Source organism: Stenella coeruleoalba, assembly GCF_951394435.1.
Source record: "Stenella coeruleoalba genome assembly, chromosome: 20".
NCBI lineage: Eukaryota > Metazoa > Chordata > Mammalia > Artiodactyla > Delphinidae > Stenella > Stenella coeruleoalba.
Window position 1 is genome coordinate 51485201 of NC_137166.1, and position 103972 is coordinate 51589172.

At 53.1% G+C, this 103972-nt stretch overlaps 10 protein-coding genes and 2 long non-coding RNA genes across 16 annotated transcripts; 5 read left to right on the top strand and 7 right to left on the bottom strand.

Annotated features, from left to right (window-relative positions):
- Nucleotides 1–3944: 3944 nt before the first annotated feature.
- Nucleotides 3945–7881, top strand: BAX (BCL2 associated X, apoptosis regulator). 3 transcript variants are annotated; one of them, XM_079907027.1, is made up of 6 exons: nt 3945–4117; nt 4672–4723; nt 4815–4961; nt 5344–5479; nt 7230–7334; nt 7736–7881. In XM_079907027.1, exons 1-6 carry the CDS (start codon nt 4084–4086, stop codon nt 7838–7840), a joined length of 579 nt encoding a protein of 192 aa, XP_079763153.1. In that variant the 5' UTR covers nt 3945–4083; the 3' UTR covers nt 7841–7881. The 3 variants fall into 3 exon arrangements, with proteins under 3 accessions (XP_079763153.1, XP_079763152.1, XP_079763151.1); XM_079907025.1 differs by lacking the exon at nt 3945–4117 and adding an exon at nt 4178–4188; XM_079907026.1 differs by lacking the exon at nt 4672–4723 and having other exon boundaries at nt 4073–4117.
- A 3331-nt stretch (nt 7882–11212) lies between these two features.
- FTL (ferritin light chain) lies at nt 11213–12813 on the top strand. Its single transcript, XM_079907357.1, has 4 exons — nt 11213–11557; nt 11723–11869; nt 12220–12345; nt 12507–12813. The coding sequence occupies exons 1-4, from the start codon at nt 11456–11458 to the stop codon at nt 12657–12659; spliced, it is 528 nt and encodes a 175-aa protein (XP_079763483.1). The 5' UTR covers nt 11213–11455; the 3' UTR covers nt 12660–12813.
- A 2367-nt stretch (nt 12814–15180) lies between these two features.
- On the bottom strand, nt 15181–28576 carry GYS1 (glycogen synthase 1). The gene is made up of 16 exons (XM_079908142.1): nt 28307–28576; nt 26732–26913; nt 24611–24802; nt 23549–23734; nt 23161–23305; nt 22204–22321; nt 21790–21910; nt 21371–21477; nt 20083–20142; nt 19914–19992; nt 18116–18229; nt 17705–17831; nt 16642–16737; nt 16288–16451; nt 15746–15826; nt 15181–15581 (listed from the first exon to the last, which is right to left on the bottom strand). The coding sequence occupies exons 1-16, from the start codon at nt 28422–28424 to the stop codon at nt 15258–15260; spliced, it is 2214 nt and encodes a 737-aa protein (XP_079764268.1). The 5' UTR covers nt 28425–28576; the 3' UTR covers nt 15181–15257.
- Nucleotides 28577–28873: 297 nt separating this feature from the next.
- On the top strand, nt 28874–42938 carry RUVBL2 (RuvB like AAA ATPase 2). Of its 2 annotated transcripts, none has more exons than XM_079907554.1 (15): nt 28874–29209; nt 32197–32251; nt 33819–33874; nt 34182–34323; nt 36215–36344; nt 36501–36567; nt 37438–37544; nt 37630–37723; nt 38117–38240; nt 38575–38669; nt 38766–38884; nt 41399–41518; nt 41906–42035; nt 42600–42714; nt 42828–42938. In XM_079907554.1, the coding sequence occupies exons 1-15, from the start codon at nt 29198–29200 to the stop codon at nt 42851–42853; spliced, it is 1392 nt and encodes a 463-aa protein (XP_079763680.1). In that variant the 5' UTR covers nt 28874–29197; the 3' UTR covers nt 42854–42938. The 2 variants fall into 2 exon arrangements, with proteins under 2 accessions (XP_079763680.1, XP_079763681.1); XM_079907555.1 differs by having other exon boundaries at nt 28875–29188.
- Nucleotides 42939–43080: 142 nt separating this feature from the next.
- LHB (luteinizing hormone subunit beta) lies at nt 43081–44149 on the bottom strand (the record flags this gene model as incomplete). The annotated part of the gene is made up of 3 exons (XM_079906658.1): nt 43081–43371; nt 43636–43875; nt 44135–44149. 3 exons carry the CDS (start codon nt 44147–44149, stop codon nt 43129–43131), a joined length of 498 nt encoding a protein of 165 aa, XP_079762784.1. The 3' UTR covers nt 43081–43128.
- Nucleotides 44150–45021: 872 nt separating this feature from the next.
- Nucleotides 45022–47621, bottom strand: SAXO3 (stabilizer of axonemal microtubules 3; the record flags this gene model as incomplete). The annotated part of the gene is given in 6 exon segments (XM_079907838.1): nt 45022–45329; nt 45333–45402; nt 45887–46014; nt 46718–46879; nt 46980–47180; nt 47466–47621. Coding segments are annotated over 6 exon segments (1017 nt in total). The 3' UTR covers nt 45022–45029.
- A 1650-nt stretch (nt 47622–49271) lies between these two features.
- On the bottom strand, nt 49272–50214 carry NTF4 (neurotrophin 4; the record flags this gene model as incomplete). The annotated part of the gene is made up of 1 exon (XM_079908146.1): nt 49272–50214. One exon carries the CDS (start codon nt 50212–50214, stop codon nt 49582–49584), a length of 633 nt encoding a protein of 210 aa, XP_079764272.1. The 3' UTR covers nt 49272–49581.
- LOC307179251 lies at nt 50215–52149 on the bottom strand. The gene is made up of 3 exons (XR_013825350.1): nt 51934–52149; nt 50855–50978; nt 50215–50226 (listed from the first exon to the last, which is right to left on the bottom strand). It is a non-coding gene; the product is annotated as an uncharacterized lncRNA (long non-coding RNA).
- Nucleotides 52150–55998: 3849 nt separating this feature from the next.
- On the bottom strand, nt 55999–58679 carry KCNA7 (potassium voltage-gated channel subfamily A member 7; the record flags this gene model as incomplete). The annotated part of the gene is made up of 2 exons (XM_079908434.1): nt 57818–58679; nt 55999–56817 (listed from the first exon to the last, which is right to left on the bottom strand). Exons 1-2 carry the CDS (start codon nt 58487–58489, stop codon nt 55999–56001), a joined length of 1491 nt encoding a protein of 496 aa, XP_079764560.1. The 5' UTR covers nt 58490–58679.
- A 14989-nt stretch (nt 58680–73668) lies between these two features.
- On the top strand, nt 73669–89444 carry SNRNP70 (small nuclear ribonucleoprotein U1 subunit 70). 2 transcript variants are annotated; one of them, XM_079908182.1, is made up of 10 exons: nt 73669–73884; nt 74628–74784; nt 76132–76194; nt 76308–76362; nt 81595–81659; nt 81803–81865; nt 82522–82603; nt 85802–85903; nt 88460–88547; nt 88629–89444. In XM_079908182.1, the coding sequence occupies exons 2-10, from the start codon at nt 74638–74640 to the stop codon at nt 89281–89283; spliced, it is 1320 nt and encodes a 439-aa protein (XP_079764308.1). In that variant the 5' UTR covers nt 73669–73884; nt 74628–74637; the 3' UTR covers nt 89284–89444. The 2 variants fall into 2 exon arrangements, with proteins under 2 accessions (XP_079764308.1, XP_079764309.1); XM_079908183.1 differs by having other exon boundaries at nt 88656–89444.
- On the bottom strand, nt 78357–82391 carry LOC307179272. The gene is made up of 3 exons (XR_013825354.1): nt 82289–82391; nt 80162–80282; nt 78357–79274 (listed from the first exon to the last, which is right to left on the bottom strand). It is a non-coding gene; the product is annotated as an uncharacterized lncRNA (long non-coding RNA).
- A 5540-nt stretch (nt 89445–94984) lies between the features above and the next one.
- On the top strand, nt 94985–98723 carry LIN7B (lin-7 homolog B, crumbs cell polarity complex component). The gene is made up of 6 exons (XM_079907839.1): nt 94985–95305; nt 95720–95838; nt 96115–96186; nt 96854–97063; nt 98106–98269; nt 98614–98723. Exons 1-6 carry the CDS (start codon nt 95101–95103, stop codon nt 98633–98635), a joined length of 792 nt encoding a protein of 263 aa, XP_079763965.1. The 5' UTR covers nt 94985–95100; the 3' UTR covers nt 98636–98723.
- The last annotated feature ends 5249 nt before the right edge of the window (nt 98724–103972 follow it).

Below are 103972 nucleotides of genomic sequence, written 5' to 3' on the forward strand. Positions count from 1 at the left end.
AAGAAACTACATAGAAAGGCTTGAGGCTCCATGAAAATATATGCTCCACCAGGTCCCGACACCCTTCAGTCTCCCTGCTCTTTCGGTTCCAGCCACTATCTGACTGCAGACACTGAGTGACCCCAAGCTGGAACTGCCCAGAGAGCCCTTCCCAATCTCACTACCCACAGGCCTATCCAAGATAATAAAATAATTGTTGTTTTAAGCCACTAAGCTCTGGGCTGATTTGTTACACAGCAATAGTGAACTGGAACATCTGGTATAACTTTTATAGTGGGAGAGATGGATTCATTTTTAATATGCCTAAGCAGAAGTGGAACCCCCAAATCCTACTCACTCTTCTCCACCCCAGAACCTTCACTAGATCAGCCACCAGGGTCCTCTTCCCCTGAATAACTTAGCATCTACAACATGTTAGCCCTCTCTTTGCTGTCCTTCCTCTATGTGCAAAGCGTTCTTCCTTTCCTGGAGTGGTAGTCAGTTTCTTTTCTTTTCTTTCTTTCTTTCTTTCTTTCTTTCTTTCTTTCTTTCATTGAAGTATAGTTAACTTACAATGTCATGTTACTTTCAAGCGTACAGCAAAGTAATTCAGTTATATATATATTGAATATATATATTCTTTTTCATATTCTTTTCCATTATAGGTTATTACAAGATATTGAATACAGTTCCCTGTGCTTTACTGTAGGTTCCTGTTGTTTATCTATTTTATATGTAGTAGCATATATCTGTTAACCCCAAACTCCTAAATTCTCTCCTCCCCCCACCCCTGCACTATCCCCTTTGGTAACCATAAGTTTGTTTTCTGTGTCTGTGAGTGTATTTCTGTTTTGTAAATAAGTTCATTTGTATCATTTTTTTATGTTCCACCTATAAATGATATCATATGATATTAGTCTTTCACTGTCTGACTTACTTCACTTAATATGGTAATCTCTAGGTCCACCCATGTTACTGCAAATGGCATTATTTTATTCTTTTTCATGACTAATATTCCATTGTGTATATAGACCACGTCTTCTTTATCCATTCATCTATCGATGGACATTTAGGTTGCTTCCATGTCTTAGCTATTGTAAATAGTGCTGCTATGAGCATAGGAGTGCATGTGTCTTTTCGAATTAGAGTTTTCTCTGGGGTAATCAGTTTCTAAAATGGCTCTCAATGACCTCCACGTCCTGATATTCATGTCCTCATATAATCCCCTCTCCTGTGACTGTGCTGGACCTAGTGACCTGCCGCTCATGGCAAAAGTGATGGGATGTCCCTTCCGAGACTAGGTTATAATAGACTATGACTTCAGTCTTGCCTGCTCACTTTGATTAAGCTTACTGCCGTGTTGGGAGCTGCACTATGAAGGGGTCCCATGGCAAAGAAAGGAGTTCCAGCCAACAAGGAACCAAGATGCTGGCCCTCAGTCCAGCATCTCTCATGTGACCGGATCTTCCCAACAACCATTTATGGGTGCTTGGAAATGGATCCTTCCCCAGATGAGTCATTGGATGAGACCAGAACCTCAGCTGACACCTTTTTTATAGCCTTGTGAGAGAATGCAAAGCAGAGGACCCAAGTAAGCCACCCCCAGATCCCACCGATTATGTCCATCTTGTAATATACATCGGTAACTTTAAAACACCTATAAACTGTATTTTCCTTTGTTAGAAGAGTCTTAAGTTACTTCCCTGGTGGTCCAGGTGTTAAGACTGCGCTTCCACTGCAGGGGGCACGGGTTCCATCCCTGGTCTCGGAACTAAGATCCCACAAGTCATGCGGCATGCCCCCCCCCAAAAAAAAGTCTTAAAACATCATTTTCTCCCTTATCCCTTTGGATATACAATAAATAACAGATTATACTAGATTCATTGTCTTATAATAATGTGTAAGAGAGATTTACTATTACCAGTGAGCCATGGGAGGGCTGTGAGCAGGTGAGGACCAGGGCCAGCTCTGGATATAGAAAAACCCATCTAGGTTCATGTGGAAGATGGGCTGGAGGGGAGGGACAGGAGGTTGGGGTCTATGAGTGGGGCTGAGTAAGAAAGCCCTGTCCAAGTGACACAGGTCAAGCTGGAGACCTGACAGCACCCACAAGAACCATACAATTCTGGCAAATCCATCTCCTTCTCTGGGCTCTGGTTTCTGCATCTATAAATAGGCCATAATTATCCTAGATGTATTAGTTATCTACTGCTGTGTAACAAATTGCCCCCAAACTTAGCAGTTTAAAGCAACAATAAACGTTTATTGTCTCACACAATTTCTGAGGGTTGGAAATCAATGAATGGCTGAGCTGTGGGGTTCTGGCTTAGGATCTCTCACGAGGTTGCAGTCAGGATGTTGGTGGGGACAGCTGTCACCTGAAGGCTTGACTGGGGCTGGAGGACTTGGTTCCTCGACATGTGTGTTTCTCCAGCGGATGACTGCTTGAGTGTCCTCACAATGTGGCAGCTGCTTCCTCTAAAGTGAGTGATCCTAGAGAGAGTCAGGCAGAAGCTGCAGTGACTTTTATGACCTAACCTTGGAAGTTTCACTGCCATTTCCACAACGCCCTGTTAGTCACACTGTCAGCCCTATTCAATGCGGGAGGAGACTACACAGGGGCCTGAATACCTGGAGGTGAGAATCATTGGGGTCCATCTTGGAGGTGGGCTTCATAGTTCTGATATAGTATCTTTATTATTGTAAACAATATTGACTTCAGAACTGTCTCAAAAGTTTTTTCCCCTCTACTCAACAGCTGTACCATTTAGAGGCCTGTGGCTGCATTATAAGCCCTTTCTTCCTTCTCTGTAACTGGGATGGAGGGAGGGCTAATTCATTGGGCTGGAATAACAGACACAAATAAAGCCAGCTTCAACGTTAATATGAAACACTATTTCCCAAGGACATGCTTTCCTACTCACACTGTTGGAAATTCTATCAGTAAAAATGAAACATCCCACTTTGCCTGTAGGATTGAAGTCACTTGATACATAGTAGCAGCCTTGATTTCCAACCCAGGTGCAGAGTAAAGGGTTTCTGGACCCAACACTACACATCAACATTCATCTTGCAGTTTGCAAGGATACAGGACCCTGGTTCCTTTTGCAGTCCACACACTGCTTGGCTCTGAGCCTAACATACAGTCATCACCTAAATTCCACTCTTCCTCCAAATCCTATAATAACTCTACCTTTTCCTTTGTCAAGATGCTCCATGGTTTCTCTGTTGTGTGGTCTCCATCATCTCAGTGGGTCAATAAACTTTAATTTGTCAGACTATATTCCTGGTGTTGTCAGGCTGATGGATTAAGATACCTATAATCTTCAATTGCCGCGGCTCCCAGCCACCCTTGGGAGATAGATTCCCTTCTCTTATATGCCCAAACCGTTCATCATCTGGCCCCAGCCTATTTTTCTAATCTCAGTTCTTTTTTCTTCTTACTATTTTCTTTTGAAAGGGAGATATAGTCATTTCCATACAGTAAACTGCACGTCTTATGTGTACAACTCAGTGAATTTTTAAATATGTGTATGCCCAAGTAATCACCACCCAGATAAATATATAGCACATTTCGGACACCCCAGGAGCCTCTCTGTCCTCACCCTGCCAATCTATCACCAATCTATCACTTTTTGAACTTCAGATTCTTTTTATTTTCACAGAAACACATATAAACATTCATAGACTTTAGTCATCTGGAACGTCCTGCCTCAAAGAATGCTATCTTTGGCCTCTGATGTTCCTTCTGTCCTGGCAAGGGCTCAAGTCCCAACCGAAACTTTTGAAAATATTGCAGGAATGAATGAATGAATAAAAGTTATAACTGCGATTGAATGCGCGCCTGGTGGAATGGCGCCACAACCACTTCCTAAGGGGAAGTGCTGATTGGGCGGTCACGTGATAGGGGCCGAGCCTTCCCGGAGCAGGTGAGGCAGGTGCGGTCCTGTGTCCGGATAGCCCTGCGGGGCAGCGGCTCGCGGCGGCCATTTTGCGGGGCGATCACGTGAGAGGACGCACGCTCAGCGGGGCGCTCACGTGACCAGGGGCGTGCTGCGGCCGCCCGGGCGGACCCGGCGAGAGGCGGCGGCGGGAGCGGCGGTGATGGACGGGTCCGGGGAGCAACCCAGAGGCGGGGGTGAGGCGGGAGGCGGACGGGCGGGAGGAGGGCGAGCCCCTCGCCGGCCGACCCCAGGATCCCTCCTGCCGGTATGGGGCCGTGCGATCGCCAAGCACTCCGGGGCAGAAACTCCGGGATCCGGCGCTGCCAGCTTCCACCCACTCCCGGGGTCCCGGGCTCTCTGGCCTCTGCGTCCGGATCCCTTCCTGTCTGGCGCTTTCGGACCCCCGAGAAGCTGGGGAGCCCCATAATCCAAGCCCACGGGGCAGGCCCGGGCTTGTTGCCTGCACCACTTCCTGGTGGGAGGGGCGGGTCTCCCCTCAGTCCCCTCAGGCCAGGGGTCTGGTTGCATGAAGTGTTCCCTCAGCCTCCTTCCCCGGAAGAATGAAGGATACAGGCCCAGGACTCCTGCCTCTTTCTCCATCAGGGACTCAGCTGCCTGGGCCCCCAGTCACTTTATCTACCAGGGTCCCCTAGCGTTGTCCTCCCTCAGGGATCATGAGCCACTCCAGTTCCCTGGATCCCCCTAGGACCCAAGAGTTCAGGCACCTCTTACCTCCTTTCTCCTCTAGGGCCCACCAGCTCTGAGCAGATCATGAAGACAGGGGCCCTTTTGCTTCAGGGGTGAGTTTGAGGTCTGATTATTGCGGAGCAGATTTGAGGAGTGAGGCCCCATTCTGATTCTGCATTCCCTGCAACTCCATTCCCACTCTAGTTTCATCCAGGATCGAGCAGGGCGAATGGGGGGAGAGACGCCCGAGCTGGGCCTGGAGCAGGCGCCCCAGGATGCATCCACCAAGAAGCTGAGCGAGTGTCTCAAGCGCATTGGAGATGAACTGGACAGTAACATGGAGCTGCAGAGGTGTGGTCCCTGGGACCCAGGAGTCCAGCCAGTGAGCCCCTTCTCCCTCAGAACCCAGGAGTCCCAGCTCCCAACCCCCACTTTCCCTGGGATCCTGGAGTCCAGGCCCACAGCCCCCTTTTCCGTCAGACCCAGGGGTCCAGGGCCCCACCACTCAACTCAGCACTCTGGACTCCCAGCCCTCCCCTGCCCTAGGATCTTGAAACTCTCCTTCAGGGAGTCATTTTCCCCAGTTTCCTCAATGTCCACCTCGTGGCTCTCCCCCATGATGGCTTCCTGGCTCAGGCCTCAGTTTCCTTATCTTTGGTATGGGGTGGACACCAGAGTTTCCACACTCCGCCTGATCCTCCCTCCCCAGCACTGGCTTTCCTCTCTCCTGCAGGATGATCGCGGCCGTGGACACAGACTCCCCCCGAGAGGTCTTTTTCCGAGTGGCGGCCGAAATGTTTTCTGACGGCAACTTCAACTGGGGCCGGGTTGTCGCCCTTTTCTACTTTGCCAGCAAACTGGTGCTCAAGGTGGGCGGCTGCAGGGCTGTGAGCCCAGGCAGGCTCCCCTATGAGGACCTGGGACTTGTGAGGTCAACCCCTGTGGCAGCCCAGTAACCACAGAGGGAATGGAGAGAGGCAGCTATGGACCGCTTGTCTGCTTTTTCATTCATTTATTCATTCAACAAACATTTATGGGGCCTATGGTGTGTGTGACCTGTACTCGGCACCCAGGACACAGAACAGAAAAGGCTAGGTCCCTGCTCTCAGGGAGCCCACGTCGTATGATGAGTGCTGAGCGAAGTAAACTAGGGTGACGTGATTGGGCAAAGAGGTCAGGAAAGACTTCTAAGAGGAGGTGACGTGAAAGCTAAAGTTGGAATGACAAGAAAGATGCAGTGATATATTGTATAAAGATGGGGGAAAAGGCATCCCGTAGAGGGGCAGAACATGCAAAGGCCCTGAGGTAGGGCGAAGCCTAGTGTGTTGTGGGCAATGAGGAGGCCCATGTGGTTAGAACAGAGTGAGGAGGGGGAGAAGGTGAGAGATGAGGGCAGATTGCGAGGGTCTTGTGGGCCGCTGTAAAGACTAGCTTTACTCTGAGTGCGACAGGAGTGATTGGCTGGTTTTAAACAAGAGAGTGAGGTGACCTGATTTATAAATAGAAAAGACTTTTCAAGCAAGGAGAGCAAAATGTTAATTGTAGAATCTAGGTTGTGTGTGTATGCCTGTACGCTTAGAAACTTTTTTAACTTTTCTCTTTGAAGAGTCTCATTATAAAATATTGGGGGAGGGGAAGCCCAGCAAATTATTTTGGCCCTTTTGGGTAGAAAAATGGATTATGGGGCACAAGGGCAAAAACTGGGACGCTGACAAAGAGGTACCTGTAATAATCCTGGCTAACGGAAGACTGACCTGGAGTCAGGGGGCAGCATTGGAGGTGGAGAAGTAGATTTCTTGATGTGTTTGCAAGATTGAGCTGATGGGGCTTGAATGTTAGAGGTGAGGGGGACAGCAGTCAGGGTGATGGTAGGGCTCCGTGTGGAGCTGGGGACAGCAGGTGAGAAGCAGCGAGATAAAGGCTGAGTAGGGAAGCTTAGGGAGTTGAAGAGCAGGCGTCAGGCCTTACCTGGTCTGAAGGTCAGAAAGCCCTCTCTGGGGAAGTGACATTAGACCTGAGCTGTGAGGGATGAGTGAAAATTCCCTAGGTTGAGGTCCATTGAGGCAGCAGAATTAGCATGTGCAAAGGTCCTGAAGCAGGTTAAGAATTTGGTGGGAATGAAGATATGGAAGAGGGGTGGGAATTCCCTGGCGGTCCAGTGGTTAGGACTCCGTGCTTCCACTGCAGGGGGCACGGGTTCGATCCCGGGTCGGGGAACTAAGATCCCACAAGCTGTGTGGAGTGGCCAAAGAAAAAATAAAAAAAGTTTAAAATTAAAAAAAAAAAAAGATACGGAAGAAGGGCAGTGAGGCACAGAAAAGAAGAGGAAAATTGGAATGTGATCAGGTCAGAGGCTTCACACAGAGCCTTGTGGGCCAAGATGTGCTTTTGATTTTTTTATCCCAGAGGTACTAGGGAGCCATAGATGGTTTGTGAGCAGGGAAGTTGACAGTGACCAGATCCACTTTACAATTTATGAAGCTCATTCTGACTGTGAGTGGAAAAGAGACTGCAGAAGGGCAGGAGGGGAGGCAGAGAGTTGAGAAAGGAGGCTGGGGGCCATTGCCCCAGGCAGTGGCGACAAGGCTTAGTCCCTAAGGCCCAGTCCACTCCCTGCAGGCCCTGTGCACCAAGGTGCCCCAGCTGATCAGGACCATCATGGGCTGGACCCTGGACTTCCTTCGAGAGCGGCTGCTGGGCTGGATCCAGGACCAGGGTGGTTGGGTGAGGCCCCTAACCCCATCCAATCCCCCACTCCCCTGGGACCCCTGGGCCTTCCTGAGCCCACCACAGTGGTACCCTCCTCCCCATTTTCGGATCATCAGATGTACTCTGTAATGCGTTTTCTTACATGTCTGATCAACCCTGATTCATATGACACCCACTGACCTCTCCATGACCCTTGACCTCCTGGTGACCTCTGACCCGACTAGTGCCTTCTGCCCTCCCTGGTGCCTCTACTTCCTTCGGAATCCCTCAAGTTCTATGATAACTCTTTGGCCCCCAACTCTTTAGTACCATTAATCTTAGGCCCTTGCCCCCACTCATGCCCTCTGACCTCTCTGTGACCCCTCACGTGCTGGCCCAGGCTGAGCTGCTGAACTGCCTCATGTCCCTATCCCCAGGACGGCCTCCTCTCCTACTTTGGGACACCCACGTGGCAGACAGTGACCATCCTCGTGGCCGGAGTACTCACTGCCTCGCTTACCATCTGGAAGAAGATGGGCTGAGGCCACCAGCGGCCTTGGACTGTGTCTTTTCTGCATAAATTATGGCATTCTTTGGGAGGGGTGGGGACTGGGGGCCATGGGCATTTTTCTTACTTTTGTAATTATTGGGGTGGGGTGGGGAGGAGTGGTCTCGGGGGGCAATAAACCTCTTTCGGGCCACACTTTCAGAGTCTGAGTCACTGGGCCCACTTCCTGGCTGTCGCAGGAGACCAGGCTTCACGTGCTGACCCATCTTATTCTGAGGTTGCCTGGTGCCCTCTATGGGTAGGTGGTGAGTTAAGTCTTGGCCCTGCCCTTAAGGAGCCCACAGTCCTGAGGGGAACCGAGGTGACTCGAGATCACATGACTCATGTGTCACAGCCTAGGGTATTGTGTTAGAGGCAGCACTGTGCCAGGCCCAAACCCGGCAGAGGGGGCTGGGGCGGGGGTGGGGGGTGGATATCAGGGTAGCAGGGTGCAAAGCAGCCTCCTGGACCCTGGGAACTAGGGCCTGGAAGCTTCCACCATATGGGACCACAGGAAGTTGCAGATTTACTGAGGTGGAGAAATGGGGAAGAAGCTGGAGGGGGGCAGACCTCGGGAGGACTAGGAAAGCAGGGGAGGGCGCTGGAGCCTTTTGGGGAAGGCCCTGGAGGCTGGAAGGCTGAGGAGGCTGGAGAGAGGGTCCAAGGGAGGACTCCAGGGGAGGCCTGAGCTTGAGCTGTGTGGTTGCAGAGGAGACACACAGGCTGGAGACTGACAGGTTGTGGAGGGAGGGGCTGGAGAAGGAGGAGGAGTCTAGGGTCTGGCCCCGTAAATGGGAAGGGCCCTCCAGGAGAGGGGCAGCCCCCTGGGAAGATGCTGCGCTCACAAAGAGGCACAGTAGATTGAGCCAAAGAAGGAGAATCAGAAAAGGGAATCACAGAGAATAAGGTCACTCGGAGAGTCACAGTTGGTTGTCACCTCTCTGGCTGTCTTTCTTTGGCCGCGTTGGGTCTTCGTTGCTATGCGCAGCTTTTTTTGTCTCTAGTTGCGGTGAGCGGGGGCTACTCTTCATTGCGGTGCCTGGGCGTCTCTTGTTGCGGAGCATGGGCTTTAGGCGCGCGGGCTTCGGTAGTTGAGGCACGCAGGCCCAAGGGCAGGCGGGCTCAGTAGTTGTGGCTCGTGGGCTTAGTTGCTCTGCGGCATGTGGGATATTCCCCGACCAGGGCTCGAACCCGTGTCCCCTGCACTGGCAGGCGGATTCTTAACCACTGCACCACCAGGGAAGTCCCACCCCTCTGGCTCTCCATCCCCCTCTCTCTGGGTCCTTCTGTCCCCTTCTCTGTCTCTGTTCCTGTCTCTTTGTCCCTCTCTGGGTCTTTCTGTCCCCCTGTCTCTCTCTCCCTGTTTCCCTGGGTCACTTGTCTTCTCCTATCCCCCCTGATTCCCCCCACCTTCTTCAGATAATCTTTATCTCACCCCTTCCTCTCCCTCCACCTGTGAGCACTTCCCAGGTCACCTCTCCTTTCCCAGGCTAAAGGTCTTTGGGCTGAGGTTTGAAATTTGGTGAATGAGTAACTCAGACCCCATTGTGACTGTGTGCCTGGGGCAACTGCCCCTCCCCCAGAGGCTTGCCTCAGAGACGGCCAGTCAGGGGAGAGATGGCAGATAAGACAGAAGTGAGGGGAGACTGAGTCACCACCCAGAGAGAGGGGACAATATGGCCACAGGCGGGAGCCCAGGGAAACCATCAAGGGAACTAAAAAGACAGTGCCTTGACAAAGCACTCGAGGTGGCACCTTGGGGGAGGGGGCCAGACTTGGGGCCCAGCCAGGCCTAGTTCCCCGGGTCCCAGGCAGACTGCAGTCCACCCAAAGAAGATGAGGTCAGCGAGCGGGCTCCACCCCGCCCCTCTGCGGGAGCCCCTTCCAGAGCTGAGTTCAGCATGACTCAGCACGGCTGCTCTCCTGCCACTGGCCCAGACACCACTTGAGGACCCCAGATACCAGCCTGACTGGCGTCCCCTTGATCAGGGAGTACCCTGCCCGGGCTGCTTGGGGAGGCTTCTCTGCAAGGTGAGCCCTGACCTCTGCTCCCAACGCCCCAGCGGCTTCAGCTTTCCTGCCCCAGCCGGACAGCTGCCTCCATTAGGGCACTGAAAGAGGGTCAAAGTCCTGTCTTTGTTTCTCCTTCCCCGCAAACAACCACAATGGGAGCTCCTGGAGGGCTCCTTCAGCCAGCTCTGCCACCCAGGCACCAGCCTGGACCAGACGCACTTTACAAATGTCCATTGGTTAAAGACAGACATCCCATCCGTAGGTCCCCAGACCCTCCTTGTTTCACCAGGACTCAGTACTTCTCCGTGATCTTGAAGGAGCATGCGTCAGGCAAGACAGGGACAATTTCAGCGAGGCTGCTTCAGCGTCAAAAAGAATTCCCAGTCTCTGGCTGCCTTCAAAGTCATCTCCACGAAGTGCAGCCTCAGAGGGACCCCCAAAACTCCAGTGTCATTTCACCCCTCCCCATCTCAGCTTCCAGAAAAAGCGAGCCCCTAAAATAGCCCCTAGGTATTCCAAGGGGCTCAGACAATCTTTCGAGCGCTCCAAAAGGCTCTCCAAGACCCCTGACCTCTTTAAAAAGCCCCTGCTAGGCTTCTGGAAACATCCCTCTGCCCCACTCCGGGGCTGAACAGCAGGGCTCTACAACTGTCCTTTTAATCTCGCAGATCACTTCAAGGGCCTAAAGATCGCCCTACCCCCCCCGGGGAAGTTTCCAGAAAAATGTGGACTTCCACTGTGAACTCTAAAGCTACAGAAACTCCCCCCACCTTTGAACCCCAAGGCTCCAGGTCCTCCCAGAGAGAAAGACCCAAGGTTCCAGAAATATCATCTCACAGCCTTCCAAACTTCTCAATGATCCGGGTACCCCCTTATCTCCCAGCGCAAACCCCAGTCATCTGGAGGTTTCTGCACCTCTGAGGAACGCCCCCAGGGTTCCAGTAAAGCCCGTGCCCTGACACAGCACCAGAATCCGATCTACTTTCCTGAGACACCCCCAGGACCCAGGAATGATTATTTTCCAGGGTTCCCAGTGTCTTCATTAATCTTTCACCTACTAGAGAGTCTCCCTCCCCATCCCCCCCCAGAATCCCTTGACTTCGCAGAATTAGCCCCAGAGCTGTTGCACCCCGCGAAAACCCCCACACCCCCATTCCCCATTTCACAACAGCCGTCGCCTACAGGCGCGTGACTTCCCCACCTCCGGGGGGGGGGGCGGTGTCTGTCTAGGAGTCCTATATGCTCCTGATTGGTCACGCGTGGGCTCCAGGCCCCGCCTCCCACCACCGCAGATTGGCCGATTGCTCTCCCTGGCCGTCCCACTTCCGAGGGCCTGCGCACTATAAAATAAGCCGCCTTGGCCACAGCAGTTTTCATTGCGCTCGGCGGTTCCCCGGATCTGTCTCTTGCTTCAACAGTGTTTGGACGGAACAGACCCAGGGTCGCCCTTTCTTCCAGCCTCCGACCACCCTCCAACCTTCGGAGTCCCACTCATCTATCCACCCTCCAACCTTCGGAGTCAGCCACTCAGCTGTCCTCGGTCACCGGGACCAGCCAACACCATTTTTTGAGCCGAACTCCTTATTACCGATCAACCATGAGCTCCCAGATTCGTCAGAATTATTCCACCGAGGTGGAGGCCGCCGTCAACCGCCTGGTCAACATGCATCTGCGGGCCTCCTACACCTACCTCTCTCTGGTGAGGGTCCCCAGGACGCCCCCAGCCCAAGTTCCCCTCAGCTGCGCACCTCCGGCCCTCTGCGCACGCGCTGGCCTTCTTTGTCCTGTTGGATAGTCGGAGGCGGAGTCCGCATGCCTGGCCTCGCCTCCTGCTAACCATTGTTCCCGCCATCTCTTCCCGCAGGGCTTCTATTTCGACCGCGACGATGTGGCTCTGGAGGGCGTGCGCCACTTTTTCCGCGAATTGGCCGAAGAGAAGCACGAGGGCGCCAAGCGTCTCTTGAAAATGCAAAACCAACGCGGCGGCCGCGCCCTCTTCCAGGACGTGCAGGTAAATAGTGTGTGGGCATTGGACTACATCTCCCAACAGTCCCTGCACTAGAGGCCCCTTGACTGTATTGGTTTAGGCACCGCGTAGGCCTCTCGGAGATTGAGTTCAGTCTTTTGTGGGTTATTACAGCTGGAGATCGAGGCGCACCCAGTTCTCCCAAGACGTGGCGGTCTAGAGCGCAGCGTGTAGTATCCTGGGACGTGTAGTTATAGGACACTGGGGAATGATAGATACAAACTCTTAGACGTTTTTTTCCGATTAAGCCCTCTACTCTCGCAACTACTGGAAAATTAGTTTGTAGTCCTTTCCAGAGTATGTGGCTAGTACTGAGCCGTTTGTTTTCGGTATAGAAGCCATCTCAAGATGAGTGGGGTAAAACTCAGGACGCTATGGAAGCCGCCATTAAAATGGAGAAGAACCTGAACGAGGCCCTTCTGGATCTGCATGCCCTGGCTTGTGCCCGCGCAGACCCCCACGTAAGTATCTCCAGTCATGTCTATGAGACCTTCCCTGGAATGATGCTTACATACGAAGCATTGGCCTCATTTGATTGGGCAGATTTCCTTCTGAGCCTCCTTCCCCCATCTGTCACATTGTTAGATCTGTACGTGGCAACATTTTCTCTTTTATCACTCAGCTCTGCGACTTCCTGGAGAGCCACTTCCTAGATGAGGAGGTGAAACTCATCAAGAAGATGGGTGACCACCTGACCAACCTCCGCAGGCTGGCTGGTCCCCAGGCTGGGCTGGGCGAGTATCTCTTCGAAAGGCTCACCCTCAAGCACGATTAGGAGCCTCCGGAGCCCAGTGGCCTTTGAGGAGCCCCTCTGGTGTCAGGGCTTCTGCCTGAAGCCCCTCTCTGCAGCCAGTAGGCAGCTTGTTAACCACACTGGAGCCCTCTCCCAAGCCTTGGACCAAATGGAAACAATAAAGCTTTTTGCAGCAGCTAGTGGTTTTATGTGTGTATCCTGGGAAAAAAGGTGGGATCTGTTTTCACAAGGCTTCTGGCTGCATTGGGCTGGCAGGGAGAGAGGAGTTTGGCGCTCTACTTCTAAGACATAATAACACCTGTGGGGTGTTGCTGTAGTGGGTTTTCTGCTTTGCCAGGCTGTTAACTGCCCCTCCTAAGATGGTAGAGCCCAGACTCCAGGGAGAGTCTAATAGAACCTGGGGTTGCTAGCTGGAAGCAGACAGCTGTTAAGGAGATCAGTAATGAGAAACCGGTTCACATGAGTTATGTTGCTAGGCAGTTGCCAAGCTCTGAAAGTACTCTGCCTCAATTCTGGGAGGCTAAGTAGAAATGTGAGCTCCTTCATATGGGTAAGTTGAGACAAACTGTGTAAATTACCCATGGTAACCGGGAGGCACACCCAGGTCTGACCTCCAAAGGCTGTTTGTTACAGGTGTGGAATTCAAGGCACATAATAGGTAGAAACTGGCTAGTGGGTCTGAGCTGCTGAGGGCACATGATGTGAAAGAGGTGCTGAGCTAGGGGGTTCAGGGCTCAGCACAGACAGAAATGGGATGTGAAATTATCCAAATGGGAACCGAAGAAGCTTGAAGATGATGTAAGCAGCTGCTGGGTCCAAGCAATAAAACGATGTCAGCTCTGACCCCCCCACCCCATCCTATTTCTGGTAGCTGAATCTAAGAGGAAACGGCTGCTCAGCACCATGCCTCTCCTGCTGGTAACTCTGGTGGGGGAGGGGACCCGGGTGTCACAAACACTGCGGCTAACAGAGAGATGATCACACATCCAAATTCAGAGCTTTCTACTCCCCTGAAAAGCGATTGATTCAGAGATGCACGTGTAGCCTAGGGACGATTAGAACTGAAAGGAGAAAAAGATTTTTTTCCAGAGTGCTAGAAACATGCTCTAAGCCAGTGCTGTCCAACAGAACTTTTTGCAGTGATGGAAGTGTTCTGTATCTGTGCTGTCCAATAGGGTAGCCATGGGCCACGTGTGGCCACAGTGGCTGTTGAGCCCTTGCATATGGCTAGCGCTACTGAGGAATTTAAGAGCCTGAGGCAACTTTGCCACTTGCAAGTCGAGTCAAAAACAAGAGAGTTGCCTTCCTTTGAAATAACACTGGAATCCAGTGGCAATCCAAGTCTCTAAGACAGTAGAATGAGACAAGAGAACCGGGACCCAGCAGTGGGCAAAGGGAGGAATCAAGAGGTGAAGAGGGAAGGAAGAGGAGGGTGGGGCCAGGATTGAGGCCCACCAAGCCCTCCGGTCAGACTAGACCTGAGATTCTTAAATATAGATGTATTTTTTCATCTCTGGACACACTTCAATCACACCCCTTCTGCCCTCCCCCCTCCCAATTGCAAACCAAGGGCAGCAGACACAGCACAGCACACGTGAGGGGCCCCTCCCTTTCACCAAAGCTGGGGGCAGGGCACAGCTTAGGGATGGAAGAGCCTCGAGGTAAATATGGAGGTTCTAGAATCCAGTGGGCTGAGTTCTAGACCAGAGGGAAGGGACCAGGTTGCAGCAAAGTGGTAAGGTTCTAAATTTGGCAGCTGGGACCTAGAATCCAGTGGTTTCATGGTGGGTCTAGCGGTTGGGGGTTATGTGTGCAGGTACTGGGGAAGACAGCCAGTTGTCCTCAGCAGAGGGATTCCCTGTAGGGCGCAGGAGTTTAGAGATATGGGGAAGAGTTCAGACTCAGGGAAGAAGGAGTAGGGTCTGGTCCAGAAAGGCATCTAGACCAAGACAGCTTGTTCTCCAGTAGGAATGAGAAACCAAGTGGTTCTGCCCCCACTTGCTTGGCCAAAGTGCAGAGGAAGAAGGGAGCAGGGGTGGAGGGATCCTCCAGGCAGAGCCGGACACCCCAGGGAGGGCTAAATCACAGTAAACACGAGTGCACTGGCCTGGAGCCCGAGTTCTGGACTTAACCTGCATTAAGTCCCTGAAAGTGCCCCAGCTCTGGACTTGATTGTCTCATTAGCACGGACTGCACGTGGTTTCCAGTGCTTGGTGGCCCCGGGCCAGGCCTGGGCATGGCAGGCTCTGTATGCTGTAAAATTAGCAAGCCGCAAGGGGCTCAAGGAGCCCCAGCATAGAAGGCAACAGAGCAGGTTTCTGAAAACCTCTGGCACCACGGCAGGATAATGGCAGATTCCTGGCCTCTGGGATGGCCTGGGGGACTCCAGGGCACAGATTATGCATTCTGGAACCCAAGAAAGGCACGGCGTTGAGGATTCTGGAGTGTTTGGGATTTCGAGAGAGGAGCTAGAGGGGCTGGAGTGTATGGCGGAGGGGGTAGGGCTGTGGACCCCACAGAGGGCTAGGGATCTGGAGTGGAGTTTAGGGACAGCGCCATTCTGCATCCACCCTCAAGATAAGGGAGGCAGGGTTGGCAGGGGAGTGCGGGTCAGGGGACTTAGTTGCGCTCCTCGCCCAGGGAGCTGGCGGGGCTGAGGGGCTCGCTGGGGGTGCTGACTGAGCTGGAGGGCGCTGTGTCCACCGAGCCGCGCTTGCTCCCGCCGGTTGACGACGTGCAGGAGGCGCGGCGCGGCCACTCCGGGGCGCGGATATTGCGCCGGTCCTTGGCAGCCTCCTCGTCCTCGTCGTAGCGCTCGCCATCTTCATCGGGTGGTCCGTCCCGGGGCTCCTCCTCATCCTCGCTCTGGTGCGGGCTGGAGTGTCTCGACAGTGAGGGCGATGGTGGCACTGAGGCTGGCCGCGGGTAGCGGTAGCCCTGGGTCTGCGTACGGAGGTGTGGGCACAAACCGCATAGTGAGCAGAGGCCTCTGCAGCCTGCCTGGGCGTCCAGCGTCCTTGAGGCCTTGCAACTCCAGGAGGGACACCCTACTTCACCCCACCCTTCTAGCTCCTGGCCCCCCCTAGAGAGACCCCGGATCCACTTACCGCATCAGCCTCGTGGGGCTCGTAGGTGAACTGTTCTGGAAAGGCCTTGGCCAGCGCCATGTGGCGCGCAGACATGTAGTACTTGTTGGGGGGAAAGAAGAGGAGTGGGCATCAGGGGGCAGGAGCCTGACCCCGCCCCCAGCAGGTTTGGAGGTGGGGTGAAGCCTGGTTACACGTTTTATGCAGATGAGCACAACCTGCGGTGGTTTCCAGTTGGCCCCTCTGCTAATCATCCATCTTTCAGGCTCCACCCCTTATGTAGATAAGCAGAGCTGTGAATGGACAGTCTCTGAGCCACACTCCTTTAACAGGGGCGGAATTCTCCAGTCAGGTACCTCTTTGGCCGCACCCTTATGCAAATAGAGAACTTCCCACCTCGGTGGTCTTCCAGTCTGAAAGTTGATTCTTTTCTTAAAGGGACAGCAAGCGTTACAAATAGGAAGAGACCATGCCCTTTGCGCCAGCTTTCGAGGCACGGGGAATCAGAGACCCAGAGCCGTAAGTGACTTATTCACAGCAGAGGACAGGGAGGGGAATTATACCCGGCCTAGGTATTTCCAGTCCAGAAGGTCGGAGAGGCGCTCCGTGCGGTTCCGCTGGATAATGCGCTGCCGCCGGCTCTGCTGGCAGAAACTGTAGAGGAAGGAGGTGAGCTGCGAGCAAGAATCATCCAGGCCTCGGAAACGCCGGTCCAGAATGTAGATGCCTGTCGGGGCCAGAAAAAGTCTCAGAAAACAGATTGGGGAAAACTTCATTGTCTCTGGGACTCTGCAGATACCAGGACGCCTCCTCCCACTGGGACTCAGGAGTCCACCCCCTCCTCTCTTAGTGACCCAAGAGACCACGCCCCTCCTTCCCAGGATCCAAGAGTCCCGGCTCTCATTCTGGGCGCTGACCGTAAGCTGAGGGGTCTGCGATGTGTTCCTCCATGAAGCAGCCGAAACCAGAAAGGTTGGTGGAGACACTGGGGATACCCATAACCGTGCACTCAGCTGCGGGAAGGCGTGAGAAAGGTCCGCTTAGCTTGCCCCTCTTTATTGCCTTAAATCCCAGTGAAAGCCCCAATGGCGCCCTCTATTGGCGCCTTTAGTAAGAGCCGGGCGCAGTGCCGCGCAAGTCAGGAACCAGACAAATTAGGCTGTGCATTAAAGTATGATAGTCCCTATTCCTTAGAGGGGAAGCTACTAGGCTCAGAAAAGGGAATTCATTTGCCCCAAGGCCTCAGGGTAAGGAAGAGTCCATAATTGGGTAATAAGGATGCTAATTTATTGAGCACGGTATTCTGGGCCAATGTCTACCATTTTAATTTATCCTCATGACCTGTAAGACACTTTTTTGTGCCAGACTGCACTGTTTTGGTTGTCATAGCTTTATAGTCTGTTTTGACAAGAGGTAAGACAAGGTCTCTCATTATTACTATCACTGTGTACAGAGCACCTACTACACCTCGCTTACTCCCTTAAATAACGCTGAGAAATGCTTCAAGGAGTTTATTATAATTTTTATATAAGTGTTTCTAAAAACCTCTGTAAGCTGTGAAAGTAGGCACTACATATAACAAGGCTTATGGGAAAAATAGGGTTGGAGCTGGTCACACAAAACCTATGCACCATTTTAACCGTGGATGAAACTGGCAAACTTGTCAAATCACTCATCATTTAAGAAATATTACAGCAAATGTGGTGTTTATTTTGCCTTAAAAACATATGAAAGTAGCTTGATTGTTAGAGAACAAGCTGTGCATTTAGCTGTTGTTGTTTTGGGGAACCAAACAGTAGCAAATTGGGAGAAATCACGTGTGAACTCTGACATCAGCCCTCTAGTTACTCACATGAGCTACTGTGTCACAAAAACACATGAACAGACTTGTTTCCATTGTTCCTGTTTTGCAAAGGAGGAGTCTGGAGCTCAGGAAGGGCCAGTCCCTTGTCCTGGGATCACGCCAGACGCTGAACTCACCTGGTGTGTAGCCCCAAGGCTCATAGTAGGAGGGGAAGACGCCCAGGTGGCAGCCGCGGACAAACTCCTCATAGTCCACAGGGAGCAGGGGGCTCGTGGAGGAGAGGAACTCCGGGTGAAAAATCACCTGGCAGTGGAAAACAAGGGCTCAGCCCGAGCGCCTTATTTAGCTACTCCCTGGGGATCCCAGCGAGGATGAAAAAGTTGTCTAAAGCCACACAAGACAGTGTCAGGACAAAGACTGGAATCCAAGTCTGCCTCAGAAGCAAAGGTTCTTTCTAAACATTGCAATCCTTTGACATACCAGGGGAGATGGGGAATGTGAGGCTCAGGCTCCAGCCCCCATATCACCGCCCTCCCCAGCACCACCCCACCCCCCCATGCCCAACCCACCCTGGCCAGTGCCCTCACCTTGACCCTGTCGGCACTACTATTGAAGAGGCCAATTCGGCGGATGGTGGTCAAAATAGGATCTGAGGAGTCGTCCAGCATATTGTGGGTGCACACAGGAGGGAAAGACTGCCGCTGTAGGGGCCACAAGTGGGGTGGGGGGGTCAGGGAAGGGACAGAGGGCTTCCTACTTCCCCATGAGCCATGCTCATCCTGGGGATCTAAGGAGACAATTCCCATCAGGTTGTGGAGCAACAAACCCAAGAGATTACCAGGAGTTGTAGATTTCCTACTTGGCTCTATCTGTAAAGGTTTTCTTTTCCCTTTAACCACCATAAGCCGAAAAGAAACTACAATCCCAGCTGTCTTAGAGGCAGAGCCAGTGTTAACATGCCTCATAGACTAGAGGGAGTTGTAGCTATCTTGTTCTGTACTCTGGGCTTTCATCAAAGAAACCCAAAGGGACTGTAACTCCCAGCAGTTGATGGGGGCTGTGCCTTTCAGGGGCTGCTTGCCGGAAGTTATAGTTTTCTTATGAAAATCCTGGATCTCTTTCTCTCCAAGTTCCTTTTACTCTCCATCCTGTATTCTCTCCACCTCCACCCTCAAAAGAGGCCCAAAGAAACCACAATTCCCAAGAGCCACTGGAGGAAGACAGAGTTAGTGTGATAGCAGTCCCAGGGGCTGCTGGGATATATAGTTCTTTGCAGCTGTCCCATTATTCCTCTCATTAAAAGATCTACTCATCTTCAGTTTACTGACTCCAGGAGCCCAGGAAACTACAATTCCCAGCAGCCCCATGGCAGAAACATCCTCAGTGAGGCCGACTGCCTTAGGAACTACTGGAAATTATAGTTTGGCCAAAGACAATTCACACCTTGTTTGTGCAACTTGGCTGTCTTGGTTTCCATTCCCCAGGATTGGGGGAAATCACTAACCCTGACTATAGGTACGAAAAACCCTTGACTCCAGAGAATAAAAGAACTCTAATTCCCAGAAGTTTCTGGGGCAAGGGAAGAGTCAAGGTAGCAGAAAGCCCTGAGGGCTGCTGGGAGTTGTGGTTCTCATTTTGTGACGGCTAATTTTCTCCAAGGTTTCCCACCCATCTAATTAACCCCAGATATCTAAAGAAGCTACAACTCCCAGGGGTATTTGGAGACTAAGACACAACCAGTGGGATAAGAAACAGTAGCTGCTGAAAGTTTTCAATGTTCTTCAGTGAATAACTGTTGTTTTTGTTGTTTTTTCTTCTTCTTTGATCGCACCATGCGGCACGTGGGATCTTAGTCCCCAACCAGGGATCGAACCCGCACCCCCTGTATTTGAAGCACAGAGTCTTAACCCCTGGACTGCCAGGGAAGTCCCGAAATAATTTTTTTAGCTGACCTGGCTCTATCCCTAGAGGCCCAACAAAACTACCACTCCCAGAAGTCTCTGGGGGAAGAGGTGGAAGTAGCTTGCAGCAAGGCCCAGGGTTAGCTGGGAGTTGCAACTCTCCTTTTGCGGCTATCTTGACTTTAGTTTAAGGTCCCTTCCACCTTTTGTTCATGGATCCCCAAGGACTCAAAGAAACTACAACTCCCAGAAGCCTCTGTGGCAGAATAAGCTGTGGGAAAGCAGGCTGCCCTAAAGGCTTCTGGGAATTCAAGTTCTACCAGTCAGCTCACACACACCCTTCTGGCTTCAGAATTGATTCCTTGAATAAGGACTGCCAACAAAGCAGAACTCCCAGCCATCTCTGGGTTCAGAGCTAACACGGCAAGCTGCCTCCAGGGCTGCTGGGAATCGCCATCTTTCGACTCAGGAGTCCAAACCATACCTGCGTGGCAAAGATGGCTCTCTTCATCATAGTGAAGTCTTCCTTGTCCAGCATCTTGTTCATGTCTGGGAGGCTCCCCCTGTAAGGTGAGCAGTGGGATGCATCTGGGAATGGGTGATGAGAGGGTTTAGAGCCCAGGAGGATGCAGGGCTGAGGGCGGGACACTCACACCAGCAAGGATTCATAAAGCTTCCTCCCAAACTTCTCCTTCACTGTGTTGGCCGTATCCCTGGAAGGAGCAGAGCAACAACATCACTTATAGACCAGCTGCCATTTATTGTTAGGCTTCTGGGGCAGCTGGGAAGTTGAGGTCTGAGCAGAGAAGCTCTGGATATTTCTGGCTGGAGGATGGAGACTCAGGGAATAGGCCCTGGAAGGCTCGGATCCCTTGTGCTTTGCATCAGCTCTGCGGCCAGGGACAGGTGGCCTTCCCTCTCTGACTTCAATGCCTCATCTGTCAGATGGGGATAAAAATAGAAGCAACCTCAAAGGTTTGCAGTGAGAATTCGATGAGGTCATGACAAAAAGTGCACAGTGCCCATCACACAGAGCCTTCCAAAAATGTCAGCTATTATTAGGACTTAGGCTAGTCCTGGTAGTCGTAATGCTAAGCCCCATTTTATAAAAAGGGAAAATTACATTCTGAGAGAGGAAAATGTATGGACACAAGTAAAGCTAGCAAAGAGTGCCACCCTACAACTTCATTGACATTCCTCTGTTCATGGTCCTCTCGTAGCTCTAGCCTCATTTTCTACCCCATCTCCCTAGGGTACTCTGCTTCAGCCCCGCTGGCTTCCTTGCTGTTTCTCAAACATGCCTCAGGGCCTTTGCACTTGCCATTCCCTCTGCCTGAAATGCTGTTCCCCAGATACACACAGGGTTTCCTCCCTTGTTTCCTCTCTTGGTCTCTACTTGCTGGCACTTACTCAGTGTGGCCTGTCCTGACAACCCTGTCTCATATTCCAGTCCTGCTTTTTTTTGCCAGAGCACTTTCTATAGAACTTTCTAGAATGTGAACACAATAAGGGCAGGGATTTTATCTTTTTGCCTCACAGCTGTGTTCCCAGTGCCTAGAACAGCACCTGGCACGCAGTAGGAGCTCAAGAAATAGCTGATGGCTAACAGGTGTTTTTTACAGATGAGGAAACTGAGGCTTGAAGACGGGGAGTGGTTTGCCTAAAGTCACAAAGCCAGAGCAGGACAGGGGCATGAGCGGGATCTCGCCAGCTTGATACCAGAGCCCTGGTCATGCTGTCACACTTGTCCTGCCTGCGACTGCGACTTCGTACTGCCCCCGAGTTGCAGGCATCTGGAGCAAGTAACTTTGCTGGGAATCAGGTGGGGGATGGGTTGATCATGTCACAGATGACAAAACTGAGACTCCAGGAGAAACAGGGGACCCAAAGCACACAGCTGGGAGTGGGAGCGGCAGGGATGCCAGGCTGAAGGCTGCTGACCAAAGCTGCTTGCGCACGGCTTGGCCCTTAAGGGTTTCCACGTTGAAATTGTTGGTCCGAGCTGGCATGATGAAGAAGGCAACCACTGTCTGCTCGCTGCCATTCACCTGGGGCAGAGGAAAGGGAGGGTGTGTGTGTGTGTGTGTGTGTGCGTGTGAGTGTGTGAGGATCACATGGGAGAAGGCTGTCCCACCCTTTGCCACCCCCCAAGACCACGAGGACCCTGCCATGCCCCTCACTGTCAAGGAGAATTATAGGACAGAGCTACCATTCCCACGGGGACTCTGATCTTCTTTCTGGGTCCCTACACTCCTGTTTTACACATGGGTTTCCCTGCCCCCACCTCCCCAGGTCTCCGTTCTCCCCAGTCATGTACTGATTTTCTCATCCTCCTTGTCCCCTTGCAGCCCAGGCCTTACTCTGAGCAGATAGTTGAGCCGGGCCAAGGCCTCCAGGAAGACATCGGCCCCCTTGTTGGAGAATTCATAGCGGCCAGCGATAAAGAAGTACAAGGTCTTGTCCAAGTTGAAGTCCAGGTGCCTAAAGAAGCCACAACACAGGGTGAAGCCAAGACCCTCACCCACTAGCCCCAGCCTTGAAACTACAAACCCCAGAAGCCACAGGGGCAAAGACCATCTTAGGACAGAGGCATCATGGGAACTCCTGGGAATTGTTCTTTTCTCCTTAGATGGGGATTTCCTTAAATACTCAGCCATTGTTCTGGCGCTCAAGAACTCAAGAGGCTGAGTCCTCAGCTGTCCCCTCTGCTGGCCCCAGGAGTCTGGGTTCCCAACCACCCTCTCTCTCAAGACCTAGGTATCTGGCCTACATACCCATAAAAATGGCCCCGCACAAACTCCTGGATTCGAGCCTTGCTCTGAGCATGGAGGTTCTGGAACTCATGCATGGCAGAGAATTTCTTCACATTCAGTCCATTGGGGGTCACGATATCTGGGATTGGGGGAGAAGGTCCCACATTTCATTTCTTCATTTCTTCGTTCAGATCAATGTGGCTGAATGAATAAATGAAGGAAAGACCCCTTTCCTTTCACGATGTCTTTGTTTCAATAGCTCCCCAGTGAGCTCCTGTGGTAACCCAGCTGACCTGCCACTCAGATACCTTCTTGCCCAATATTGCATGCTTATATTCACAAGCCTGACTACAACTCCCATCAGCCCCTGTGAATGGCTAACCAGACAGGGAACAGAGCAACATCAGGGCTTCTGGGAGTTGTAGGTCTTTTGTTTCCCCTATGCCACCCTGAGCTGGGGGGATGAGTCAATGTCCCCATCCTGCTTCTCTATCTTCAAGCCTCTTTTAGGGCCCCAATCATTTCCTATTATCATAAAAATTAAAGCATATCAGTGAAAAACTATAACCTCCATCAGCTCCTGGGGCAAAATCCAGGAATATAAGGAGCTAGACAGCCAAAGGTATTCTGGGAGTTATAGTTCTCACCTTATACCCAATGAGAATGGATGCTATAGTTTGGGAAGAATAACTGGTTCCAACACTGCTTTTCTCAAAAACAAAATGCAAGGAACCTCCTTCCTCTTTCAGAAGACCAATATCTACATTAGCCAGTAAAAGAATTTTACCATTTCTGAAATTAAAGAAACTACACTTCCCATTAGCCTCTAGGGCATGCAGCCAGGCAGCCTCATATTCAGGTCACCAACCTAGGGCATTTTAGGAATTGTAGTTCTGTGCTATTTACAGCAAAAACATTGCAACAGGCCTTGGCATAGACTACCTCGCTTACGTCTACAGACCCAGGTCTATTTCCTACCTGGTTTCCTTTTGAGTAGGTGCTGAGCCTCAATGGCGGTAATCTGGGACACGGTAGTGAAGACATGAGCGCAGTGGGCTGCCGCCCGCTCCATGCAGTAGCGGTGATAGATTTGCCTCTCACCTGCTTCCTTGTCCACGTTGAACTGGGTAGGGAGGGAGGGCAATCAGGTTAGAAGAACTGGGGAGAAGACAGGCGGTCCAGACTCCAGGGTCTTAGGGGAGATTGGGCCATGAAGCTGGACTCCTGGGCCTGAGGGTGGAGGGGGTTGGGGACTTGGATTCCTGGGTCCTGGGGGAAGAGGGAACTTGATCCCCTTGGGCTTCGCAGACAGCCTCGGGCTGTCCTGAAATATTGGCAACCCCCATCTGCCATGCTCCCAGCTCACATTCTCCAGGTTGTTGTAGAAGTCCACGGCACCGGCACACAGGTATCGCCCCAGCAGCGTGGCGTGGGTCGTGAAGATGGTAGCCACGGGCAGCCGCCGGGCACGGCATAGGCAGAGCCCGATGCCCGCCAACCACTCATGGAAGTGTGCAACCACATGTGGTTTCTCCTCGCTCTGGGCCAGGAACTGTGGGGCAATAGGGATAGGGAGACACACATGTGTCTCCATGTGTGTTGTGAAGACAACCAGCAATCCCCAACGTGGATGAGGAAGCAGGGGAGAGGTCAATCTATCCCCACAACCGCAGAGTGGGTGGTGACCCATTGCAATCCCCATGGGACAAGGAGCTCTAAATCCTTAAGGCAGCCAGACTAGCTAGCTGACTTCATTCCCAGAGGCTGATGGGAGCTGTGTTTTTTTGACCAACCTTCGAAGTCCCAGAAGGGCTGAATTGGAAAGACCAAAGTTTTAGTGTCCCCAAGTCCTGAACACAATTTCTGGACACCTTTTATGTCAATCAAGAGTAGACCTGTACTGGATACTGGTTGAAGGACTACAACTCCCAGAATGCCCTAGGAGCAGCCAATTCATAAACTGTCCCAGGGTATGGGAAACAAGTTTCTTGAGCCTTTTAAAATCTAAGAGAGGGTCCGAATTGGGGTTCCTGGTTCTCAGATAGGCTGGGGATTCCCAAACATCCGGGGACTCATCTGAGAGCCAAGTCCCGCCCATATTAGAGAACTACAACTCCCAGAACTCCCTGGGGGGGGGGGTGAGCCCTCCCGTCAAGCCAGCCTCCCCAAGAGCTAATGGCTTAGAATTCCTATATTTGGAAGACTGGAGTGAATGAAGCTGGGGTTGGGAGACTGGGTCTTTGAGGAAAGAAGAATCTTGGCCCCTGGATGTCCATATTGCCAGAGATCAGAGCTAATCCTCGGTTTAAATGACTACAACTCCCAGAATGCTCTGGGAGACACTGGCCACCCTCTGGCCTCGGATGGCCATTGTAATTTGGGGCCTGGGGTCGAAAGGAGTGACACGGGGATTGGCAGTGGGGCCTACCTCACCCAGGAACCAGGTGGTGAGGAAACCAAAAAGGACGGCGTCGTTGCCTTCCCGGTCATACCAGGGCACCCCGATGTTGCACGTGTCCCATAGCTCCCCCTTCCAGCGCTCCAGGGCCCAGGCTGAGGCCCCCACGTCGAGGAGCACCACCAGGGGGCCCCCCTCGATCAGCCAGCGCCCGAAATACACCTGCAGGGGGACACAGGGAGGCTTAGGGTTTTGGCCACCTGTCTCTGGGCACAGCAACTGCGTTTCTCCCATCCCCAGGGAGACGTCTGGGTTCATGGGCTCAGTGCTTCTACCTTCTGTTTCTGTATCTGCTGCTAATTTCTCACCTACTGCCTTATTTCTCTATTTGCCATTAGTTATTCCCACCACAATTTTTTCCCATCTCGGCTGCAGCATCTCCCTATCCCTTGCTTAGTTTCTCTAACAGTTGCCTCTCTTCTCTACTTATAAACCCACATTGCACGTGTCCTGTCTCTGTGCCCCCACTGCCTTATTTCTCCACCCTGCTAATCATTTCTCCAGCTCGCTGCCTTGCTTCTGTGTTCGCTGCCACATTTCTCTCACCAACCATAATGCTGCTTTCTCCCATTATCTTTCCTTTCTGCCGCTCACTCCTTGTACTGGCTCCTTCTTCTTCCACTCGCTCCCTTGTTTCTGATCCTTTCGCCATATATTTGTCACCTGCTTCCTCTTTTCTCTGTCCATAGGCCCATCTTGTACTTTGCAGCCTCATTTTTAACACTGCCCACCCACTTTCCATGCATGGGGGCTACATTTTTCTACCCACTGCCGTGTTTCTAAGCCTCGTGGTCGCATTTCTGGCCCTGCCACGTTTCATTGATCTGTTGCTTTCCTCCTGAGACCGTGATCCAGATTTTGGGCCTGCTGCCAGATTTTGGGCCGAAAAGCCGTCCTACTCATCCCCAACCTGGCTTTTCCCGGCTTTAGGCGCCTGACCCCCTATGCTCCTCCCCCTCCCAGCTGTTGTCTGCCCTTTTGCTGGGGGGGCTATTCTTAGGCCCCCAGCACATGGACAGCAGCTGCCATGGGGGAGGGACTGAGCTGCCCTAGGGTTCCTTAGGGACACAGTCCCGTCTAACTGGACTCCAGACCCCACCCCAAATCAGAGGCTGTGAATGAATGAAGGCAGCATTGTACCTCTCCCTCCCAGACCCAAATGTCTGCACCTCAGCCCTGCTGCCTTATGGCCCTCTCCCTGGGGGACAGCCACCTCTCTGTCCTCATCCTTCAATTCTCAGCGGGTGCCTGGGACTCTCCCCTCCTCCTTTTAATTCCTGGCTGCGCATCCAAAACTCTGTCCCCTGGGTTTGCCTGCCTACCTCTCCTCCCTTCCTCAATATTCCATCTTCCTCTCTCCTTCGAGATCCTTCTCTCTAAAACATCAGGCTACCTCTTTTCTGTATCTGGACTCTGTCTATCTCCCTATTGCTCTAACCACTGGGGCCACCATCACTTTTTGGAACACTCAGCCTCTCTCCATTGCCTGCCTGTCCACCTCAGTCTGCAAGTGTGGCTGCTTTCAGTAATAATGATGATGATAATAATAACCACGACGACACCTCACAGCTCACAGACAGTACTAACTGCATGCCAGGTCCTGGGCTGAACACTTTTTATGAACTATTTCATCCTCCCAGGAAACCTATAAAGCGGATGCTATTAGCATGTTCATTCGCCAAGGTCACAAGGCAGGAAGCAGAGAAGGCGAATTTGAACTTCAGGCTCCAGAACTCCTGCTCTGGCCTCCTGCCTCACCCCCAAGCCCACCTCCCCTGGGTTTTGTCTGGCTGTCCATCTAGCTCTTTTCCTCTCTCTGGATCTGAGGATCTTGGTCTCTTGGGACCATCTTTCAGTCTGTCTCATACCTGCTGTCTGTCAGTCCATTCACCAATGTCTTAGAGCTGGGGGTTCACCCACTCACTTCACGGGGTCCTGCATCTGTCTGAGTGTCTGTCAGATATCTGCCCGGGAAAGTGCTGGGCCATCCTGAGTTTCTGTCCATGCCTCCCTCTCTCCCTGGGGCTGTCCATCCCCTGCTCCTTCTCTTGCTGCTGCCCCCACCCTGCCCTCAGCCGGGCCATGTCCCACCTTGCAGCCCTTGCTGTTCATGGAGTCCAGCGTCCTCTTCAGGGCTGGGGTCGGGGGCTCGAGCAGTTCCACCTGGGTCCTCACGCCCTGCTCCGTGTACGGTCCCACCAGGTAGTAGTTGTCGCCCCACTCATCCCCTGTCACCTTCGCCTTCGTCTGCAGCACCGTGTAGATGCCACCCACTGTGGGCAGAGGTCCACAGATCTGGGGCCTGGGGTGGGGTGGGGGGTGGGGCCGCGGGAGCCCCAGACCTCTGGCTCAGAGGGAAAAGGGGCCTGGGAGCCCACACTTCAGAGTCAGAGGAAGGAGGGGAGAGGGCAGTGGTGGACAGTACTCCTGGGTCTATGGGAGAAGGGGGCTGGGGTTGGGACTTGAAGGGAGGAGGGTGCTGAGTCTGAGAGAAGGGGCTGGGGGCCTAGGCTTCTAGGTGTGAGGGAATTAGGGGCTGGGGCTGAGGAGGACATAACCTGACAAGGGTTATTAGGGCCTAGCTTCTTGAGTTCCCAGCTTACAGGAGCTGGATTTAAATTCCCAGTCAGGCTCCAGGACACAGTAAGGGAGAATCCCTCTTCGTGGCCTCATTTAGGTTCTCGGAGTTGCCCCAAAGAAGCCAGAGCTGTTATTCCTCACCCCCCACGGACTCTGCCGACCTGTCCCTCAGTTCCCTCTCCCTACATGGGGACACAGGCATGCAGGGCCCTGCCCCTCCCATGACTCCACTCCAGACCCAGGAGTCTGGGCCTCCAGCCTCCTTACCTTCTGAAGCCTGGGCCCTGGAGATCCATGTCTCCATGTTCACAGACCTCCCCTTTCTCTCCCAAGACTCAGCAAAGCAAAATCCCAGCTCCCTTTGTTCTGTGGAGCTAGACTGCCTAGCTCTTGGGATTCCAGCCCCAGCCTTCTCCAAACCCAGAACCTCAGGTCCTTTGGAGCCCAGAACCCAGAAATCCAGGCCCCCAGCCACTCCCATCCCAGGGCCCAGCCCCTGACCAGCTTAGGACTTCCCAGCCTTTCCCCATTCCTGCGCGCACGTCTCTGAGGCTACAGGCTCCTCTACTTCTAAGAACCCAGAGCTCAGGCCCTCAGAACCCAGGCATCCAGGCCCTAACTCTCTCTCACCCTAGGATCTAAGAATTAGGGTCTCCAGCCCCTTCACATCTTTACTCTCAAATGACCAGTTCCCCAAATTCTCCCACCACGATTCACGCATCGTATCTCCAAGTGGGCTCTCTCCCAAATCCGGAGTTACATCCCAAGACCCTTCCCCCTAGGGCCACAGTTCTGAAGTGCAAAACCCCTCCCCCCATCTCCTTCCCTATTGAGGACCCAGGTCTCTGGTCTTTTTTCATTTTAGCCCCCTCACCCCTAGGACCCAGGACCTGGGTTTCCAACCTCCTTTCATCTTAGGCGACTCATCCCCTCCCTCCAGGGCCCAGGAGACAAACTCCAGTCCCTCCCCAAGGACACAGGAGTCACAGGCTCCTTGCCCAGGACCCAAGAGTCATGCCATGCAGCCTCGTTACCCCCATCCCCAGCTGCCCTTCTCGTCCGGGTCCCTCCGCCCGGCGTGCTCACCCTTGTTGGCCACCTCCCAGGCCACCTCAAAGAGCACTGTGTTCTCCAGGTCGAATTCATCGTCCCAATCCTCCAGTCCTGGCAGTGAGGACACGGACAAACTGCGGTTTAGAGGCATGGCCGACGCGGTTAGAGGGCTCCGGGGGCCACAGGTGGGGGCCCCAGAGGTGTCTGAGGAATGCACTGGGCAGGGCGCTGGGCCAGGTAGCTGGTGCCCGACGGGAAGCTTGCACCACCCTCAGCTTCCTATTGCACGACCGCACTACCGCCTGGAGCGCTCGAACCGGGGCCGGAGGCGGCCGCAGCGTCACTGAGCCCAGTGGGTTTCCTGCAGTGAAACCTTGCGGCCACCAGGAGACGGTGCCCGCCCCCCGGCCAGCGCCATTGGTCTGCGCCCGGGGGCGGGGCTCCCGCGTCTCTCATTGGTGAACAGTGCAGGGTTCGCTCAGCCCCGCCCCCGCCTTGGCTGTTGGTGCGAGCTCCAGTGGGCGCTAGCTGATTGGCCTTCAGCTCTGTCAATCCGAAGCTAGAGGCCCCAAAATTGACGGGGGAGGGAAGACGGTGGATAAGGAGGAAAGGGGGCGTGGGGGACGTGTGGTTGCCCAAAGAAGTGTTAAGAATTTTGTAATCGGCCTTAGTAAGGAGGCCTGGGTAAAAGGAGGAGGAGCCACGAGGCGTGGGGAATGGACTCCGGAGTTCTGGGAACTCATCTTCCAGAGCAGCCTGGATGGGCGGGGCCTGAAAAGTGACGCCGCGCCCTGAAAAGTGACGCCGCGCCCCACCAGGAGAACCACCGAGATATTTGGAGGACCTGGCAGTCTAGAGGGGCCAGAACGCCGCGTTCCTAGCGCGTTTCCGTTTCCGCTAGGATATTGGCGGTTGGTGAGCATCATGGCAACCGTGGTGAGTGTCGGCGTGCGGAGGGCTGAGGAGTCTCAAGGAGGAGGGGGCTGGACGGGGACTCTTGGATCTTAGCGGAGAGGAGGCTGGGGGCCTGGACTCTTGGATCTTAGCGGAGAGGAGGCTGGGGGCCTGGACTCCTGGTTCTGAGGAAGGAGGGAGCTGGGGGCCCGGGCTTCTGGATCTGAGGGAGGAAAAAAGAAGGGACTAGGATACCGGCATCCTGGGTTCAAGTGAATACTTACGGTCTCAGTGGTCAAATCTGACTCCATCATCTTCTAGGAACTACAACTTCCAATCCTCTGGGCACAAATAGTGGCCAGTTCTCCAGTCCTTTGCCTTAAAGTCTGATGAGGGTTGTAGTGTCTTGGGCTCCAAGCCATCCAGCAGTCTTGGGTTGTTGATGGTGTGAATAGTACCTGAGTACAAGGGAGAAACACAGGCGGGGACCTGCCCAATGCGCTTCAGATCGTGGAGTTGCTTATTGAGTCTTGAGCCAAAAGAGAGAGTGTTGAGAACCCAGAGGGTGTCAGTAGAGAGCGGAAAGGGCCGGGGGCACAGAGGCTTAGGAACTTGTCATGGGATTGTTTTAGCCATTTTCATATTCCCAGCATTTCATCAGGACATGCCCAACGTGGATGCTCAATAAGTTATCACTTGAATGTATGCATGTGAACTCCATAAAGGAGAGACCAGGTACACTGGGCCAGGCACCTAGTACTTTTCTGAGAAACATCTGAATGAAGAAGGGATGTAGCCGTAGCTTGGCGGTTGGACGTGGCTTCCAGATGCCTCGGTTCCCATGGTGACCCCAGTCAAGATGGGGCTAGGGTCGGGATGAGAGTTAACTGGTGCCTGAGGGGCGACATGTGAGTGTTTCTGTTGTCATGGCAAAGGGGGTGGATGGGGAAGCGGAAGAGGAAAGGGCAGTGGCCACACTCCTGAGACCCAGTTCGCATGGGTGTGGATGAAGTATTGGGAGTATGAGGGGATGGTAGCTCAGTTTTGTTTCCATGGGATCAGCAGGCAGCGCGGGGTAGGAGAGGCTTATGGTGAAAGGAAAGGTTTTGTAGGAGGCAGGTCTGTTTATGTTGGGATTCCTGGACCAATGTGTATTTTTTGTCTCGAGTAGAGTCTGATAGGCTGTATAGGGGTGGGTGAGAGTATGTTCTCAATCTTCTGATAGGGGTTTGGGGGCAGTGACCAACCTCCTATGAGGAGGAGTAAGTGGGAGAGTTCACAAACAGCAAGGGAGGAGGCTTGTGACCATGCCACGGTCAGGAAGTCTGAACTCTTGGTTCCAGAGAGAGGAGGGTTTTCCTTGGGTTGGATGCCTGCATCTCCTCTCATTCTGGTTAGGAGACCTGTGAGGAGGAAGAGGGTTGGGGGCAGGTGGCCAAGGAGCTGGGTCAGCGTGCTGGCTTCTTAGGCCTCCCTTTCTTTATTCACCCCAGGCAACCTCTAATCTACTTTGTGTCTCTAGATTTATTTATTCTGGATATTTCATATAAACGGAAGCATACAACATGTGACCTTTTGTGTCTGGCTTCTTTCACTCAGCATAATGTTTTCAAGGTTCATCCACGTTGTAGCGTGGATCAGAACTTCATCCCTTTTTTAAAAGAAATATTATTTACTTATTTATATAAATTTATTTATATATATTTTTGGCTGCGTTGGGTCTTTTTTTTATTTTTAAGAATTGTATGCTGCGTTGGGTCTTCATTGCTGTGCGTGGGCTTTCTTTAGTTGCGGTGAGCGGGGGCTACTCTTCATTGCGGTGCGCGGGCTTCTTGTTGCAGTGGCTTCTCTTGTTGCGGAGCATGGGCTCTAAGCGCACGGGCTTCAGTAGTTGTGGTTCGTGGGCTCTAGAGCGCGGGCTCAGTAGTTGTGGTGCACAGGCTTAGTTGCTCTGCGACATGTGGGATCTTCCCAGACCAGGGCTCGAACCCGTGTCTCCTGCATTGGCAGGCGGATTCTTAACCACTGCGCCACCAGGGAAGTCCCTTCATCCCTTTTAATGGCTGAATAATATTCCGTTTTATGGCTACCCCATATTTTGTTTATCTATCCGTTGATGGATGTTTTGGGTTTTTTCCATCTCTTGGTTATAAATAACACTGCCATGAATATCTGAGTGGATCTCCATTCGGTTCTTGAATTGTCCCAGGCGGTGTTTACTCATCTCTCTCCCCCACGTGAGAAGGGATAATGTCTGACTTTGCTCTTTGGAAAGCTGAGGACACAGGAGACCTCAGTTCCTGCTTGTTGAGTGAACTCAGCACTTCAGGGCGTCATTCATTCAAACTCCAAACATTGAGCCCCAAGGGAGACCAGTGAGATGTGGGCTGTGCCCTTCATGGGACTCACATCCATTGGAGCCAAGAACATTGATCCAACAGTCTACCTTGTGAGTGTGAGATCAGACTCCCAAAAGAGGCCCTTCCTTCTGTCTGGATATCCAGAGACCCTAGAACTAGCCGGGCAGGGGCTGAGGTCAGGGAGGGCCTCCCTTAATGAGTGACGCTTGATTGATTCAGTGAGGGGGGTGGGGAGAGCAGGCCAGACCAGGGACCTGCACATGCAAAGGCCTAGTGACAGAGAGCTGGGGCAGCGAGGCGCAAGGGGGGCCAGAACACGTCCAAGTTAATGCCCACTCTGCATCTGTCCTCGCAGCTCTGGGGGACGGGGAGGACTTCTTCCTTCAGCAAATAATTCCTGGGCACCAAACATGGGCCCGGCCCTGGGGACGGGGCTGTGAACGAGACAGACACAGTGCTTGGCTTCCTGGGACTGACGGTGTAATGGGGTCAACCCACCAGCCCTAGTGGGTGACAGCTGAGGAGGATCTGGTGTTTGGGATGCCAGCCTGTCTGTGGGGAGGAGTGGAAAGGACTGTCTTGTGGGAGGCGGGCAGGAGGGACAGAGGAGGGGTTGTTGAAAGCTGGGACCGCAAAGGCTCTTACTGATGCGTCTTCCTCCAACCCCAGACAGCCACAACCAAGGTCCCAGAGATCCGCGACGTGACGAGGATTGAGCGTATCGGTGAGTGAGCGTGGGTCAGGAATAGGACCTAGCCCCTGCCTGCCCCCTGTACCCCTGACAGAGCCAGCTTACCCAGGGCCCCCAAGAGGGAGTCGGCCTGCACACCATCCCACCATCCCCCGTCCCCGCTATCTAAGGAGGGAGGTTCCTGAGTTCCAGAGCAGGTCAGATGGCTGGGGGCGGGGGTGGGGTAGACCATGCCAGGCCTCAACCCCAGGCGGTACTGCTGCTGGCTTGGCTTCCCTGGCGGGGCTCCCTGATGCCCCAGCATCCTGCTTGGAAATCGTGAAGGTGGATATTTGCTGAGTGCTGACTGGGGTTGGCCCTGCACTGACTGTCCCAAACACCAGGCACACGCATCGTCTCTTTGAGGGCAGGGACCTGGTCTGTCTCCTTCTTAGCGGTGTCCCCAGCACAGGCCCTGGCAGACCAGACGCTCCACAGATAACTGTTGAATAAGAGTTTGCATCCCTCAAATCCTTACAGTAGCCCCACAAGGTGCCTCTTGTGACTGTCATCCCATTTTTAGCTGAGGTGACCAAGACTCAGAGCAGGCAAGCCCCTGGTCCCAGCTCACCTGGGACCAGGAAGTTGGGGTGTAGTGGCAACAGCAGGGTGCAGCCTTTGCAAAGAGCCTGACTTGCAAGGAGGAGACTACACTTATTTGTTCACATTCATTCATTCAGAGCTTCCAGAAGAGGCAGTAAAGGGCTGTTGGCTATGAACCTGGGTTCAGGAAGCACGCTGCTGGGTGCCACTTCTGAGCCGCGTAGTGAGGGGCTAGTTGCTCTCTGTGCCTCAGTTTCCTTACCTGCAAAATGGTGGGAGAGTAGTTCACCTCCTCAGTTGACATAAGATACAATAAGGTAAAGCACTTAGCTATCAAGGGCCAGCCCTGCTGGGAGCTGAGGACCCAGGAGACTCTAGCTGCACCCAGTCCCTGCCCTCAGCCTGCCTACAGGCCAGCACAGGGGTTGACACATCTTTCCTTAAAGTGCCAGATAGTAAATCTTCTCTGTTGAAAGTAATCAATTCTGCTGCAGCAATGCGAGAGCACCCCCAGATGGTATGTGAACGAATGGATGTGGCTGTGTGCCAATAAAACTTTATTTACAAAAACAAGTGCCCACCCACAGGCTGCAGTTTGCCCAGCCCTGGTCTAGTGTAAAGCATTGGAATCCTGCGTCTTCACCTCTCACTGGCCGTGTGGTCTTGGGCAAAGGACCTAACCTCTCTGAACTCCTCCTCGCCTCCATGTCAATGAGGGCCTGGGGGCGATTATTGAGCCCTGGCCATGATCCAGGGTGATAATAGCTGAGACTCTTGTTCTCAGAGTTACATGGAATGAGATTAGAACCTGGGAGGTCACTCAGGCCACCACGTAGCCTAAGAGCCATTCTTATTTACTGAGCATTTACCATGTCCGGCCATCCTCCCAGTGAGGTGGGGAATCGAGGTGCCCCTGTAACCGAGGAGGAAACCAGGGCTCGGCGGGGAAGCCCCTCAGGCCACACATCGACATGAGCTGGCTGGTAACCGTGTCTTCTGGTTCTTTCCCCACACACAGGTGCTCACTCCCATATCCGGGGGCTGGGACTAGACGACGCCTTGGAGCCACGGCAGGTAGAGCCCAGGGGGCCCGGGTGGGAAGGCTGCTCCATGGGGGCCTCGGGCAGAGGGGACCTAGGGCTGTGGGGAGTATGGGGACTGCATTATGATCTTCCAGACCTTTGTGCTGTATTTATAAAATTCAGCCGCATGTGCAGTTTTATCGGTCTTTAAAAAATGGGTGTGGAAAAGGCTTTTTTGGCTTTTTTCTGAAGTCCCTGCCAACATGTCCTGTTTGATCTCATCAGGCTGGAGGTGGTAGAAATGCAGTAGTAGCCCAGGAGGAAGTCACCTTGTGTGCTCTGTCACCTCCCACCCCCAGGCTTCCCAGGGCATGGTGGGCCAGCTGGCGGCCCGGAGGGCAGCTGGCGTGGTGCTAGAGATGATCCGGGAAGGGAAGATCGCCGGCCGGGCGGTCCTCATCGCCGGCCAGCCGGGTACTGGGAAGACGGCCATCGCCATGGGTAAGACACCTCTCAGGGCAGGATCTCTTCTGGCCTTGCCAGATGATCCCTACCATGTAAGTCAGGGTTGGGGTTCAGCCACGTCTAACAGCTCAAAATGGCAGTGTCTTAAACACTATGGGTTTATTCTCTCCCATAGAATAATCTGAATGTAGGCCAATTCAGTCTTGTTGAACAGTGAAGGCTCCTACCTTCCTGCCTCCACATCACTTGCTTCCATGTCAGGGTCACCTCATGTTGCAAGAAGATGGCCTACGCTCCAGCCTTCCCATCCATACTCCATATGGGAAGAAGGAGAAAGAGGAATTGCAATGAGGGTGTACCTCCAAGAGGTAGCTCCCTTTAAGCAGCTGTCTTGGGACTCCCACACTCTCTTGCTTATATTTTATTGACTAGAACTTAATGGCTACACTCTGCTGCACAAGTCAGTGAGACATTAAAACTTATTTTAATATTTTAATTGGGATCACTGCTACCCTAATCAAATGGGGGTTCTGGAACGAAGGAAGATGGGAAAGATGGGCATTGCGTAGACAGCCAGCAGTCTCTTTTGCAATGCATTAGTGATTTAAGATCTTTTTACTCACAACTGTCCCTCATCCTTGTTGAGCTCCTATTCATCCTTCAAAACCCTACCCAGGCATCTTTTCCTCATTGAAGCTTTCCTGGACTCTCCTCTCTTCCCACTCATTCCCACGTTTGTGCCTTGACTGTGGGGCCAGGCAGTGAGAATCAAGGTAATAGCTAGGTCTGCAGTTAAGATAAAGTAGCACTCATTCGGGTACCCTGGTGTGCCAGGCCCTGGACCAGACACTGCAGACACTAAGATGATTAAGACCAAAATCCTGACTTTAAGAAGTTTCCGGCCTGGGGGAGGTGTTCGTGGACACGGTACCGTCCAGGGTGATGAACAGAGGAGGCTTCTACCTCCGACGAGGGGTGGTGGGGAGAGAAAACAGGGTGGCGGTTGTCGGGAGAGACTTCCCAGGTGAGTCAGAACCTGAACTAAGACTTGTAGGATGTCTGGGAGTCTCCTGGACAGACGGTAGGGAGCAGGACACCCAGGCACAGAGTGTGACACACATCTGTAAAGGGGACCAAGGAGAGTTCCCAGCTCACGCTGGTCAGGAGGGTTCAGTGACTTCCTGTCCGGGAGACTTGGCTCAGAGCTGGGCAGAGCCCTCAGGAAGGGGAGCTGGCAGAGGGGCTCAGTGCTTGGAGTGATGGCAGGAATGGCCCCGCTGTCTACCAGCCAGCTCCAGGCCCCAAGCCATAGAGGAGGCCCGTCCCTGTGCTGGTTCCAGATCGTGACGGAGTCATGGTTGAGCATGCCTCGTAATCGTTCCTGTGCAGGGTGCCATCCCGTGCCAGTGCTTGTCATGTTATCGGTGTATCCCTGCCTGCCCTCATAATCGTTCCTGTGCAGGGTGCCATCCCGTGCCAGTGCTTGTCATGTTATCGGTCCCATTACACAGAGGGGCAAACCAGCTTGGGGAGCAGACTTCTCAAGGTCACCCGGTGCTAAGCCCTGGAGCTGGGATTCAAACCTACACAGTCTGACTCTCTTACCTTCAATTTCAGCCCCTTGTCTCTACCCCTGCTCATCACCCCCAAGCCCTGAGGCTAAACAGCTCTTAGAGGTTAGGAGGAAGGCGTGGCAAGATTACAGTCATAAGGTTTGCCCTCTGGGCTGCGCAGGTTCTGATCCTCCCCATGCGGCCCTCTGTCCCCTGCCTTCTCTGCGTCTCCTTGTCTGCCCCTCAGCACCCTGCCCCTCTCTCCTGCTCTCCTGCCTGAGGAGGGAGAAGAGCTGGTTTGCCACAGAGCGGGTATTGGGGACCTGGTGCCAGGGCTGCCCCCACCTACCCAGGCTGCCTCCCCTCCTTCCCAGGCATGGCACAGGCCCTGGGCCCTGACACTCCGTTCACAGCCATCGCCGGCAGTGAGATCTTCTCCCTGGAGATGAGCAAAACAGAGGCGCTGACACAGGCCTTCCGGCGCTCCATCGGTGTGCGCATCAAGTAAGCAGGGGGTGATGCCAGGTCCCAGCGGCCTTGGGACGTCCCCCCCCACCCCCGGCCCTGGCCAGCTCATGCTGCACCCAAGGGCTCACGGTAGTTGGCAGTTCCTGAGGGCCCAGGCCTCGGGCTCTCTCCTTAGATCTGTTCTCTGCCCAGGGAGGAGACTGAGATTATCGAAGGGGAGGTGGTGGAGATCCAGATTGATCGGCCAGCAACGGGGACGGTGAGTCTGCTCCCGAGTCTAGGCTACCCCCAAGGCTGGAGGGTGGAGGTCAACCTGCACTTTTAACACCTGTAAACAGCCTCCTAAATTAGTCTCATCCACTGCAATTAAATTTTGAATTTTAAAAACATGGTAGGAGAATCTTTAAATATAGGGAAAGCTATTCCCCAGATAGTTCTTTAAATTAGATTTTGATTACAGCAGAAATCCGTGGATACATCCTCCCTTTAAAAATGAACAACCAAAACTCGCTTTAACTCCCTCCCCAATTCCAGTCCTTTTATGCTGCCACCTGTCCCTACAAAGGAAGCACCTCACTATGGAAACAATTCCAGGAAACAGGATAGACTCCAACATGCTGGGAAAAGCCCAGACTTGGTGACTGTTCATCTTGTGAGGAGGGGCGTGGCATTTTGTTTTCTTAGCTTATCTCGTGGGGAGGGGCGTGGCATATTTTGTTTTCTTAGTTGTGTTTAGCTGAGTTCTTCTGGGTTTGTGATCGACAAAAACTGCCTTTCATTTGGGTATAGAAAAGGAGTGTTACGGTGGGACCCCTTCGGCCATTCTGTGAGACCTTAGGTCCTTGTTGTTTTTATAGATTTTGTCTTTTAGGTTTTTGTTTGTTTCTTTACTGGATTTTTAATAATAGCTTTATTAATGTGCAGTTGACGGCCAATAAGCCACGCCCTTGAAGGTTTACAAGATGTTAGGCTTTGACACACATGCACCCAGGAAGCTGTCACTGCAGTTGTGACAATGGATATCTTCGTCAAGCCCCCAAAGCTGCCCCATGTCATGCTTGTTCTGTAGCTGTGTTAGGGAGACATTGGGCCCGTCTCTGAGCCCCTTGCCTGGCATGTCACCCCTCAGGGCTCCAAGGTGGGCAAGCTAACCCTCAAGACCACAGAGATGGAGACCATATACGACCTGGGCACTAAGATGATCGAGTCCCTGACCAAGGACAAGGTCCAGGCTGGGTGAGCAGTGGGGTCCGCACCAGGTGGTCAGGGTAGGGGAGCTCTGGCCCTTCCTTTCCTCACCCCCACCCTTCATCCCCTGCAGGGATGTGATCACCATTGACAAGGCCACGGGCAAGATCTCCAAACTGGGACGCTCGTTCACACGCGCTCGAGACTATGACGCCATGGGCTCCCAGGTGGGCCAGGGCTCCAGGTCCCCTCCGTCAGGCCCCAGGATGTTTCTCTCTCCTCCATCACCCCAGGGCCTACAGGGTCTGGATCCTCCTGTCACCCCAACCCCATGTCCCTGGTACTCCTGGTTCTTCCCTGTACCCTCTAGGACAGCTGGGGTCCCTCAGCTTGGCACTTGGCTCGTGGTTTCTGGGGTCCTCCAGGAACCCCCATATCCTTCAGTGCTGTTGACTGCCCTGGTCTTGACTACCCCTTGGGCCTGGGGTTTCTGGGTGACCCCCATCTGGATTCTTAGTTCCATTCCAGGGAGCCCCAGTCTCCCCCAGACGGCCCCTTGGGCCCCCCCTTCATGCTCTTTTCTGCCCTTGTCCACACCAAACCCCACCCCGGCCCCATAGACCAAGTTCGTGCAGTGCCCAGACGGGGAGCTCCAGAAACGCAAGGAGGTGGTGCACACGGTGTCCCTGCACGAGATTGACGTCATCAACTCCCGCACCCAGGGCTTCCTGGCCCTCTTCTCAGGTGAGGCCCAGCCTTCATCTCCCCCCGCCCCGGGGGGCCTGGCCGCTCCCCTCTCCCTCTCTCATTCACCAGTACGGCCCCCCCGTGACGATGGCTTTTCCCGTCTTCCCCCATCCCTGTTCTCTGACTCCTGTTCTCCATCTGTCAGTGTGGTTCGTCTCTCCCCCTGTGTTGCCTCTCTGGGACATCTCCGACTCCCTGGCCCTCCCGTCGTGCTGCCACTCCAGGGGCTTGGTCTCTCTTCCCTCTGTCCCTGGCGTCCCATCCTTCTGCATCTTGGTTCACCCTCCGGCCCTGGATCCCTGTCTTGTCTCTGACACCCCACCTCCCACAGGTGACACAGGGGAGATCAAGTCAGAAGTCCGAGAGCAGATCAATGCCAAGGTGGCCGAGTGGCGGGAGGAAGGCAAGGCGGAGATCATCCCCGGCGTGAGTACCGGGACGGGACCACGGCAGGTGACGTTGCGGTGGGGGAGAAGAGGGGACACAGGAGGTGGGTTTGACATCCGCCCCCCTGACCCCCAGGTGCTATTTATCGACGAGGTCCACATGCTGGACATTGAGAGCTTCTCGTTCCTCAACCGGGCCCTGGAGAGTGACATGGCGCCTGTCCTCATCATGGCCACCAACCGCGGCATCACCCGGTGAGCCACTGCCAGCCCCTCAGAGGCCCCTGGGGAGAACGGGGACCTCTGGGTGGTGGGAACGGTCACTGGGTAATCAGGGCACGTTTGGTGAGCACCTCGTTAGGGAGGGGTGGGCTTGGCTATTCCCAAGCTCTGTGGCCCAGACAAGACAGTGTACTTTCCCTCAAACTAAAGTAGGTGGCTGGTCAGGGCTGGTGGGCAACTCTGCTCCACAAGGAAGTCCAGGTGCCATGTTCTTTCTGTTTTCTTGTTCCAGTAGCCCTTAAGGCTCCAGTTCCCAAACTGTGTGCCAAGGCACCCCAGGGTACTGCAGAGAACACAGGAGTGCTGTGGGATGTTTTTTTTTTTTTTTTTTTTTTTTTTATTTTTGGCTGCGCTGGGTCTTCGTTGCTGCGCGCGGGCTTTCTCTAGTTGCGGCGAGCGGGAACAACTCTTCGTTGCGGTGCGCGGGCTTTTCATTGTGGTGGCTTCTCTTGTTGCAGAGCACGGGCTCTAGGCGTGCGGGCTCAGTAGTTGTGGAGCCAGGCTGTAGAACGCAGGCTCAGTAGTTGTGGCACACGGGCTTAGTTGCTCCGTGGCATGTGGGATCTTCCCGGACAAGGGCTCGAACCCATGTCCCCTGCATTGGCAGGCGGATTCTTAACCACTGTGCCAGCAGGGAAGCCCCTGTGGGATGTTTTAAGGTTTTAAGGGATGCACAGTGACATGTTTTGGATGCTGCAGAAACTACTACAATTAAGTTGCTTACACCTAACTGCTTAATAGAAATAAAGGGAACGAAGCTTAGTACTTCTCTTGACCTAAGGATACCATGGAAAAATTCCTGAGACATGAAGGGTACCAGACACCATAAAGCTTGGGAACCTCTGCCCTAGGGTGTCGCTGTGCCATGTCCTCCCTGCTGGCTCTTCCCCACCTCATCTACGTTTCAAGAGTCCACAGGAAGGGAGAAGGAAGTGGAGGGCAGAGGGCCCGCAAGAGGCTGGGGCCCAAAGGCTGCACGCCGCGTGGCCACCTGGACCCATTACCCAGGGCTGCTCATGTGTGTGGCAGCACCTGGCTGCACGGTAGCCCAGGGACCAGCACCTCCAGGGCAGCAGCCTTGTGCCAGCTGTAGTGCAGGGAAGACAGGGGCATGGCTACCAGGGGCAGCAGGCAGGTTGTCCTTGGCTCTGTGCTTGGCCCTTTTCCAGGATGAACTGCTCGGCCCCCTCAAAAGAAGCTCGGGAGGTAATATTGTCTCAGCCCTGCTTTATTTTTTTTATTATTTTTTTGGCAGTGCGTCACAGCTTGCAGGATCTTAGTTCCCCAATCAAGGATCAAACCCATGCCCCCTGCAATGGAAGCGCGGAGTCCTAACCACCCGTACCACCAGGGAATTCCCTCAGCCCCGTTTTAAAGATGGGGAGAGCAAGGCCTGGTAACTTGCCCAAGGTCACACGTAGAAGGTGGCAGGGCCAGAATTTGGTATCCAGATGACAGGGTTGATTGAGACCAGCTGAGAGCATGTTTGTAGCAGCTGCAGGTCAGGCTGTGGGAACAGGGGTGTCTCCTATGGGGAGCAGCAAACGCAGTCATTCCTCTGCAGATTCCGTATTCGTGGATCTGCTTACTCGCTACAGTTGATTTGTAGCCTCCAAATTGGTATCCATCACACTTTGGCGGTCATTCACAAACGTGTGCAGAGCAGGAAAAAATTGAATCGCCCATGGCAGACCGTCCAGGCGAGGGTCAAAGCAGGCAGTGCTTTGCTTCCTAGTTTCAGTTCACGTGCTGTAAATAAGTGTCCTTTTCCTGATCTGTTTAGTGTGACATTTGTCACATTGTATGCTTTTTGTTCCTGGTCATTTTGCTGTTTAAAATGGCCCCCAGCTGTCCAGTGTCACTAAGCGCAGAAGGCAGGGATGTGCCGTACAGAGAAAACACATGTGTTAGATGAGCTTCCTTCAGGCACGAGTTCAAGTGCTATTGGCTATGAGTTCAGCATGAATAAGTCAATAATATATATTGAATAAGGTGTCTTTAACCTGAAACCGGGCTATCTATTGGTTGGTTGCCAAAAATTGTGACCAGAGGCTCACAAGAGCCTAACCCTGTATTTGCTAATTGAGTGTTCGCCTCCACTTTGTAGAACGCAGCTACCATGAATAACGGGAATCTGCTGTTTCCTAGCACCACGTGCCAGGCCTTGTGCTGGGCCAGGTGTAGCCGGGGACAGGACCGGCACAGTTGCATCCCTTGTGGAGCCCTGTGTCAGGCAGAGGAGTGGGACCTTGATCCAGTAATCCTGGACACAGATATCTAGCTAAAACCAGCTCAGCTCCAGGGGGATTGATGCAGTCAGGGGGTGGCTGCGCCGTCGGGCAGTGACACCAGCGCGGAGCTGAAGGCTAACCGGTATTTGGTCCAGTGAGCGGGCTGTGGTAGGGGTGGGGTGTTCTGAGTAGAGGGAATGGAGAGCCAGGTTCTAAGAGCATCACCCTGACAGCTTCCCTTCCCCCTTCTCCCCAGGATCCGGGGCACCAGCTACCAGAGCCCCCACGGCATCCCCATTGACCTGCTGGACCGCCTGCTTATCGTCTCGACCTCTCCCTACAGCGAGAAAGACACAAAGCAGATCCTCCGCATCCGGTGCGGGTGGGGGGGCCCCCCTGGCCTTCCGGGGCAGGACCAGGCTACAGGCCTGAGAGGCAGGGCTGGTGTCCACCCTGTTTGACACGTGGCAACACTGAGGTCTGAGGGGGAGGTCACTGGGCCTGCCAGAAGCAGGACTGGGCTGGGCATCCAAGCAGTGGCCTATGATGGGAGGATGCTCTTTGGAGAAGGGAGGGGTTGTGCCGGTGACTGACCTTGTGGAAAGAGCCCTGGAAGGGAGAGGCTCAGGAGGCCCAAGGTTTGGGCCCAGCCCGTGCCTCGGTGGCTCTTCTGTGCATCTGAGGACGTGGACTCCACGTGTATCCCAGAGGTCCAGCAGTGCCATGGCCCTGGCTGAATGCCACCTACGCCCCCTGCCCGCAGGTGTGAGGAGGAAGACGTGGAGATGAGTGAGGACGCCTACACAGTGCTGACCCGCATTGGGCTGGAGACCTCGCTGCGCTACGCCATCCAGCTCATCACGGCCGCCAGCCTGGTGTGCCGGAAACGCAAGGTCAGCGGCTGCGTCTGCCCAGGGGTCAGATGAGCGAGTGGAGGACATGCTACTACTCCCAGGGCTTTCCCTGGGCAGTTGCATTTAGTCTCAGAACCCAAATTTTCAAAGGCAGGGGACTTTGGTCTCTCGGGTTAATTTCTGTGGCTCCCAGCCTGACACACGGGAGGTGCTGAGTAAATATCTATTGGCTGCAAGTTGATGCCGTTAAGTCCATTTTACAGATGAAGAAACTGAGGGGTGGGGGGGCTTCCCTGGTGGCGCAGTGGTTGAGAGTCCGCCTGCCAATGCAGGGGATGCGGGTTCATTCCCCGGTCCGGGAAGATCCCACATGCCACAGAGCGGCTGGGCCCGTGAGCCATGGCCGCTGAGCCTGTGCGTCCGGAACGGGAGAGGCCACAACAGTGAGAGGCTCACGTACCACAAAAAAACAAACAAAAAAAGAAACTGAGCGGTGGGGAGGTGGCCACGGCAGGGTTTGAATCCAGGCGACCTGGCCCCAGAGTCCTCACCCTGACCCACCTCCTGGGAGGGGCCCCACTGAGGTCTCAATTCCCCTATCAGGGCACCGAGGTACAGGTGGATGACATCAAGCGGGTCTACTCGCTCTTCCTGGATGAGTCGCGCTCCACGCAGTACATGAAGGAGTACCAGGACGCCTTCCTCTTCAATGAGCTCAGTGAGTGTCCCCCTCCCCACCTTCCCCAGAGAGGGAGGAGGGAGCCCAGCTTGGAGAGCTCAGGCCCTGCCCTCGGGGCCACACTGACCACGTGGCCTTCCTTCTCCCGACAGAAGGTGAAACCATGGACACCTCCTGAGCTGATATCACCTTCACCCCCGCTTCCCCATTTTCTCCCAGAGTTCTGACACTGTGACTTTGTATAAAATGGTTCTGAAACTGGACCTATTGTGTGTGTTGTGTGTGCGTGTGCACGTACACAGGCACACACACCCTGAGACCCCAGAAAGACACCCGCAGAGTGCAGTTTGAGAAGTCTTTATTAGGAGGCATGGGGAGGAGCGTCTGCTGGCTCCAGGAGTTGAGGTGGGCATGGGAGGTTGGGGTGGGCATGGGAGGTTGAGGTGGGGATCCTTAGAGGAACAGGAGGCCTGGGCGAGGGGAGCGGTCACAGGCCAAGGGCTGGGCTCTGGGACCCCCACAGTCAGAGCTGCTGAGGCGGCAGGGCCCGCAGTGACAGCTGAGGGCCACAGGGAAGGAGACCATTGGGTCCACACCAGGCGGGCAGCCGGGGAGCCGGATGGAGGCAAAGCGCAGCTCGCGGTAGGTGCACACTGGCTGGGGCACAGGCGGCAGGGCAGCCGGCAGCACCCGAACCTGGAGGTGGCGGGGTTGCGGGGGAGGGCTTGGGTGTCTACTTGGGGCCAAGCCCTCCCCCGAGCTCCCTCACTGCACCCTACAGATCCCAGACTCGGGTGTCCAGAGGACCATCTGTGCTCTCCCTCCCACACGCCCAGCCCCTGCCCCGGGCGGCGGGCCACGCTTCTACCCCCGGGGCCACTTCCTGTCTTCTGTGGGCCTGGCCCTGAGTAATCCACCTGGAGCTGAGGTGGCAGCGCCCACCCACCCCGGGCAGCTCACCATGCTGGGGCAGTAGCCGGCACAGATGCTGGTGGTGAAGGTGATGCAGACAGGGCAGGCCTCGTTCTCAGCGGCCAGGGTGGCGTTGATGGGCCGGCACAGCGGCCGCAGTGGCCCCCCGGGTGCCCACACCCCGGCCGCGCTCAGCAGCAGCCACAGCAGCAGCCCCTGGGACCAGGCCAGCGCCTCAGGGCCAGCCCGAGCCCTCCGCCCCGAGTCCTTACCACCCAGCCCCCGGCCCTGCATACACACGTTCGGGGACCCAGCTCCTCTGCCTGACGTCTTCCATTCAAGAATCTCCCATCCCCATACCCAGGGACCCCAGATACCCACCCTCAGGCCCTGCACCAGCTGCTTCCCTCCTCCTGCCAGGAAGCTTGCTGGCTCTCCACACCCTTCTAGAAAGAGGCCTCCTTTGCCAGGTCACAGGACTCTCCCTCTTCCTTCCAGCCGTGGCCTGGATGTAGTCGCAAGGGGCCCAGGGGCCCTGTGGTCTTACCTGGAGCATCTCCATCCTCGGTGTCTCCCCTGCCGCGTTTACCTGGTCTTATAGCTGCGGGCTGTGGAGGCGTCAAGGCCACTGGGGGCGGCAGCATGGTGGGGTAACCTGGACACTAATCTCCCCGGGGGCGAGAGGCAGACAAGGTCAGGGAGATGCAGGAATGGCCCAGTGGCGCCCCCCTCCCCCCACTCCCTGAGTGGCTTCCGCTCCAAGAAGCAGAAGACGCCCAAGGTGAAGCAGACTTCACAGACTCAGTCCCCAGGTGCTAGGGAGGCTGTGGTGGGAGCACAAGAAATAGGGTATAGGAGGCTGTGCCCCTTGCCTTGTGGGCCCCCCTCTACCCATCCTGAGGGGAGCCCGCCAGAGGCTGGAGCGCCGCCCCTCTGACAATCCTCCAGTGGTTATAGGCTGAAGCCTCAACCCTGCTCCACCTGCCGTAGACCGAGTCCGACTTCTTAGGAGGGGGGTGGCTTCGATGTTGGATTCTGTCACCAGAGGTGGGGGGTGGCCACCCAGACGCGCCGCCCCTCCACCAGGGATTCAGCGGGAATCCCACCTGCCCCACACTCAGGCCCCCAGAAACCAGGATGCCGGAACTGAACCCAGCAAAGAGCGTGGTTTAGGCTATTTAACTCCGTCGTCGACTGAGATAAGCTCTGCCCTTTCCGCCGCAGAGGGTGTGTGCCACCCTCTAGCCCACAGCCCCAAGGTACATTTTCCAGGCTCAGTCCCGCCCCCGTGATCGAGTGGACCTGTTAGATTCGCCCCGCCCCCAGGTGGTGGGCGGGGGTCCCGTCTTAGCGCCACCCAGTGTACCCCTAGTCCCAGTCTTCCAGGCTCAGCCCCGCCCCCGCTTGGGGGGCGTGTCCAGGGCGGGGCTGGCCCGTCTGGCTCAGGCCAGCGCCGGCTTTAAGCTGCCGTAGTTGAAGTTCTCGGTGCTGTAGGCTTTCGGCACGCTGTAGATGTCTGACTCGGGTTTCCAGTGGGGGCCGCCCCAGGGCGGCTCCAGCGGGCAGAAACGGTCGAGCCGGCGGAGTGGGTGCAGCGGGGGGCTGTAGGATTCTTGAGCCAGAGACAGCGCCCCGCGGTGCGGCACGACTGGCATCACCGGACGGGCGCGGGGCACGCGGATTTTCGGCGGCCGGAGTGGCCGAGAGGAGCACGGACCGGGCGGCTGTTTCGGGCCGGGGCCTCAGGCCTGGGGCGTCTCCCCGAAGCTCCAGGAAGTCATCGAGTCCTTGCGAGGGTAGCCTGACAACTCCTTCCTGTCGGGGTTTGGGGTGGAGGCACGATGGGGAGGGCACAGCTAGATAGATCCTCGAGGACACATTTGTAGGAGTCAGGGACCATTTAGGAAGCATGAGACTGGGGAGTCCTAGCCTGGATTCCTGGGTCCTCGAGGTATTTAAGGGCCTGGAATCTGGGACTTTTCGCATCCTTAGAAAAGTTATCTGGGGGACTCAAATACCAAAGGAAGTCCGCCCTAGACCCTCAGGGCCACGTCCCCAGATCCAGAGCTCCTTCTTGGGCCGTTTGCAGGCTTCCTGTTCCTGAGAGTTGACACTAAGTGTACCAGGGCGCTAAAAAAGGTAGGGGCTGGGTCTGAACTTCTGATTACTGCGCGTGCAGGAGCTGAAGGCCGAGACTACTGAGTCAGAGACGGGGACCCAACACCGGGGGTCTCGGCGTCCCACCAGCCTATGCGGGGGCTGTGCAGGGGGTCGGTGCCAAGGGAGGACCCAGGCTCACTTCGAATAGGCCTGGAAGTCCCGGGCCGAAGTGGTCAGATAGAGCTGATGGCGGTCCAGGATGCCCTGGTCAGAAATAGTGAAAGGCCGGCCGGCGAGCTCGGGGTTCTTCGTCCAGGGGATTAGAGCCTGAGGAGGATTGCGGGAGGAGGGATGAGCAAGAAAGGTTTCATACCCTTTTTCATGCCCTTTGTCCCACACGGAATTCCTCTTCCTTTGGCCTCAACAGCGCCTCTGAACCAGGCCGACACCCGCCCCCAGAATCAGAATCCTTCCTGGCCAGTGCACTTTAGCTTCGCTCCCCAAATCAGAACCGTTACTAGCCTCACCTCCAAAATCCAAATACTTTCTGCCCGTCATCGGACACAAAGCCAAGCACCCAGTCACTAAAAAACCTTCCCTGCTCCTCCCCTAGATTCAAACCTTCTCGGTCCCGCCCCTGGAATTCAGCTGCGCCTCGGGCGACTGTTACTCCTTAACACCACCCTAACAGGGGAAGCCAGCCCCGCCTTCCGCCCCAGACCGGCCTCAGGATATTCAAGCTCCGCCCACACGTACATTAGGCTACCTAGCTCCGCCTACAGCCTCAGAACCGCCTCCTAGGCCCGCCCCAGGATTTACTAGCTGTGGCCCCAGCCTCAGAGCTGGGATTTCGGGCTTCCAGTCCCCTCCTCCTCCTGGCTCCGCCTCAAAAGGCCTAAGCCCCTTCCCCACTCAATGTAGCCTCCAGATTCTGTCCCACTCTTTAGACCCCAGACTCAAAATTCCCTCAGACCCCGCCCCAGGGCCTCAAAGCTCTGCCAGGTCCTGCCACTGCGGTCTTCTCCGCTACCTGGGAAGGGCCCCCTCGGTTGTGGTCCGCAAGCTCCAGGGGCTGGGGCCCGTTGAAGGAGGTGGCGCCCCGGTCCAGGCTGGGCCAGCCGGTGTACTGCGCCCTCGTCTCACTGCACTGGTGCTTTGTGATCAGAGGGAGGCGCCAGCCGCGGTGTCTGAGCTGCAAGAAGACGACGCGGGGACACAACATGAGGGTGCACGGGACTCCAGTGCGGTCCCCAGCCCTGTCTCCCGCGGACCTGGGCATCCCGGAACCTTACTTTTTCCGCTACATCCTTGATCCCCACAATCCGCGTGCGGTCCGCAGGTTCTGGGGCCTTGGGCTGCGCGTAGGGCCCGCCGTGGGTCTTGGGCACGTGAGCCGAGCCCGAGGTTGTCTCCCATCTGTTGGTGACCTCGTCGAAAGCCCAAATATGCAAATCCTGCTTTGCGGCCAGGAGCAGGGGCTCCGCGACCGTGGACTGAGGAGAAGGTGCAGGACGTCAGCTAAAAGGACTCAGGAGTCTCGTCCGCAAGCCCTGATCCTTCCCAGTCAGTCCCCAGCCCTTTCCTACCGCCCGTTCCAGGCATCCAGGTTCCCTGACCCCTCCTCTCTCAGACCCAGTCCCTGGAACCCTCCTCCTTCTGTCAGACAGGACTCTAAGCCCGGAATCCCCTTTTCCCTCAGCAGGTGTCTGGATCCCCAGGCCCCTCCTTCAGTCTGGGCCCCCAGTCTCCTCTTGGCTAAGAGCCTAGGGTCCTCTCACCTGCACAGTGGGCGGGGGAAAGGGCACGGGCGGGATACAGTGGTGGGCGACGCCACTGCTGGTGAGATGCCAGCTGGGCTGGGATCCAGGCACCTTGGTCCCAGAGATGGGGGACCGTGGGGGACCGTAGCGCCGAGCTAGGGTCCGACCCGCCATGGTCCCACCCCCGCCCCGTAGCCTAGCAGGAGCCGGCTCGTTGTTGCTGTTGCCCCGGGTGACAGAACCCGCCCACCCTAAACCCAGCCAATGAAGGGCCTGCAGGCGTGCAGATGGATGGAGTGAGAAAGACACCCAGGCAGGAGAGAGGAGGATTTTGAGAGAGTACAGAGACCCCAAAAGGGGCACAAAAACTCAGAGAAATGGGGGGGGGGGACGGAGACCCAGAGGGAGAGGAGGGCAGAAAGTGCGGGGGAGAGCAATAGAAGTACAGAGTTCAGAGAGTTTGAGACCCAGAGACGCAGAGAGAGGGGGACCGAGACCTGGGGGGGGGGGGGGGGGTGGTCAGAGACCCAAAAATAGAGGAACAGAGGGAGAGGAGGGCAGAGCTACTCAGAGCATCAGGGCACCCATGAGAAACATCCCTCTTTCCTATAGGGTCCCTGCCCTCTTGGCCACCGCCTCCCTCTGCCAGGACAGCCCACCTCGGCAGCAGAGGGTAGGGGTGAGGGGCTGGGTAACGATTTCCAGACTTCCCCAGGGCTCTCCCTCCCTCCCTGTGTGTGCTGAAGGGCTCAGCATCAGCTTCGGCTTCTGTCCTGCCTGCCTTTGATTTGGTTGAAAACTTCCACCTGGGTATGGGTGTGGGAGAAGAGGGAGGGACCCACGGGGAAATACTTAGCAATAAAGAGGGGGGTGTGGAAAGAGCTTTGCTGAATGAGAAAGAAACACACACAGGAATGGGTGAGACAGTGAGTGAGAAACAGGGACAGAAAGAGAGCTACTGACCCAGAGATGGTGGGACAGGAATTTAGACAGAGAGACAACAAAGGAGGCGGCAGAAAAGAGAGCGGGAACCACAGACCCAGAACACAGAGATGCAGAAACAAGGGCAAAAGTGTGTGTCTGTGTTTGCATATGGCTATGGAATGGTAATATATGAAGGGGTGTCCTGAGGGTGTGGGGTCTATCCCTGACTTGTCACTTCCTCACTTTAAAGCCCTTTTGGTCAAAGCCTCTGCCTCCTCAGCCCCCATTATCTCATCCCACCAACCGTTCTTCAGACAGGGAAAACTGAGGCTGCCTTCTGCAGCCTGGCCCAGGGTGCCACTGACCCCCTCATTCAGGCTTCTGGGGCCGCTTCTCCTGTTGGATTTTCCTGGCTCATTCTAGGATGATCAGGGTCCAAATCACCCCTGATCCCAGCCAGGGGACAGGCCAGTTGGTCAAAACCTCATGCTCTACTCAAGCTGGACAATGGTAAGGTCTATTTCTTTACTAGTATAGGGTAAAGGTTGGGACAGGGAAGAGGGGTAGAAACCTGATTCCAACTCCCCACCAAGGCCAAACTCTTAAGCATCCTGACCTCCTGTCATTCAATCTTGCTTGTGCTCCTGCTGTGATAGGTAGCTCACTACCTCAAAACAGAATATCTAAGCCAACACTTGCCCTATCTGACTAAGTAAGATTTCTCATTTGAACCCCAGCTCCCAACTAGCTGCCTACATGTTCCAGTTTTTATGCTCCCACACACACTTCTTGACATATCCCCTCCTTGTCACTCTCTCCAGGGTGGGCAAGGTGATGTCCTCTGAGATCGCATGGTCAGCAACTTAGAAGCTGAGGGCCTCCAATGGTCAAATCCACCAGAGCTGATCTGACAAGTTGTGTATTAGAGCTCATAAACAGTAGGCACTCAGAAAATATTGGCTATCATCATCATCATCATTATTACCCTCAAGTTCATCCAAGAGAACTCCTATTCATCCTTCAAAACCCCCATTTGGTTTCACCATCTGTCTTTCTTGCCCAGATGGAGCTCTCAAAATCGGAGAGCTGTGATTTTTGTGACCATTTGACGAGTTCCCAAACTGATGCCTAGAGCAGCCAGGCCACCCCTGAGGTCTTTCAGCATCCAGCTCTCTTCTTCCTCTACCTGCCCAGTTCCCAGGCATGGGCCTCAGGCCCGGCCATTCCGGCTGAGGAGCGTGCAGACACAGGCAGTGTCAATTCGAATCCATCGCCAGCCCACACGGCCCTGGGCATCGGTAGTCAATGCCCGCACGTAGGACTGCTTGGCCTTACACTCAGATACCCAGTGCCTCCGGTCCACACCCCGGCAGCCTCCTCCACCCCCACCGGGGCCACCTTCCCCAGCGCTGTCAGCCTTGCAGCGGGTTTCAAAGAAGTACTGGCGAAGGGGACTGCCGCCAGCCGCAGGCACCTCGCCCAGCACCTCCACCTCGCGCCCACGCAGGTCCACAGCAGTCCGGCGGTCTGTCACCCAGCCGCTGACTGCGTCACACACAGCCAGCTCTCCGCGGCGACTCGCTGGTGCTGTCTCACTCACCCCCCGCCGACTGCGGTTGGCCGGGCTGCCAGTTGGCTCCCCAAAGGCTCCAGCCTCCAGCAGGAAGAGCAGAGGGGGCCCAGCGGGGGTACCCCTGGACAGGGCTACTCGGGGGGACAAGAGGTCCCACTCGGGGACTGGAAATGGGGGCAGGGGTGAGGGTGAGGCATGGGGCTCCATTGGGACACTGGGGAGGAGGAAAAGTAGGAGGATGGGGAGGGAGCCTGAGGGGTGGGGGAGCATCTCGCTGAGCACCTGAGGATAGAGAGAGGGAAGCTGGAATTAGAGAGAAGGATAATAACTTAGTGGGGGGGCCGATGGGAACTTCTGTGTGCCAGAACCACAGGGAGGCGGTTCTGGCACTTGTTCTAGAACTTGGGGGGACCCTATATTCTAGGGCTTCGATAATGCTCAACTTCTAGATTAATCATAATTAGTCTACTATGGTTACTATTAATAGCCAACAAATGGGGAAATACAGGCTCAGAGAGGTTAGTGACTTGCACCAAGTCACACAGCCAGCAAATGCCAGAAGTGGAACTTGAACCCTGTCCCAGCAACTCCACTCTGCCATCCTGCCTCTACAACCCCAAGGAACGCTAAGCCCTGCAGTGTGGAGGAGGTTTGAGTTTCCAAAATTCTGAGAAAGGTCATGTTCTGGAATCCTAGGGAGACCCAGGTTCAGCTTAAAACTGCCACTGTGAAGGCAAGACACTTCCTCTCAGGTGGGGCTTCAGTTTCCCTGTCCATGAAATTGGCCCAGGGCTGGGAGACACTGGCAGGGGTGTGCATATTGCAGTCTCTCTAGAACATTCTGGAAGCCTGTGGATTCTGGGACAGGATGGCCTGGAGAGGACTGATTAGAAGTGGGTGGTTACCAGACCTGTCAGCACCTCCTCCGCCTCCGAGTTCTGGGGTTGGGGGCCCCCAGGCTCCGGGGGGCCCCTGTGGGGGACGCAGGTGGCCCCCTCCTTCCTGACATCTCAGGAGAGGGAGGGGGCAACCACCTAGCGGAGGAAGGGAACAGGTAGGTTATAGAGGCAGGTGGAGGAGGGGGTCTGAACACTCCCCTTCTCTAAAAGTGTTCTTTTTAAAGTGTAAGGGACCAAGAGTCAAGGCTGCATCCCCCTGCCCAGGTGATGGCTCCAGGATGGAAAGCAGATGGGGGGAGGAGACGGGAGGGGAGACACTGAGGATGAAGGAGGCTGGAAAAGATTACATCCTCCTCAGCCCATTCATCTCTCAGACAGGGCGGGGGCAGGGCTGGCCTGGACACCCGGGTCCCTGAGGGCCCACACTTAAGAAGCCCCGGGTCCCTGAGGCTGCTTCCTGGAATGTTCTCTCCTCACAGGACAGGCCAGGGCCCGTCCAAGACTTCTACTGCACATACCTGGCGTGGCCGCCTGCCCTGGCTGGGAGATGGGGAAATGGGAAGGGGGAATTGTGAAGAGGGGCACATGTTGACCCAACCAGAACCCAAAGTGTAGGTTCCCAGCTGCCTCCTGCCTCAGATCTGGAGTCCTGGGCCCTAGCTGCCCCCTCCTCACTCAGACCCAAGAGCCCCGGCCACAGCTGCCTCCTCTTTCAGGAACTCAGGTCCCCAGCTCCCTCCCTCAGATGCGGGAGTCCAGGCCCCCAAATCCCTCTTCCTTCAAACCCAGGAGTCCGACCCCCAGTGCCCTCCTCCTTCAGACCCTGGAGTTTTGTTGGAGTTCAAGCTCCTTCCCAGGTACTCAGATATACGGACTCCCCGGCCCCCCTCCCCCAGAAGGTTTAGCCAGGGGGTGCGGACTCCTGAGACCCCGCTGGGGGTCACGGGCTGTCCCTCTGGGACACTGCCCTCCTGCCTCAGTTTCCTCCGCCAGGCCCCGCCCCCGCAGGCCCCGCCCCCGTCCCTCCCTACCCGGGGGCAGGGCGACCCGGACGCCGGAATCCCGGGGGAGGAGGCGCGGAGGCTCTTACCTGGGGCGCTCTCGTCGGCTCCCCCGGCTGCCCCTGGCGCGGCGGCGGCTCCTCCTCCTGCTCGCTGGCTGCAGGGACGCCCGGTCGCCCACCGGCTCCTCGCGGCACAAGCTCCCGAGGGCCAGGGGCGGGGGCGGGGGCGGGGCGGCGCCCGACGGCGGAGGAGGGGCCGGGGGAATCCCGCCTTCCACACACGTGCAGAGACCTCGGAAGCCCGGCCTGGCTAGCTCAGCCCTCCGCCCGCCTCAGTCCCAGGAGGCCAGGCGCCAGCACCCACCCCTCCCTCCCTCAGACCCAGGAGTCCGGGTCCCCAGCCCCCTCCTCCCCCGGATCCAGGAGTCCGGGTCCCCCAGCCCCCTCCTCCCGCAGACTCCGGAGTCCGGGCCCGCGCAGCTCCCTCCTCCTTCAGACTCAGGAGTCTGGACCCCCAGCCCCTTCTTCCTCAGCTCCAGCTGCCTCCTCCCTCAGACCCAGGAGTCTGGGCCTGAGATTCCTTTGCGTTCTTTTGCCAGTGAAGTGTCAATCCCCGGGCAGATTCCCACCCTCTGCTCTCATCCCCAACTCTCCCGGGAGCTCCAGGCCAGACATTAACCAGCTGGGCTCGGGAAGTGATAAGGCCCGAGGCCCCGGGGAGACGCTGGGTGAGGGGGGTCTCTCCCACATAAGTCCTCTCTGCTGGAATTTCCTGGGTGGGGACTGGGGAGAGGGTCTTGTCCTGAGTTCAGATAAGAGCAACTCAAGGTATTCCAGGACCCGGAGATAGACAAAGATATGATTTGGCAACAGAATGACCTGCTTAGAGAAAGAAAGTGAATAGTGACAGATGAAGGGAGGTGGGGGAAAGGCACAAAAATGGAGAGGAAAAGGGGACAGACTCCCAGAGAAAGAGGGAGACAGAAACCCAGAGAGAGAGAGAAGACACAGATGCAGAGAGAGGAGACAGACATGCTAAGAAAAGGGAACAGAACCCCACAAGGGGGAAAGAGACCCAGAGAAAGAGAGACCTTAAGACAGATGGAGATCAGACAGGAGTTGGAGTCCCGGGACAGACTTAATGCTTCACCCCTCCCCTGGAGCTATTTTCAGGAGGAAAGCCGACACCTGCCTTCGTGGAGGTGGTGGGGGGGTCATCCCGTACCCCTCCCTCAGCCTAAATATAGCATGGCAAGGTGGCGGGAAGGGTGTCCCCGGATTAGGGTGTTCCCCTCACCTCTCCCCAGCCGAGCCAAGGCCACACAGAAGGCTGCTGCAGTTGTTTATTGGGGTGGAGGAGGGGCGCTTCTCAGTCTTTGAGTGTCCATTCAGGTCACTTCCCTGACCTCGCCATGCTTCCCATACCCCTAAGCACCCAACATGCCCCACGCCCTACTAGAGGAACTTTATGCAACTTTCAGTCTCTGAAGGGGTAGTAGGGGTGAGTTTTCAAAGAGTAATGGGAAACAGTTTCCGTCTCCCCCTCTCTCCTTGGGTCTCTGTCCCCCTCTCTCTCTATCCCTCTCCTCTCTGTCTGGGTCCCTGTCCCTCTCTCTTCTCTGGATCTCTGGCCCCTCCTCTCTGGTCTCTTCCCCCTTCTATGGGTCTTTGTCCTCCCTCCTGTCTCTTACCCCCTCCCAGACCGCCACCCTCTTCTCTCCTGCTCTCCCTCCTCCCCTTGGGTATCTCTGTCCTCTCTGCACGTGTCTCTTCCTCTTTGGGTCCCTGTGCTGGGCTCTGTGACTGCCTCCCAGACTCTGCCCTGTGTCTGTCACTGTGAGGGGGGTCTGTCTGTCTCCGTTTCTTTTCCAAATGTGCCTTTCTCTCCATTTCGGAGAGAAGTGTTATATTATTTAAAGGTTACATTATTTTCAACCTTTATCAAACACTTCTCACAATCTGTACCTTCTTCTCTCTGTGTAAAAAGGTGGTTGGATTAAATCAGGGGTTTCCAAACAGAATTTGTTAGCCACATTCTGAGTTGTCAAGAGAGACTCCTCAAACCAGTTCACACCCTCTGATGCTTCACACTGGTGCTCCTAAGTGAGATTTCATTTGACCAGAAAAGAAAGGGGGGTGGTTTCCTAGCTAAAAATAACAACAACAACTCTCTGTAAACCACTGGGTGGATTTTAATAATGAATACAAGTACTTTGAAAGTTACCTGGCACACAGGCAGCCCTATATATGTTAATGATGTAACCATCCTCCTCTTCTTTCTCCTCCAAATGCCCTTTTAGTACTGAAAGACCTCTGACCTTGGGTAACCCCCCACCTCCCTCGAGCCTTAGTTTCCTCATTTGTGAGAAATGAGGCTGTTAGACTCGGGAAGTCCTGTGCAGACCAGCAGGCTGATGGGGACATGTAGGGTCAAGCAGCAGGCCACAAGTCCAGCCCCCCATCCCTCCCCGGGGACAAGCCACGCGACCTTGGGAAGCCACTCCCATGCTCTGAGACACTGCTTTCTCCCCAGGAAGATAGAGTGGGCCCTGCAGTTTGTCTGACACACTTCTTGAGCTGCGGGAGGGTAGGGTGGTGCATCCTGATTTGGGATCCCTTTGTGATTCCATGGAATACACTGTGCATCTCTCTCAGGTTCAGGGGCACTGACTTTTTCTGCCTTTTTCTTTCTTGGTTCTCTTTCTCTGGGGTGCTCTGGTCTCTTTCCAACTCTGGGTCTCTGTCCCGTGCTCTCTGGGTTCCTGATACCTGCCCCCTATGGGTCTCTGTCTCCCCCTCTCTCTGGGTCTTTTTCCCCTCTTGGGGTTTCTTTCTCTTTCTTTCTCTGGGTCTCTATCCCTCCCCAGCTCTCTGTCCCCCTCCTTTGGGTTTCTATCCCCCCATCATGTCTGAACAGAGTACAGTTTCTCCCCCTTTCCCCTTCCCTTGTGGCTCTGATCTCCATGTCTGGAAGGAAAACTCTATGGGAAGACAGATAGAGAAGGGGTTTGAATGGCAAAACAAAGCAGGTGTGGGGTAAATGGAAGGGGCATCTACATCTTCCAAGTTCACCCAGAAGCCTTCTGTGTGACCAACGGAATCTACAGATACAGAACTTAGCCCTGCCCCTTATGGGGATGACACTGGGCAAGCCAGTTCAGTTGGTCTCCTAGAGTCCACGTACCATATTCACTCCTTGACACATGATTCCTTCCCAGTGCTGTTATCCTTGGGTCCTGGCGCTACCACTAAATGCAAAACAAACCAGTATGGCCTGGCCCTGTGGTGCTCGTACATACAGTCCAGCTCAACCCAACGTTCCTCCAGGACTCAAGGACGGAACTTGATGTAACCCAAATCAAACAGTTGTATGACCCAACTGAACTGGTCCTACGAGGTTCACATGATTATACAACTCATTACGACTCAACTCATTGTAGCCCCGACAAACTTCTAGCCATATAACTCTGCACAGTTCAACGCAACAGAACCCTGAAAGACTCCTATGCGCATACATTCCAACCCAACTTAACCTCATATGACCTAGAAAGCTCACATTCTATCACATGACTCTTCGTATTTCTACATGACTCACAAGTTCACAGAACTTAAAATAACATGGCCCTAGAAGAATCACAAAGCCACGCAGTTTCCAGTGTCTCAACCCAACTCTATAGTGCCATGCATGAACACACAATCAGTCCCAACAGTGCCGTGGGTGACCACCTTACTTGATCCAACATGGCCCTAGGGGACTCATAAAACCACAGAATCCTGCATAATGCACTTGGACAAGACTCACCTACACTCGTAACCCAACCCGACCCAACATGGAACTAAGAAACTCACAAAATTATGTGACAAAACCTATCTCCACACTACCCCAAGCTTTACACAACCCAATGCAATACAAACCGATGGAGCCCCCCCCTCAAATCAGCATAACCCATTGCCATTCACTGTCACCTCAGGAGGTACCCACAGGAGCTACCAATCCACAACTCAAGACCCAATAAGACTTAGTGTTCCCCAACTCATTACCACTTAACTTAGTTCTTCCTAAACCCAACACCCTCCCCCCAACTTTCCTTCCTCCCTTCCCTCCCTCCCTCCCTCCAAGGAAATGTGAGGTTCTGCAGACCTCAACTGTCCTCACACTTCGGTGACCATGTGTTTCCCAGGGGGAGCCCAGAGGAGTGGAGGTGGGAGCTCAGGAACCTCTCGATCCACAAACCCCCCATTGACCTTGCCCTCCAGTGGGCAACAGGGCTGCGTGTCCACGTGGCTGTACATCCCAGCCTCTTCGCCATCTGTCTCCCGGTGGTAAAAGTAGCTGAAGTTGGAGACAATGACTGGCACAGGTAGGGAAATGGTCAGCACGCCGGCAATGGCGCACAGAGAGCCCACTATCTTGCCGCCCACAGTGACGGGCGCCATGTCTCCATAGCCAACTGTGGTCATAGTGACCACTGCCCACCAGAAGGACTCAGGGATGCTGGTGAAATGGGAGTCTGCCCGGTCGGCCTCAGCAAAGTAGACTGCGCTGGAGAAGAGGACCACACCAATGAAAAGGAAGAAGATGAGGAGGCCCAGCTCTCGCATGGAGGCTCTTAAGGTCTGGCCCAAGATCTGCAGGCCCTTTGAGTGCCGGGACAGCTTGAAGATGCGGAAGACGCGTACCAGTCGGATGACTCGCAGGATGGCCAGTGACATGGCTGGCTGGCCCACCCCCCGCTGCCGGGCCAGCTCGGTACCCAGTGCCACAAAGTAAGGCAGGATGGCCACGAAGTCGATGAGGTTCATCACGTTCTTGAAGAAGGCTGTCTTGCTTGGGCAGGCTGCCAGGCGCACCAGCAGCTCGAAGGAGAACCAACAGATGCACAATGTCTCCACCACAAAGAACGGGTCATCGAAGGGCAAGCGAGGTGGGGGTCCATGCACTGGGCTGGAGCCGTTCAGCCGAGCTGGAAACTGCAGAGAGGAAGGGGTTCAGGGAGGACCATACCAGGGCTGGGACGCACTGGAATGGCCATATTTCCTGTTTAAACATTCAACTACTTCTTTACAAATTGGTCAATAGCTGCTACCCCCAGAACCCCGGTGACCTAGCTGTAGTACACTCCTTCTCGGGACCCCCAGGGAAGGCTGACTTTAGGGTCCCTGATCCTTCATTGGCAGGGCCTCCTGAAATAATGCTTGAGTAGGGCTCAATCTCTTCCCTCCCAATATCCCACCCCCAGAGTTGAATTTCCAGATGGGGAGGGTCCCCATCCTGGCCCCACTCCCTTGTGCCCTGCCCTCCCCAAACCCAGCCTGGACCATAATGGTTAAACACCTTATCTTTATGCCAAAACCCGGGCCCCTTCCCTCACGGCCCTCAGCTCAACTTTCTTTATGATGGATTCCTTTTGCCCCAATCCTCAGGCCCCACCCCTCCATCTGCAGCTCCCTCGGCGGCTTTCTTCAGGTCCCAGGTCTCACTACCTCCAGCCCATCCTTCCCATTGGTTACTGCCAGCCGTATAGACCCCCAATTTTTCAGTCTCTCCTTATCCCTCAGTTTTGATTTCTTAATACACCTGTCCTCCAATGCTCCTGCCCTCCAAAAGCCGGGTTTCTCACCTACCTCAGCGCACGCCTTCTGAAAAGGCAGGTCCTCCTATGTAGATCCTCAGGCCCCGCCCCATTAAGCTACACCTTTCCCGCCCCCAGCCCAGGATTTAATGTAGGGTTCCCAGGTCTGGCGCCGTCCCTGGCTTGCCCACCTCTCACAGGCCTTTGCCCACCTTTGATTGGTCAGGTCTTCCAACCAGGCCCCCAATGCCTTGCCTATCCACAGCCAGGCCCCACCTTCCTGCGAGGCCCCACCTCCCATTGCCCCTTACCCCACTTTATGATTGGCCAGGACCCCGTGGACCTCGTCCAGCTCCTCCCAAATCCCGCCTCTCCACACGCAGGCCCCGCCCCCTCACCGGGCCAGCTGCAGCCACCGCGGCGAGCCCCGAGTTGTCGCGGTCGTCGCGGAAGTCGGGCAGCGTCTCGAGGCAGAAGACGACGATGGAGACGAGGATGACGAGCACTGAGACAACGGCGAGCACGCGCGCGGCCTGCGAGCTCTCGGGGAACTCGAAGAGCAGCCAGAGCTGGCGCGCGAAGGCGCGACGGGGCAGGGGGCGCTCCGATGGCAAGGGGCAGCCCTCCTCCTCGCGCAGGCGCGCTAGCGCCGCGGCGCCCAGCCCATAGAAGGCCACCTCCTCCAGGAAGACGTCGAGTGGCACGTGCGCCGGCCGCCGCAGGCGCCCGCCCGACTGGTAGTAATAGAGCACCGCGTCGAAGCTGGGCCGGTGCCGGTCGAAGAAGTACTCGCGGCGCGCGCCGTCGTAGAAACGTCTGCGGCGTACCGGGTCCCCGAGCAGCGTGTCCGGGAAGCGGCCCAGCGTGCGTGCCCGGGTCTCGAAGCGCAGCCCAGCCACGTTGAGCACCACTCGCTCGCAGCAGCCGCACGGCTGCGGGCACCCGGGTTCCATGGTGCGCGCAGCCCCGGCGACCTGCGGACGGACGTGTGGCCCCGACGCCCGACCTGGCCCGGCCCCGCCTCGGCCGCCGCCGCCGCCGCCCCAGCCTGGTGTCCGGTGTCCACGCATAAAAATAGCCCGGCCGTGCGGCCAGGACGCGGGGGAGGGGGCGCCGTGACCCCGGCGGGGCAGAGGGCGGCCGGGCGCCCTCTGCCGGGGCGCCCTCCCTTTACCCCCAGGCGACGCGGCGCTGCGCTTTCTCCGGGTCCACCTGGCCTTCGGGGTTCCTTTCCCTCTGTCTCTCCATCGCCTGAGATCTCTGTCCTGCGTCTCTCCGGGTTTCCGTGTATGTCTCTCGTCTATGTTTTTATGAGTATCTGAGCCGCTCTGTTCGAGTCACAAATTTCCATCTCTTTGTCTCTCTCTCTCGTTCTTTTGTATGTCTCTGTGTCTGGCTGTGTCTTCACTTTGGGTCTCTCTGTATCTCTGATCTCGGGGTTTTATCTCTGAGTATCTCTATGGGTCATTTATCCCTGAGCTTTGCCGTTCTAGGGTCATCTGTGGGGATTCCCGTCAGTCTCTGTGTCTTGGTCTCTCCGAATCTCCGTCTTTCTTATATTCTTGTATCTCTATCTCTGTTTCTTTCTTGTCTCTCTTGGTCTCTGTCTTTCCCCTCTGTCTGGGTCTCTCTGCGTCTTGTCTCTCTGGGTCTCTTCTCTCTCATTACCTCTCAGCCCACTGTGTCTCTGTCCCTGGGATTCTCTGGGTCTCCCCTTTGGGTATCTTTCTTTCCCTGTTTCTCTGAATTACTGCAAGTCTCTGTCTCAGGGCCTCTGGAGGACCGAGCCTCTCCCGAGTCATATCTCTGAATCTCTCTCTGACATTCACCCTAGGTTGTCTCTGCCATTGTCCTGGTGGTTTCCCCATCCTGGGGATGCTCCAGCAGCTCTAAACCCTGAGCGTGTGCCCCCCACATGGGGTGCCCTCGCTCGGGTTGCCCCTACCCCCACCCCCCGGGTCTCCACCTGGATTCTCTGCCAGACTTTCTTAGACCCAGCAAGGCCTGAGCTGCAGCCCTGAATAGTGCAAAAGGAGAGCAGGCCTGCCAGGAACAGGTCAGGGGTGGGCTGGGGAAATGCCGCAGGGTCACTCGAAGGGACCAAAGGACAGACAGACGATGGCCTTCCAGCCACCGGTGTCCTATGACACGGGGTAAAAATAGCCCCATCCGATGTGCTTGGCGGGAAGTCGTGGGGATTGGACACCCGGACTCCAGGGAATGAGGCCCCGGGCGCCCTCTGCTGGGGGAGTAGAGAGAGACACTAAAGGTTTTAACCCCCTAGGAATTCTGGCATGTTCTCTTCCTGTCTACAATTTCTTTCTGGGATGCTATGTCACCATCCATCTGGATTTCTGTTTCCCTCTTTCTGTGTCTGTGTCCCTTTCTTTCATGGTCTTTGGCCCTACCCGTGTCTGGGTCTCTGTCTCCCCATCTCTCTGGCCTTTTCCCTTCTTTCTGGTCTCCTTTCTCTTTTTTTTTCTCATTCTCAGAGCCCACAGAGATCCCTCTTTGTAGGTTTCTGAATGCTGTGTGTGCACCGATCTCTCCTGCCTGCAACCTTATCTCTTAACACCCTCCTACCACTGAGCCTGGAGGTGGGCGCTCCTTCTTGCCACTTCCAGACAATTCTCCCTCCCTCAGCTCCTTTGAAGCTCAAGTTATCCATGGACACCTCTTCCCAGCCTTCCCTAAAGAACTCATCTCTTTCCCTTCTGCCCACTCCCACTCTTTCATGGAAGATTTTCAATGCTGGCTCTATATCCATCACTCTAAAACGACTGTCATAATTCTTAATAATTTCAATATCCCCATATAGATGATTCTGCTAAAACCTGGCCTGTACCCGGTTGTCTTTTCCAAAAAGGACCATATTTTTTGTCCAAGCCATGTCACACCCTATCTTGTGGAGTCCATTCTCCAGCCTTTGGTGAGACCCTCAACGAACAGACCACCTTGGAAGAGACGCAGTGTGATTTCCGAGGTTGGGTCATAAAAGGCAACGTTCCACCCCACTCTTTTCCTTGGGACACTTGTGCAGGCTAGATGACAAGGCCCATGTGGAGAGGACTCTAGGCTACTAAACTCACAGCTCATCCCCAGCACCAGCCTGCAGCCACGTGAGTGAGCCATCTTAGAAGCACATCCTCCTGCCCCAGCCAGGCTACCCCCTGGAGGAGAGATAAGCCTTCTCCCCGAGGCCCTGCCCAGCTTGCAGACTTGTGAGTGAGATCAATGATCTTTATTGTTTTCAGTCATACAGTCTTTGGGTGGCTTGTTAACACACACCACGATGCCTCTTGGTACTCTGAACCCATCATTTCCATCCATCTTGCCCTCTGATCTATCCCAGCCCCCTCCCTTCCTTCCTTCCTTTTTTACAGTTTTATTGAGCTACAATTCACATACCATACAGTTCACTCGTTTAAAGTATACGACATGGGACTTCCCTTATGGTGCAGTGGTTAAGAATCCGCCTGCAGGGCTTCCCTGCAGTGGTTGAGAGTCCGTCTGCCGATGCAGGGGACACGGGTTCGTGCCCTGGTCCGGGAAGATCCCACATGCCGCGGAGCGGCTGGGCCCGTGAGCCATGGCCGCTGGGCCTGCGCGTCTGAAGCCTGTGCTCCGCAACGGGAGAGGCCACAACAGTGAGAGGCCCGCGTACCGCAAAAAAAAAAAAAGAAAAAAAAAGGATCCGCCTGCCAATGCAGGGGACATGGGTTTGATCCCTGGTCTGGGAAAGATCTCACATGCCTCAGAGCAACTGAGCCCTCGAGCCACAACTGTTGAGCCTGCATGCTGCAACTACTGAAGCCCACGGGCTTAGACACCACTGCAATGAGAAGCCCGCGCACCACAGGGAAGAACAGCCCCCACTCGCCACGACTAGAGAAAGCCCACGCGCAGCAATGAAGACCCAACGCTGCCAAAATTTTTTTTTAATAAATAAATTTAAAATAAAATAATTTTTAAAAATAAAGTATACAACACAATGGTTCTTCCTACATTCATAAGAGTTTTGCATGCAAAACTGCAATCAACTTTAGGCAATTTTTGTTTTCCTTCCAAAGAAACTACACCCGTGTCTAACTGTCCCCCTTGATTGTGCCACCCACTTCCTCGGTCATACCCTTGTCCTTGTCGTTATCAGTAACTACACACCCTTAAAACTTTTTTTTTTTTTTTTTTTTTTTTGGCCACACGGCACGGCTTGCGGGATAACCTGGGCCACAGCAGTGAAAGTGCCAAGTCCTAACCACTGGACCGCCAGGGAACTCCCCAAACTATTTTTTTCTTCCTCTTTTTTGTTTGTTTTTTGTGGGAGTTTAGTTGACTTCCTCTTCTTTTTTTAAAAAATTATTCAAGTATAGTTGATTTACAATGTCAATTTCTGCTGCACAGCACAGTGATAAAGTTATACATAAATATACTTTTTCCTCTTCTTTTCCGTTATGGTTCATCACAGGATACTGAATATAGTTCCCTGTGCTACACAGTAGGCAAACTCTATTTTTATCATCCCATTCTCTGTCCATGCACTCCCTTTTCCCACCAACCAACTTTAAGAAAAAAACTTTCAAGGGAGTTCCCTGGTGGCTTAGTGGTTAAGATTCTTGTCTTTCACTGCCATGGCCTGGGGTTCAATCCCTGGTCGGGGAACTGAGATTCTGCAAGCTGCGGGCGGTGCAGCAAAAAAATAAATAAATAAAAATAAAGCCAACTTTCAAGCCCACCAGCAGGTACAATGCATTGACCCCATTAGATTCTCATTATCTTTGACTCCCCCCATCTTGTCCTCCCTTCCCTCTTCCCCCTGCTTCCACCGTTCCACGGTCCCCCATAAAGTCACTCTCCTTTGGATGTCTTTCCCTTCTTTGCCTATGATCCCCTCCAGGGCACTGTTGGGGTGAAACCCTAACCCTGTGCCTTCCCAGGGGGCTCTGAGGGGGGCTGGATCCCAAATCCCAGCCCTCCTGTGACCCTGCTCTGTGTCCTTCATCAAGGTACACTCAGCACCCACCCCCCCACAAGATGGCCATTCCCCATCTTCATTCTCCTCAAATCCCCACCACACCCTGGTCCTCCACCTTCAGTCAGCTGATTCCCTCGCTCCTCATTCTTCTGAAAGCGTAGAGGCTACCAGACACTTCATCTTCCTACAGCCCATTCTGTCAGCTGCCCAGATGCTCTGCTTTTCATCTGTCCCTCCCAACCCAAGACCAACATCTTGCCTTGTGTCCTGGGTCCCATCTCTCTGTCCCGGCTGCAGACTCAGCTCCTGTCATCACTCCTAATTCTCTTGTATCATTAATATGCGAGGCAGAATGATGTCCCCCCCCACCCCCGGAAGATGTCCACGTCGTAAGTCCTAACTCCCAGAACCTTTGAATATGTTGGGTTGGCCAAAAAGTGCCTTTGGGGTTTTTTTGTTTTGTTTTGTTTTGCGGTACGCGGCCCTCTCACTGTTGTGGCCTCTCCCGTTGCCGAGCACAGGCTCCAGACGTGCAGGCTCAGCGGCCATGGCTCACGGGCCAAGCCGCTCCGCGGCACGTGGGATCTTCCCGGACCGGGGCACGAACCCGTGTCCCCTGCATCGGCAGGCGGACTCTCAACCACTGCGCCACCAGGGAAGCCCGTGCCTTTGGTTTTTAAAGATACATTTTTCATTTTCACCAAGAACTTTATTGAACACCGTATTCACCTTTTTGTTCCACTGCCTTCTGCCATTTTTCAGGTGACTTCATAATTCCATATTCCCAAAACTTTTAACCTTTTTGAGCAAAGAACTGTTCCAGGTGCCTTTTACAGTCTTCCAGGGAACTGAAATTTTTTCCATTAAGAGAATTTTGTAAAGACCGAAATAAATGTAAATCCGAAGGTGCAATGACTGGTGAATATGAATATGGTGGGTGAATCAGAACTTCCCAGCCAAGCTGTAACAGTTTTTGCCTGGTCATCAAAGAAACATGCAGTCTTGCGTTATCCTGATGGACGATTATGCGTTTTCTGTTGACTAATTCTGGACGCTTTTCGTCGAGTGCTGCTTTCATTTGGTCTAATTGGGAGCAGTACTTGTTGGAATTAATCATTTGGTTTTCCAGAAGGAACTCATAATAGAGGATTCCCTTCCAATCCCACCATATACACAGCATCACCTTCTTTGGATGAAGACCAGCCCCTGCTGTGGTTGGCGGTGGTTCATTTCACTTGCTCCATGATCTCTTCCGTTCCACATGATTGTACAGTATCCACTTTTCATTGCCCGTCACAATTTGTTTTAAAAACGGAACGTTTTCGTTACGTTTAAGTAGAGAATCACATGCAGAAATACAGTCAAGCAAGTTTTTTTCGCTTAACTTATGTGGAACCCAAACATCAAAGGGATGAACATAACCAAGCTGGTGCAAATGATTTTCAACGCTTGATTTGGATATTTTCAGTGTCAGCTATCTCCTGTGTGGTATAATGTTTTGTTTTATTTTTTAAATTTTATTTATTTGTTTGTTTTGACTGTGTTGGATCTTTGCGGCTGTGCATGGGCTTTCTCTAGTTGTGGCGAGTGGGAGCTACCCTTCGTTGCAGTGCGTGGGCTTCTCATTGCGGTGGCTTCTCTTGTTGCAGAGCAGGGGCTCTAGGCACACGGGCTTCAGTAGCTGTGGCACATGGGCTCAGTAGTTGTGGCGCACTGGCTTAGTTGCTCCGCAGCATGTGGGATCTTCCTGAACCAGGGCTCAAATCCGTGTCCCTTGCATTGGCAGGTGGATTCTTAACCACTGCGCCACCACGGAAGCCCTGCGTGGTGTAATGTTGATTGTTCTCAGTTAATGTCTCGATTTGATCGCTATCAACTTCAACTGGTTTACCGGACCGTGGAGCATCGTCCAGCGAGAAATCTCCAGGACGAAACTTAACAAACCACTTTTGACATGTTCAGTCAGTCACAGCACCTTCTCCATACACTGCACAAATCTTTTTTTTTGCGTTTCAGTTGCGTTTTTACCTTTCTTGAAATAATAAAGCATAAAATGCCAGAAATGTTGCTTTTTTTCTTCCATCTTCAATATTAAAATGGCTACACAAAAATTCACCAGTTTTGATACGTCTTTTTTAAAATGCACGCTGATATGACAAGCTGTCACATACAATCTAACAAAATTGTTTCAAATGAAGTTAAAGACAACTAAGTGCTACTAGAGCCATCTTACGGAAAAAAACGAATGAACCTTTTGGCCAACCCAATACTATATGACAAAAGGGACTTTGTGGGTGTGATTAAATTAAGGTTCTTGAGTTGGGGAGATTATCCCAGATGACCTCGGTGGCCCCAAGGTAATCACAAGGGTCTTTACAAGAAGGAGGTAGGAAGGTCAGATTCTTAGATGATGTGAGGATAGATGTACAGGTAAGAAATTAAAATAAAATAGAAAATACTTAAAAATGGGGACTTCCCTGGTGGCCAGGTGGTTAAGACTCCACGCTTCCACTGCAGGGGGCACGAGTTTGATCCCTGGTCGGGGAACTAAGATCCTTCATGCTGTGCATGGTGCCGGGGGAAAAGAAGATAAAAGACAAAAAATAATAGTAATTAAAAATGAAAAAACAAAAAAAGTAGAGGTCAGAGAGGAGAAAGATGCTACTTTGCTGACTGTGAAGCTGGAGGGAAGGGCCATGAGCCAGGGAATATAGGTAGCCTCTAGAAACTGGAGAAAGCAAACAAGGAAATGACTTCTGTCCTAGAGCCTCCAGAAGGAACACAGCCCTGTGGACCCATTTAAGAATTCCAACCTCCAGAACTGTAGGGTAATAAATGTGTATTGTTTTAAGCCACTAAGTTTGTGGTAATTTGTTACAGCAGCCAATAGGAAACTAACGCAGATGTGTTATGTCAATTTCAATGTCAGTTTCTCCTACTCCTCGGTATCAGGTTGTCATTCCTGTGTTATAATAAGATCTTTTTTCTTTGCTTTACTTTTAATTTTGAAATATTTTCAGACTTACAAAAGTGTGGCAAAGATAGCACAGAGAATTCGTGATATCCTTCACCCAGTTTCCCCTAATGTTAGCGTCTCGCATTGCCAAGGTTCATTTGTTAAAATGGAGAAATTGACACTGGTACAATGCTGTTGACTAAATGACGTTCCAATTGCCTCCATTTCCCCACTAATTTCCTTTCTTTCTTCCAGGATCCAGCCCAGGGTACCACATTGCATTTAGCTGTCATGTCCCCTTAGCCTCCCGCAATTCTGCAATCGTTTCTTACTTTTTCCTTGTCTTTAATGACCTCAACACTTTTGAAGAATACTGGTCAGTTACTTTGCAGACTGTCCCTCAATTTGCATTTATCTTGCATTGTCTTGTCTTGATAAGATTGAGATTATAGTATTTTGCGGGGAGGGAGGATGCCACACAGTTCAAGTTCCCTTCTCATCACATCATACTGGGGGCACATCATGTTGCTATATCTTATCACCGGTGACATTAATTTTGATCACTTGGTTAGGCTAGTGTCTGCTGGGTTTCTCCATTATAAAGTTATTATTTTTTCCCTTTGTCATTAATGAATTAATTTGGGGAAGCCAGTTTTTTGGTTTGGTCGAGTTTATTGAGATTTAATTCTCATACAATAAAATTGACCCTTTACATGTACACTTCTATGAATTTTGGCAGATAGTTATGTAACTACCACTATAGTAAAGATATAGAACCTTCCATCCTTCCCCCCAAGTTCCCTCCTTCCCTTTGTAGTCAGCTGCCTCCCCCACTTCCAGCTCTTGGAAACAACTGCTCTGTTTTCTCTCCCTCTGTTCTTGTAGTTTTGCCTTTTCCAGAATGTCAAATATAGTTGACCCTTGAGCAATGCTCCAGGTCGGACAGGGGTGCTGACAGTCCACGCAATTGAAAAATCTGAGTACTGTGGTTCCTCCATAACCACGGTTCTGCATTCAGGAATTCAACCAACCGGATCGTTTAGTGCTGCAATATTGACTACGGGAAAAAAATCCACGTAGAAGTGGACCTGCGCAGTTCAAACCCGTGTTGTTCAAGGGTCAAGTGTAAATGAAATCATAGGATATGTAGCCTTTTCAGTATGGCTTCTTACACTTAGCATAATGCATGGAAGATTCATTCCTGTTGTGTGTATCAGTAGCTCTTTCCTTTACGGATTTTTTTAAAATTAATTAATTAACTCATTTTTTGTCTGCGTTGGGTCTTCATTGCTGTGTGCGGGCTTTCCCTAGTTGTGGAGAGCGGGGTCTAATCTTCGTTGTGGTGCGCAGGCTTCTCATTGCAGTGGCTTCTCTTGTTGCGGAGCACGGCCTCTAGGTGTGCAGGCTCAGTAGTTGTGGCGCACGGGCTTAGTTGTTCCGCAGTATGTGGAATCTTCCCGGACCAGGGCTCGAACCCGTGTCCCCTGCACTGGCAGGCGGATTCTTAACCACTGTGCCACCAGGGAAGTCCCTACATTTTATTTTATTTTATTTTATTTTATTTTTTTTTTTTCTTTGCGGTACGCGGGCCTCTCACTGTTGTGGCCTCTCTCGTTACGGAGCACAGGCTCCGGACGCGCAGGCCCAGCAGACATGGCTCATGGGCCCAGCCGCTCCGCGGCATGGGGGATCCTCCCGGACCGGGCATGAACCCGTGTCCCCTGCATCGGCAGGCGGACCCTCAACCACTGCGCCACCAGGGAAGCCCCATTTTATTTTTCATTGAAGTAGAGTTGACTCTTTTTCATTCTTAACATTCAGTACTATTCCAAGGCATGTGTGCCCATGTGTTTATCCATTCCCTGTATGAAGGACGTTTGAGTTTCATTTAGTTTTTGGCAATTATGGAGAAAGCTGCTATAAAAATTATGTACATGTTTTTGTGTGAACATAAGTTTTCAGGTCTCCTGAATAAGTAGCTAAGAGTGAGCTTACTGGGTTTTACGATAAGTATATGCTTAATTTTTTTTTTTTTTTTGCCATCAGCAGATAATTCTGCTATAAGACCTTCTATCTTAACATCTTCTCTATCCTAAAAAAAAAAAAAAATTCCCTGGAGGTCCAGTGATTAGGACTCCGCGCTTCCAATGCAGGGGGCATGGGTTCGATCCCTGGTCAGGGAACTAAGATCCCACAAGCCGTGTGGCGTGGCCAAAAAAACCCAAACACCCAAAACCCAACCTTCCTTGACTCCACTTCCCTCTCCTTCTATTATCACCTCTCTCTGTTCCCTTTGTAGCAAAACTTCTCTAAAAATTTTTCCCTACCTGAGGTCTCTGCTTCATCTCCCATTGTTTAGTCAAGGTCATCTATGGTAGCCGAACCTCAGTCCTTATGTTTCTGCATTTCTCAGCAGCATTAGACACTCTGAACACTGCCTCTTTTTCCTCCTTTTTTCTTTTCCTGTGTTCTTTTTAAAAAAAATTTTATTGGCGTATAGTTGATTTACAATGTGTTAGTTTCAGGTATACACCTTAGTGATTCAGTTATACATACACATATATTCATTCTTTTTCAGATTCTTTCCCCATATAGTTTATTACAGAATACTGAGTAGAGTTCCCTGTGCTATACGGTAGGTCCTTGTTGGTTATCTATTTTATCTATAGTAGTGTGTGTATGTTAGTCCCAAGCTCCTAATTTATCCCTCCTCACCATGTTTCCCTTTTGGTAACCATAAATTTGTTTTCGCAATCTGTGAGTCTGTTTCTGTTTTGTAAGTAAGTTCATTTGTATCATTTTTTAAAAATTAGATTCCACATATGAATGATATCATATGATAATTGTCTTTCTCTGTCTGACTTGCTTCACTTAGTATTGATAATCTCTAGGTCCATCCTCCTCCTTTTTTCTTTTTTTATTGAGTGAAAGATTCTTTAAATTCTATAGTGCTTTACAATTTTCAAAAGTTTCACACAAGTGATTTCATATAGTCCCATAATAACCCTTTTTCCCCCCTACCCCTATCATGTCCCTGCCCTCTTCCCTCTCCCCACTGGTAGCCACTAGTTTGTTATCTATGTCTGTGAATCTGCTTCTTTTTTATTATATTTGCTAGTTTGTTGTACTTTTCAGACTCCACATATAAGTGATATCATACAGTATTTGTCTTTGTCTGACTTATTTCACTTAGCATAATGCCCTCCAAGTTATCCAGGTTGCAGCAAATGGCAAAATTTCATTCTTCTTTATGGCTGAGTAGTATTCTGTTGTATATATACACCACGTCTTCTTTATCCATTCATCTGCTGATGGACACGTAGATTGCTTCCATATCTTGACACTGCCTCCTTTTTTTAATTTTAATTTTTTTTATTTAATAATTGTTTTTTGGCTGCGTTGGGTCTTCATTGCAGTGCGTGGGCTTCTTATTGCTGTGGCTTCTCTTGTTGCAGAGCACTGGCTCTAGGCGTGTGTGCTTCAGTAGTTACAGCACACAGGCTCAGTAGTTGTGGCTCACAGGCTTAGTTGCTCCGCGGCATGTGGGATCTTCCAGAACCAGGGATTGAACCCGTGTCCCTTGCATTGGCAGGTGGATTCTTAACCACTGCACGCCAGGGAAGCCCAACACTGCCTCCTTCTTGAAGCACTTTCCTTCTTGGCTTCCTGGACACCCACCCAACTCTCCTGGTTTTTCTCCTACATGTGTGATCACTCCTACTCAGTCTCCTTTGCTGGGTCTTCTTGCTTTATCTGAATTCTGATGGAGGGCCTTGGGACTTGGTCCTCAGATGTCTTCCCCTCTCCATCTTCTCTCCTCTCCTAACTGAGTTCATTCAGTCACATGGCTTCAAATACTACGTCTACTCCAATGATTCCCAAATCTAGGTTTCCAGGCCCAAATTCTTCCGTGATTGCCATATCTTCCAACTTTCAACTCCACAGCTCCACTTGAGTGTCAAACAGACATCTTTGGTGTGTCCAAACCCAGAAGTCCTCCTCAACAATCCCACTCTTCCCCACGTCTTCCCTCTGTAAATTAGTGGCACCACAAATTACCCAGTTGCTTAGCCTACAAATCTAGGAGCGAGGATTATTATTTTTTATTTAGGTGTAGTTGACTTACAATCTTGTGTTAGCTTCAGTGTACAGCAAAGTGATTCAGTTATACATGTATATGTATATAGAGAGATTCTTTTTCAGATGATTTTTCCTTACAGGTTATTACAAAATATTGAGTATACTTCCCTATGCTATACAGTAGGTCCTTGCTGGTTATCTATTTTATATATAGTAGTGTGTATATGTTAACCCCAACTCCTAATTTAACCCTCCCCGCCTTTCCCCTTCGACAACTATATATTTGTTTTTCTATATCTGTGGGTCTATTCCTGCTTTGTAAATAGGTTCATTTGTATCACTTTTTTAGATTCCACATATAGGTGATATCATATGATATTTGTCTTTCTCTGTCTGGCTTACTTCGTTTAGTATGAAAATCTAACCCTTTATTATTATTAAGGGAAGATTAGCTTCATTAAAATTTTTTCTTTAAACTTGTAATTTTTAAATCGTTTCAGACTTACAGAAAAGGTGCAAAGAATAGTACAGAGTTCCCATATATCCTTCACCCAGTTTTCACCAACGTCAACTTACATAACCATAGTACAATTATTTGTCAGGAAATTAACAAGGGTATAATACCATTAACCAATGGTACAGACCTCATTTGAATCTCAACAATTTTCCACTAATGTTCTTTTTACGGTTTAGAATCTAATCCAGGATCCCACGTTGCATTTAGCTGTCTCCTTAATTTCCTCTAGGAATTATTTTTAACGTCCCTCTTTTCCATACACTCTAATTCCACTTCTATAGTAACTGAGTGAGATCTACCTTCACAATAGATCCTGAATCTTACCACTCCTTTCCACCTCACTGTTATTGTAAAGGGGCAGGACCCTATGGGGTCTTCCCAGAACAGACCCCCCTCTCCATGTCCTCCGCCTGCCTTCTGTCTGTAAAAAACTTTAGCCAAAGAATAAATTTCATCAGAAAAATGAAAAAAAAATGCAGAAGCAAAGAAAAGCAGTCAAACAGGACAAAATAATAATTGTTTAGTCATTAAACAAAGTTAAGGACCTTTAGTTCCTCCTCAAGGACTCTTGATAATATTTTGAGTCATCTCCTTTGAGATGTTTTGCAGATACCAAAACCCCCACCAGGTGGAAGAAGTTAACTACATGATAACCAGACTGTAGCCATGACATAAGCTGCTTCATCTTCCACTATTCCGAGAACTGGCCTCAAAGAAATGGGAACAAACTGACTCTGGAACTGAAGATTAACTGTACTTAAAACAATCAAGATGATGCCGATCAGACCACTGCATGATCAATTTCAAGATAATTGTCAAAGCTGACTGTGGTGTTCTGCATGTAACCCCCTCCCTCTGCCTATACATCCCTGAAACTCCCCTTTAAAAGCTCTTGTGGGGTTTCCCTGGTGGCGGCACAGTGGTTAAGAATCTGCCTGCCAATGCAGGGGACACGGGTTCGAGCTCTGGTCCAGAAAGATCCCACATGCCGCGGAGCAGCTAAGCCCGTGCGCCACAACTACTGAGCCTGCGCTCTAGAGCCTGTGAGCCACAATTACTGAAGCCCACGCGCCTAGAGCCCATGCTCTGCAACAAGAAAAGCCACCGCAATGAGAAGCCTGTGCACCACAATGAAGAGTAGCCCTGGACTTCCTTGGTGGCACAGTGGTTGAGAGTCTGCCTGCCAATGCAGGGGACGCAGGTTCGTGCCCCAGTCGGGGAAGATCCCACATGTCGCGGAGTGGCTGGCCCCGTGAGCCATGACCGCTGAGCCTGTGCGTCTGGACCCTGTGCTCCGCAACGGGAGAGGCCACAACAGTGAGAGGTCCGTGTACCGCAAAAAAAAAAAAAAAAAAGAGTAGCCCCCACTCTCCACAATTAAAGAAAAAGCAATGAAGAACCAACGCAGCCAAAAATTAATTAATTAATTAATTTTTTAAAAAAAGCTATTGTGGGACTACCCTTGTGGTCCAGTGGTTAAGGCTCTGCTCTTCCACTGCAGGGAGCATGGATTTGATGCCTGGTCGGGAAACTAAGATCCTGCATGCCACGCGGTGCAGCTAAAATAAATAAAATAATAAAATCTCTTGTGCCCTGATAGGCAGTGGTGAGTTGGTTCTTTGGGACATGAGTCCACCTTCTCCCCAGGTTGTTGGCCTCCTAAATAAAGCAACCTTTCCTTTCCTACCAACACTTGTCCCTGGAGTATTGACTTTCCAGCAGCAAGTAGCTGAACCTGAGTTTGGTAACACTACCATCTTAGTCCAAGCCACCATCTCTTCCCTGGGAATTGTAGCCTCCTAAGCATTTGCCTGTTCCCCTTCAGCCTCTTCCTTTCAATTTTTCTGTCCACAGCCATTGACGTGATCTTTTAAGAATGCAAATTATGTTCTGTCCATCTCCTGATCAAAACCCTTTAGTGACTTCCTATTGCTTTTCAAAAAAAATCTGCCCTCTCCCCCATGTAACACTTTATTCAGGCAAAGATCAGCAATGGCTGCTACAACCATGAGGTGAGAGATGAGGTGGTCGGGGAACAGTGGCAAAGTCTCCATGCTTAGATTACCAAGGAGAAAATGTACTTTTACAAGGAGAGATCTATCAGTTAGCCCCTTGATCAGGTGGTCAAACTCAGCATCATAATAGTGGGGCTATCTGACATTATTGCACCTCCAGAGGTGATGCAATATGAAGTCCGCAGTATCACCAGGGAAACATTCTTGCCAAAAATGCTGAACGTTAGTCTATTCAAACCTCAGACTCAATTTCCATGTTATAGGCAAAACAGAGGTTTTGGAACACACTAAACATCATGAGGAAACAATCAGACAAATCCAGAATGTGGGATATTCTACTGGAAACTGGTCTGAACTCTGGGGAAAAACCAACAACATATGGGAAAAAAAGTGTGTGGGGGTGTGCATGTGTGTGTGTGTCTGTATTCTATATTAAAAGAGAATAAAGAGACATGACAACCAAATACAATGCATGAAACTTGATTGGCTCCTGGTTCAGATTAAAACAAAATACTAGTGTGTCAATTGGGAAAATCTGAATAGGGACTGGATAAACTTTCTAAGAGGTGAAACTAGTTCTGTGGTTATGTAGAAGAATGCCTTTTTCTTGGGAGATGCATGGTGAAGTATTTAGAGGTGCAGTGCCGCAGCAATTTACTTTCCAGTGGTACAGAAAAAAAAACATTATTAAGGCAGGTTTAGCTTTATTTTCTTTAGATTTTTTATTTTGAAATAATTTTAGAATTATGGAAAACGTCAAAAACATAGTTCAGAGAGTTCCCATATACATACATAAAGCAAATATGTCAAAATATTTTAAACATATTATTCACTTACATGTTGTAATAATTTCTGTATTAGTAAACAGCCAATTGCATCTATCAAAAAAACTTAAAATATTTACTTCTTACAGATCTACAGGGCCCTAAATAACATGGCCACCAGTTCTCTGCTCTCTTGGCCAACCACCTAGGATTCCTGCCATCCTTCCTAAGTCAGGGCCTTTGCACTTGCTGTTAATCCCGCCCTGATCTCCTTTCCATCGGGCCTCTGTTCAAACATCACCTCTTCAGAAGAGCCTTCCATTATCATCCTTTCTAAAATAGCTCCTCTTTCGCTGCCCAACGCCCTACTCTCCCCTATTTTTCTTTATTGTGCTGGCCACTATACGAAATTAAATTTATATTTTTAAATGCCTATATTGTCTCCCTCAGTACAATGCAAGCTCCAAAAAGGAAAAGACTTTGCTTTAGTCACGTGCTACATCCCAGAGTCCAAACACGGCCGAGCACACATCAGTCGCTCGATGAATAGTTACTTATTTAATAGGTTAGGCAATCACATCGTTCACAGAGGGATTCTTTGCCAAGCGGCGGAAGGGTAAAGTTCCCTACATGACGATACACGCATGCGCACAAGATCCGGGAAGTGTGTTAGGGGAAAGGGGTGGAGCATAGAGAGGAGTCTCGCGGACAGAGGCTGTTGGATCCCAGAGCGCGAGGTGGAAGAAGACGGCTTGGGGCGAAGCGCGCGTGCGCACTGTGACCAGCTTGCCGCGGCAAAGGCGTCTAAGGTGCCGGAAGGCGGGGGGGGGGGGGGGGGGGGGTAGTGGTCTTGCGCGTGCGCAGTGCCCGCGGCGGCCCCAGGCTCCCCGTATGTGAGTTGTGGGGGACTCGCGCAGCGCGTGCGCAGTGCGAACGGCGGAGGGATTTGAGGCTGGTTCCTCCCCGTGCCCTGTCGCGAGCCGAAGCCGCGCGGGCTCGTGAGCAGCGGCCTGGAGCGCGCGGTAGGCGAGCGATAGAGACTGAGGGACGCGGACGCCGCCACAGTCGAAGCCAGAGCAGGAGTATCTGCTACTGAGGGTCCGCCGCAGCCGCCGCGAGCCCCCGGACCGTCGCTAGGCCGAGGAGGGCGCCGCGCGGCGGGTGAGTGTGACTTAGTGGCCTTACCGGGTGCGGGGCCGCTACCCACAAGCCCCTGCGGTGTGCCTCAGTCCCTTCCCCGCGGCCGGGTCCCCTTCCCGCGCCACTGCCATAGCACCTTTTTGCACCCCTTATCCAGAGTTCTCTGGTCACTTAGGCCCTTTTCCCATAGTCGCCCTCCTCTTCAGCGGTCACTTCCCCACAGGCCCTTGCGGTGTGTTGCCTTTTTTTCCTTGCCTCCACCGACCCTTACCCATAATTCATTTCGCCTGTGGGGCCCACATTTATTCCTCACAACTCCCTGGCTTGAGGTTTGCTACTTTTGATCCCCTTCCTTGATCGGAGACTTCCTGCGACCCTCGCCCCATAACCTGTTATCCAAGGTATGGGACCACCAGCCGCCACTGCCTTGGACGTCCTTTCTCAGGATCCTTGATGCCCCCACAAGCCCCCAGGGACCCTCAGCCCCGCAGTTCCTTGCTCAGGACTCTGAGACTTCACTACTCAGAAACCCTTTTTCAGTCTTTGTTTCCGTTATCGGCTTCAGTCCTCCCTCCGAAACCTGCTTTCTCATTCAGATTTATTCCTTTCCCTTGTGGCTTAGGAGCACTCTGTGCCCCTACAGAACTTGTTCTGATACTGAGATTTTGCCCCTATTTCCCTCTTTTCTTGGAAGTCAAGGGATTATAGGGGCCTTATCTCTCCCAGCCCACCCTCATATAATGTGGTCCTGCTTCTGCTCTCAGACTTGGCAAGATGACGCAGTTCCTGCCACCCAACCTTCTGGCTCTCTTTGCTCCCCGTGACCCCATCCCATACCTGCCACCCCTGGAGAAACTGCCACATGAAAAACACCACAATCAACCTTACTGTGGCATTGCGCCATACATCCGAGAGTTTGAGGTGAGTTCACTCAGCAGACTTGGGCTGGGATGGGTTCTGGGGTCCGTGGGGCTGGATTGGGGAGTCCAGTCTCTGGCCAGTTTTCCAGCTGTGTGATTTAGGCAGGTGACTTTTATGCTCAGTTTCCCTGTCTTGATTGGGATGGATAATGCATCCCTTGTTGGTTTTTGTGGAAGTTCCGTAACTACCAGTTGAGGATTCAGGCTCTCGAGTTAGGTAGACCTTGGCGCACCATTTAGCATCTGTGTGACCTTGGGCAAGTGGTGCATCCTCTTAGTGCTTTGATCGCTTCATCTATAGCAAGGGGATATTAGTATCTTCGCTGTAATATTGACGGAGGATTAACTGGAAATTTTATGTCATGGGGTTTGATCCTAAGCAGTCAGCAAATGTCAATGTTTATTATTATATTTATCATTTTTGTCACAGGGTGATATTTGTAAAGGGTTAGCACCAGGTGATGGGCTGCTTAAGACTGTGGGCTTGAGAATTTCAGGATAAACACGAATAAACGACTTGTGCTCTTGGGCCTCAGTTTTTTCATTTGTGAAATTGGGATAACAACTTCCACCTCTTACGGTGTATCAGAGAACACCTGAGAAATGCTGCCAGAAATCAGAAGAAGAAAGTTCTGGCATCGAGTGGGAAAGGGGAGATGGAGGAAGTTGCAGAGCAGAAGTTAGTTGCGCGGTGACAGAAGATCGGCTCTTTAGTGGGATTGCCACCCTCATTGAACTGGTACTTGGAAAATGTTGTTCGCCAGTTACACTAATTTAATGGCTACAGGCCAGTGGCAGACATGGGTTATGTGCCAGTTACTATTTGATGAAAGCTTGCTGAGGCCTTCAGGAACTGCTCTGGTCCTCAGAGGGTGTTCAGTTGTTTACCTCTGAGCACTGCACTGTCAGCTCCTTTTGCTTCAGGCCTGGTCCCGATTCCTGTTTATGATTGAGGACAAATATGCTGCAGGTTGACTTTCTTGATAAATACAAGAGAGTTTCTTTCATTTTTCTAGTATTTTTAGAGAAAGACTACAAAGTAAAAAATCAAAAATTTTTTGTTAAGTTCAATGGGCATAAAACTCCTCTGTCAGATCGCTGTAGAGGTTTCTGAATACCAGTTCCTGGCTTCTCTACTCCTCTTGTCACAGACCAGTAACAGTTCACAGATAGTATTGGTCCATGGACCGTGCTTTGATCTGCTCCCTGGAACTGTCCATGTTTGTTTGTGCGTGCGTGTGTGTAAACATGCAGGGGAGCGTGGCCAAGATATTTATTATTTCCTGGCTGGGTGTCTCTTGCTGTTTTCCCCTGTCCCTCCCATCCTGTCACCTCTTCTTGTTCCCAGGACCCTCGAGATGCCCCTCCTCCGACTCGAGCAGAAACTCGGGAGGAGCGCATGGAGAGGAAGGTATGTAGTGTCTGCCTTCTGGCCCCACGTCCTTTTTTGCCTCTTTCTTCAGGATGTTCCCTGACATCAGGGCACTTCTGTCTGTATTCAGTTGTCTACCTTTCTCCTGACAGAGACGGGAAAAGATTGAGCGGCGACAGCAGGAAGTCGAGACAGAGCTAAAAATGTGTAAGTCTCTCCTTCCTCCTTTCATCTCTCGTTCAAGCACTCCTGTGTTTCTCTCCGCCAGTCCACCCCAGGACTTTAATTTGGGAAAGCGGGTTGTCAGTTCACTCTTTTAACCCCACCGTTTGCCATGCACTGTATTTGGTTTAGGTATTTAAGCAGGGGAGTGTGGAGTAAGGGTGGGCAGGAAAGGAGCCTGGTACCTTGGGCTGCGTCCTGTAGGAGCCTGCACTTGGAGGCGCTCCCACAGCCCAGCCAGGTCTCACAGGGCAAGGCAGTGAGGTCCCGGCTAGTGAGGCAGTTCTGGCTGCACCTTAGCTCCCTGATCCTCGGACTGCTGATGTTTCATCCCTTCCAAGTACAGGAGGAATTGGAGTTTGGGATAGGGACCTTGTAGCCATTGACCAGACTTCACAAGAGGGTCGCATATCAGTCTCCAATGGCCCTTTCTTGTTAGGGAGAGGGCTTTGTAGTTAGGACTTGGGTTTTCCTCCTATACTTGTGCGTCTGTGGTGAATCACTTCACTCAGAACCTTATTCCCTGGAGTGGCCCATTCCTCAAGGAGCTTATGCAAATGCTTCACAACTGAATACCTGGGCATCTAAATGAGAGCTATCTAAGCCCTCACTCTCACTGCCTTCCTGTCTTTTCTTGGACGCCTCAAAGGCATCTCAAACTCAGTGTCCAAACCACAATCAGGATTTCCTCTCCCCAACAACCTGGTCTTTGGATGTTTCCTTTGCTGGAACCTGGTCATCCAGCTTTGCAAATCATGACCTCAGTCATGACCACCCAGTTTGCTTTTAACAACTTTTTCTTGCTATTTCCCCAGCTTGTCACCAAAACCTATCCCTGTCACAAATCTGAGCCCTCTTTCTGTGTCCACCACCCAGGGCCCCTCTAGCCTGGACACACAGTCTAATGTCTAATGGGGTTTACCTGCATCTCTGTCCCCACCAGGTTCTGGAGGGCTTTTTTTGTTTTTTTTTTTAATCTGTGCTGCACAGCCTGTGGGATCTTAGTTCCCTGACCAGGAATCGGACTCGCACCCTCTGCATTGGAAGTGCAAAGTCTTCACCACTGGACTGCCAGGGAAGTTCCCTCTGTGGGGCTTTTTAAAATACAGCTCTGATTGTACCTTTCTCTGCTGACACCCTTTTGGTGGGGGAGGGCGCACTGCGCGACCTGCAGAATCCTAGTTCCCTAACCAGGGATTGAACCCGGGCCCTCGGCAGTGAAAGCGCAGAGTCCTAACCTCTGGACCGCCAGGGAATTCCCACACAGCCTCCTTTTGCTTTCAGCAAAAAGACCGGAGTCCCTTCCCTGCCCACTGGGGATGCATTCTGCCCATGCTCCCCTCCTGCTCCAGCCAGCACGGGCCTCTTCCTTCCCAGATGCTCTCCTGTCACCGGGTCTTTGCCTGGGCTCTTCCCTCAGTCTCACATGATACTTGGTTTATATGGAGCTGCTCTTCGTATCTCTGTCAGCGTCACTCCTCAAGGAAGCCTTTCGTGACTTCCTTGCTCTGGTCCGAGTCCCCATGTACATTGAAAGCCCTGAGTCCTGCTGCAGGTTGGTCACTTCAGCCTGCAGGAAGGATTCACTGGTGAATATCTATCTTACATTGGTTCATAGTTGCTCCAGGAAGGCAGGGTTTGGATGGAATTTGCTCACCATTGTGGCCCCAGCTCCTGTAGGACCTGGCTCACAGAACTGTTGGCAGCAGGTAACTTGGGGAACCTTTCAGCTCTGCTGCTGGGGCACGCACCTTGTAGTCTGACCCACATGAGTTGTTTGTTTGTTTTAATCTTTACTGGAGTATAATTGCTTTACAATGTTGTGTTAGTTTCTGTTGTAGAACAAAGTGAATCAATTATAAGTATACATATATCCCCGTATCCTCTCCCTCTTGAACCTCCCTCCCACCCTCCCTGTCCCACCCCTCTAGGTGGTCACAAAGCACCGAGCTGATCTCCCTCGCTGTGCAGCAGCTTCCCACTAGCCATCCATTTTACATTTGGTAGTGTGTATATGTCCATGCCACTCTCTCAGTTTGTCCCAGCTGCCCCTTCCCCGCCCCCCCGACCCGTGTCCTCAAGTCCGTTCTCTACGTCTGCATCTTTATTCCTGCCCTGCCGCTAGGTTCATCAGTACGGTTTTTTTCTTAGATTCCGTATATGTGCGTTAGCATACGCTCTTTGTTTTTCTCTTTCTGACTTACTTCACTTTGTATGACAGGCTCTAGGTCCATCCACCTCATTACAAATAACTCAGTTTTGTTCCTTTTTATGGCTGAGTAATATTCCATTGTATATATGTGCCACATCTTCTTTATCTGTTCATCTCTGACCCACATGAGTTTTAACCCCATCTCTGCCACTTACAGCTGTGTGGCCTTGGATAAGTCACTTCTCCTGTTGGAAATTGTTTTTCACACTTTAAAACGGGGATCCTGGCATGTTAAACAATACTGAGGATGCAGCCAGTCAAATTTAGAATGTGGGAAATTGTATAGGACAAACATGTGATCCAGTTTCTTTAACAAATGTTAAAAGGGTGGCAGGGGGCAGGGAGTGAACCAAATGGATTAAACAGTCAAAAGGCACCTCAACCAAATGGTAAGTGTGGAGCTTGTTTGGATCCTGATTTGAATGAGCCAACTGTAAAAATCCAGTTTTGAAACAGTCAAGGACATTTGAACACTGGGTCTTAGTGAAGTTAAGGAATTAACGTTGAAGTTAAGGAAATAACGCTTTTTTAGTCTTTATTAGCAACTACAGTGGTATATCCGGGGTTTGACTTAAAATCCTGGTGGGGTTAGAGATGTAACAAGTGTAGCCACGTGGTGATAGTTGAAGCTGGTTCAGAGGGGTTCGTTACACTGTTCTCTATTTCCTTAAGTGTTTGAACTTCCCTGTGAAAGAAAAGGAAGAGGAAAGGATGGGTCAAGTATAGTAGGTTTTCTCTGCCCCGAGAGCCTCCATCCCCAAGTACAGAAACTTGCTGTGCCTTGTCACAGTTAACAGCTACCATTCAAGGGGGCCTTGCTCCTTGCTGAACACTTGATGTATAGAATATGTCATGATTTTGACTTACAGCTTCCAAGTGCAGCAGGGGTTATTACTCCTGCTTTTAAGACAGAAGATGGAGGTTTGTGGAGGCCGGGTATGTTTAGCAAGAGCAAGAGTTCTGAGATACTTTCTTCACCATCTCAAAGCCTAATGAGTTTTCTCAGCTCCACAGTCTAGTCCTTTGAGCCCCTGCTCTGGGCTGCTACCTACATAATCCCTTTAACCAAGGATTTCCCAAGGGCAGAGTTGCCAGCGGAGTGGAGTGGAGTGAGGGTGTGTGCCTGTTGACTGGTGAACTGCTCATCAACTTCAGTTCATTGTCACCCTCTTTTAGCTCAGATACGTGGGTACTATTGGCTCAGCTGCACTAGCTTTTACATTTGGTCACACCCCTGGGCCTCTTGGTTAAGCAGAAACTACAGAGACTCGTTTGGTGTGCCCGGGGTGGTTTCCCCTTTTGTCTGCCGGGCTTCTCCGGGCTGCCCATCAGGGAGCTCAGCGCTCTGCGGTCTGGCCTTCGTCCACTCCCCCAGGCAGTGATCGGGGTCCCACTGCACTGCTCCTGCTGTACCTGTTAGACCACCTGCTGCCTGGTGGTGTGAGGTTTATTTCCTGTTAAATACAACTTCAGGTCAAATGTTATCTCAGTGAGGCCTTTCCTGACCTTCCCATTAAAATTCTTCTCCCCATCTGCTATTACGGGATAGAACTAGATGGTTGCCTTATTTACCTTGTTTACTTTCAGCCTCCCTCCAGTAACAGATGAGCTCCAAGAAGGCAGGCATCTTTTTTGTCTTTGTTGAGTCCCCAGCATCTACGGGAGTTTCAGGCACAAAGTGCTTAATAGATATCTGTTGGGTGAATGGATGCAGATTGAGACATTTGGGCACAGAAAATTACAACCCAAAGGGATGAGGTTTGGTGAGGAAGTGAGGGGCAGGCACAAAGACGGACTTGTTTTCAAAGGCTACCATCAGTTTCCAGGTAGTCATTCCCTTAAATTTGAGTTCAGTCTTCTGTTTTCCAAGAAATTCCCTAAAGTCATCCTGAACTTAGTTTATGTCTGCAGCCAACCTCTCTCATGAGAAACAGATCTGTGACCTTTAATTGTCTGGCTTCTCTGAGAAGCTAACACGCAGGGTTCAGCCTGGGGCCTGGGCTGTGAGGTCAGGCTGGGGTGTAAAGCTGAGCTTGGCCTCTGCTGTCTGACACTTCTCCTCTTCCATGCCTCAGGGGCTGGTTGTATTTCCATTTGCAAAATGGTGGTAAATAAGTCTCAGCCTCCAGCAGTGTCTGAGCCTAATTATGTGTTCAGTAAATTATTAACGTTATTCCTTTTCTCACATTCTCATAGAATATGGCAAGTTCTAAAGAAAGTAGCACTGTATTATAGAAGAACCGCCTCCACTGGCAATGGGCAGGGTGCCTTTGGGGCCCTGGCAGGAGTCAAGAGCCATTGTGTGTGCTGGGGCCACCATACTTGGTGAAAAAGACTTCTTTCTTCCCAGGCCTGACCCATCAGAATCACCTATGGAGTTGGTTTTGTAATAAGAGTCTGGTTTCTGTCTGTGGATATGATTATTCCTCAGTGGTCTGGCGGTAGTAAGGCTGGGAATAAGAATCTGACCCGCCTCTTGTGAGCTCCAGCGCCAGCCGTGGGTTCCTCCCTGAGGCCACAGGGCATAGGGCAGAAAGCAGGGCTTGGCCTCTGCTAGGCTTCCACTCCCAGTCTTAGGGTTGCTTGATCTCAGGTTTCCCCTGGGGCTGCAGTTGCAGGCCCTGCCTGTGGGTGGCACTGTGGCCCTGCAGGTGAGAGAGGAAGCTCAGTACCTGGAGGGATCAGGCTGCTTCTCCAGAGATGCCTCTTTGAGCTTAGTTACACCTGGGAGGGACCTGGGCCTCAGGATACATACGTCTGAAGTGGCAGTTAGGCTGGCCTCCGTCCTGTCAGCTTGAAGTCAGTCTTACCCCCTCCCTTCGTCAGCCTAAATCAGCCACTTAGATGAAGGCTGCTGTGCTTCGGAGAAACCAGGGCTCAAAGGGACATGCCCAAGGTGGCCAGGTGACCAAAAGTTCTGGGTCTCTGCCCGTCAGTCTGTTTCTGTCTTGCTCTACGATACTGTTGGCACCTTCTACTTAGAAATTCTTTTTTTTCCTGCACAGGGGACCCTCACAATGATCCCAATGCTCAGGGTGATGCCTTCAAGACTCTCTTTGTGGCTAGAGTGGTGAGTCCCCAGCTCCCAATCCCTGGAGCCCCAGAGGAGTCTGGAACCCTGGACTGCTGAGAGCTTGGGTGTGGGCAGTAGACTAGGTCCCGGGGATGTTCTGAGGGCTTCTCCCACTTAACTTCATTTCTGTCTACTTGTAGAACTATGACACAACAGAATCCAAGCTCCGGAGAGAGTTTGAGGTGTACGGACCCATCAAAAGAGTGAGTGGACTGGGGCGCGGGGAGTTTGAGTTGGACGTGTGTGGAGGGAGGGAGGAGGCTGGCTCCCAGCCCTGAGGGTGCATTGCCTCATTTCTGGCTTCGGAGTCCATGGCCTGGGTTTCTATCCTGACTGCGGTTCCATGCGGTAGACTTGGGACAGCAGAAGGACAGCAAAGAGGTAGTGACTACTTGCTGCTGATTTAGAGCACAGGTCGGCAAACTACAAAGTTGGGTTTTGTAGGTATCCAGCCAGGCCCATTTGTTTACTGTTGTTTGCGGCTGCTATTGCCGTAAGGCGGAGTGGGTCGGGCAGAAAGAGACCGTATGGCCCTCAGAGCTGGAAATACCTGCTGTCTTCTCTATACCTTTATAGAAAATGTATGTTGATTCTTGTTTTAGAACAAGACTTCATGTTTAACTTACATTTCTTCATTTAATTTAAATGTTCCGGGCTGTAGCAAGGGCTTGAGGCCATCGTGCGCATAAACTGCGAAGCCCAGGGCCATTAGAGCAGCAGTCACTCTGGGTCCTTGAAGGGACGGAGAGAGGGTCTGAGGTGTCTGTCGCTGGCATCACCCAGCCCAGGGCCTGGCATACGGGCTGTGTGATTGAGAGGGTGGGATTTCTGTGTGTCAGAGCTGACCTCTGCCCCCCAGATACATATGGTCTACAGTAAGCGGTCAGGAAAGCCCCGGGGCTATGCCTTCATCGAGTACGAACACGAGCGAGACATGCATTGTGAGTACCTCCCACCTGTGCCCTGCCCTCTGACCCTCTCTCTTCTCTGCTGCCCCAGCCCCTTCCCGTCGTCTGTCCCTGCCCCCCTCCCTGCCAAACCTGACATTAGCAATGTCTCTCTCCTCCTCCCTCTGTTTCTGATATATCTTTTTTTTTTTTATATACGTGTTTTTTTAAAAACAAAAACCAAAATCCCCCACAACGTGTGTGTGTGTGTGAACCCGGGGAGGTAAGTGTCACACGTTGAACCTCAGGGGCAAGGAGGGAGCTGGGCGGCGGCTGGGGCTAGCGGGAGGTGGGGGGAGGGGTCGGAGTTTCGGGGAGCCTCTCCCCGTTCCCCCCCCGGAGTTGGGGGCGGCCAGGTTAGAATGAGGCCTGGCCTTTGAACCTGCCCTCTCTTCCCCCAGCTCAGCTGGGGCTGGGCTACCCGACCCTCCGCCTCCCCACCCCGGCCCCCGCCCTGCTCCTCAGCGGGCAGTGGGCTGGTTGGCGTGTTCAGCGCCTGCCCCCACATCTCCAGAGCCCCCTTTGAGGCCGCGGCGGCGTCCACGTGGGCAGGGATGGGTGGGTGGGGGCGGGCAGGGCTGCGGCGTGTCCAGGGGCCGCCGTATTAATTGACTGTTCTTATTGTCACTGCAGCCACCACGCAGCTGGCTTGCAGCTGATGCTTACGCTCCCCTTACAACACCTCAGTGTATGGTTGGTATAAGGGTTTGTATCATGGGTAAGATCATTCAGCACCGCACACCAGCCCAGCTTAGCCAGGCAGCTCAGGAGCAGCGAGGCATCCCTCCTCCCATCCCCAGGCGCCCCCCTCAGCCTCCCCGCACCCAGAGCCCTTTCCTCGTTTGGGTGCCCTTGGTCCCATCTGCCCCCCATCCATCTGCTCTCCAGTAATCCTGCTGATCCCAGGAGGGGAGAGATGAACCCCGACGGGAAAGGCAGTTGGGCTCGACCCAGCCCCCTGACTTACCTGGCTTCATGATGTCAGTGGCAAGGTGGCGGGAATACTGAAGACGGGATGCACGGGGACCAGGGCTCCATGTGGAACCCTTCAGCCCTCCGCTCCCTGCCCCTGCGCCTTCGCGGGGCTGTCACTGTGGTGGCCCTGGAGAATCGTTTTGCTTGCTAGATTCGGGGTGCTCTGCCCCCTTCCTGTCTGCCTTATCATGGTTGAGGCCTCCCGAGAGGCCGTGGAGCCCAGCGGCCCAGCTGCTCTCCGGAGTGCATGGGATTGGGGACTGGGGTGCGGGAGGGTTCGAGTGACAGGCCGTAAGCAGCAGAAGGTGGTGTAGATTTTCCTGAAGACCCTTCCACTGTCTAGAGACCTAAGAGAGGGAGAGAGAGTGAAGCCTAGAAATACACACGTCACATGTTTTCTCTGCTGTTACTCCCGGGTTGGGCCTCTTCTGGGGTTTGGGACACAACCAGAGCAGGGTTCCTTCGCTTGACGGTGTTCCCAGCCCTTAACTTCCTTCCCCTACCACCCTCCTCTGGGTTCAGGGGCCAAGCGGCCCCTCCCCCTCGGATCATGGGCAGCACTCCATCTCCTGGACCCCCAAGGCTGTCCCCTTGGGTGCCAGCCTTTGGGCTGAAGCAGGTGGTGGGAGGGAGTGTGGAGTTCGAGGTGGAGAAGTCATTCCACGTGCTGAGAGGGGGTGGGCGTGTGCCTAGTTCAGCATGGACTTTACTGGGGAAAGGTGAAGGTGGACAGGTTTGCCAAGGCCTCCCTAGCCTTCTTTTTAAAATCAAACAAGATAGTCCCACGGCTTTCCAGCTCCCAGACTTGATGTTAACCCTTGTCTCCCCCTCTTTCAAGGCCTCCGTGAGGTTTCTTTGGGGTCCACCACTTCCTCTGCCTGTCTCCAGGTGGTGCAGGAGATGTGGTTCCTCTCCCCCTCCATGGCTCCCTAGAATCCCTTCCCTGTAGCTTTAGCTGACCCCGTGGTGGTGGGTGTGGGGTCTGTGCGCGTGCTCAGGTAAGCTTGGGGGCTCCAGGTAAGCGGTCCCGTGTCCCCCCCCGGGAAGCCCGCCTCCTCGCCAGGCCCCCAGGAGTTGCCGAGCCCCCCCCATCCCGCTCGGTTTGGACACCCGCAAGGCCGGCATCGGTAAATGGCACCTTTTTCTCTTCCTCTGGTTGTTATTTGGGGGGGAGAGGGCTGGGGCGGGGCCGGGTATTGTGGCTGGTTGAGGACGACCCCCTAGGCCAGGGCTGGGGGTGGGAAATAGGGACTTTTTTGGCCTTCCCGACAGCCCCACGTGAGACAGGCCGGGGATCAGGCCTGTCCTTTGCTGTGCCCTGCCCAAGCGCAGGATGTGCCTCTCCCCGCATCTCCCCCTCTACTCCTCACCCTTCCCGAGAGGCTCAGGCTGGGCTTGGCCTCCCGGTGTGTGTTGAGCTGGGGGTGTGGAGTGAGATGGGACAGGGGCTGGGGTTGGGTGGCTGTCATCTCAGGTAAGGCAGGAATTTTCAGTAGCACCGCACATCTCCCGTGCCTCCCTCCACTTGCCCTCTCCCCCGCCTGCTGTAGGGGCCCCTCCAGGCCCCCCGGGAGCACCATAACCCGCCCTTCTGCTCCCTGCCATCTCCTAAAGATTTCTCCCACCCCCTTCTGGTTCATTTTCTGTTCTGATGTCTGTTCCCCCCACGCTCACCCTCCCCCCAAAAAAAACACAGAAAAAGGAAACCGGTGTGAACTGGGGTGCAGAGCGGCCCGGCTGGGCCTCCTCCCCCAGCATGATGTTTTAGGGTGCATGCCTGGGGTTGTGGAGGAACCCTCCCCCACAGCAGAGTCCAGCCTTGAGTTAACCTCCAGTTTCTTTGCAGCGACTTTGGCCACCTTGGCGGGAGGGGGCTGCTCTGTCGAGTCGGAGTAGGAATGGCCTGGGAGCCCAGGGGGGTGGTTAGGGTCAGGATGGTGCCTGGGAGTGGTCTCGCCCCCCCAATAGTGATTGGGGGTTGGTAAGGAAGCAGGTGCCGAGATGGAGCAGGCCCCTCCTGGTTTGCGAGAGGGTTGGTCTGGCTGTCGGTTGCCTGGCTGTCTGGTGGGCATGTGTGTCTGTGTGTGCGCGTGTGTAAGTGTGTGGATGGGGACACGGCCGGGGGGTGGGGATGCCACAGAGCTGTGCTTTAGCCTGACTAGAGGACCCTCTGGGGACTCCTCCCCCTTCCCCTCCCCCTCCCCACATCTGTTGCAGCCGCTTACAAGCACGCAGACGGCAAGAAGATTGATGGCAGGAGAGTCCTTGTGGACGTGGAGAGGGGCCGCACGGTGAAGGGCTGGAGGCCCCGGCGGCTAGGTGAGCACATCCTGCACAGGCTGGGCTCGGTGTCCTGCTGGCTGCTTTCTCACCTCTCTTTTCTGTACCCTCTGCTGCTTTCTGTCTTCTCTTCCTCTCCCAGCTGCTCACATGCTCTCTCCCTCTCTCTAGCTCAGCCTTTCTCGTCACCATCTTTCTCCTGGTCTGGTTTCTTACTCTGGGTTACTAGTTAGGAGCAAGAGTACTGTGGTTGAGAAGCCAGTCTGGGATCAGATTCCAGCTTACGTACTTCCTGGCTGGTGGATCTTCCCTTCCTCCTGCCTCATGTTCCTCATCCTGGAAAGTGGGAATAACGGCAATAGTTAGTGAGCTCAGCATCTCACATAGCCAGCTTGGCAAGCGGCGTACGGTCGGGCTTGTGAAAGTCACTCTCTCGTCCACTTACCCTTTGCTCCTGCTCATTCGTTCATTCATTCATTGATTCAGCAAACGCCAGTTTGGTCCCCAGCTGTGTACCAGGCTTCTAGTCAAGAGCAAGACATACATAGATGGTCTCTGCCCTCAGAGCCTCCTGCATTCCGTCCCCCCCACTCTCTGTCTCTAATTTGTCAGTCGCCATCAGTCAAGGTCAGTTTGGTAGCAAGCACCAGAAATACATTTGAGCTTCCTAAAGCATAAAGGGGACTTGTTGATACAGAATCCCAGTGTCTTGGAGCCCAGAGACAGGCGATGCCTGTGGGCCTCAAGAGGACCTGGAAGCCGAACCTGAACGGTCAGGAGCCGCCTTTGGCACCTCTGCAGCTTGCTTCTGCCTTGTTCGCTGTTCGTGTGGACTGTTCCCTTCTGTGTCTCTCCGCACTGGCCCAGTGTGGCATTCCACAGTCCAGTCCTTGATGAGTCTCTCTACGTTTTGGGGCGGGTGGATCTAAGTGGCTCAGCATTGGACCTGGACCTGGGGCTGAGGTCCTGCCATCCAAACATGGCTATTGAGGGCCAACTCCTATGAGGGTGAGTGACACAGTTGTCAGAGAAAATGATCTTCCCTGTGCAGACACCCCCGGTGGCTCCAGGACCCTCTGCTCTTATTTCTGCCTCCCAGCCCGCTGTCGTGGTGCTTGACTTGCCTTTGTTGAGTAGACCACACACTCAGCCTGCTGAGTCTCTGAGCTTAACAGATGGGTTCTTATCTCACTGGTTTCTCTGGGGTGGAGTGAGTCCTTCAGAGTCTGCTGCTTCCGACTTTCTGATGGTGACACCTGGTGCATCTTGACCCAGTGCATTGCTACTTGCAAAAAAATACATTTAACCCAAACAGAAGTGTTATGAAACTATCTTTTCTACAGGCAGTGTATACTAGTATTTTATATTCTGTTGCTTTATTATTATTAATATATTGGTTGCTACCAATCACATTTAATGATGTGATCCATTGCTGGGTTGTGACCTGAAAATTGAAAACACTAGTCTCTTCTGCCCCATACCTGTGATATTCCAGAAGCCTGGTTGGTTGCTTGTCCCTATTTGAATGTCTTTGATATCCAGGCCACCTCTTTTCCTTTTTCACCCTCGTTGCTGAAAGTCATTCCTTATATGGAACCCCAGCCCACCTCACTGAAGCTTCCTTCCAGGCAGTGTGGGGCAGAAGCGTGCGTGAGAGGGCAGCTTCCTGGGTCTCAGCTCTGCCCTTCCTTGCAGAGTCACCCCAGGCAGGTGGCTTTATCTGAGATTGTTTCCCCGTCTGAAGAAGGAGACCGTCCACTACTCCTTATAGCTGTTCAGTCATTTGACTGCTTGCTGCACATACGATTTTATATCCTGGATGCTGTACCACGTACAGTTACAGCGAGCAGAGCCAGACATCGTCCTGACTTTGATGGTGCGTTACAGGCTGGTGGGAGAGGCAGCTGTTAACTCACACATGTCCATGTAAAATCGGAAATTCCACCTGAAGTTCTGAGAAGGAAATGTATGTGAGTCGTGGAGAACAGCTTCATCTGGTAGGTCAGGGCAGGCTTGCTGAGGAAGCGTTGTTTGGGTTAATGTGCGAAGGGGTAAGTAGCAGTTAACTAGACAAGGGAAATGAGATTCCAGGTAAAGAGGTGAATGATCCCCAAAACTGGGGCAGGAAGGCAATGGAGACCATGAGGAGATCTGGGACGTGGAGAGCCAGGGCGCCTTGCTCTAAAGGCAGGAAGGAGCCAGCCATCTGACGGACGTTGCTTTAGGCTGTGGGGAGCCATTGGTGGCTTTGGAGCAGATCACGTTTTCAGTTAGACCATTGCCGTGCCTGAGGGTGAGGGTGAGGATGACTGGAAGACAGGATTTGCCAGGAGGCTGTGCGCGTCTGTAGTGGTGAAGATGGTGAGCTTTGGAGTCAATTACAGGAGCTCCCAGCTCGCGCTGTGGAAGTCCTCTGATCTCTGAAGAGCGTGCGTGTTGTGTTAGAGAAGTGCGGCAGAAGGTCCTCACGGCACCTGGCCCGGTAGGCGCCGGCAGAGGTGCTTGGTGGCCTTTGCCGCGCCCCTTGCTGCCCCTCGCTCGCCCTGCTGTGGGCCCCGCCCGGACTAACCCGCTGTGGCCTGCCCCCGCCCCCAGGAGGTGGCCTAGGCGGAACCCGGAGAGGTGGCGCTGACGTCAACATCCGGCACTCCGGCCGGGACGACACCTCCCGCTACGATGAGAGGTGAGATTGGGCAGCCGGTGTCCTGGGACGGGGGCGGTCAGTGGGGGAGCCCTGCCGCAAACCTCTGCCCACCTCATCCAGGCCCGGCCCCTCCCCGCTTCCCCACAGGGACCGGGACCGGGACCGCGAGCGGGAGCGCAGGGAGCGGAGCCGCGAGCGAGACAAGGAGCGAGAACGACGACGCTCCCGCTCTCGGGACCGGCGGCGGCGCTCGCGGAGTCGTGACAAGGAGGAGCGGCGGCGCTCCAGGGAGCGGAGCAAGGACAAGGACCGGGATCGGAAGCGGCGCAGCAGCCGGAGCCGTGAGCGGGCGCGGCGGGAGCGGGAACGCAAGGAGGAGCTGCGAGGCAGCGGAGGTGGCGGCGACATGGCAGAGCCCTCCGAGGCCGGCGACGCGCCTCCTGATGATGGGCCTCCCGGGGAGCTGGGTCCCGACGGCCCCGATGGCCCAGAGGAGAAGGGCCGGGATCGGGATCGGGAGCGCCGTCGGAGCCACCGGAGCGACCGGGAGCGGCGCCGGGACCGCGATCGCGAGCGCGATCGGGAGCACAAGCGAGGGGAGCGGGGTGGTGAACGGGGCAGGGATGAGGCTCGAGGTGGGGCGGGTGGCGGTGGGCAGGACAACGGGCTGGAGGGCCTGGGCAGCGACGGCCGAGACATGTACATGGAGTCCGAGGGAGGTGACGGGTACCTTGCTCCAGAGAACGGGTATTTGATGGAGGCTGCGCCAGAGTGAAGAGAGCCTCCCACCAGTTGATTGGACGTGTTCCTACCCTCCCTGTTGCTGTCATCCTCTCCCCAAACCTTCTTGGTCACCACTTAAGTTTGCCAGCCAAGGGTAGGAGTCTCCTTATTTGTTCTGGTGTCTTGGATTTAAAAATAAAATTAATTTCTTGTTGATAATGGGCATTTGGTTTTTTCACTGCTCTTACTTTCTTACCCAGAAGAGGGTCACCTTCTGCCTTTTGACAGCCCTGCTTTGGTTGGTTTTCACTTGAGCTTTATGACCTAAGGCTGCGGCTAGCCCCGGTACACCAGAGCTGTTTCAGATGGGGTAAGGAAGCCCTCCCTAAGGGTCCTTGATCCCTTTGTATCTTTCCTTTTTTACGTCTCTCCCACGCATTCCTCGTGTGGCTGTTCATACCCCTGTCTTGGTGCGGGGATGGGGCTTAGGCATTAGAATACTCAGTGGAAGCTACAGCTGTGTGTGAAAGGGAAGCTGTTAGTCTGAGTTGGGGAGCAGGAAGAAGGGTGAGGAAATGAAACATGAGAGCAATGTACAAAAGACAAAACATTCTGTAATACCATATACAGAAATAAACTCAAAATGGATTAAAGACCTAAAGGTAAGACCGGATACTACAAAACTCCTAGAGGAAAACATAGAACACACTTTGCCATAAATCGCATTGAAATTTTTTTGGTTCTGACTCCTAGAGTAATAGAAACAAAAGCAAGAATGAACAATTGGAACCTAATGAAAAGCTTTTACACAGCAAAGGAAAGAAACAAAATGAAAAGACAACCTATGGAATGGGAGAAAATATTTGCAAATGATGTGACTGACAAGGGATTAATTTCCAAAATATACAAACAGCTCATACAGCTCAATATAAAAAATACAAACCCAGTCAAAAACGGGCAGAAGATCAAAATAGACATTTCTCCAAAGAAGACAGAGATGGCCAACAGACCGGTAAAGATGCTCAACATCACATTGCTAATTTAGAGAAATGCAAGTCAACCACAATGAGAGATCACCTCACACCAGTCAGAATGGCCATCACCAAAAGTCTACAAATAAATGCTGGAGAGGGTGTGGAGCAAGGGGAAGCCTCCCACACTGTTGGTGGGAATGTAAATTGGTGAAGCCACTATGGAGAACCGTATGGAGGTTCCTTAAAAAATAAAATAGAGTCACCACATGATCCAGCAATCCCTGGGCATATATCTGGAGAAAACTCTAACTTGGAAAGACACATGTACCCCAATGTTCATAGGGCTATTTACAATAGCTGAGGGAATTCCTTGGCGGTCCAGTGGTTAGGACTCTGCGCTTCCACTACAAGGAGCATGGGTTTGATCCCTGGTTGGGGAGATCCTGCTTGCTGCATGTCAGGGAGCTAAGATCACAAGCCTTGGGGCCAAAAAAACCAATAAAGACTTCAAAAATGGTCCATGTCAAAACAAAAAAAAAAAAAGTCTATATATTCCATGGAATATTATTATTCAGCCATAAAAAAGGAATGAAATAATGCCGTTTGCAGCAACACGGATGGACCTAGAGATTATCATACTAAGTGAAGTAAATCAGAAAGAGGAAGATAGATAGCATTATGATAACGCTTATATGTGGGATTTTAAAAAATGATACAAATGAACTTATGTACAAAACAGACTCACAGACATAGAGAACTTTTCAATGGGGAAAGGGGGAGGGATAAATTAGGAATTCGGGATTAACAGATACTACTATACAGAAAATAAACAACAAGGACCTACTGCATAACTCAGGGAACTATATTCAGTATCTTGTAATAACCTATAATGGAGGGACTTCCCCGGTAGCGCAGTGGTTAAGAAGCCACCTGCCAATGCAGGGGACAAGGGTTCGAGCCCTGGTCCGGGAAGATCCCACATGCCGCGGAGCAACTAAGCCTGTGCGCCACAACTACTGAGCCTGTGCTCTAGAGCCCGCGAGCCACAACTACTGAGCTGGCGTGCCACAACTACCGAAGCCTGCATGCCTAGAGCCTGTGCTCCGCAGCAAGAGAGGCCACTGCAACGAGAAGCCCACGCACCACAACGAAGCGTAGCCCCTGCTCGCCACAACTAGAGAAAGCCCGGGCGCAGCAACAAAGACCCAATGCAGCCAAAAATAAATTAATAAATTTTTTAAAAAAAAGAAACAGACCCAGACTTGATTCCAATGTTGGAATTATCAGAGACTGAAATAACTATGTTCCCAAAGGAAAAGATGGAGAATTTGAAGAGATCTTTAGGGGACTTCCCTGGTGGTCCACTGGGTAAGACTCCACACTCCCAGTGCAGGGGGCCCAGGTTCGATCCCTGGTCAGGGAAGTAAAACCCGCGTGCCGCTACTAAGAGTCCACATGCCACAACTAAGAAGCCAACAAAGATCCCACATGCTGCAACTAAGACCTGGCAAAGCCAAAATCAATCAATCAATATTTTCAAAAAAATTTTAAAAAGAGATCTTTAAATTAAAAATTTTAAAGTTTAACAGGAATTGTTAAAAAATAATCGAATGGAAATTTTAGAACTGGAAAACAGCAACTGAAATTAACTAGTAGTTGCCTTTGGTAGTTGATTAGATACTAGACGTGCTAAGGGAAAAAAAGAGGAACTTTCCTTTTTTTTTTTTTTTTTTTTTTTTTTTGCGGTACGCGGGCCTCTCACTATTGCAGCCTCTCCCATTGCGGAGCACAGGCTCCAGACGTGCAGGCTCAGTGGCCATGGCTCACGGGCCTAGCCGCTCCGCGGCATGTGGGATCTTCCCGGACCGGGGCACGAACCCGTGTCCCCTGCATCGGCAGGCGGACTCTCAACCACTGCGCCACCAGGGAAGCCCCAGAGGAACTTTCCTGATAGAGAAGTCTCACAATCTTTTCTTTTTTTTTCTTTTTGCCTGCACCGCACAGCTTGTGGAATGTCAGTTCCCTGACCAGGGATCGAACCCGTGCCACCTGCAATGGAAGCATGGAGCCCTAACCACTGGACAGCCAGGGAATTCGCTCCACAATCTTTTTAGGAAGTTAACTGAGGATATACTTTACCAAAATGAGAGATTTAAAAGAGAGGTTCCAGTTCAGCAGAGCAGTGGAGGGAAATCCCAGGATGGCAGTTTCTAGAGAGCATTTGGTCCAGATTGGGGTCAGAGGATTGAAGTTTCCAAGGAGCTTCAGAATAAAAAGATTCAGTAATATACCTTGTGATGGAGAGTTTGAAATAAATTAAGAATGTGATGAAGGGGCTTCCCTGGTGGCACAGTGGTTAAGAATCCGCCTGCCAATGCAGGGGACACGGGTTCGAGCCCTGGTCCGGGAAGATCCTACATGCCACGGAGCAACAAAGCCCATGTGCCACAACTACTAAGCCTGTGCTCTAGACCCTGTGCTTTGCAACAAGAGAAGCCACTGCAATGAGAAGCCTGCGCACCTCAACAAAGAGTAGCTCCTGCTCGCCACAACTAGAGGAAGCCTGCGCGCAGCAACAAGACCCAAAACAGCCAAAAATAAATAAATTAATTTTTTTTAAGTGTGATGAAGGAAACAAAAGTAGATAGACATTACAGAAAAGAACAGAAGCTGTTCAAGAAAGGAAATGTAATCACAGGACAACATTTGAGCTCTACAGCCAACACTAAGTACTTAGACATAAGGTGAGTGCTTTATTGATTGACCTAAAAACTGGTACCATAAAGCTACCATGGGAAGAGAGGGGAAAGGTTGTAAGAGCAGAAAATCAATGTGTAATATATTGCTAACATCTAAAATTGAAAAATTGAGAAACGTATGTTACTTAGCTGCAGAAGCAACTAGCTGATGAAACATCTATACCTTGTTGCCTCTTGCAGTGGGGAGAGTTAGGACAGGGACAGGGGCTGGTGCTTTTCATTATTCGTCCTTCTGTATTATTTGATTTTGTTTTTAACTCTGTAACTATGTTATTTTTTTTGTTAAAATAAGAGAAATATATTAGGAAGGAGAGAGGGATAGACAAACCTACTCTAGTCCTCTCACTTTGCAAAAGCCCTTTTCTGGACTCCATCCCACTAATGGTGAAGTTAACTGAGGATATACTTTACCCATCCAGCTGATGGTATAAAGCAACAACCAGACTTCTCCAGCCTTGTCTACATCTACGTTTCTTTAGAGCATCTGATACCACTGCCTACTTCTTTCTTCAGAAACACTCTCTTCTCAGGACTTCCTTGGTGGTCCAGTGGTAAAGAATCCGCCTTCCAGTGCAGGGGATGTGGGTTTGATCCCTGGTCAGGGAACTAAGATCCCACATGCCACGCGGCAACTAAGCCCACACGTGTCAACTACTGAGCTCGTGCACCTCAGCTAGAGAGCCTGTGCGCCCCAAACTACAGAGCCCACGCACTCTGGAGCCCACAGGCCACAAGTAGAGAGAGAAAACCCACACGCCACAACTAGAGAGAAGCCTGTGCACTGCAACGAAGAGCCTGCATGCAGCAACTAAGACCCGAGGCAGCCAAAAATGAATAAATAAATAAAATATTTAAAAAAAAATTCTTATGGTTTCTCCCACCTGAGGTTTCCTCCTACATTTCTGGCCATTCTTTGTCTTCTTCCTGAACTTTTTTTTTTTTTTTTTTTTTTGCGGTACGTGGGCCTCTCACTGTTGTGGCCTCTCCCGTTGCGGAGCACTGGCTTCAGACGCGCAGGCCCAGCGGCCATGGCTCACGGGCCCAGCCGCTCCACGGCATGTGGGATCTTCCCGGACTGGGGCACGAACCCGTGTCCCCTGCATCGGCAGGCGGACTCTCAAACACTGCACCACCAGGGAAGCCCTTCTTCCTGAATTTTAAATGTACGAGTTTTGAGGACTCAATTCTAGGTTCTCTTCATTCTATATTCTCTTGCCTCCAGCTTTCTTGTCCATGCTTATGGTTTTATTTACCACCTTCGCCCAAATTCTCAAAACTGCTTGCAGGCCTTGGATACTGCATGGGCTCCTCAAAGTCAGAATATCCACTATCCCTCCGCCAGCATAGACCATCATAGCAAAAGGCCTCACAAGCACCTTAATATCCCCTTCTCCTCCACCTCCCAGTCCTCATATACAGTTAAGACACGTCCAAACATTTCTAAATCTGTCCACTTATCGTCCATGCCTCTGCGCTGGTCTAAGCCATCATGGGGTTACTGGGATAGCCTCCTGATCTGCCCCACGCTTCCGCTCTTCCTCGCATCCAATCCAGTCTCCACACAGTGTCCACAGTAATCTTAAAATACACATTTGAAAAAAAAAATACACATTTGAATATCACATTTTACTCTTAGGAGTTACCATGAAGTCCAAAATCCTCAGCGTGAGTATGCCAACACACAAGGCTCTGCATCAGCTGTATCCTGCCAACTTTTCACCTTCATCATAAACCACTCCAATCCTTACGCTGTTATCCAGCCACGTGGGCTCTTTCTGTCTGGAAAGTGACCCACGCCCCACCTCTTGATGATCTTACTTTCAAGGGCTCTATGTCAGTGTCCTTCGTAGATCATCACCTCCCCACTCCCAATTCTGATCACAGCCATAGTTGCTTGTCTACCCTGCCCCCCCGCCCACCCACAGACTAAGCTCCGGGAGGGCAGTGGGCTTATCTGCCCTGCTCACCATCGTGTCCATGATCTTGGGCCCAGATGTTTAACATAGTTTGTCCAATGAATGTGGGAAAAAGGGACAGACAGGAGACAGGTGTGGCGAGCAGGACAGATGAGATGTCAGGCGGTGCAGACAGACAGAGGCTGCAGTAGGAGAGGTCACAAACCCAACCAACAGACCGATGGGGTCTGAGGGCAGGGCAGCGAGACCCGAGCGGTTGCAGATGGGACGGTGCGCTCGCTGGGCCTCGCCTCCGCAGGAGGCGCTCGTCTCTGGGGCGTGGCCTCGCGCAGTCCCGCCCTCCTCGCCGGCGACCGCCAGGCGAGTGCCTCGCAGCGGCGGCGCCGACATGGCTGCTCTGGTGGAGCCACTGGGGCTGGAGCGGGGTAAGCGCGCCAGGGGCCCCTGCCCACCCAGCCCCGGCCTGCGTCCCGGAGCCCGGTCCCCTGCCCCTCCCCCGGCAAGGCCCGGGCGGGTGGGCGGGCCCGGCGGGGGTGGGCGGGGCGCCGAGAGTCGGGCAGTCGGTGGGTGTGGGAGGGTCCGTGGGCGAGCGGGCCGGAGAGGGGGCGCCCGCTGCACACCCCTGCCTGGATGTGTATGGGGATCCTGAGGACGCAGGGCGCCCGACTGGCCGCAGTCTCTGCCACGGGCGACTCTGCGGGTGTCCGACTGGGACTCTGCTGTCCTTCCCGGGGTCTGCGCTCGCCCTTACTTGGTCTCTGGCCGCATCTCTCCGTCCTTCTCTGCGTCTTCACGTCTCTGACACTTGTGTGTCTGTGCGCCCCGCCCCCGCTCCGCAGACGTGTCCCGGGCGGTGGAGCTCCTCGAGCGGCTCCAGCGCAGCGGGGAGCTGCCCCCGCAGAAGTTGCAGGCCCTCCAGCGAGTCCTGCAGAGCCGCTTCTGCTCTGCCATCCGGGAGGTGAGAGCAACGCGGCGCCGAGCCCAATCGGGCGGCCGTGATCCTCTTCCTGGTCGCCCCGAGCCTGGGGACTACGCCTCCCAGCAGCTACCGGGGCGGCCCTCCTTGGGTTGCCCGCGCTTCAACTCAGTGGTTATTTGGGAGTTGTAGTTTCCGCGGCCTCCAGGTTGCGGGGACGGGGCGGATCCTTGGGTGGGAGGGTCTGGGGGGCCTGGACTACTGAGTTGAAGGGAGGAGGGGTCTGGCGGCTCCTTGATGCTGCTGCGTCCTCACCAGGTGTATGAGCAACTCTATGACACGCTGGACATCACCGGCAGTGCTGAGATCCGGGCCCACGCCACAGCCAAGGTAGGCGCCCCCCAGCCCATTGCTCATGGTATCCACTGAATCGCATGGTCTAGCTCAATATCTATCTAATGTCAGTCATTCATTCCTGTATCCTCCTTCATGATTTTTGCCATATCTATGTACCACCCTTGCTATGATTTATTTATAATGTATTTTAAATAATCTTACATTTTTAGTTTGTGTCACATAAAGACATCTTTAGCAAAAAAAAAAAAAAAAAAAAAAGACATTTTTAGCAACTACAAATGGAAACTAGTACCGAATGCCTGACTAGAAGATAACCAATGAAAACAGTGAACTAGCTTTAGTAAACACTGTAATCTTATTAAACTACAGTTAGATGCTATTTCTTGCTGCTTGCTGGAGGCTCTCAGCTCTGTCCAGACCTTGTTTCCCTCTGTTAAAAAGCGATATTGACAAGTGTTGAGTATTCAAGACGCACGCACACCAAATGGAGACTTTCTCTTTGACAGTCTGAAGTGTCCAAAGTGACTAAAAGGGATGTACTGTCACTACGGAGTGATCTTGTGTTGAGTTCTGTGGCGGATGCCCCGTGCTTGAGGGAAGCTCTCTGGCCTAAATCCCTCTCCCTGACGCAGATCCTCCACCCTAGTCCGCATACGCATCGTGGAGGGGCCCTCACCTCCTGAGGCTTTCTCTCTCCCAGGCCACGGTGGCCGCCTTCACAGCCAGTGAGGGCCACGCACATCCCAGGGTAGTGGAACTACCCAAGACGGATGAGGGCCTGGGCTTCAACATCATGGGGGGCAAGGAGCAGAATTCGCCCATCTACATCTCCCGTGTCATCCCTGGAGGTGTGGCTGACCGCCACGGAGGCCTCAAGCGTGGGGATCAGCTGCTGTCAGTGAATGGTGTGGTGAGTGGGGATCTGAGGCAGGGCTGGCTGGGGTCACAGCTTGCCCAAGGTAGCACAGTCGCTGTTTTTCACATTCACTCAACACGCACTGAACACTGCCTCTGTGTCCGGCCCTGTGCTGGGCTTTGCTGCAGACCCTGAGAGTAATTGGCCACTGCTCCTACATTCGAGGAGTCCCTCTCTGGTGAGGGAGATAGACCCTGACTGAAACAGTCCTAAACCAAGGAGATAATGAGGAAGCACAAAGCACTGTGAGAACCCAGATGTGGCAGCAGACCAGTGTAGATGAGGGGAGTTTTTGCAGATGAAGGAATATTTGAGTTGGGTTTTGAAGGATGAGTAGGAGCTGGTGGAGAAGGGTGTTACTGGCGGAGGGTGTTGTGGGTAGGGTCTGTGACTCTGCACTCCTACGAGGTGAAGAGAAAGGGCTTGGTTCTGATGAAGGACTGGGGCATGCCGGTGATTACAATCACTGTGCTTAGAGTAGATGGAGGCACGACTAGGTAGGTGGTTGGGGCCAGTCATGCAGGGACTGAGTGCCAGCCTGAGAAGCTGGGACTTTGTCTCAAGCCTCCTGGGGACCCATGGGAGGGCTGTGAGTAGGGGAAGGATAGGCTTAGCCTGGAGGCATAGAAAGACCCCTTTGGGACTCTACAGGGGATAGACTGAGGGAAGAGACTGGAGGCCAGAAGGCCAAGGAGGAGGCTAGGGTGAGGTCCAGTGGGGAGAGGATAAGGTCTGAGCTGGGGCCTGGTGGTGGGGACAAAGAAGAGGGAGTCAGGGCAGGAGGGATGGGGCTGGGGATCATCGGGCTGCCGGGAGGGAGGAAATAAAGACGAGTCTGGAGGTCTAGCTCGGTGACTGAGGGCATATGGGGCTTGTCCCTGACATGGGGAACTTGGAAGGTTTGCGGGGAGGACTCTGAGCCAAGAGTGACTCTCTCATGAGTACATGAGGCCTTTGCATCTTGGGGTTGGTACCAGGGTGGGGGCGGGGTGAGGGTGGTGGGCCCCAGGCCCAGCTGTCTGTACCGCCCCTGCAGAGTGTTGAGGGTGAGCAGCATGAGAAGGCAGTGGAGTTGCTGAAGGCTGCCCAGGGCTCGGTGAAGCTGGTGGTGCGCTATACACCTCGAGTGCTGGAGGAGATGGAGGCCCGCTTTGAGAAGATGCGCTCTGCCCGGCGGCGCCAGCAACATCAGAGCTACTCGTGAGCCCTTTGCCACCACACCCCTGGGGCCCCCACTGCCTCCAGTATCCCCAGACTCCCAAACCAGGCCAATGATTTCTGAGGCCCTGATTGCCACCTCCAGCCCTGGCTCCTTTCCCTGGGATTCTGACCCTTGACCCAGGCTCTCACTCCAAGCCATTCTGACTAAATACCTTAGGGACTGTTAGCTCACTCCCATCCCAAGATCGGGAACCTACTCCCTCTGGAACCCTCAGCCCACTTCCCTGGGCTCTTGGCTCTGGAACCCCAGTCCTGGATCTCTCCCATGCCTCCCCCGGTACCCTCCCCTGAGCTTGGCTTCCCTCTCTTCACCCTCCTTTTAGGTCCTTGGAGTCTCGAGGCTGAAACCACAGATCTGGACCCTAACCCTCACCCCCTCCCCTGTACAGTATTTATTGTCACCAGCTCCTTATTTAAAGATCTTTGACCCTCATTGAGTGTCTGTGTCTGTTCTGCATCCGGGGGTTAGAATGTCTGGAGATGTGGGAGGAGAGAAGCCGAGGTCACTACCAGACCCTTTTCAGAGTCTGAGAGCGGAGCTTTGAGACTTTTCCCCAGGTCCGAAGGGAGAGGCTGCCTGGCCGGCTTCCTAGCAGCAAGTCCAGGTTGGAGGCTGGGACCCGGTCTGGGTCTGAGCGCTGGGTCAGAACTGAAGACAACTCCCCCTACCTTTCAGAGATTCTGAGGGCGGAGGCCAAGCCCCCTTCCTCTGTATCTGGTCTGACAGAGGAGGCCTGAAACGCGCAAAAGTCAGTGGGCGGCCTCTGTGTGGGCGGGGCGGAGCGAACCATTAGCCTAGCCCGCCGGGGGAGCCCTCCCGGCCGCGTAATCGTCTGAGTGGGAGGCGGGGGTGGAGGTGCCACGTGCAGTTCCCGAGGCGGGCGCAAGGGGTACAGAATAAGGTGCGCTAGCCGACTCGGCATTCACCCCACCTTCCAACCCGAGCGCGTGTCTCCGGGAACTGCCCCCGCCTTAAAATCCATTCTTTACTCCCACTCTCCTGTCCCGTGCGGCGCGAGGGCCGGCGCGCGCCACCGCCGGAATCCGGGGTCGCGACTCGCGTTCCACGCCGCGCGCCACTCGCTCCAGGTGACATCATCCCCCTGCCGGGCTCCGCCTCCCGCCCCAGCCGCCTCACGCCGCTTGCCTATTGGCAATCTCACCTTGAGCCCCGCCTCCCACTCTCCGCCCGTGAGACCCCTCCCAGGCAGTTCGGAGGTGGGGTTTAGCCGCCGGCCGGCGCAGACACCGCCTCCCATTGGCCACGCGGCCCCGTCTGTCAGTCTCCTGTTAAAGGGGCCACGACCGCCCCGGAGCTGGTTTGCGGGGGGGGCGGGAGGAGGGAGGCGGAATTTTTTGGCGGGGGAAGGTGGGATTTGGGGGGCGCTGGTGAGCACCCCTGGATCTGGCGGCTGCGGCCTCGCGGGGGGAGGCTGAACGGTGAAAGGGGCAGGGGGCTATTTTAGGGGGTAGAGGGCTGTGAGACCGTCAAGGGGAGGGGGGGTCCCCAGCGCCCAAGCCGGAGCAAGAGACGCGGAGCCCGCGCGAGCGGCGGAGACAGGGCTCCGGAGCCACAGATCCGGGCCCCGGCCGCCGCCAGGGGCCCCGCCCGGTCCCCCCACCCCACCCCACGTCCCTCCTGCAGCCCAGCTCCTCCCGCAGCCGCCGCGGACCAGGTAGGTAAGAGCCCAGCCCGGCCCGCCTGGCAGCGCCCATCCCGGGGACCCGTCGCCGAGCTTCCCCCGCCTCCCTGAGATCCTGGATTCCCTTCTTCATCCCCTGGGACCTCAGAGCCCAGATTTCACAGCCCGACCCCAGAGACTCAGGCGTGCCCCTCCCGGCTCTCAGAGTCCCCAACCGAACCCTGGAATCCCAGGCGTACTGCCGCCTTGCGCCTCCTCCGGGGCCCAGGAGCCTGGATTTCCCAGGTCAGCCCCAGGAAGCCCCTCTGGACCTAGATCCTCCTCCTCGGCCCAGTCCTGGGAGCTCCAGACACCGGCCGCAGCTGTGTCAGACTCCCCCAGCTAGGGCCGGCCGCCCCCCCCCCCCCGTCGCGTCCGCATAGTCCCCCATTCGCGCACCCAGTCTGCCCATCTCTGGTCCGCCGGCTTGAACAGCCGGCCGAGTCCCTCAGTCCCGGCCGGCTCGGCGGCCGCCCTGGACACAGGCCCGCTCTGGAGCTGTCCATGGTCACCGTTCTCGGCAGCCTCGCGTCCCCCATCTCCTGCTGCTGCCGCCGGGGAGGCGGCGCCGGCGACGCGGGGATATCCCCCGTCGCGCCTTTGACCTGGGGATACCCAGGCCCTCCCCGACCTGGGCGCCCGGGCCTCAGGGTTCCACTGGCCAGGCTCTCAGCTCCACCCTCAACAACCCAGGTTTCGGAGACCCCAGCTTCTACTTGAGGAGTCAGGGCTTCTGAATGTTCCTGCCTGGTGCACCTTAGGGATCTTGGCATCTGGGGACCCAGATCCCACCGGGCTCTGGGAGCCCTGTCAGTCCTCACTTCTTCTGGCTAAAGGCCCCAGCTGGTAGCCCTCACCCCCTCAGGATCTAGGAATCCAGATTTCCAGCTTTTGCTCCCTTCAGAGACAGTTCAACAGCCTCTATGCCCCTCAGACAAATATACCCATCCACCTGGCACCCCAGCATCTGCCCCCTTAGGGGTTCAGGCGCCATGACTCTCTTCCTTTCAGGGACTCAAAATGCAATTCTTAATGCAATTCTCTGACTTCTACCCACGCTGACCCCTGGAGACCTAGATGCCTTGTCCCTGATCCTGCCTCCCCTCAGGGACCCAGGAGTTCAGACCCCACTTTCTATTCTGCCCACCAAAGCCATCTACCCCGGCCCTCCACCCAACAGGGACTCAGGCTCCAAACTTCCATCTCCTGGCTTTGGCCTCCACAGCGATTCAGGAGTCCAGTTCCCCAGCTCTGCCACCCACCACCCCAAGTGTCTAGCCACTCAGCTGTTACTCTTTCAAACCCAAGTCCCTACAGCCTCACAATTGCCCATCAGATTGACATCTCTGGTGGCCTTGAAAAACCCCTGCTTCATCTCCGTATCATTTCAGGTTCTGGGCTCCCTGGGGTTTCCAACATTCTCCCCTGAGACCCAGCTTTTTGAGATGTTTCCAGCACTCCATCACGATTCTTTCATATCATGATGTCACATCCTTCGAGTACACTCTCAGACTGGTGAGCCAAACATACATCCCTTCCTCCAGATGTGTTCTATGGCCTAGGTTCATTCTGTGATCTAGAATTGTCTTCCACATTTCCACCTAAACATGCGCCCTGGCAATGCTTCGCGTTCTAGATTCTTCCTAAATCCTAGAACACTCCCAGTCAACATCTTTGTTCCTTTTTCACCCAAGGTACTGTTCTGAAGTCTAGGCTAGATGCTAAATTCGAGGCATGACTTTCCCCAGGTAAATTCAAATATCTAGCTAATGCTCCCAAGCCAAATTCTGATCTCACCCTCCCCTTCGACAAGTTCCTTTTTTTTTTTTTTTTCTTTGCTGCACCATGCTGCTTGCTGGATCCCCGACCTGGGATTGAACCCAGGCCCTCAGCAGTGAAAACGCAGAGTCCTAATCACTGGACCACCAGAGAATTACTGACATGTTCCAATTTTTAAGAAGCCAGTCCTTGCTTATTTTCTTCTAAAATTTCATGTTGGGTGTGTTCTAGGTTCTAGCCACATCCTTGGCATTGCTCTAGATTCCATTCTCTTCCCAGGGGCATTCTAAGTGCTAGAATATGTGTGTTCCGAGCTTCCCTGGTGGCGCAGTGGTTGAGAGTCCGCCTGCCAATGCAGGGGACACAGGTTCGTGCCCCGGTCCGGGAGGATCCCACGTGCCGCGGAGCGGCTGGGACCGTGAGCCATGGCCATTGAGCCTGCGCGTCCAGAGCCTGTGCTCCGCAGCGGGAGAGGCCACAACAGTGAGAGGCCCGCGTACCGTCAAAAAAAAAAAAAAAAAAAAAATAGAATATGTGTGTTGCATTTATGTGCTCTAGCCTTTCTCCAAAGTGTGCTATCCATTCTAGAATGCACTTCCTATTTTATTTAATTATATTTAAAATTTTTATTTATTTATTTTGGCTGCACTGTGTGGCATGCAGGATCTTAGTTCCGTGACCAGGGATCGAACCCACATCCCCTGCAGTGGAAGCGCCAAGTCTTAACCACTGGACTGCCAGGGAAGTCCCTGCACTTCCCTATTTTAGATTCCATCCAATTCTACAGTCTTAAATCTCGAGGATTCCCACTGAAGTGTTGTACATTGCATCTTCCTTCCTCAGGTTCTATGTTCTCGGCTCATCCATTCCCACCTTCTCTGTCCATCTTTTCCCTGGTGTGACCTTGGCTTAGAACTTGTCCCCTGGTGGATTGGGGGCTTCCTCCATCTGCCACTTCAACATTCTAAACATGCTCTAGGCTCTCTCCTCTTTTGGAGTCTTCAGCCTAGAAATGTCCTCATTTCTAGAACACACCACCCCCATCCCCACCCCCTTTGCCAGCTCAGTCCTTATGCCAGGAAATTCTCAATTGCCAAAATGCATCTTTCTGCATCTTCCCCCAGGCGATTCTAAGTTCCAGGCAAACTCCTTGCTATTTTCTAGGTTTTCCTTTGCCTCCAGGGCGTGCTCTGAATTCTAGAGCATATATTCTGCCTTCTGAGTTCTAACATTATCTAGATGCATGAAAAAACCAAGCATGCGATCTCTGCTTTATTCTGTAAAGATAAAATATACCTTTATGCCTTCATCCCTGGTAGGTTCTGAGTTCTAGATTATGTCTAGATTATGTCTCCTGACTTAGGTTTGTTATGTACTGCATTAGGTCTGTTCTTAGATATCATTACCCTCCCCTCTGTGTTTGGGGTTCTGGGGTGACCCAGACACTCTTTTAAGTTATTGGATTGCTCTTGGCTTGTTCAAAGTTCCAGACCTGGGCTCTAGAATATGCCCTTCTATCTGGCCCCATGTGTGGATCCTACCCCAAGCACATTGTAAATGTGGAAGTGTATGGCCTTTCTGCACTCTGTACTGTGTCTTCTTGCACGTGGCCTTCTAGATTCTACACCCAGCCTAGCTGAATTTTGTTTCCTTCTCAGGGAATTTGAAGTTCTAGAACAGCCTCCCTAAAACATCCCTAATTGCATCTCATGAGTAGATTCTGGGTTTTAGATACCATGTTGGGTTTTGGTCTAAGTCTGGCCTGCCCTCTTATAAACATTTTCTTGAATCTGACCTCTGAGTGTTGGGATTCAGGTGTCTAGATTCCCAGATGCACCTCTTGAAAGACCCAAGATTACAGGCACCCAGCTGCCTCCTCTCCCAGGTCCCAGGTCCCTCAGTCCCCTCCTGTCCTCCCAGGAGTCCAAGGCCCCAGTCCCAGGCTTAAGACATAGTCCGAATATTGGGTGGAGCTGGAAATTATCCACTCTGAGAACCGGTTATGCCTCTGCCTGAAGGGAGAGAAAGAAAGGAGAGAAGGAGTCAAAGTCCCTCCTGCTTTCGGCTCAGCTAGATGGACCCGTCTGACCTGATGTGTGTGGAGGGAGTGGCTCAGGAGACCTCCCTTCATCTCCGCCCGCGGCTCATGCACCTGGACCCCTGGGTCCTGGGGGCCTTGACTTCTGAGTTCTGAGGGGGCAGAAGTCTGAAGGCTGAGATT

What these genes read in the sequence shown, in the direction of transcription:
- BAX (XM_079907027.1), top strand. Translation starts at nt 4,084, where the DNA reads ATGGACGGGTCCGGGGAGCAACCCAGAGGCGGGG. An exon ending in GGAGCAACCCAGAGGCGGGG is followed by an intron (nt 4,118 to 4,671) that starts GTGAGGCGGGAG and finishes TTTCTCCTCTAG; the next exon opens with GGCCCACCAGCTCTGAGCAG. An exon ending in GGGGCCCTTTTGCTTCAGGG is followed by an intron (nt 4,724 to 4,814) that starts GTGAGTTTGAGG and finishes TTCCCACTCTAG; the next exon opens with TTTCATCCAGGATCGAGCAG.
- FTL (XM_079907357.1), top strand. Translation starts at nt 11,456, where the DNA reads ATGAGCTCCCAGATTCGTCAGAATTATTCCACCGAGGTGGAGGCCGCC. An exon ending in CCTACACCTACCTCTCTCTG is followed by an intron (nt 11,558 to 11,722) that starts GTGAGGGTCCCC and finishes CTCTTCCCGCAG; the next exon opens with GGCTTCTATTTCGACCGCGA. An exon ending in CCCTCTTCCAGGACGTGCAG is followed by an intron (nt 11,870 to 12,219) that starts GTAAATAGTGTG and finishes TTTTCGGTATAG; the next exon opens with AAGCCATCTCAAGATGAGTG.
- GYS1 (XM_079908142.1), bottom strand. Translation starts at nt 28,424, where the DNA reads ATGCCTCTAAACCGCAGTTTGTCCGTGTCCTCACTGCCAGGACTGGAG. An exon ending in CCACCTGGTTCCTGGGTGAG is followed by an intron (nt 23,735 to 24,610) that starts GTAGGCCCCACT and finishes ATTGCCCCACAG; the next exon opens with TTCCTGGCCCAGAGCGAGGA. An exon ending in AGCCCCACGAGGCTGATGCG is followed by an intron (nt 15,582 to 15,745) that starts GTAAGTGGATCC and finishes CTCCGTACGCAG; the next exon opens with ACCCAGGGCTACCGCTACCC.
- RUVBL2 (XM_079907554.1), top strand. An exon ending in CTTCCTGGCCCTCTTCTCAG is followed by an intron (nt 38,241 to 38,574) that starts GTGAGGCCCAGC and finishes CACCTCCCACAG; the next exon opens with GTGACACAGGGGAGATCAAG. An exon ending in TGGTGTGCCGGAAACGCAAG is followed by an intron (nt 42,036 to 42,599) that starts GTCAGCGGCTGC and finishes TTCCCCTATCAG; the next exon opens with GGCACCGAGGTACAGGTGGA.
- SNRNP70 (XM_079908182.1), top strand. Translation starts at nt 74,638, where the DNA reads ATGACGCAGTTCCTGCCACCCAACCTTCTGGCTCTCTTTGCTCCCCGT. An exon ending in CTCTCTTTGTGGCTAGAGTG is followed by an intron (nt 81,660 to 81,802) that starts GTGAGTCCCCAG and finishes GTCTACTTGTAG; the next exon opens with AACTATGACACAACAGAATC. An exon ending in ACCTCCCGCTACGATGAGAG is followed by an intron (nt 88,548 to 88,628) that starts GTGAGATTGGGC and finishes CACCTCATCCAG; the next exon opens with GCCCGGCCCCTCCCCGCTTC.
- LIN7B (XM_079907839.1), top strand. Translation starts at nt 95,101, where the DNA reads ATGGGGTCTGAGGGCAGGGCAGCGAGACCCGAGCGGTTGCAGATGGGA. An exon ending in GGGCCCACGCCACAGCCAAG is followed by an intron (nt 96,187 to 96,853) that starts GTAGGCGCCCCC and finishes TCTCTCTCCCAG; the next exon opens with GCCACGGTGGCCGCCTTCAC. An exon ending in TGCTGTCAGTGAATGGTGTG is followed by an intron (nt 97,064 to 98,105) that starts GTGAGTGGGGAT and finishes CCGCCCCTGCAG; the next exon opens with AGTGTTGAGGGTGAGCAGCA.